This window comes from Coptis chinensis, chromosome 4, assembly GCF_015680905.1.
Source record: "Coptis chinensis isolate HL-2020 chromosome 4, ASM1568090v1, whole genome shotgun sequence".
In the NCBI taxonomy this organism is placed as follows: domain Eukaryota; kingdom Viridiplantae; phylum Streptophyta; class Magnoliopsida; order Ranunculales; family Ranunculaceae; genus Coptis; species Coptis chinensis.
The window spans coordinates 53,156,452-53,300,630 of NC_141459.1; the positions used below are offsets into that span (position 1 = coordinate 53,156,452).

Here is a 144,179-nt window from a genome sequence, read left to right on the forward strand (position 1 = left end):
TTTCTACTATTTGTGCATCATCATTGATTGAACATTCATGTCTTATCAATATGTATCGCAACCGTCATGGAATTACAATGCAAACCCAGAACCTTGTTCTTTTTGCAGTAGTCCTTATCACTGGTTCTCCTATTGTCCATCATATACCGAATTTGAGTTACTACGGGAAATCCTTAAAACAGAGTTTATCTTTGAGTTCCTTCCAACTTCCAACAACACAAAATGTGAGTGAGCTTGGTTGTTAAGTTAGTTGTCTTTCTTTATGTTTGTTTGAGTAATTACATTTTTTTTTGCCATGTATGAAAAACAAAATGTTGAATCTTTTGTGACTTTAGAGAGTGTTTGGGTTGTTGGGTTAGTTTGTTTTAAACGTTAATGCAAGTAAAGAAGGAAAAATTCATTATTTTTTGGGTTTTTTTTGCAATTGGGGTTGTGCTGCATTTTGTGTAAAAGAGGAAGAATAAGCTATTTTAGTTACAAAAGAAGAAGAAAAAACACCCATCTTTGTGTTGTTTCTTGCATATGGGTATTTGTTTTGCATGTTAGCTTTAGGTAATAGTTCATGGAGACTTTGTCACTAGATACACTTATTTAGATAATGGGGTCCTGTAGCGGGGCGATAGGGTGCGAGATAACTTAAGCTAATTCAATGCTTCGGTACTCCTCTAGTTTGCCGCTTTTAGCTAAAACCAAATTTAGACAAAAAAACTTATCCTATTCTTCTTCAATATACCTTCCTCTTCAGGTAAAACCCTCCACTGCTTAACAGTGAGAGTTCTGGAAGGCGGGTAAAACCAAAGCTTTTGGGTCAAATCCTTAGCTGATCACAGTGTGAGTTCCAAAAGCGTGATATTGGCACTTCTTCTTTGCTTCCTCTTTTCTTAGGTTCTATTGCATATCAGGTGAAATCCCACACTGATATACAGTGCGTGTTCTAAGAAGGCATACAACCATGGACCTATACGAATTTGAGAAAAACAATCAGATGTCGACAACCTCGATGTTGCATCATAATTTGTCAACTCTCTCGAGAGAAGTCTTGTGTTTGCTCAAAGCGAGAGAATACGCTGAAGTTTCTTACTGCGGATGTCGTAAAAGCTCCATATTAGGCAACGGTGGAATTTCGGGGAACTACCAACCCACGAAAAGATGGGGATTACCCAAAGCAATCACTATCGAGAGAAGGCTCATGAAAAAGGCTTGACATTTTGTAAGCATTGTTTAGTGGGAAGGATAGATTTGAAAAAAAGTGTCATTTTTGGAGAGAGTGAGAGTCATTGCATCTCAAATTTGGAATCCATCAAGAGATTGGTTGATCACACCCATTGGGAAAGGTTTTTGTTTATCCGATTTTTGAATGCAGAGGATCAAAACAGAGTTTGGGGGCGAAAGGATCGTGGGACTTTGACAAAATGCCTATGAGAATCGACCCAATGGACTACAAACTTCAATCGACGCCAAAAGCGGTCTCATGGTTTGGTTTGGATTAGATTGCTGGACTTGGTCAGAATCTTGGGAGCCGGAGACTTTGATGTCCATTGCTTTCGGGGGTGGGGTATCCTATGCAAATTGATGAAAAAACCCTCAACAGAGAGTATGGATACTATGCCAATATATTGGTTGATGTGGACCTATCGAACATTTGCGGATCAAATTTATGTAAGGACGAAGTTTACCAACTTCTGGCAAACTGTCGAGGTGGGCAAACTACCAAAAATGTGCACACATTGCAAAGTTGTGGGACATTTGGTAACTGAATGCCGGAGGCTTAGAAATGATATGAGGCACAATAAAAACAATGGAAACAAGGATAAGGAGGGAGTAGTGGACGTCAATCCCAATACATTGGAACCGGTGGGGGAAAAAAGACGAAGAAGACATGGAAGGAACAAGACCACTGGAGAGCCCAGCAAGCAAGGGGAGTCTCGGTGGAAAGTGAAAAGCACGGACAAGCCCAAAGAAGTGCAAACGCAAAACCGGTTCGAGGGGCTTGACGTGGATGAGATACACACGGTGGAGGACAATGATCAGATTGTGGCTTCCCAGGAGGACACCACAGCGGGGAAATATACGGAGAATAACATGGGGATAGTAGTGGTGCTATCCACTGCAGAGAAGCTTTCTACAGCAGACAATATAGTTTCTGTGGAGAGGCTATCAGTTGAAGCAGGTGAGAAGGAGCTGTTACCTGCTGAAGAGGGCAACACCACATCGTTAGGTGATGCAGAGGGAGTGAATGAGCAGTCCACAGCAGTGAATCTCTACCTAGAGGGGGCCCCTGAGTACCACTCTTCTGAAGGCATGACGGGGATTTCTTGTACTGAGGGTGTGAAAGTGATTTCAGCTGTGGCGATGTCAATGGATGGGAATGAACAGGCAGGATGTAGAACTGAGATACCAGTTGAGGATGTGCTAGTTCACCTAACATCAGGTGAGAAGACTGATAAGGAAAGGACTGAAAAAGAGGCTCTTCTGGAAGAGTCCTGTGTGGTAAGAGGGGTGGAAAGCATGGCAGCTATTGGGGCTAAGGTACTGCTTGAAGCGGCGTAGCCCGCTTTTTGTCGAAAGTAGGGAGGATGCCTGCATCGTCCCAGCATAAAGAGCCACCATCTATCTTAGCGCCCATTTTTCGCACAAATTTGGACGAGGCTGTCGGATTACAAGTGGTGAACACCAAGGCTATGGGTGAGAGCTTCGCGTCTCAGCCGGCACATGGCCCTACCTCCAACATAGTGTCTAACTTCACCCATGAAGAGGCTGTTGAGGCAAATTCTTTTCCAGAGGATAGGGTGGTAAAATGGAGCGCTGAGCCGTCTCAAAGAGTGGCCAACTTAACAGCTCAGCAGGAAGAGCGCAAAGCAGATGAGGGTGCGAATGGCAGCGGATTTGACTCAGAATCATCGACATCGACAGGACATGTTGAGAATACATCCTTGGGAGACGGAAACAGATCCAAATTAATAGATGAGGCAAATTCACTGTTGAGATCAGTTAACTGGGCTGACCTAGCGGATGATGAGAATGAAGAGTCTGGGGAAGAGCCATGGCGGGCAATGATAAAAAGAAAAGTATATAAGCGAAATGGATGTTGTAGGAGTACTCTCCTCCATCCACTAGGGCGAGGAAAAATAGCTCTGCATAATCAATGACGAACGTCCTATTCTGGAATGTTCGCAGAATGAGAAGAACTTCTCTTAAGTTATACTTAGAAGACATTATACAGAAGTATAAGCCAGACTTGCTTGGTTTGGCAGAGCCTCTTATGGCTCCCACTGTTACTCCTTCATGGCTGATTAACAGGGGATACAGTAATAATTTTGCGCATAATCATAACTTGATATCCTACAGGATAACACATAGTTGGAGAGAAGCTAACTTTAGTGCTGACTCGGCAGCAAAGCATGGGGCGACTTTGGATTTTGATGCATCGGAATGGAGTGCATCACGTCCATCTTTTGTGCCCAAAATCGAGAGCCCTGATCAGGTGTACTTTAGATTTAGCTAGAGTATGTTCACTCTTTTTGCAATATGGTGGGATCCTTTTCTGTAACTGGTTAATGTTGACTCATCATGTAACCTTATATTAATATTAATATATTCACATTTTGCCTGCAAAAAAAAAAGGTAACAGTTCATGTTTTATTTCTTGAAAGTGCGAATTGATCAACTCCCAAATGAGCGTTTTATTACTCTTATATTACTGCATTACAACCCTTCTTACCCTTAATGAAAAGACAACTGATAGGTTTTATTGCCTTTTTTAGGTTATAGAGAATTTCAGACCACTTATCATAAAAGCTGCATCTTAGCACCAAAAGAAACCTTAACCACGCTTATTATGAAGACCAGAAGCTGCTATGAAAAAGTGCTAAAAAGTCAAAGTCAAGGTCAAAGTCAAAAGTCAAAAGTCAAAGCCCTCAACTCAGAAGACCAGAGATGGAAGGCTTTATCTCAAAATATGGCATTCTCTAAAACCTATCTTAATCAAGAAGAAATCAAAAAGCAAAAGGAAAAGCAAAAGCATAAAGTGAAGTGTGAGATGTCTCAATTGTAATGGAGAAGGGCAAATCAGTAAAAGGCATAAAGTAGGGGTATATAAACTAAAAGTGAAGGAGAGAGAAGGCATCCATTACATTTAGGGTCCAAACTATTTGGTTTGTAGGAGTAGAGAATGCACCTAAACTTAATCTAGTGTTATGTAGGATTTAATTTATAGTTATTTATTTTCAAGTCTTTTTACTTTATTGTTTCTTCATTTTCTTTTCATTTCAATCTTGTTATTTTGTTTATTTCAATCAATCAATCAATCTTATTTTGTTGTTTTTTGTTTCAATCTTCATTTCAATACTTCCTTTCAATGTTTTCATGTCATTTAAATCTTCAACAACTTAAGTTTTCATGTTCTTCATTAGCTAAAAACTAAACAAGTTATACACTAAGAGTCTACATTCTTTCTTCTTCAACTCCCACATTCAAACTCTAAACAATCTAGGATGAACCACATTCAAATCAACTTTGAAGATACTCTAAACAATACTACTTCATGAATCAACCATCAATTTTCTTGTTCAAACTTTAGCTCTTAGTTACTTTTTAGCTCTCAATTATTTTTTATATTAGCTTTAGGTAACAGTTATTGTTTTGATGTAGATGGATATAACTATGTTTTATTTCACAATTAACTATTTTTTAGCTTTAGCTAACTGGATGTTTGGTTCGTTGAATTTGTGTTACTATAGATGGAAATAACTATGTGTAATAAGTGCGGTGATAACACTCATGCATCAGATAAATGTGGTTGGCTATCCACACCCTATTGCATTCGAAACTGTCGCGAAAGTAGGATCCTGAAATAATCGGACCAAACTCGATCTCTTGGGAATTTTTTTTTGACCTGCCGCGTTTGCAGAGACTTCCAATGGTTCGAAAATGCTAAAACATCGTCAGTAATACCTCTGGAGTATCTAAGATGCAGACAGGTGAATTGTGCAAGGTTTAAAAAGGTTAACACGATAATGAAGAAAAATGAAAATGAAGGAAAAAATTCTTGAATTGCACCGAGTGTGGGAAGGATTTCGAATGGTTGGATACTTTGTTAGTAAAGTTAAGGAATAACATTGAGTCAACAACAAGTTCAAGCTCTTCCCCAGTCTACTCTTCCTTATCTTTGAGATAAAAAAGTGAAAATTATAGTAGAAATTGATGATGATGGTTTGTCGAAAGAGTTTGAGTTTCATTGTAAAATTAGATGAGTGGTATTAAAGAAGGGGGTGATTTCCAATTTTATTGTAATGGAAAGTTCTTTGTATTTCGTTGCGTTTTTGTGAATTTGCGTGCAATAGAGACTTGCATTATGTTATGTTAACTTGTGCTTTTTTCAGTCGTTGTTCTCGTTGTCTTTTTTCTATTTTACTTGTGGTTTTTTTTGCCTGTTTATGTGAAATCCCAATGCTCTGATAGGTTTAAGAATGGTAATGATATGCTTTAAGAATGGCAATGCTCTAACTGGTTTAAGAATGAGTCCTGTCTTTTGTCGAGCAATGCTCTGGCCTCTCTAAAGATTACGAATCCTGTCTTCTGTCGACTAAGTCCTTTTGATCTCTGAAATGATGTCAAGTTTAATTAGCACAAATCGTCTCTTCATTTAATTATAGGCTGCTAAGTAATTGACTTTAAGGCATATTCTAGTAACTCAATAAGGAAAAAACATAGACATGTTAACCTTACCATTTTAAAACTCTTAGCATCCCATAGTTGAATATCGGAGGAATTAACTAATTGCTAATATCTCGGCAGTGTTTGGGGCGTGGGTTGTTTGATATAGAACGAGAAATACGTGGTTTATTATACTAAGGATAATTATTCTACTATGAAATCTTTTTGGGTTTTTATATTTTTGAAAACATATATGAAATGCAGAAAGAAAAAATGGAAACTTTTGGCATCTGTATTACCTTCTACTCATATACCAAATTCCACAAGAAAACAAATAAAACAAGCAGATAATATTAAACATATAATTAAGCTTATACTAAATGTTATAATAAAGAAAAATAAAACAACAAACTAAAGATAAAACATAGAATATAAACTATCTATACGGACACTAGGGAGCTGCCTAGTTAAAATCCATGCGTGACTCGTCTTGACATCTAGAAGATCCTTCTCCTTGATGACATCGGGTCCTAGCATGTCTATCACTTTGCGGGAGCGCGTCTCTAATGCTTTGTAGTGTTCTAGTGACAATGTGCTGAAATCTTCACTGCTCCTGCTGGAAAGATCGTTGCTCCTCTAAAAAGTGGTCTGTTTGTTCTCCCATGATGACTCCTGTGGTTGCCCGAAGTGGTGGATGTCGTCTGAGAATCCTTTGGCCTCCATGGAGGAAGTGAAATCCATCCATGGGCTGAGTGAACTGTCAAGTGGCATCTTTAAGGAAGTAATCCACTTTCTCAGTAGGGCGTGCTTGCTCGGTAGCGTTGGCTGCAGGTGGAAGTCAAAATTTCTGGATGCAGTGGGCTTAGGTAAGACCTGTGGTAGTGTCCATGAACTCCACTAGGGCGTCTATGGCCTCGAACTCCCAGTGTTGCATGATCATGGTGACCAGCACTGGTAGAGGAGTTGTGGACCTCCTGGGTTTACAGAGTTGCTCCCAAACGAAGGTGGCGATGCAGAAGCTATTCTTCTGCTCCTGGAGAATCCATAGAATATGGAGAATCACCTTACCAATATCAGAAGGCTTGGCTGAGCCTCACAGGTTGTAGGCTATCCACTGAGATACTGCCAACTGATTCCTTTGCAGTGAACTCTAAAATGCGCAGTGAGACTTGGGGTTTTTCACCCCCTCTAGAAGCGTCTCTGCCATCATGACATCGATGGTTTTGTTGTACAGTCTGGGGACTGTTCCATCTGAATATAAGCCTTTAGAGGAATCCCCAGAACCTCACTCACCACTTCCTTGGTGAGCTCAAGCGCACGAACATCCTTGACAACCGTGATAAGGTCATCTTCCCCTCTAAGCATATGATTATAAAACGAAAGAGTGAGAGAGAGAGAATAAGCCGCACCTTCCAACAAAACCAAAGCTTCCCATCTTTTTCTTCTAACCTCAGCCTGGAAGTGCACTTTAAATAGATCGGAATTGAAGATGGGTTCAAAATTTTGCTCTGACATGATTTTAAGAACTCGAGCCATTTAGAGTATGAATTGATAAAATACGAGCTTTTTGTTATAATGGGGGTTGAAAATGGAGGAGGCTGTAAAAATTTGGAGTGGTAGTTGTAGGGGAAATTCTGAGTATCTCCTGATCTTCCTCTGTGCCTTCTGATCTTGAAGCCTTCTTGAATAGAGAAGGGATGAGATGATGGTGAGTTCAGGGTTGAATCGTCTGACGGCTGCTTACGTATCTCCTTTGTTCTTAAGGAGAATTAAACCCTATTTTGCGTAGTTCCTAAGAGCGAATCCCCATGGTTTATATAGGAAGGGCTATGAGAGTCCTAGGGTTAGGGCTGTCCTCACCGCTTGTGAGTTCCTTTCCATCTTCAGACTCTGCCTTCCTATTAGGATTCCTCTTCTTATGGAAGTCTGAATCTAAACCATATCTTATGAGAGGTAAGTTTCCTTGTTGATCATAATTTCCCATCGTGTATGGGAAGATAATATATAAAAGGTAACTCCTAAGATATGTCATCATGATTATTTCGTTATCATCGAAGATCGCCATCTTTAGTTTCCTTCTATTCAGGAACTGTCTATATCAGTTCCTAACGACTGGGGTAACTGTTATGTTTGAAGGCGGTCAGTCATATGCCTAGCACATGTCCACTAAATACTCGTGCTGAGCACGAGATCACTTATTCACAGAACTGATCCGATGGTCCTCGTCTCATTCTGAACATCTATAGTCTTAGGTTATTTCCCATACACGTGTCATCTATTCAGTGATGGGAAATCCCCCTACAGATGCCCCTTCTCATGCCATCTAGCATGTGTACGCTTGAAGCGACACTACTTTTGACGCGAGAATCTTTTTCCAAAACTGTTACTGGAACTGCTAACGTATCCAACTAATTAAGGCTCTGAAAAGTCGACTCGAACAGACACGCTGTTTCCCAAAAAAGGTAATGGTGGTAGTTCCATCCCGAAAAGACGTACCACTTGGGCTCATCCTAACCCTCCATCTTATCTGTATATAAAGGATCTGGTGAGAGAACTCTCATTATCTCTTATGCTACCTTTTTCTGCATACTGAACCTTTTGATCTCCCATTAGGGTTTAACCAAAAATTGAAACTTTTCCTCTTTTTTGATCATGAATCCCAACTGGTCACTTGTAAACTTCGGAGATCTTTCCTCCCTGGAACTGATCTGTAAGAAATTTCACATCCCTGAAGATATTGGCCTGGAGTGGGGGGGTTATCTGATGAGTTGGCCTACAAGGAGGTGGCGCTTATCACTATGGGTCAGCATAGGGCCGGACTCACTCTTCCCCTCCACCCATTTCTAAAAGAGTGTCTGATTCACTTCAATCTTGCTCTTGGTTAGGTAGCACCCCTGTTTTACAGAACTGTCATGTATTCTGCCCTTCTTGCCAAGAGACATGGATTTGCTCTAAACCGTTGGGTGTTTGGTTACTTTTATGAGGTCCAGCGTATTCGAGACCAATCATACTATTATCTCATGACTAGAGACAAGAACTCTTCGATTGTATTTTTTGAGGGGAAGCAGAGTGACGAAGGCTGGGCTAATCACCACCTTCATGTGTTGGGTGATGCGTGGGACGTTCAGCCCTCTGATGCTGATGGTGAGCCAATGGGAATTCCTATTCCCAGAAAACACACCCATGCTCCAACCAGTAAGTCTTCTTACTCAGGTACTTTATAACTTGATATAAGAGTCTTTCGTCTAAATTTCTTTGCTATTATTCCTTAGATGACTTTTCCCCCTGGAATCAACTAACTGCAACTGATGCTGCTATGGTGGACATTATCAAGAAGATCCCTAAGAAACAGAGGATGCCTTGGGTGATAGTTCCTGATCCCACCCGTCTTTTGGAATATTTCAACATATCTACTGAAGAATTGCTACAACTTGTCCCTGGCTTTTCCCCTTTTGGGATAAATACTGTGAATTATGAGCGCACAACACTTCCTCCTCCTATTGATCAGGATGTCGGACTTCTTCCTCCTCCAGTTCAGGATGAATCCTCTTTGATTACTAGAAGAAGAGGAAACCACAAGGAGAAGAGTTTTGTGGCCGTCTCTAGTGATATTGTGACGTCGGGTTCAGTTCAGGAGCCTGCTGTCAGTGATGATTGTGTGATCACTGGCAGGAGGGGCCCTAAACTGCCTCATGAACTGCTGGTGGCCAGCAATTTTAAAAAGGAGGCGTGCATCCAACCGTTCTAGATTGAAGAGATCTGATACTGCTTCTGATGTTGCCCCATCTGGTAAGAAAATGAAGAAACACTTTTCAAGGTCCCTGCTAGTATTCCCCCACTTGTTAAGTCTTGTAAGAATGTAGCTGTACCCCTATCAGTTCCAGATCCTCCTGCAGGTTCTTAACAAACTGGTGACAATGTCCCTATGATTGTTGACCCTTCCCTCCCTAGTAATCATAAGGGGAAGGGCATTGCTGAAACAACTGCCGTAACTATCGCTCTCCCTCCTCCTCAATTTGGTGATAGGAGGAGGGGAGTGATGGCATCCCCTTCTTGCCTCGATCTCCAGATTCCCCTAAAAGGGAGATGATCGTAAAGATGAGACGTTGGGGACGAACTGATGAACTTCCTGTTACTAACAAGCATTCTGTAAATGATGTTGACATCGCATTTGAAGTTCTGGAAGTCGCGCGACTTCCTATTGACAAGGCTGAGGTCAGCATGGCTGGGAGCTTATACCTTTCCTTTCATCGATCTGCTGTTCATCTTCCTAAGGTAAAACTTTCCCTCTCTATTCAATGTTCTGTTTCTCTCATTGTGTCACTTATGCACTCTATATCCTTTTCTAGTTAGTGAATGACTTTTTAGCCATGAAAGAGCCTATCTTCGCGGCCTCAGCCCGTACAGCCACTGATGACATGGCTACTGGCGAGTTGATCTGGGCAAAAGAGGCTGCTGAGAAAAGAGCTGAGGAGCTGGAGATCCAGGTTGAACAGCTCTTGGCCAGAGAGAGGAAATCTAATACTGGTTTCAAAAACATGAGAGATATGATCTCTAACCTTCGGGGCTCTCTGGAAAAAGCCTAGAAAGGAGCTGTTGATACTGCTACTTAGAAGGTGAAGTTCTTGGAATTGCGTTCCCATTTCACCACCCTGCAAGCAAAGCATGACCAGGTCCAAGGGGAACTTCACCGTAGGAACACCGAGATGAGAACCCTTTGTCAAGCCATTGCCTATGCAAATGAGGTCATGTCAGGTTATGAGAGAGCTCTGAAAGAGAAATGTCTTCGTTCTGATAAGAAGGCTGATGACCTCCTGGTTGAGACCTCCAAGTTCTATTCAAGGTAGTGCAGGAGGTGAAGAAGAGATCAGCTGAAAATGCTATTCGTTTTGCTCTGAGAGTACTGGATGTTTCTGAAGAGTCCTTTAATGCGGCCAAACAAGTAAAGTTTGAGGAGGCAATTGAGGCTACTGGGTACGTTTCCAAGTTGGATGATCAAGGGTGGGTAACCAACCCTTTTGTCTTGTTTCCTGACTTGGACACCAGTATCTCTGCTATTCAAACTGAACTTATGCCTGATGCCTCCTCATCTTCTGAAGAAGACACTGATGATGACATGCCTCCCGTTCAACTTCCTTTTCTGCCAGTTCTAGTTTCAGGTGAGTGTTCTATTCAGCCTTCAACCGTTCCAGCTAATCCAACCACACAATCTATTCTTGAGAGTGAAACAAAAGTTCTTGACGATGGTGCAACAGCAAGCACTGATGGTGAACCAAAGTTTGATTCTACCCCTGCTTCATAACCCTTTCAGTTGATGATTCACATAAACAATTATTTTTAAACAATTATTCTATGGGTATGTAATATTGAACTATGTAGCTCACATATTGAGCTCTACAGCTCCTCTATTTTATGCATGCATGCTATTTACTTACTGAGCTCTGTAGCTTTTCTAGTTTATGTATACATTAGAAGCATTTTATGTTATATGACATATGTTACTATGCATACTCTACTCTTGATACCCCCAAAGTTCATTTGGAACAACAATAGGTAACCCCTTAGTCACCAGATCGCTGAGCGGGAGCGAGAGCGAGAGCGTTAAAGTGTTTAACTTGGGAAGCTCCCACTTTGAGAGCGCGCCTAGAGTGCTTATATAATTAATTAATTAATTACTATATTAATATATGAAGCATAATTATTAATAATAAATACCTTGACATTATTGACCATGTAAAGTATTAGTAATTTTATTAGTTACCAAAAAGAAAATTTTAGTTATATTTTTGCTTTTGAAGTTAACTTGTCTATTTGATAAAAGAGAAATAGATTCGGAGTAAAGAAACGTCATTTTCACCAATTTCTGATTCTCATCTTACATTAACTAGTAATGCCGTGACTAGTTGACAGTTGTGAAGAGTTGGCTAGAAAACTAGTACGTTTGGTGCTATACTAATGCTATCTTGAGATGGGGAGTATGTTAAAGTAATTTAGAGGTCTTCTTCTCACTTATTATGTTTCTTTGAAATCAACAACTCAAATATACCCCCACGACTTCCATCAATTTAAGGAGAAAAAAACAATAGTTCCCCTGATTGTTTTCATCAATACATAGGAACAAGCTACTTCGATGCTTATACTCATATCTTAGTTTGTTCCAAATGAGTTATTATTTCTACAATTTATTACAATAGTATGTTGAGGGTTCAAAATTTGTAAATAAACTTAATTTTTTGTTAAAACAACTAGATTTGGGTTTTATTTCACCAGAAATTTGTTCTGAATGACCATTTAATGTGAAGAGCGGGTTTGAAAAACTAAAAGCGCAGTTTGAAAAAATGAGAGTGCAGTTTTGGAAATATCAAAGCGCGGATTTTAGGAGCTTTCATTAAAAAATCGCCAAACTGCGGTTGTAGATCGGGAGCGATGTACCTTGTACATGTTTTGTGTGACTAAGGGTGACCCTAGTAGGCTAAACAACTTAAAATGAGGCATGACCAGAATCTGATCAGGATATCATGGAAGCCATTCAAGTTAACTATGATTAGGAGTTCGATCGCAATAAAGTCATATGTCTTTACGAAAGTAACTTGGTGCCATGAGCACGACACTGTGTTTAATAACGATAGGTTCTATTTATTTAAAAAATAAATAGGATATCGCCAGAATAGCAGTGGGAGAGTCTTCCTCAGCGCTATCATGCCAATATAGTTCCAGGCCCATGATTTGTGTGCTAGGATCTGGATCCAACCTAGATCTTCCTAGCAACTCCTATGTTGATGTTTCGAGAGCGCCAGGAACTGGCATACAATTCAGGCTCTCAAGAACACTATCTCTTGCCCCAAGTCAAGCTGGCATACAGTTTACTGAACAATTAGTGTGGTCTGTTTCTCTAAAGGCTTAACCCATTGAAGATAATCGCAGTTTGCAAGAACTGGCATACAGTTCCAGTTACGTGGGAATAGGAAAGGATCTGGAATACAGTTCAACTTTCCCATACTCAGTATCACTGGTTCTAAAGCAAATTGGCATACAATATTCTTGAACAGATAGTGAGAAGATAATTCCCTAAAGGCTTAGTCCATTGTGGATCATAAATAAAGAACTAATGCAAGGCATAAATTTGATGGCAATGTGGAGAACTTTATTGATGACTTGGAGAGGAGTAAACCATGCATAAAAAAGCATAGAATAACAATTTACTGATAGTACTTGCGAAAGTGCTGCGCATTCAATGGTTTGACAAGAATGTCCCCTTCAACAGTGCGTAGATAATAAAAACCAGTTCGACCAACCTTGTCGATGATGTATGGTCCTTCCCAGTTGGGCCCAAGCTTGCCATTGGGCTCTGGGATCTCGTGCAAAACCAAATCTCCAGATTTGAAAGACCGAATCTGGACTCTCTTGTCGTATGATCTCTTCAGAATCTGCTGGTTAGCAGCTAAGCGAAGTGTGTCACCTTCTCGCTTTTCATCTAGGAGATCTATTTCTCTACATAACAACTCCTCATTGTCCAGAGTGTGCACAACATCTGACTTTTGAGTGGGAGCTACCAGTTTTGGAGGTATGACTGCTTCAGTTCTGTAGGTCAATGAAAATAGGGACTCACAAGTTGACCTTCTGGGTGTAGTTTGGTATGCCCATAGGACCTTAGGTAGTTCCTCGACCCATAAACCTTTCGCATTGTCTAATTTATGCTTCATGTTATCCAAGATGACCCTGTTTGAGAACAGATGGCCATAGGTAATGTGAAACTCTTCACAGAGTTCAGTGACTAATCCTCCAGCGAACTGTTGCCCATTATCTGAGATGATAACTTTGGGTATGCCAAACCTGCAGACAATGTTGTTCCAAATGAACTTTCTAACGTCCTGTTCTCGAATGAAGACTAGGGGAACTGCTTCTATCCACTTGGTGAAGTAATCCGTCGCAACTAGTAAGAATCAGACATTGCCAGGAGCAGGTGGTAGAGGTCCTACAATGTCAGTTCCCTACTGTGCAAATGGCCATGGGCTGGCCAATGGGTGCAGTTATGTTGTTGGAGCATGGATTAGGGGAGCATATCGTTGATATTTTTCTCCTTTACGGGAAAAAACCTATGCATCCTTTTGCATATAAGGCCAAAAGTACCCTTGCCTTAGGATCTTGAGAGCTAGTGTTCTGCCCCCAACATGGTTGCCACATATTCCTTCATGAACTTCTCATATAACCTGTTCAGGGAGGTGTGGGGAGAGACATCTGAGATGAGGTCCTAAAAAGGACTTTTTGTACAGATCGTCTCCAACGAGGGTGAATCTTTGTATCTTTGCAAGCAGACGCCTTGCTACATTCTTATCCTCAGGGAGTGTCTCGTCTTTGAGGTAGGACTTATATGGATTTATCCAACTTAGAGTAATGGATGGAACAACACAAACTGTTGTAACTAAGATCTAAATGCTAGATTTCTCCTAGAACTCTATAGGGATGGAATGTGACTCACTGTTGCCCAACATCGAGGCAACATATGCCAAAGCATCTGTGTGTCGATTTTCAGATCGAGGTAGCTGATAGAATTGAATGTTCTCAAACTTTTCTTGAAGACCCCTCACCAGTTCCAGGTATTTGACCATTCGTTCGTCCTTGGCCTCATACCCTCCATCAACTTAGAACACAACCAGCTGTGAGTCACTAAAAACTGTGAGGTGTGTTAGGCCCAGGTCGAGGGCCATTGTGAGGCCAGCAAACGTCGCCTCATACTCTACCTCATTGTTAGAGGCATTCCAACCTAATCGGATGGATTTCTCCAGCCGCATATTGTTAGGAGTAACTAACACAGCTCCAACTCCAGTGCCTCTGTCATTTGAAGATCCATCCACGAATAGCCGTCATCCGGAGCTCAACTCCCATGAGTCTGGACGAGTGTTTGGAGATTCAGGCAGGATGCCATCATGGGAACTAGGGGTGGTTGAGTCGTACCCCGTGTAGGTCATTAGGAAATCTCCCAAGAATTCTGCTAGTGCCTGACTCTTTTATGAGATTCTGGGGATGTAAATAATATCATATTCTAATAGTTGCACAGACCATTTAGCTAGCCTTCCCGACCTGTTCGGTCGTTCCAGAACTGATCGCAATTGGTATTCTATGATCACTCTGATGGTGTGGGACTGGAAGTACGGTCGTAATTTCTCTATGGCTAAAACAAGTGCTAAAGCGACTCTTTTGAGTTTAGGGTACCTTGTTTCTGCTGGTAGGAGCGTCCGACTCAAGAAATAGACAGGGTTTTCAACCTTCTTTTCATCCATGCGTATCAGTACAGAACTGATGCTGTAGTAAGATGAACAGAAATAAAGACCCAGGATTTCTCCCTCAACAGGCTTTGAAAGGATTGGAGATGCCCCCAGGTATGTTTTGAGTTAATCGAACGCCTTTTGGCATTCTTCCGTCCATGCGAAGGAAGTGTTCTTTCGCAGTAACTGAAATAGGGGTTTGCACTTATCTGAACTCTTGGAGATGAACCTGTTTAGAGCTGCTAACTTGCCTGTAACTTTTTGTACCTCTTTCATGTTTTTAGGTGAGGGCATTTCTATGAGCGCTCGGATCTAATCTGGGTTCTCCTCAATCCCTCTCTTAGTAACTAGGTACCCTAAAAACTTTCCTGATGATATAGCGAAAGCACATTTCGCAGGGTTGAGCTTCATGCGATATTCTCGAAGAACGTCAAATGCACATTGCAAGTGGGAGAGATGATCTCCTCGTTTCAAACTTTTGATCAAGAGATCGTCTACATACACCTCCACAATGCAGAGATTGCGTTTAATCTCCTTGCTTAAAAAACCGGTACATTAAAACCCCCTCAAATCCTAACCACTCACAAAACCTCCCTGTTTTTTTTAAAATAATAAGCTGACAAAAATACCCCCTACTTAATGGACCAGTGAAACTGTGAATCCTTATATTTTCTCTCTTCCTTCTCTTTAGCTTTTTAGATCTAAAATTTCTTCTCCTACAAATCTAAATTCACATAGTTAAGATGGCAAAACAAAAGAAAAAAATGGTTGAATCACCAACAAAAACTATGAAAGCAACAAAAGAGAAAATGAAGAACTCTACAATCTCGAAAAAAGCTGGAAAAAAAAAATCAAACTTTCAAGTTCTAGAAGAGATGGAGATGAAATTGAGAAGATGACTGCTCCAAAAACTTCGGCGAACAAACCAAATCCGGTGAGAATTTTCAACCTTTAATCATATTTCTATAAATTTGTATGAAAAAAAATAAATTTTCATATGCTTGTAAATACGAATTTACATTTGTTTAGTGATTTTACTATGTATTTTCTAGTTTTCATAGTTTTGCAATTTCATTATGCATTTTTATGTTTGTGTAGTAGTTATACTATGCATTTTTATATTTTCGTAATAGTTTTTACTCTGCATTCTTAATTTTTACTGTGTTTGTTTTGTCATGTTTGTGTAATGTGTGGTGATAGTTTTACTCTGCATTTTAAAATTTGCGTAGTAGTTTTACTATGCATTCTTAAATTTACATAATAGCTTTATTATGCATTTTCATGTTTGTGTTGTAGTTTTACTCTGTATTTTTAAATTTGCGTAGTAGTTTTACTATGCATTCTTAAATTTGCATAGTAACTTTACTTTGCATTTTCATGTTAGTGGACACTAGACAGACAAAAATATGGTGGGTTTCTCACTAGTAGGCTAGCAATAACTTAGGTCTTAGACTAGTAAGGCTACAAACAAAACTCCGATCCCCTATGTTCCAGTCCAAATCCTCTCTCTCTCTCAATCGATCGATCGAACGAGAACCCTACAATTTCAAGCCTCGTCTACTCCAATTTCTAGTGAGATATCCACCAAAATGAGTTCTCTTTTGGGAGGGGTACTATGAAGTCCACAATTTCAAGTTTAGTTTTCGGTGTTTGTAGAAGTCTTGGAATGAAATACTATGAAGTCCTTTACTCTCTCTCTATTTCCCGACACCACCATAAACCCTCGCCTCTCTTTACTCTCTCTCTATTTCCCGACACCACCATAAACTCTATTTACTCTCTTTTTATTTCCCAACAAAAGATTACTCAAATCTTTTGAAATGAAAAAACTTGCAATTTACTTATTTTTCTTACTGTTTATGGTAGATTATTGATTGGTACGTGTTCTTCCACCTCCCCAAGGAAGTGGTGAAGCTAATTGGATGTTCTCCACCAAAGTGTCTATATTTCCTATCATTTGCATGGGTAAGCATCTTCCATGTAATTTAATTACTGAAGTTGAATGTGTAGTCTGTGGTTAGTCTGCATTCTTATATTTGCAAACTAAATTCACAAAATCTCTGAAGATGTAGTCTGTGGTTACTCTGCATTCTTATATTTGCGTAGTAGTTTTAGTCTTGAAGTTGAATGTGTAGTCTGTGGTTACTCTACATTCTTATATTTGTATAGTAGTTTTAGTCTTGAAGTTGAATGTGTAGTCTGTGGTTAGTCTGCATTCTTATATTTGCAGACTAAATTTACAAAATCTCTGAAGATGTAGTATGTGGTTACTCTGCATTCTTATACATTTACATAATTTTGGTATTTTTTTGTTCAATTGAATGCAGCAAGAGAGGGTGGTGGAATCTATTAGATGTAGGCGTTAGGAGCTAAGGTTGCCAGATATGGATTTGATGAAAGATATCAAAGTTGGAGCATGCCCACAACAAGGAGCATCGTAAGAACTTCACTTCCCGAACTTAATAAATGTCTTTTTAATCTCTTATCTCTTATTTGAAACTTCTTTTTTGGCATTTTCAGTTCAGATTGTGGATTATTCATCATTATGTTCGTGAATGCTATAATATGTGGAAAAGCTATGCAAGATATAACGGTAGAAGACGCGAGACAATTGAGGGTTGACTTGACATATGAGATTGTATCAAGCCAATAAGAAAAATGGGATCCAAAAGAAGAATGCAAGAAATGAAGAGCTGATTTTCCGTATTTCTAGTTGATTACGTTGTGTTTATTTGTGGTAAAATATTGGAACCATTCTAACTTGGGAGTGTTCGATTATGATGTACTATTACTGTTAATGTGTTGGAGTTGTTTAGTATTCATGTTATGCATATTTAGTCTTTGCTGGATTATACTTTTTTGTATAATTACTTTGCCAAAACATTTTATTATGATGGATGAAATGTTTATAGCTTTTTTCTGGAAATATTATGTGTCTGAGTCCCTTTCTCTATCGGGTTAAGCACCAATATAATTATCTATATTTGTGAATCCAAGATTACTTGAAAAATCACTTTTGTCATAATAACATACTTCATTATGGTAGTTATTAAGAAGCTATTTATTGTAAATTCGCAAATACATAATCTCCAAACAACCGATCACCATTTCATCCTCTATCGCTAAATTGGATAGCAAAGCTAGCTTAAACATCTACTAGTTGATGCTATGTAAATTTAACTAGTGTTTGATTTATATATATTGACTATGTAAAAATACATTTACATAGTTTCGCAATAGGAGTAATCCAGAAAGTTAAAAAAATTACTATGTAAATTTAAGTTTTCATAGGTCAAGTTACTATGTAAATATAGATTTACATATATAATGACTATGTAAACATACATTTACATATATTCTGTCAGGTGTCACGACGCTAATTTCATTTCCAAAAGTTACTATGTAAATTTAAGTTTTCATAGCTTTAGTGACTATGCAAATATAGTTTTACATATATTTGCCTATGTAAAAATATATTTACATATATTTGGTCAGGTGTCGAGAATTTTTCAATCCCAAAAGTTACTATGTAAATATAGATCTACATATATAATGACTATGTAAAAATACATTTACATATATTCTGTCAGGTGTCAGGCTAATTTCATTCCCAAAATTTAATATGTAAAACTATCTTTACACAGTAATATAAAACCTCTTTTGACTAGCTGTTTTAAAAATCTCCAACTAAAAAACGTAACATATAAAATCCAACATCAGAAAAAAGAAAGCAAGTTCATCGACATCTTGTTTTTCATATTCGAGCAACATAAAAAAATAAATGAAAAAATACAAATTCATTGACATCTTGCTTTTATATAAGAGAAACCATCAAAGAATAGATAATTGAACCAGTGCAGAGTATGTTGTAGGAGTGGAGCCCACTCTTAGGTTGCGGTGGCCATGACAAGGGCCCTTGTTCTTCTTCCTACCTCTTGCAGCACCCGTGTTGTGCTTTCGTTTCTTGTCTGGTCTCCCTATCTTCTTTTTCAGATCCGGTGGTAGTAAATCAAGCACACTTTGTATCTTAGCAGGCATTTTACTATTCTCCACAGGTACTATAGCTCTTGAATAACTATCGCAGAATGTTTGAGAATAGAAGAAGTTATCATAGTAGGTATACACATTCAATCCATCAACCAAAATGGAGCATAGTGCGTGCGCACAAGGGAATCCTTCGATTCTCCACCAATTACAAGAAGACTTCTATTCAAGTCAACCAAGTGAGTATGAGTAGCACGCACCTCAAAAATACCCTCCCTTGACTTGAGAACCCCCAAATTTCTCCCCACCTCGATCTTCTCAGCCAATAAAGTTTCCATAGACGGACATAAGATAGTAGTCCAGCTCCTAGACGACTCCCGCCGATCAGACATCATTTTCATAATTTTCCCACGGATCTTGTCCACCATTGCAGTGATAGGCAAGTGACGTTCCAGCAAGATTCAAAAGTTGAAGTTTTCCTCAATATTGGAACACCACCAAGAAATTTCTGTCCTATACCAGTCAAAATAGGCAAAGAAGCAACCTTAACATATTTTTCATCATATACATCAGAAAATATAGAAGAACTAACAACCAAATCTGTAGAAGTAGAAAAAGAATCCTGAAAAGAGACTTTGAAACTAGAACTAGCGTCGCACAAAGCTAAAAATTCTCTCTACGATGCCGTTATCAAGAATGTATCAAAACTTTTAACCAAATTGAAACAAACAAGGGATTGAAGCTCCGAGTCAGCATCTGTCACAATACACGCTTCGAATCCCTTACAAAAGAAAGTTATATAGACAATGGAGTAAGGTCAGACCACTTTTTAGAAATTGTACGCTTCAAATCACCAATTATGCCATTAGTCCCAACACAGACACTCCTAATTTGCGTCTCGTAGATAATAACAAAAAGAACAGTCTCATCCATGTCTGCATTTGCAAAAAACAACAAAGAAAAACTGATGAATCTATGTAAATGTATTTTTACATAGTTATATATTTGTAAATCTATATTTACATAGGTATGCAGTATTTTCAGCAGCCATATATCCGTAAATCTATATTTACATAGGGATGCAGTATTTTCAACATTTAAAGCATGACAATATCACCAATTTAAATTTTAATGACATGAATCTAACGAAGAAGAGAATAAGTAAAATTAAAATAAAGAAGAAGATTGAAAAGAGGATAATCAAAAGTTCAAAGAAGTGTATTGAAAAGAGGTTAAAACAAAAGTTAAAATAAGAAAATTTCTCTCATGCCAAACCTTATTCTTTAATGATGTGAGAATGAAGAGATCAAATCGCGAAAATAAAACTCAACTCCGAGCTGAAATCGGTGTGTTCTTTGTGTCATTGTTGGTTAAAAATGGCGAGAATAAAAACCCCAAAACAGAGTTGTGTGCTGGAAAAGAAAAAGGGTAAAAAAGGAAATCAATTTTGTTTGGAATTTAAAAATAGACCGAAATTTTATTACTTTAGCAAAAACAGGGAGTTTATTTCATAAAAGCTTAAAAATAGGGGGGTTTAATGGGTTGGGCCGACATGGGGGAGGTTTTGAGTAATGGGTTAGGAAGGCAGGGGTGTGAGCCACATTTCTCCACAATGTCACCTATCAATCCTTCAAACATTTTGTTCACCAAACGCTGGTACGTGGCCCCTGCATTTTTTAGTTCGAACGGCATTACCTGATAACAGTACATGCCATCCTCAGTTGTGAAACTTGCATGCTTGTCGTCTTCCTCATGCATTGGGATCTGGTTGTATCTAGATGATCCATTTGTGAAAGATAACAGTTCATGTCCAGCCGTTGCATCCACCAACTTGTCAATTCGTGGCAGAGGGTAGCTGTCTTTCGGACATGCACGTTTCAGATTCGTGAAGTCAATACAGATTCTCCATGACCCATTCTTCTTTCTTACTGGGACAATATTAGAAATCCAAGTGGGGAAATTGATTTCCCTGACAAAATTAGCTGCTTTTAGTTTTTCAACTTCAGCTTTTACCGCTTTGGATTTGTCAGCACCTATCCTTCTCGGTTTCTGCTTGACTACTACTGCATCACTGCGGACATTGAGCTGGTGGCATGCCACGTGGGGGTTAATTCTTGGCATTTCTTCGAATGACTAAGCAAACACATCTCTGTGCTCTCGGAGGAACTCAACAAGGTGCCAATGAAAGTGGTTTTTGGCGTGCTACCTCCTACACTTTCCACTTCCTCTAATGGCTCCAGTGAGGGGGGATCCTCCCTCTCTCGTGGGACCAGGTCTGGGAGAGGTGGATCCAACTGTAATTGCTATTTGGCAGGTCCCCCCACTTCCATTGGTTTAAAAAGGAGTGGGGACTGCTTCGTCGCCAGTGCGTAGCATGCTTTGGCAGTCACCTGATCCCCTCTGATCGTCTCAATTGTCCCGTTATGCGGGAACTTCAGACATTGGTGATAGGTGCTAGGAACAGCTAAGAGTCTGTGCAGCTAGGTCCTGCCCAAGATCATATGATAGGGTGTGTTAGCTTTTACCACAACAAAGTTTATGATGAAAGTTACCGGACCAATAGCCACGGGTAGTTGGATCTCCCCAACTATCAGAGCTTTGTCCCCACTGAATCCATATAGGTTGGAGTTGGTTACGACCATTTTAGAATCAGGAATCTGCAGCGTCTTGAATGTGTCGTGGTATAGCACATTTGCTGTAAGTACCCTCCGTTCCACACTACAGTGCACGTGTCCATATACCAGGTCGTCCACCTTCAGCTCGTCCCACACCATCAGATCGTACCCCACGATCCAACACCCAGGTCGTCCAACAGCATCAGTTACAGCCATTTATGGAAGCAAACCAACTAGTGCAATCTTGATGCTCAATCAACGCCACAATCATGGACGCATTAACTTTGTAACAACAGAGTAATGGTGAATCATCAAGATGGCACACAAGGTGGATCTACACTTCATAATGGTCCAGAGCAGATATGGAAGGTCAACTCAAACATCTATAAATAGAGAGAGATGAACTACGTAAGGCTTGATTCAAGTTTACCCCAAGAAACTTGATACATAGGCAACTCTTATCCTAAGAAGAGTGCAGCCATTCCCTACCACACGAATCATCAGGTCGTTGTCCAGTAAATACAACATCTACATTGGCGCCGTCTACTGGTTCGTCTCCTTAAGAAAAACACACTTACTCTTTTCTCAATCCCACGAAGCTGGTAAAAACCACCATGGATACCTCTTTTCAAATGTTGGCAGAACAGATGAAGACACTACAAGACGCTTTCCTCACCATACAACAAGAGAATCAGACGATGCGCGACCAGGCCACCTCCAACGCCAACAACGGCACCACAGAAGCAGTGGAGAACAACGTCGTTGCAGCCCTCACCAACACCACCAATCAACGCTTAGAAGACTTTGCCCAAAGATTAGAGAAGTCAAACGACAAAGCCAGCGCGATCCAGATCACTCAGAAGATGCTACAAACATACAAGGCATCACCATTCACCACAGAAATCAGAGACAAGTAGCCTCCTTCAGAATTTATCCAACCAAAGTTCTCGTTGTACGACGGTAGCTCCTACCCAGGCGAGCACGTAGCTTGCTTCAGTCAGATCCATGCACTCTACAGCGCTCAAGACTACAACTACCTGAAGTGCAAAAATTTTCCAGCCAGCTTAAAGGACAGAGCAATAGATTGGTTTTACACACTCCCTCCTAATTCGATCAGCAACTTCGACAAGCTAGTTGAGACATTCGCAGCAGAGTTCATCCATAACAGAAAGAAACGAGCCGACCTAGACTCTTTGTTTCAGCTCAAGCAAGCTCATGGCGAAACGATCCACGTCTTCCTAGGACGTTTTAAGAAGGACCTTCTCTCGCTGGAATCAGGACTCAATGACAGCTTTACAACTTTTGCGTTCACAAACGCCCTCGTAGACGACTCCGACCTAGCAGGGTCCCTCATGCGCAACAAGCCAGAAACCTTAGATGACCTGTATCATAGAGTCGACAACTATATCAAGTACGAAGAATGGATGGCCCATCGTAAAGGCAAAGAGGTTCTCGCAGTTAGCAACGAGCGAGACCCCAAGGAAAGCAATCAATATTCAGGCAACAACAACAACAACAACAACAAGAGATCCAGCTCCAGCAAGCCTTCATACACAAAAAGGGAATTCTCCAACTTCTCCAGGATGCCGAGTCTATACTGCACCATACTTCAAACCCAACATCAATAAGGTGATCGCCATACCAGAACATCTATACTGCCATTTCCATAAGCTCCACCACCATGACACCAATGATTGTTGGAGCCTCAAGCACTACCTCCAAGACTTAGTGGAGGATGGCAAATTGAAAGAGTTCCTGCCAGAAAGCGATCTAAGGCACAAGCTGGATGCCAAACGCCACAGAAGTAGGAGCCGCAGCAACGAACGACCTGCCAACAACAGAAGCACGAGCCGAATAGCCCGACAATTTAAATCCCCAGGTCAGTCGAGGCACAACAGGAGACAACACTCCTCCGACCACGATGAGGAGAAAGTAATCAACATGATTACACATCAAACGATGAAACCTCAAGTCGGGAGAAGCGCAGAAGAGTAGGAGCGCTTCAAGAAATCTACCACCTCTCACACAAAGCTGAGATGATTAATCCCACCAACCCTCAAACAACAACATCAATTTCATTCACCAAAGAGGATCTAGACAAGGTGTGCCTACCACATAATGATGCCCTGGTAGTGCACGTCAAAATCAACGGGTAGACAGTCAAAAGAGTCCTCATCGATCCAGGCAGCTCGTGCGACATACTTTTCTATCAAACTTACAAGGACATGCACCTGCCAGACTCGGTGATGATAGAATCAAATGCACCGCTCTATGGGTTCAACGGAGATCGCACAGATGCCATTGGAGATGTCATCCTGCCAGTCTCCATTGGAGAAAAGGAAGACATGGTCAAAATCTCAACACGATTAAGCATGATCGATGTCAAGTCGTCCTACACTGCCATTCTAGGACGCCGATGGATTCATAAGATCCAAGCAATTCCATTAACCCTACACCAGGTCCTATGATTTCCCGGCCCCCGAGGCATCATGGAGCTCAGAAGTAACCAACTAGAAGCCCACCGGTGCAATCACGTCAGCACAACGACCTTACCCAAGCCTCAGGTCATCGAGGACAAAGATGTCCCAAAGAAGCAAGATCCTCAAACTTCCAACCCTACAACAACTGCAGCAGACAAGCTCAAAGGGAAACAAGCTCAAATAGAACCAGGAGAAAAGGTCAATTTGGGCTCAGATAAAGACCCAAAGTTTGTTTATGTAGGGGCTGATTTAGACCCCAAGCTCAAGGAGCAACTTGTCAAATTTCTATCTCTCAATAAAGATGTCTTTGCTTGGTCATATATCGATATGCCAGGAATCGACTCTCAGGTCACTTGCCACAAGTTAAATGTAGATCCAATAGTCAAGCCTGTCAAACAACGACCTAGGAAACTAGCACTCAAATTTCAAAAAGCCATCAATGAAGAGATAGAAAAGCTCAAGAATATTGGATTTATCAAAGAAGTCGAGTACCCGACCTGGCTAGCCAACATTGCCGCCATTCTAAAGAAGAATGGTCAGGTACGACTTTGCATAGATTTCACCAACGTCAACAAGCACTGCCCAAAGGACAGCTTCCCCTACCAAGGATCGACATACTGGTAGATCAAACATGCGGCCACGAGCTGTTATCATTCATGGACGCATACAGTCGATACAACCAAATACCGCTTGCAGAAGAAGACCAGGAAAAAACATCCTTCGTAACCGAGCAAAGAACGTTTTGTTACAACGTCCTACCATTTGGCTTGAAGAATGCCGGTGCGACCTACCAAAGACTGGTCACCAAAATATTCAAAGACTTGCTAGGAAACACTATGGAGGTCTACATAGACGACATGGTGGTCAAAAGTGAAAAGGCAGGTGATCACATCTCCCACCTACAAGAAGCCTTTGAACGACTTCACCAAAACAAGATGAAACTCAACCCAGCAAAATGCGTATTTGGAGCAGCCTCGGGAAATTTTTTAGGTTACATCATGTCACAAAGGCGCATCGAAGCAAATCCAGAACAGATACGAGCTCTCCTTGAGATGTCAGCACCAACCACAAAGCAACAAATTTACAAGTTATTAGGCATGGTTTCAACACTCAACAGATTCATTTCATGAGCATTTGACAAATGCAGACTATTCCTATAAATATTCAAAAAAGGCACAACATTCACATGGACAGACGAGTGCCACAAAGCCTTCACCGACCTGAAAGCTTACTTATCAACGTCGCCCGTCCTGTTGAAACCAGAAAAAGGAGAAACACTAGGGCTTTACCTTGCAACAACTGATTTTGCAATTAGCTTAGTTCTTTTTTGCGAACACGAAGGAGTCGAAAAGCCAGTCTACTTCACCAGCAAGACGTTGGCAGATTTGGAAAAACACTATTCTCCGATGGAAAAAGCAATGCTCTCTTTACTCTACTCAGCTCGGAAGTTTTTACCTTACTTCCAATCTCACAACATTAAGGTAATCACCGATGTACCCCTCAAGCAAGTACTGAGTTCCAACAACAAAACCGCTTGAATGGCCAAGTGGGCTGAAGAGCTCAGAGAGCACCTGTACGCACAAAAATGTGTACCTAGATCTATGCAATTGATTTTAGAGTCGCCACTAACTTTATTAAGAAAAAATTGAGTAAAACCTATGTGAAAGACTAGCCCTCGAAACTAGATGATTATTGGGTTCGGGAGTCAAGGTACGATGTGGGAAGGTGTTAGGCACCCACGCTCGCCTGGTAAAACCAGCCTTACTTCTATTGAGGTGTAATGTATTAAGATAGGTGAATGAAGAAAGCTTGAAATTTTATTACCAAATTGGATGATCTTCACTAAATTATTTAAAAGCAAATGACTATATGCTATAGTAAAACTAAAAAGTAAATAATCCTAATATGCAATACTAATTAAAATAAAAGAGAAAAGAAAGATGTCACCTTGTTTGGAATGTTGTCTCATACTTGATTGTAGATTGATCGATTGATTGATGATAAACTTGATCTTGAATTGACAACTGTGATTTTTGGATTGAAACAGGTGATTTGAGGAAAAAACAACTTTTGGTGAAAAGAAGTTTCTACTCAAGATCGATGAGAAGAAAAGAAGGCTAAAATGAAGAACTAGAAAGAAAAAAATGAAGAACACTGAAGAAAAGAAGGCTATTAGCTCTGAATAACTAGGTCCAGATTATTAAATCCGAATTCCTAGCTCCAGATGATCTTTTGTGGGTGAATGAGACCTATATTTATATCTTTTTGGGATGGATTTCAATATGGTAATGAGTTTGATCCAATGGCTGAGTATTGATTAAGAAAAATCCAATGGCTTGATCTCTTTTTGGTTGCACCTCCTAAATCTGGCCCTTGATTCCAGAGGTGGGATAAGGGGTGCGATCTTGGCCCTTGATCTTTGGATATTTTAGATGGATTAGGGCAAAAAAACAAACCCTATACGTCCTCAATGAGCCCACAATCCAGGGTTTCCAAACATGGCTTCAAAAATGGCATATTCTCCATAATATTCTTGATTTTAGGGATCAAATCAAATCAAACAATTAAGGAAGGTTCTCTAGGTTTTTTGGAGGCTTGAAAATGGGATAGAAACCCTAATTAAAAGGTCCAACTCGAGCTGGATCCACAGCCCATGAGCATATGTCCAAATCCAACAAAAAGGCCCGTTCTGACCATTTTTTTAATGCAAATTCTCTTTGACTGGGTCAAAATTAGGCAAATTCTTATTCACAAAAGATGATCCTTAATCCATTAGGAAGGCCCATGAACTCTTAAAAATACCCTTGGGTCGAAATCTTACTCCAAAAATATGTTGCACTGAACAGCACACACAACGAGCTGAAACGGGATATAGCAAGATTAGGGTTTCTGAAATCCAAAAGGAACCTAGGCAAGATTGTACTCATTTCAAAGGATTTTTCAAGGGGATTTCAAATATGAAATAATCTCATCCAAAGAAAGAGTGGAAAAAATGAGATTTGGGCTCCAAAGGGTTATAGGGGCATTTTGGTCATTTTTAGCTATGGGCATACAGAACAACAGCTAGAGCCAGTACAAATGAGTTTCCTTTCACACTTTGCTTTGAACAGAAGCGGTAATACCATCAGAGCTCACACTCACAACAACCCGTTCTGACATTGTCGAGTCAGGAGACAATGACAACATCTTGGCAAAAGAAGTTGAACTCCTAGAGAAACGAAGAGAAACATCTGTAATATCCCTAGCTCGGTACCACCAAACAATCCAACGATCTTATAACAAGAAGGTCATCCCAAGATATTTTCAAGCTAGAGAGCTAGTCCTCAAAAAGACACTAGCTCCAGCCAAACTCGACCTAACATGGGAAGGCCCCTATATTGTTGACAAAGTTGATGGAAATTGGCGATACTGGCTCAAAACTCAGCTCGGTGATATACTTCCCCGACCTTGGAATACAGCTCTACTAAAGCGATTTTATCAATAAGTTTTTCTCCTGATACGTAAGTTGATTCGAATAAAATTTCATTAACATTTCAAGTACTGATGTCATTTTTTGCATTACATGAATACAATGCTTCTTACACTGCGCAATCCGACCTAGGAAATCACAATGTTAGGTCGTACAATAAAGGTGGAGTCTACAATGACTCAACTACAACCACGCAGTGGTTAATTATCAATCAATTCAAGCAAGGTCCCCCAAAAGGATCCTAAATCAACTTAACACCAATGCCAGGGTTAAGTATGATTCAACTGTAATTGGCACTCAAAGGGCAGTTATCAGACAAATACAATCTAGGGGACCTCTAAAAGGACCCCAAGTCAACTTACAACCTTAAAAAGGGTTTAAGTTAGACTCAACTATAATGGTCATTTAAAGGCTTATTATATCAATAGAAGTTCCCCCAAAAGGAACGACTCAGTGCATATACCTAAGGACCTGACAAAGCCTAGGTGCCAACTACGCAAATATATCATGTCGTTCACAAACGCTTTATGACATGTTACAATCAGATGACCTAGCAAAGTCAAACAACACATCAATACTACTACTATATAACACAGGTCGTCAAACAACAAATCAAAAGCAATAGCAATCACGCGCATGCTTCAAGCCAATTTCAACAAGTAAGTAATTTAAATATTTCTACTTAAGTACAAGTTCAGTTAGATATTGAGGCCCCCAGGTTGTCCCAGGAAAACGACCTTAATATCCCCATCATAAATCCCCCAGGTTATATATATATATAACCTCAATATATATATATATATATATATATAGTATCAGTTTCAAAAACAAAGAAATGTTTAAATATTGTTCAAAGAGCCCTCAACCCAAGATCAAACACAAGACGTTCAAGATCACAAAACACGAGAAACTTGCTCTACGTTCAAAGGATCCAGCACACAGTCCTCTGCAGCAATAGAACCGCTAGCAGGATCAACAACCATTTTAGGCACATCCAAGATAGCAACAACTGGAGGAACGGCTGGAGCTTTAGAGCAGCACCTAGATCAGTTGGCAGGTCAGATCGTCTACTAGCATTTGCACCCAGTATCTTCAACTGACACTGTTGCAGCCCCACGTTCAACTGACATCTTCAGGAGCTCATACTTACGATCTAGCTCCAGATAATCATCTACCAGAACGTAAGTATCACCACCCTCCACCAAATCAACCAGGTTGTTATATTCAGTTTCAACTCATTCAGTAATGGCCCGCGCTTTCTTGCACTCGGCGACCCACTGCTGAACCTCCAGCTTTGCAGAGTCAAGAGAGGGTTGCAACAGAGCCACTTTCCTACCCAGCTCTTGCACCTGAGTCCTCAGCCCTGCGACCTCAGCCCTCTCCACCTGTTGCTCGGCCACCAGCTTGCCATAAGCCTTCTTGCTGGCATCCAACTCCTTCTTGTACAGATTGGAGATAGATGCCATCTCCCTCAACTTCCTGTACATGGCCAGAACCTGACAAATAACAAATTAAGATTAGATCATATATATATTGACAAAACCCAAAGAAAACAAGCTCAGAATGGAATAAAGCTCACATAACATAGCGACCGATCCATCTCCTTCAGGTTCATCTCCAGACTCTTACCATCCAGCTTACGCCTATCTCCATCAAGAACAATGCTCTCAAGCAACCCTTCAGTAACCAATGTGGACTTGAAACTGCAGTCCCTATTCTTCACAAACTTCCTCAGACAACTAACATGGTCCTCATATATGACGAGCCTGTCCAGAACGTCATCTCTACTCTTGTCGCTTGGGGTCACACTCCCTGACCCCTTGCACTGCTGAGCAGCAGGCTCACCATCACCAACTTTCTTCTTACCACAGGCCTCAGCTACCCCAGCGTCAGCAGCCAAATCAATCAAATTCATCTTCTTCAAAGGTACCCGACCTAAAGAAGTACGACCTTCCACAGTACTAGGTCATTCCTCAGACTCAGTTTGGGACCTTTTAGCCCCCTCTGGCTCAACCACTTCAGAGCGCCTCTTCAGAATAGGCCTTTGGAACAAAGTCGGAGCATTACCCTCTCCACCAGCACTTCCACCAGCAGCACCACCGCCAGCACTTCCAGCACCCCCATCTCCAGAGGAGAAGAAGTTGGATGCAGAACAATCTACATCACCAGAGGAGAAGCGGTTGGACGCAGAGCGTCCTCCATCCCCCATCTCAGAACGTTGGGTTGCCAAACGATTCACATCACCCACCTCAGAGCGTCTGGATGCATAACGGCTTTTAGCAGCTCCTCCAGCCATCCTAACTGCCCCAGAGCGGCTATCACCAGCCCCTCCATCCCTTTTCACTCCAGAGACAGGTGCTTTCTTTTGGCTCTCCCTTTCCATTGCAGAATTTGAGCTAGAATCAGAGAGCATAACGACAACCTTGCGAGCCCTCTTCTTTTTCTCTAACTTCTTACGGTTAATCTTTTCTCCTCCACGCCTCTTAAAGTAATAAGCAACCTCCCCCAGCAAAGCTCGTTTCTCCTCCAAGCTCAAACAAGCAAACCTTTCTATAACATTGATAAGAGCCCAAAACTATAGTTTTATTAATAATATTACTTTTAGACCAATTATGTGATTAATAAGTAAGAGTTAGTACTGTTATCGTGTTCTTATGTATTTCAGGCATTGGAGTCGAATATGTGTAAAAATGCATCCCTTTTGTGAGATAAAGAAGCAAAGGTTGATTGCTAAGAAGTTCTATGATTAAAGGGCAAGATTCAAGGAGAAAAAGCCTTTTTAAAGCCCAGTCAAAGCTGAAAAGTCAAAGTGAACGCGGATAGAAATAGCGCACAAAAGTCAGCAGAACTTTCAAAGACCATATCTTTGGACTCAGACCTTGGAATTGGGCCTACCTTATGTCAAAATGACCAGCTCAGAATGAGATTTCTAATGGTTTAAGCCTTGACCCAATCAGAGGAGTAGAAATGGATGAAAAATCTGTTGAAGTCATTTCAAGCTGAAAACCCCCTTTGTGGACTGAAGTAATGAGGTTTTGGGCTCGATTTTCCGGCCCAAAAGATGGCTCCTCAGCATATGCATGAAATTGTGGATCTAGTCTTTTCTATATGAATAGACAAAAAGTTAGCTCTTAAGCTACTTAGTGTTACTTCATAAAATTAGTTTTTAGTTAGTTTGGATCTAGTTATTTTTCATAGAATTAGTTTTTAGAACAAGAAATTAGCTTGTAGAATAAATAACTTAGTTTTATCTAGTGAATTATCAATAAATTAGTTAGAACAGTAAATTTAGTTTTTTAGAAGCCATTACTTAGTTCATTCCAATTAGTTTGTCTTAAATTGATAACTAGTTATTCATAATCTTAGTTTTAATTTCAGTATTTATCCATTTTGAATCATCATGCTATTGTTCAATTAGATTAATTGATAACTATAAAATGAGTAGTCTACCTACGAAATGAACTATGAATTCACAACGTAAGTAAACTAGAACTACTCTTTTACGTGTTGATTATCAAAGCTTTTCTCAATGCGAATTGTGAAGTTCGTTCCACTCCTAGTTCCATAGCATGGATTGTTTTCTAAGTCTAACTAGTTGCTCTTTAAGTCAATGAGATTTTTCTGAAAATATTATAAGATACTTAATTAAGATGATTACTAGAAATTAACTACAAATGCTATGGAAATACTATTGTTTGACTCTCTAGATAAAGGAATTAGAGGGAATTGAATCCACCTCGAATCCAACTTAATGACCTAGTACAGATTGTGGTATCTCGATTCTTACGTTTTCCACGGCAAGAATTCGAGTCTAATCCCCTAGTGTTCATGGCATTTCTACCAAGTACTAACTAGCATGTGAGGTAAGCCCACCCATTCTCATGGCTTAAACACGACCTTCTAGAGTGGAATAGATGCTAAAATGTTTCTATACTAACAACTAAGTTTTCATCAAGGCTTCATCAACCCCTCTAATGGAGGTTTAGCCTTGAATCATCAATCTAACATTTCCCATTGAATCTAAACTAAACATAATGTAAGAAATTTAGATTTACTTAATTTGAACAATAATGAATCTAACTTAATGGCTGGAATGAAATAGGAACAAGAATTGAAATTAGATCTATACTGGAAATGACAAAATTCAAACTTGATAAAAATACTACTTTATTTATCTAATCAATCAAGAACAATGATTCAGAGATTTAATCTAAAACAAGAATTTAAATGGAACTAAAACTTAATTTAATTAATAAAACTAGATCTAGAATTCTATATCTTAATTTAGGTCTATAGCTACCATTAACAAAGACTAGCTACCATTAACAAAGAGCTAAGCTTTTGTTTTTATACATCAGATCCAAAATTCGTGCATGGGCTTGGAGCCATGGTTTGGGCGTGAGAATCAGCCCAAAACCCAAAATCCAAAAAGGCCTCTTCAGCTGCAGTTGGCTTCCACAGACTTTTCGTCCACTTCTGCTCCTCTGATTGGGTCAAGGCTTGGACCATTGCAAAGCTCTTCCGAGCCGGTTGTTTTGACATAAGGTAGGCCCAATTCCGAGGTCGAGTCCAAAGATATGGCATTCGAAGTTCTTGACTTTTTTCCTTTATCTAAGCTAAAGTGGCACATTTGCACATAATGGACTTTGAAGCCTGAAATGCATAAAAACACGTAATCAGTATTAACTCTTACTTATTATTCACATAATTGGTCTAACAGTATGATTATTAAGGGGTTAAAACTACAGTTTTGGGCTCTTATCATTAATAAAGTTTAATACTTATTCAATAATAACTTGTTTTGTTTGTTCTTGTGTTAGAAATGATAGTGTAATGATTCAAGTCTAAAACTTCCATTAGAGGGGTTTGAGGAAACCTTGATGAAACTTGATTTCGATTAGCGTAGAAATGGTCGTAGTAATCTATTCCATTCTAGAAAGTAATTAGTTCTCCATGAGAATGGGTTTGATTGATTCACATGCTGATTGTTAGTTGGTAGAGATTACCATGAATGATTAGGGATTAGATAGACCCAATTGTTATGTAAAAACATAGCAATTCAGATTACAAAAATTCTTCGTTAGTTTATTCAGTTGAATTAAGGTGAAATCAAATCCCCCTAATTCCTCCCCATATTGTCAAGTTAGTATTTCCGCAGTTTGATTTATATCATCTTGATTGTTGATTCACCATCGTAGTTAAATTTCAATTCCATTACTCTCACGACCTTGTTAGCTTACACGAACTAGGAAACCTTCACATCTAGACGACTAGGAGTGGAACGAATTCTCTACTCAAAATGTATTGCATTGATAAAGAGAGTAGAAAACTTTGATATATAAGCAAGAAAATAGCTTTAGTTTTACTTACATTTGAGTTTCATCACTTATTCGTAGGTAAAACTATCATTTTATGTTTTATCAAATGGCGACGCTGCCATCTTAGTTGTGTTTAGTTACATTTCCATTAGTAGTGTTAATCCTACCAAAGTCCCATTAAACCCACCCACCCTTGTATGGTTCTACTTGTGGTTGTTTGCTTGAACTGAAGGCAAGAAATAAGCGCCTCTTTGGCCTATTTTTTGAGCGCACCCCGCGCTAAAGTGCCTAGACATCGTCCAAGGCAACAACGTACCCCACGCTAAAGTGCCTGGACTTCGAGTCAGGCAAGAGCGCGACCCGTGCCCTATCTAGGCAATTTCTGAGCGCACCATGCACCCTCTTTTGAGCAGCCCAATTTTCACAGGTTAGTCCAAATTTCCATTTCTTCAAGTTATTCAATACATTGAGCTCGCGTATACAAGACGCTATTCATAAGCGAAGCAAGGAGGCATTCAGGTACTTCTTCCTTCCACTCCTCGCATCTCCTGTTAGAGGATTTATACTAGCATATCAGGGTTGTTTTGACTGTTGTCGTATTTTTTTTAATATTGGACTTAGCCTTGCATGAGATTAAGGTTAGGTAAAGAAAAAACGACTAACGTAATCTATCGTGAACGTCAACACACACACCTATCTAGTATACCACACACTACACCTGAAATAATGGCTGAAGAAAGAGAGTCTCCTCTCTCTGACTTTTACAAAGCCTTGAACGATAGCCCAAAATCTTACATCGTTCTTGCAGACCCAGTGGGGGATTTTCGAATCCCCTGAATATATTTAATTTGTTACTAGTTTTTCATGGGTTAGACCATGGAAAACCTTATCAGCATATACGTAGGATTGAACAAGTTTTTACCACATTCCATCATCCTATGGTAGGTGCGGAACAAATTAAACTGAGGGTGTTTCTTTTCACCCTAGCCGATAAGGCGGCGTCTTGGTTAACTGCCCAAACGCCTAATTATGTGGACTCATAAGCCAAACTTGTTCAACTATTTATGGAACATTTTTACCCACCACTGAAGACAGATGAAATGCTTTCCAAGATTCACTTTTTTTCGACAGAATCCTCATGAATCCTTTTCGGAGGCTTGGAATCGTTTCACTGATCTTCTTATAGAGTGTCCTCATCATAACCTTGCGAAAGACACGTTAGTTCGTGCCTTTCTCAAGGGGTTTTTATTCCACCATAAAGAGGTCCTTGATATAATGAATGGGGGTAGTTTCCTCAGTAAAGGAGCCTCAGAGGCTTATAGGTTTTTAGAAGATCAAACAAAGCGTAATAATAATTTGGGGGGGTAGTGACGATATCCCTCACTCCGCTAGTTCTTCTTCAACAGTTAAGGCTGCCGGTATGTTTGAGATTAAACCCGATCCTGAGCTTAAAACTTTAATCGAATCTCTCACTAAAAAGGTAGAAGCTATTTCTATTCAACAAAAGCATATCCCCATCATGAATGTCAACTCTAATCCATGTAATTTCTGTTTGAGTCATGAGCATCCCGACTCCTATTGTCCTCTCGCCTATGAATAACAAACATCACAACCAGATAATGTTTGCTCCATTAATTGCTATCCTATTCCTAAAGCCCCTTGGAGACAAAATCCCAACTTCAGTTGGAGAAATAATCAACAAGTTACACCTCCAGAGTATAATAATCAAAATGTTAGGCCAGCAAACAATTACAACCAAGCTCCACCACAACAAGGACAAGGACAAGGGAATTACAATAATTATAACAATAATAATTATAATGCTAATAGAGGTATCGTTCCGGTTAATCATAACTATCACAACCCACCTGTTAATAATCAATGTGACATAGTTCTTGTCACACAACATGTAACAAACACTCCTCTACAACCGGATCATTTTGATGCCTTTATGCAAACCCAACAAAAGATTTTACAGTCCATCCAACTTTCCTTACAGTAGTTAGCCCAAGAGAAAGTACAACCCAAAGGTGTGTTTCCAGGTCAAGCGATACCTTAATCCTAAAACACCAAACACAGCCTTTGAGGTAAACGATAATACTAGTAATGAAAATGGAAATGTAGGTGAGCTAAATGCCATCACCAGTCTCCATTCTGGTAGAGTGGTTGATAACGCTATAACTATGTCTGTAGTTACCCCACCAATAGTCCCTACACCGGATATTGTATTAGATACTGAAGTAGTAACTAAAGATCCTACCCCTGTAGAGGTACCAGTTAAACCACAACCTAAGAAACAAAAAGCCAAGGTTAGACATCCTGTTGATCTATACGCTAAATATAGAGAGAAACCACCGTTTCCCCAGAAATTAGCCATGTTAACCAAGGATACGAATTTCGATGAGGTTAGGGAGGTTTTCAAAAATCTAACGATAAACCTACCCTTTTGGCAGTGATTTAAAAGTTACCTCACCATGCTAAGTTTCTTAAAGAGTTGTGCACTACTAGGCGTAAGACAAATATTCCTAAAGACGCCTTTTTAAATGAACAGTTTCCAACTTTAACCGAACATAATGGAATCGTTAAGTACAAGGACCTCGGTCGATCCCCTATCAGATAATGCACCTTAGGAGATTCCCACATGACGACCGCGCTATTAGACCTGGGGGCAAGTGTTAACTTACTCCCTTATTATTTATATAAACAAATAGGTCTACAGGAGATGCAACCTACTAAAATGATGTTACAATTAGCGGATCGATCTATTAAGTATCCTAAGGGTGTGGTTGAAAATGTGCTTGTTAAGGTTCAGGATTTCTACTATCCTGCTGATTTTGTTATCCTCGATACAGAAGTCGCTAACGACTCTGCTCCGATTATCTTAGAGCGTCCCTTCTTGGCAACTGCCAACACGCTTATAAATTGCTGCGATGGTTCGATGTCCATGTCTTTTGGCCATCTTTCTGTTGAGGTCAATGTTTTTAAAATGATGAAATAGATACCAGATTCGTCTGTATATGGGGAGGTTAGCATGATCGAAAGCTTAGCTCAAGACTATTTTAATAACACGTTTCCAGAAAACCAGATGTATAAATTCCTTTCCTTTGGAAGTTCAGATTTTGAGGATGACTCCTACGTAGAGGAAGTCAATGCCCTCCTCGAGTCTACACCTACCTTAGACCCTTCTATTGCTCCATCTACTGAGTTTGAAGACCTGCTACCTAAACAAGTCTTCACTACCTAGACTCGATGAGGACTCCTCGAGTCTACACCTACCTTAAACCCCGATGCTTAAACCTCTTCCTTCTGAGTTAAAGTATATTCAACTTGATCTGGATGGTAGTTATCTAGTAATTATATCTTCTCTGTTATCTGCGGATGAAGAGGCACGGTTGATTAGGGTAATTAGGGAACATCGTTCAGTGATTAGTTGGTCCCTAGAAGACATTAAGGGGATTGACCCTAATGTTTGCACTCATCGTATCCATTTGGAGGATAATACAAAGACTTCTCGCAAACCTCAGCGTCGCTTGAACCCTGCCATGAAAGAGGTGGTAAGGGAAGAAGTTTTACGTTTACTCAATGCAGGTATCATATACCCAATCTCCGATAACGAATGGGCAAGTCCCATTCATGTAGTTCCTAAGAAATCGGGGGTTACCATGGTACGTAATGCTAAGGGTGAATATGTTTCCACATGAGTCCCATTAAAATGGAGGATCTGTATTGATTATAGACGTTTAAATGCCTTGACACGAAAGGATCATTTTCCTTTACCATTTGTAGATCAGATACTCGAACGTCTAGCTGGTCATACTTATTATTGTTTTTTAGATGGCTACTCTGGCTATTTTTAGATTATTATTGATATTGATGACCAAGAAAAGGCTACCTTCACATGTCTTTTTGGAACGTATGCCTATAAACGAATGCCTTTTGGCCTTTGTAATGCTCCTAGTACCGTCCATCAGTGTATGCTTCATATATTTAGTGACATGGTAGAGCGTTTCATGGAAGTGTTCATGGATGATTTTTCTATCTATGGAGACTTTTTCACTGACTGCCTGTCTAACCTGTCTAAGGTTTTGACACGGTGTGAAGAGAAGAGTCTGGTTTTAAATTGGGAAAAATGTCATTTCATGGTGAAAAAGGGAATAATGCTAGGTCACATTGTATTTAGTGATGGCATAGAAGTAGATAAGGTCAAACTAGATAAGATAGCGTTTCTACCTATACCACAGACTGTCCGTGATATTAGAGCCTTTCTAGGCCATGTAGGGTTTTATAGGCATTTTATCAAAGATTTTTCAAAAATAGCTAGGCCTTTAACTAATTTGCTTTTAAAGAATGTCATCTTTGATTTCAATTATAATTGTAAACATGCTTTTGAAACTTTAAAAGCCGCTTTAACATCTGCACCCATTATACATCCTCCCGATTGGTCTAAACCTTTCGAACTCATGTGTGATGCTAGTGATTATGCCGTGGGTGCTATGTTAGGTCAGAAACTAGATAATAAGTCCATTGTTATTTATTATGCTAGTAAAACTTTAAACGATGCTAAAAGGAATTATACAACTACGGAAAAAGAATTCTTAGCTGTCGTTTATGCTTTAGATAAGTTTTGTCCTTATTTGGTTAGCACTAAGACTTTAGTTTACACATACCATGCAGCCCTTAGGTACCTTCTCACAAAGAAGGATGCTAAACAGAGATTAATCCGATGGATTCTTCTCCTATAAGAGTTCACCTTAGAAATTAAGGACAAAAGAGGGGTCGAAAACGTAGTTGCCGACCACTTATCTAGACTAACAAATGACGATGATAGTGATTATGAGTCCATACCTTACTCTTTTCTTGATGAGCATCTGTATGCTATTTTTTCTACACCATGGTATGCTGACATTGTGAATTATTTAGCTTCTAATATTATTCCTGATGTTTTGTCAAGAAATGAACGTAAGAAGTTCTTGGCCAAAGTTAAGCTATACTACTGGGATGAGCCCTACCTTTTTAAGTATTGTGCGGATCAGATTATTCGTCGTTGTATTCCCAGTGAGAATATAATGAGGTTCTATCATTCTGCCATGACAAAGAGTGTGGTGGCCATTTTAGTGGTATGAAAACAGCTGCTAAAATTCTTCAATGTGGGTTTTATTGGCCTACCCTTTTTAAAGATGCCCAAGTGCATTGCAAGACATGTATTCGTTGCCAACAACTTGGGCAAATCACTAAGCATAATATGATGCCATTAAATCCAATCATGGTGGTAAAAATTTTTGATGTATGGGGCATTGATTTCATGGGTCCTTTTCCTGTTTCCCATTGTTTTATATATATTCTAGTTGCCATGGACTACGTGTCTAAATGGATAGAGGCCATGGCTTGCCATAACAATGACCATAAGACAATTGTGTTTTTTGTTAAGGAATACATTTTCTGTCAGTTTGGCTTTCCTAAAGCCATCATTAGTGATGGCGGAACACATTTTTGCAACAGAGTTGTTGCGTCTCTAGTTAAAAAGTATGGAGTTACACATAAGGTGACAACTCCTAATCATCCACAAACTAGCGGCCAAGTAGAAGGTTCTAATAGGAAAATCAAAAAAATCTTAGAAAGAACTATAAATCATGATAGGAAAGATTGGTCTAAGCGTCTAATTGATGCCTTATGGGCATATATGACTGCTTTTAAAATTCCTATAGGTATGTCTCCTTTCAGACTTGTTTTCCCATTTGCCCGTTGAATTGGAGCACCATGGGCCTTAACTTCAATTTTGATGAGGCGGGTGTCAAGCGCAAGTTGCAATTGAATGAGCTTGAAGAAATCCGTAGCGATTCTTATGATCTCGCGAAAGATTATAAAGCTAACATGAAATGTGTTCATGATAAGCAAATCTTGCGCAAAGAGTTTGTGGTTGGTCAAAAGGTCTTGCTTTATAACTCCCGTTTGCATATTTTTCTCGGGAAATTAAAAACTCGTTGGTCTGGTCCTTTTCTGGTTACTGAAGTCACCCCTTACGGGGCAATCACCTTGGTAAATCCCAAGGACAACAATACATTTTAAGTCAATGGCCAATGGCTTTTTTAGGCATAATAGACCTTTATTTTCGTTTATATTTGGGGGCCTTATGTAGATGCTTAGGCAACATTAGCCCAGGCTGACCTTGATCTCAATTCAACTAGTGGATTGTCATGCTCCAAGACCAAATATTACATTAGGGCCTTGTTAGCAATTCGCAGAATTATTCGCGAATCGAATTTTTTAAGGGCAAAACGTATAATAGTTCCGAATGTTTGAAAGATTCGGAATAATTCGCGATTTTTTGCCTTGAAACGTATAATACGGATTTTGGTGAATTTTTCAAAAATTCGGCTAAAAATAAATAAATAAATAAAATAAATGAAAATTTGGTTGCGCTTTTGTTATTTTTTATGTACTTTATGTCCTCACTCTTACTTTAAGTCCCCCACTCTAACATTTTTAGTGATAAATTAATCCAAAAGCTTTGTTTTTATACTTTTTAGGAAATATTTAAATTGTCATGTCATGGTGTGTATATTTTGAAATTTGAACGGTAATTTCAATCCAAGAACAAATAAATGAAGGTACATATGTGGACCATTCAATTGGTTTCAATGTTTTTGTAGCTAAATTGTTTAGATATGTTTGTTATGTTGTAAAGAATGACAACTATTATTAATATTTACTAACATAATATCACGAATTTTTTACTTCCGAATTTTTGCAACAAAACATTTAAAACGCGTATTAATTAAACACCGCATAATTGCAGTATTGCGAATTTTTTACAGAATATTTGACCGTACTTTTTTTTTTTTTGAATCACCGAATAATTCTTGAATTATTCCCGTACCGAATTTTTGTCGTATCCTGAATTACTAACAAGGCATCAAGGTGCTTCAAGTTCGTCACGGGGTGTTGTTGCTTCAGGACCTAACAAACTAGTGGACTGTGTGGTTGCTTCAGGATCAAATAAACCAACCTGTAATTCTGGTTTCATCAAATTCTTTTCCGCTGCATTACGAACAAAGAAAACCTTGTCTTGCAACCATTACTTGCAAAGAGCACAAAGCCTCTCATTAAAAACCTTTGTTGCACCAAATTGAGTCGATTCGAGCTACAAATTCCACCATTTGTTGAAGTATTTGACGTATGAGGGCGTGCACCCCTTATTTGTTCCTTACAGGTGGGCGGCGCCTCCTATATATTATTGTTGACGTATGTTTTTTTTTTATGCAAATATTGTTGATGTATGTAAAGTTCCACATTTTTATAAGTGTGGACTATCAGTTTGGCAACCGTATTTAGTATTTTCTATTCTCATGTATTGGGGTACCTTAACACCCAAGGTAGGTTAAGTATATAGATGAAACTCTGGGTAGAGTATGAGTTTACTCTCTAACTTAACCCTATACATTATTCTAGCCTCCACTCTTCTCTATTCTTCTTTTTACTAGTTTTCCTATTACAACGATGTCACAACTCTCCTAGCATCACCACTAACACCATTGCACCTAAAAAATATAGTTCTCCCATTTACCAAGAGCGTAAACCGCGAGTAAGAGTGACTCGAGCAGTACGTGCATCAATTCCAGTAACTTTGATCATACTCAAATGGACCTCGGGGGAACCATCTTTCAACAAGGAGTGAACGATATAGGAAGAAGTTGTTCATTTGTTGCAGCCAATTCTAAGACGGGTACCATACCTGCAATCACTGATGAAACCGAAGCAAAACGGACAAACAAAGAGGAATCTTTTGACAATTTCTTTGCACAAGGAAGGATAAACTTAGTCACAAATTCAGGACACAACTCGGGAAGAAGTTTGGATACTTGTCCAAGAGCGGCAAAGCCGTACTTGGTTATTATCGTCAAGAAGTAAGCCAACCAACGTATGAAGAAACCAGGTATGGCCTGGTAGGCGCGACAACAGTTTTGCTTGTACAACTGACTTGGGACGGCGAGATTGTAATGCCCTCCAACTTGATATAACCTAGCTGGCCACTCTAGGATATATTAAGCTGGAAAGCACTCGCTTACTTGAGTGTATCTACAATTGCCAGAACAATCAAGCAAACGGTATACATATAATGGAATCAAAACAATAACCTAAGACACACACAATAACATAATAGATTTAAAACAAAGTATACATTTATAAACAACAAAATACACTATTGTCTTCCATATAATACATGACTACAACTCCAGCAAAATGTTTACCAACCCAAACCACATTTACATAAAAAGAACTATAGACAACCCCTAATCTACAACTTCAACACTTTTGGGACTCACGACACTCCGTCATCCATTTATAGCAAATTCCCCTGAAAAAGAAATAAAACAACAAACATAAGCCACAAGCTCGTGTAAGTATAACCTACTGCCAATACTTACCTTAAGCAGACAAAAGTCTCAATAGTAATAACCAAAGCCCAAAACATATAAGAAGTGAATAGATAAGTATCATGCCTCATAAATAGGTCTTAACCTCAACAAACAATAGCATAGCTTCAAGTAAATAACCACAATCCAATAAAATTAAACCCATCATCCACACATACTAAATTATATATATATATATATATATATATATATATATATATATATATATATATATATTTTTAGGGACCACACTTGCAGCCTCCAATGAGGTAATGCCCTATGGCCTCGCAAGTGGCAAACAATAATATACACCCTCTTGAAAATATTACAAAGCTTTCAGGGGTCATTTGTGCCTTATGGCCTCACAAGCGGTCCTTTTCCCCCCTGAAAGTTGAGAGGTATGGCCCCACAGGCGCATACACAAGTACCTCCCACTAAACCATATATACCATAATCACATTTTACCATATAACCTTATCATATATTCATAGAGCCAATATATCCAGGATAAGGAACCAATTCCATCCATTAAATCAACTACCATAATTCTTTCACTACATGTAACATCACACTAAGATGTATCAATACCCAAATATCACTTCTGACGGCGTATCAACCTTTCGTCATATCATACACAAGGGAAACATTCAATGAACCATTCATATAAGAACAATAGGTAACAAGGTTAGTGAAATACCCAAAATCAATGAGCATGTAGAATAGAAATCAATTAAACTATCATAAAGACTAACTTGAAATACCTAAAACCATCCCTTACTACATCCAAATAAATTAATTGGTTTGGTATACCTCTATTAAGCATTCATCTATCTAAAGTAAGAATTGTAAGTAATAAATCACTTACCTCAAGCAGTATAGTTATGGACAGCCTAAAACAGTGAGAAATCCTCCTCTAATAGCTCCCAAAGCCAACCCATGATAGCTACAAGCTTTTGTTTTCTTTAAGTGGTCGGTACTAAGTCTGTAAAAGAAGAGAAAAAGAACTCTCTCGAACAATGAAGAATTATAAGTTTTAATTCTATTCCACTTATGGGCTGGGTTAGTCCTACATGGGTCATGGGTGGCCCACATATTAAAACAGATTAACAAAAGAAAATGAAACTAATTATTACTCTAATCATTATATTAAATACATATACAAACAAAATAAAAATGGGGTTTCACATTCTCCCCCTCTAAGAAATGAATTTCTTCCTCGAAATTCCAACTTACGTGTAAGTCAAAAAGGTGAGGATATGTTGCTTGTACATCATCCTCTCGCTCCCAAGAGGCCTCCTGCTCACCATGATGACTCCACTGTATTTTCAGCAAGGGAATAATTCTCTTCCTTAGAACATGTTCTTTTCTATCAATTATTCACAATGGGGCTTCGACATAGGAACTGTCCTGCTGTAGATCCAAGTCATCAAGATTAATGACACTTGCATGCTCCTCATCCCTTAAATGCTTCCTCAACATGGAAACATGGAAAACATTCGGTACTGCAGCAAGTTTCTCTGGTAACTCTAATTGATATGCCACGCTGCCAACTCTTTTTAACACTTTAAAAGGTCCAATATACCTAGGTGCCAATTTCCCTTTCTTTCCAAAACGTTTCACTCCTTTTATTGGTGACACCTTGAGTAATACCATGTCTCCTATTTCAAATTCAAGATCTCTACGACGTCTATCTGCGTAACTCTTTTGTCGACTCTGAGCTATCCTGATTCTATCACGGATTACTACCACCTTTTCAGTAGCTTCATGAACCAAGTCTGGTCCTAAAAGAGAAGCCTCACCAACCTCAGCCCAACACACAGGTGATCGGCATGGTCTGCCATACAAGGCCTTGAAAGGTGCCATACTAATGGTGGCCTGATAGCTATTGGTATACGCAAACTCAATTAAGGGCAAGTGCTCCTCCCAACCACCTTTGAAATCAAGGATGCAGGCCCTAAGCATGTCCTCCAGTACTTGGTTAACTCTTTCGGTATGACCATCTGTTTGTGGGTGGAAAGCGGTACTAAAGTTTAAGTGTGTACCCATTACCTTCTGGAAGCTCCTCCAAAAATGAGAAGTAAACTGGATATCACAATCTGATACTATAGACACCGGTATTCCATGTAGCTTTACAATCTCTTTAATGTAGAACTTGCACAAATCATTCACACCATAAGTTTTTCTAACCGGTAAGAAATGAGCTGACTTGGTTAGTCTATCCACAATTACCCAGATAGTGTCATGACCCCGCTGCGATCTCGATAACTCTTCCACAAAGTCCATGGTTATATGCTCCCACTTCCATTTTGTTATGGGTAATGACTGTAAGTTTCCAGCAGGCCTTTGGTGTTCTGATTTTACTTGTTGACAAGTGAAGCATTTGGACACATAATTAGTGATGTCATATTTCATTCGCTTCCACCAAAACTGGCACTTCAAATCTTTGTACATCTTGGTGATGTCGGGGTGTACAGTATATCTCTTCTTGTGAGCTTCATCTAAAATATCTCTTTTCAATTCTGGATCATCAGGAACAACAAGTCGTCCCCTAAGTCTCAAACCACCATCTCCATCAATGGCCCAATCTGATGGGTGCTCACTTGATATCTCAGAAATTCTTGCCCGTGCCCAAGTATCTCTACCCTGTGCCTCTACTACTTTAGTCACAAGAGTTGGTTGAACTGTTATTGTTCCCAGGTAAGCTGTATACTCTTGTGTAGCAGGGTTAATCTCAAATTCAATTAAGGTATTAATCAAGTTCCACCAATACGTCATCAAGAATGCTACTTAAGCATATGGTTTTCTACTCAAAGCAGCAACCACGCCATTGGCTTTCCCTGGATGGTACTGAAGTGATAAAGTATAATCTTTAATCAATTATAACCATCTCCTTTGCCTTAGATTTAAATCCTTTTGTGAAAATAAATATTTGAGGTTCTTATGATCAGTAAATATCTCAAAATTCTCACCAAATAAGTAATGTCGCCAAAGCTTAAATGCAAAGACCACCGCAGCCAGCTCCAAATAATGTGTGGGATAATTTTTCTCATGGATTCTTAGTTGTCGAGATGCATAAGCCACCACTCTGCCTCTCTGCATAAGTACAACACCTAAACTTTGGTGAGATGCATCTGTGTATACTGCATAACTTACACCACTCTCGGGCATGACTGGTGCCGGAGTTAGTTTAGACACCAAAACATCAAAAGCTCGCTGGCATTGCTCACTCCACACAAAAGGTTCACCCTTGCAAGTTAATCGTGTCATAGGTGCTGGAATCCGTGAGAAATTCTCAATAAAACGCCGATAATAACCTGCCAGCCCAAGAAAACTTCGTATCTTGGAAACGGAAGTAGGCGGTTCCCAACTTAAAGCTGCCTCTACCTTAGCAGGGTCTACAGTTATACCTTCCTCAGATACAACATGTCCCAAGAATTTGACCTCATTGAGCCAAAATTCACACTTCTCGAATTTAGCATACAACTTATGTTCTCGAAGTGTCTGAAGCGTCATTTTAAAATGTTCTACATGCTCTTCGTGGGTCCTCGAATAAATCAGAATATCATCAATGAAAACAATGACAAACTTGTCCAAGAAATCTTTGAATACTCGATTCATCAAGTCCATGAAAAATGTCAGGGCATTAGATAACCCGAATGGCATTACGAGGAACTCATACGAACCATATATAACATGTAACAAATGCAGTCTTAGGTACATCACTAGCACGAACAAGCATCTGATAATAACCATTCCTTAGATCAATCTTCGAGAACCACTTAGCTCCTTTCAGTTGATCAAACAAATCATCTATCCAAGGTAATGGGTATTTGTTACATACAATCACCTTATTCATTTCTCTATAATCAACACAAAGGCGAAATGAACCATCCTTCTTCTTGACAAAGAGAATTGGAGGTCCCCAAGGAGAAGTACTCAGACAAATAAACCCCTGATCTAGGAGATTCTAGAGTTGAGTTTTCAACTCTCTCAACTCAATTGGTGCCATACAATATGGAGTTCTAGCTATAGGAGTGGTACCCGGAATTAACTCAATGCCGAATTTAACTTCTCTTATAGGAGGTAGGCCTAAAATCTTATCAAAAACTTATGTATACTCAGCCACAACTTCCACCTGTTTCATATCAACCATAGGCTCATCAACCTCTAAATGTGCCATGTAATCCTCTACTAAGGAATTACCCCTGGTAGCCACAACAACAATTGATTCTTGTCCAGGAATATCTAATGAGACAATCTTGGCAAAGCAATCTAATCTCACATGATACGCTGCCAACCAGTCCATCCCAAGTATCACATCAAAATCATGCATATCCAACACAATCAAATCAATGGGAAGTTTGAGGTCATCAATCACAACTGGACAACACTTGCACATCCAATTAAGAATCGATGACTCTCCTAGTGGAATGATTAAGGCTAAAGGTACCAACATAGACTCGGATTGAACATCAATTACAAGCATAAAAGCATGAGAAATAAATGAATGAGTGGCCCTAGAGTCAAACAAAACCCTTGCAGGTCTAGAATGAACAAGAAAAATACCTTCGATTACTGCACCATTAGTTTCCCCATCTCGAGGCATCATTGCATAGACATGGCCTTGTGGAGTTGCTGGTTTCTTATTCTCCTGAATGACTTCTTGACCCTGCTTCTGGCCATGCAATTTGAGATCCATGAGTTCCCGATTTAAAGTGTCCTTGGTCTGATTGTTTCTACTCATACCATCTCTGATCAGGTCATCGATACTCCTGCCCAATATATTTTTCATGAACTCTACAGTCTTCACTTTTATGACCAAACTTGCCGCATCTATAACAATTCCCAAAAAACCCAGTTAACTTCTCAGGCATGTTGTAGTCCTTGAGCTTATGACTGTACCTGTCACATCTATGACATCGTCCAAAGAAAGGTGTAGATGAAGACCCGATTCTCTACTGCTTCTGAATATACTATTGCTGACTATCATACTTATTGTATACTCGCTTCCCTTTATCACTACTCTCAGTTTTCAGATAATCTTTAGGCCTCTGGTGCTCCTGGTAATCATGTTCCAGCTTTCTAGCAATATCAACTACTTCTCTCAAGGTTGAAAGATTCTGACCTTTAACCACAAACCTAAGATCATCATTTTGCAAACCCTCTTCAAACTGTTTCGCCCTTTGATCCTCATTTAAGTGCAAGTCGGTGGCAAAACGCTCTAACCTGGTGAACTTGGTCTCATATTCCAGAATTGACATCCTCTCTTGCTTCAAGTTAAGGAACTCCCTCGTCTTTGCAGTTCTAACAGTGCTAGGAAAATATTGTAAGCTGAAATGCCTACAAAATTCTCCCCAAGTGATATTATGGCAAACTTCCCCTCTAGTTACTGATTTCCACCATATCGAAGCATCTTCATTTAGACAAAGGGACGCAAGTCTCTGTTTCTGTACCTCGGAATAGTCCATGACATCAAATATATTCTCTAAGTCCTCCTTCCACTCTTCTGCTTTATTAGGATATGAAATGCCTCCAAATCTAGGAGGATTCACCTTCAAGAACCTCTCCAACATCTTTTCCCAAGCTTCCCGTTCCAACCTTGGTATGTCTTGTTCAGGTTCACCTTGTACATTTTGGTTTACTTGAGCTGCTTGCCCTATTCTCTCTAACTGCGTAACCTTCTGGGCAATCTATCAAAATGATCCCAACATATCATCTACCCAAACAGGTCTGTTGTCATTAGTTGCAGGTGAAGGTTGTGTAGGTGCAGGACCAGCTGGAACATTAGTCCCTATATCAGAAAGACGGGCAGTTCGACCTGCTCGACTAATACCTCCTCGTCCTCTACTAGACATTCTGGATGAATATAAAGAAAAGAATAAATAAATATCAATACCTGCATTTAAAGTTAGTGAATTATGGATTTCCCAAACCTACAAATAACATAACATAAAAAAAAAATTGATAACAAAACACTATTTGTCCTCACTCATTTACTAATTCTAATTGTGAGTCCCAAAACCTATTACCCTAATTAATTTAAGGACCAAAACACCTAGAGCTCTAATACCACTTTGTAACGCCCTCCAACTTGATATAACCTAGCTGGCCACTCTAGGATATATTAAGCTGGAAAACACTCGCTTACTTGAGTGTATCTACAATTGCCAGAACAATCAAGCAAACGGTATACATATAATGGAATCAAAACAATAACCTAAGACACACACAATAACATAATATATTTAAAACAAAGTATACATTTATAAACAACAAAATACACTTTTGTCTTCCATATAATACATGACTACAACTCCAGCAAAACGTTTACCAACCCAAACCACATTTACACAAAAAGAACTATAGACAACCCCTAATCTACAACTTCAACACTTTTGGGACTCATGGCACCCCATCATCCATCTATAGCAAATTCCCTTGAAAAATAAATAAAACAACAAACATAATCCACAGGCTCGTGTAAGTGATAACCTACTGCCAATACTTACCTTAAGCAGACAAAAGTCTCAATAGTAATAACCAAAGCCCAAAATATATAAGAAGTGAATAGATAGTATCATGCCTCATAAATAGGTCTTAACCTTGTAGGAACCGTTATGGTTGTACCAAATGATTTACGAACCGCGAACACCCATGCGGAGCGGAATAAGGGGTGTCCACGGTTTTGGTTAGAAATTTACCTTTAGATCTGCTAAGATAACTCTGAGAATCTAAGATCTATGAATCAACAACCTCTTGATCTTCTGTTGTATTCCTATCCTTAGAATGGACGTTGTGTAGGAAACGATCTACCAACCCTTTCTTTCTCTCTTTCTTTGCCTCTCTTTTTCAATCAATGAATAGTGAATTCGGCCGAGAGAGAAAAGGGTTTCTATTTATAGGCTACAATAGGGACCATGAGGAGAAATTAGGGTTGGGCCTCCTGACGGGCTTGGGCTTCCCATGTTTGCCCAGAACACGGCCCAAGTCCGTCAACAAATGGCTTATTCCACTAAAGGTCATTGTTGCACTACCGCCCTAATCCCAAATTATGTGTTACGTTTATGGGCTCCATATTATATGGTTGTTGATCTCCCCGTGTTTAAGATATCGAATGCCCGTTGATTAAGTCAAGTTAGTGACAACTACATTAATCAACTTCTTATATATGTCCTTGAGTAGTACCACTTAACCTCATTGTCATGTCGGATTAAATCCACCTGCAGGGTTTACATGACAATCCTTATGAGCTCCTCAAGGGGACATCATCAACCCGACTTCCTGCGGGTCACGGATTCCTTCTATAATCAATAGCACACCTTACATACAATGTCATTACCCAATCAATCGAGTTTGTTGATTTACAAATGAATCTCACTCATTGATGATTTAAAGCAATGTACAATATACGTAAGTGCCTGTTATTATATCCAGATTAAGAGGACAAGCATCCATAATAACAAAGGTGTTTGTTCTCTTATATAGTCAGTATAAGAGAAACAACCTCACTTGGTCCTGTTTAATACACACAAAGTGTACTAGTATAATCATGTAGTCAAGATAGACTAACACCAGATTATACTACAACCGTACCAATGGTTTGTCCAAATCCATCTAGGTTGTGAACGTTTACTTATACTTTATAAGGTATTGATGATATGATCTTCTGTGTGTCACCACACACCATATCATCTACAACATAAAGTATTAGATGCATGCATATAACTAATAACATATATAATATGCATAACATTTTCCCATATGATTCTCATTCAAAATATAAAGAATTAGAGTTAATACAAAAGTAATGCTTTTAGTATATAACACTATCAAACCTCAACAAACAATAACATAACTTCAAGTAAATAACCACAATCCAATAAAATTAAACCCATCATCCACACATACTAAATTATATATATTTTACTAGATATTTTCAGGGACCACACTTGCAACCTTCAATGAGGTAATGCCCTATGACCTCGCAAGTGGCAAACAATAATATACACCCTCCTGAAAATATTACAAAGCTTTCAGGGGTCACTTGCGCCTTATGGCCTCACAACCGGTCCTCTTCCCCCCTGAAAGTTGAGAGGTACGACCCCGCAGGCGCACACACAAGTACCTCCCACCAAAACCATATATACCATAATCACATTTTACCATATAACCTTATCATATATTCATACTAGTGAATGCCCGTGCCAGTCGGCACTCTAGACACATTGCTTTTGAACAACACCCCAAGAGAGACCATCTCTATGGTAGCATTGGATCGATGATATAACCATTTCCAACAGTTTTATACTTCATAATCATTTCATACGCATACTCAAGTGAGTTTAATTATTGCAATTCTATGCATTTCATTTCTCACAAACCAACTTATTATACATACCCTTACACATTCATTAATTCAATACATATAAGAATGAGAATGATGAAAATAAAGGGAGAGAGTCTTCAATTAAGAGCATCATCATTTTTTTTTTAAATAAAAAATCCAGCAGAGTCTCCTTTGTATTTTCAACATTTCAAAAACCTAAATTCTGTCATAACCTGAAAATCAAACAATACAATTCTCATAGATCAACCATACCAAAATATATAACTTCATATTTATACATAACACAAATTACTTCTAAAACTAAAAGACAACTCATTAAACATTAAAGAAGACTTTGCATAATTTTTCACCTGGGGCTAATTCTAGTAACGAAAGGAAAAAATAAAATAAAATAAATACTCCACGCCCACTTAACGAGTTCCTCATTTCTCTCATTCTCCCCTCTATGCATACTGTTCACACCATTCTGCTACCATATGGATAAATGTGCCATGGAGCAAAGACTACAATCATGTCGCTGAAAAATTATGGCAATTTAACTTGGTACCTACAAACAAACCACATACACATGATTTTTTTAGACTTGATATATTTAGCATATTGTTTACAAAAGAGATGGTTCTCAAAATAAAATAATCTCTATTCTTATTTTTAAGTATCCACGCTATCATAAAAAAAAAAAAAAAAAAAAAAAAAAAAAAAAAAAAAAACTATCATAAAAACTTACATAGCATATATATGGATACAACATATTCTTTAATTTCTAAACCAATAAAAGTAACATTCTTTAATTTATCACTTGCCTTTTCTCATTGGTATGGATGTCCTTAGAGAAGGACTTCTGGGTATACGACATTTGTAGTACAATTTCTTGCATTAGGTGGAAGAAAAACGGATATTCTTTTTGAAGAAGTACATCTGGACATGGCCACATAAAGTTGCCCATGACTGAAAACCGGTGTTCTCAAATCAATGCCAACATATTTCGGACCGCCTTGCGACTTATTAATTGTCATGGCATAAGCTAGTCGAGCAGGGAATTGTCGTCTTGATAGTTTGAAAGGCAACTCTGAATTTGAGGGAGCGGAGATATTATTGGGATGAGTCGGATTTCCGGCTTTCTCTCGGTCAAAATTTTGGCTTGAAGGACTTTACTCGCACATTGAAGCACCATAAATTAGGTGTCCCATTGCAAAGGCCATCTTTAGGTGCTATGTTCTGAGAAGCAACATTATAGGGCATCCGGGTTTTAACTTGAGATTGAAGGTGGTAAGCTAGAAGGGTCGAGGGAGTTGAAACTTCGGTGGGATAGTGAGCCCCACTTGGATTATCAATATCATCTTCGATGATTTTATCTGCAACAAATACTCAAAGCGCTTCACCGGGGAAACAAATTCGATTGCAACCTCATTAATTGCACTCACATCATCATTACGGGCAGCAAGAAAGTCACGATCGGTTAAGAAATTTGGAGACGGTGTGTCCATAACATCCAATTGGGGATAGACAGAGAAGATGAGTTATTGGATATTGGTACACTTGCGTATTCCATTCGGCAATTGTACGCATTCTTTGGGATTCGAACCAATCTAAATAAATCAAAGCAAAAAATGAATTTATTAGTTTCTAAAATAGTTCATTTATATATGGAACTAATGGAGAAAAAAATATTCTAATTAGAAGGCATTAGTAGCACACCTCCAACAAAAAATTGGCGAATTCGACATTCTCGGACTCTGCCATTTCAAGCCGCATGTTCTCTACCAAGTGAAAAACTTCTAAATAACTCCAAAGAAAAGAGCGCCGTAGTGATGCACCAACAAATTGCTCTCTCTGGCCTAACGGTATAACAGGCAGTGTTTGTCAAAAATCACCACCAAGAACTGTAGTGATACCACCAAATATCTTCTTGTTTTCACAAATATCTTGAAGTGTTCTATCCACAGCCTCAACACGGTATCTATGTTGCATGGGCACCTCGTCCCAAACAATTAGTTTTGTTTCTTTAAATAGGTCAGCAAGGTCAGAATGTTTAGTGAAGCCACAAAAAGTGGTATCCATCACATCAATTGGAATTTTAAATGTAGAATGAGCAGTGCGTCCACCAGACAATAACAGAGATGCAATTCCTAATTATGCCACCATGATGACAATAAGACCCATGCTGCGGCAGGCCTTTGCAATTGTATTATACAAAAAAGTTTTCCCTGTACCAGTTTGCTCCATTCAAAAAAGAAAAGTTTGCCCTTGTCACCAAATCTTGAATCGATCCGCGGCCGATGTAAGCATGAAGTTGTTCGTCATTAAGACGACTCACATCAACTGCAGCCTCTTCTCATATGCCTTCATGCTGAAGTTGGCGTTGCTCCCAAATGAGCCTATTGCCAACAATTTTGCTCCAATCCTCTTTTGGCTTTGGCATGGGCGGGAAATTTTCCAATGTCTTTCCAGATTCTAAAAGGACTTGCTCCACCAAATATAAGTCGTAATCTGTTATTTGCTTATCAGTTGGATCTGGGATGTCGTGTTTTGTTCGAAGCAAGTGTCCAAGATCATCACATATACTTGATGCAAATTTGCTCCAAAGTAGATCTGGTCGTAACGGATGACACTCTAAAAGAATTACACAAAACAACCTCCGCAGTTGATATCCAGTTTTCATTATCACCGCCTCTTCTAGGCATTGTATCCACTCATCATCAGCTTCCAATAGCCTACGGGCAATACATACATGCTTCTTTGTATGTGTTGTACACGGTATCACCGACTTTATAAAGATATGCAAAGGAGGTAGGCCCTTTTACAACAGTAAGTAGCAAGCGTAGATAAAACCGCTCCCCGGCATTGGGGCTTGCAAAATACATCCTACCAATGGAAGGTCCCTGAGTCTTAGGAGTCCACTCTTGAGAGTCTTTGTAGAAAACATAGTGTCGTGGAAACTCTTGATAGGTATATGCGTGTGCATCTGGATCTTCAGCACAACGCTTAAAGAAAAGCTGTCAGTGTTGAAGTTTGGTCTCTGGCTCGGGCTAGAATTGCATCCATGGGATCTTTGCTATTGAAAACAACCCTATGCATACCTTCCAAATGAAGCGCCAATCGTTGGACACTTGGAAACTCTTTATGCATTGGATTCTGAAATAGATGTCATGCAGCTTCTGTTGGTCCAATGTACCTTGCATCGATATATTGCTGAATCTTATCATTTGTTCCTGCCGCCACCACTGTTGCTTTGTCATAACCTTTGTAGATGTACTTGTTAATATATTTAATAGCTTGACACGATGCAAAAACTTCAACATTGATATGGCAATCAAACATTTCAGACAGATATGCATTGTAGGGAACAACATATCCATTATCAACTTTAAATTTTATTCTTCCTCTTCACAAAATATTTCTTGCCGATTAATGCTTAGCCGGTAAATGGAGTACCCTTTTTTATCATAATTGTTTCCTCCACAAACTCTTTTGGATAGCCTTTAGTGCATCAACCATTTTCCATACATGAAGCACTCGGATCTCGATCACCACAAGGGCCATGAACCATGCACTTCTTCACTGTTTCAAATAATGCAGGGTGGGTGTTGGGGTCTGGGAATTCAGCACATACAAATTTATCAACTTGCTCACTATTTCGGATCTTGTCATCATGCGCAAGAAATAAAAGGTAATGCATGTGTGGAAGACCGCCACTACAAGAAACAGGGTCTTTGGCGACAAAAAAAAATGTCGCTAAAAATCGTAGAAACGTCGCTAATACCATTTGGCGACACTTTTTGGAGTGTCGGGGCAACGTCGCTAATGCTATAGTCAGTAATGATATATAGCCACGATATTTTAACGTCGCCAAATAGCAAATATTTACCAACGATTATTACTATCGCTATTTCTCTAATTTCGTCGCTAATTCATTTTGGTATTCTCAATGTAGTAATATCGCAAAAGATGAACTTTTGGCGACGTTTTTAAAATCGTCGGTAATAAGGCATTACTAGCAACGTTTTTAACGTCGATAAAGATCGGAAAATTTTGGTGTTATTAGCGACGTTTTAATCATCACTATAAGTCCAAAAATTAAAAAAAAAAACAAATATCTTATTAGCGATATTTTTATCGTCACTAGAGATATTAGTAATTTGAAACTTTGGCTATATAAGCGACATTATTATCGTGGCTAAAGATCTAAAATATTTGAATTTTATGTGTTTTTATTGATGTTTCTATCGTCGAGAAAGGTAAAATGAATTAAAAAAATTAGTGTTATAAGCGACGTTTTGATCGTAGCTTGAGTAAAAAAAATCAGTTAGTTGTGATCATGTTCCCACACTATATGAGTCACAAAAGACTATTTTTATCATTAATATCTGTAGAACATCAATTATTTAATAATATGTAATACACAACAAAATTTCAATAAATAAATTCACTCAATTAGAAACAAAAGAGAGTTACATCATCCCCTTTCAATATTTTTTTTTCTAAAGTCATCTTAATAAAAGTATTAACTTAAACAAACACAATTCTAAACATCCCTCAAGTAAGTTGTGAATGAAACCGTTTTCACAAAAAAATAAAAAAATTAACCAATAGAATTTAGATTCATCGAAAGCCTCTTGCAATTCCTTATCACCATTTCTTCACAAAAAATAATACCACTTCTCTTTTGACATAAGATTATCTGCACATTAAGATGTTATCCATTAGATCACCCAAAAAAAAATGTGAAACCAAAAATATAATAGTTTCGTTACGTCAAAATTAAAATCCAGTGAACACAACTAAGAAAGCAAGAATTCAACTAAGATAGGCCACCAGATATGATGCAGCACTACTAAGATAAACCTTGATAAACAATTTCGAAACAATTACCCTACACATTCGAAAAAAATTAAACCTCCCTAACTCAATGCCAAGAGTGACAAGGACTCACTTCCTCTGCTATGTGATCATCTTTCGGTGGACTTGTCTCCTTAAATTCATCAAGACTTTTAAAGGGTTCTTTTTGCACCATTTCTTATGGAGAAACATCTACAAAAGCTGCATGAGAAAGCTTATTTAGAAATCCTGATGAAAGGAAACATATTTGAAAAATGGGACTCCAAACTATACCATATCTCTTTGATTCCTCTTTTATTTCTGTCTTGGTGTGGACATCGATTCTTTGAGTCTTTGCCTCTACTTTAGTTGCGAGGAGCTCTGAGACTTGAAAAGTTGTCGGGGGTGACATAGTGGGGTTTGTATATGGGAAAGTGGTTCCTTGAGAGAAGGCACGCGTGTTACTAAAGGGGTTATTTTCTAAAGGCATTTGCCCCATCATTGTGTTGAAAGCTTGCTGCATAACATATTTCTGAAAGAAGATTTCCACCCCCAATAGTTGAGTAAATCATCAGGAAAGGAAATGAAAATAGTAAACAATGAATACTCTTAGCAAATCAGAGCAAGTAATTGAGTTAAAATTTTTTTGAAAATAACGACACGAATAAACAATTCCCATAGATTATAAGAAGAAAAGATGCATACCCCAAGCAACGGTACACTCGTCACTTGTCACACTAGCTTGATTAGCTTGACATTCGATGCCCCGGTCGAATTGCATATTCTGCACCTGAGAACCCACTGCATTGGGTGCTAGTATTTGATGAGTAGTCGGCACAATGTGTTAGACACCAAAATTTGCTTAAGCCATCCTGGAGGAGCTAGGACTAAGCCCTTTCTCATCTAAGACGGGTAATAAAAAATTAATCTGTCCTTGTGCCACACTTATCAACTTCCAGTCTATCCAGCTATTCCAGGCCATACTTATGAGAGTATGTCAGTTACCAACCTGCATATCTATACTTTTTGATCAATGGTTTAATTGACAGTGTAAAAAAAATAGCAACAAGGTACACTTTTGGTGACACAACTTCCATACCAGGTGACACAATTTTCAATTTCAATGATTAATGGATTTCTTCATATTGTTCCTACATAGCAGGAACAACAGAAACGTAAATACAAACATCCATCCACCTCAACCTCCTCTTCTATTGAAGAAGACTAGCAGTGCTCAACTATCAAATACCTTGAATAAGTTTTATACATAAAAAATTGAGTGCAAAAAGCTAAAACCAAGATAAACTAAACTAATTCCCTTCACTAGATTGTCCATAGTGGGGAAATAACACACTCCATAACAAAAAGGATAAATGACCAATCTCCAACATATTATCTCTTGCAGTCAACCAAGATGTGATACAATTTATGGCAATGCCCTGAAACCCACAACTTCTACAACTAATGTTAGTGTAGGTGCGGTCCACATAATAGAATACGATAATGGAATGGCAATTAATCCCTTTGAAATACGACTTACTATAAACTTAAAATAACCTCTCCTTGAATAAAACCAGCTCAGGTTATTGAATCAATCTCGTTCCAAGTTCACAACCACTCATCATATATGGCCTTCACATTTTGCAACAATATTTTGTCGGAGTGCCGTCAAAGATAAAAGTACTAGCATATACTTACATGAAATGAAATATAATCGCAACGGGGGGGGGATATATACCTGCTGTGTTTTTGAGCTGCACTCAATGTAGGCAAGAGCTCCAATGAGTTTTTTCAGTTCTTCTCCCTTAATAAACAGAAAAAGGCTGTTAATTAAGAACTTGTAAAATATATGAGAAAAAGTAATGGGTGTATTCGTAGGCATTACCTGAGCTGTAGTTATAGGTACCGCACCAGGGTGGTCATCAAAGAACTTCTTATCATCCCGAAAATCTACAAGCATAATTAGAGGAGGCCGGTCACTATAAAAATTGATCTTACTTGTCAAATAATCAAGACTTGATCTAATTTGTTATGTCCATTATTAAGGATATCAGGAAAGAAGTTTCAAATGAATACAAGGATAAACTTCAATGAAGAGCAAGAATGTCTAGTTATTAAGCTAAAATAAAAGACATGCTTGCTTGTAAACAATATACTAAGGTTAAAATAATAGGATATTTCACATAATGTTGCTTCACAATATAGAATTCTTCACATTCAGACCAAAACAAAATCTTAAACGATAGAGATTAAAGTCTTCACAACCTAAAGGGCAATCTCAGAAAATGGCATTCCCTATATTCCAATGCAGCACAACATCTAATTATACTAAAACTCGATCTGCAAATTCAATCTACAAATCTAGGAATTCCCAGCTACTCTCATAAGATAGATAACACCATGTTGTAATTATTAACCCATTTACAACACATGAAGAAATTACAATTGATAAACCTAAGCAGAATTACGAATAATGAAGCTTTTAGAAATCTTGATCAATTGTTGGAAAAAATCCATTCAAATTCATTTTACGTTTAAAGCAGGGAGATATAGTCAGTGGTATATATATGTAAGCTGTAGTAATGATAATGCAAGGCTCTTAGTTTGGCCAACTAAAACTTGGATCATATGCCCAAAGCATAAGAAACTGCAATTTGTTGCTTTTGCTGATCTATTCTCCGAGTGAAAACCAGCGATATTCAACTATTTGGAACAGAACTATAATTTTTTTAACATAGAAAAAAGATTATAGGGTCCCATCTGTAAATCTCTAATCACTTTCTAACACTAGAAAGTAGTAAAAGAATTAGCAATAAATTAAGAACCAAAATTATAAAGCATAATCGAGATTCAAATAACAAACTATCTTATGAATCGAGTACAATAAAGAAACATCAGAACATGTAAAGCAACTTAAAATACACAAGGATAAAAACGGGACTGGTGCAATCTCAGTAATTGACTAGAACCAAACAGGTCTAAAGCACCATATAACAGAAAATCAAATAAATGGGACGGGAAACAAATTGAAAAAGTAGAAATAAACACATGTAATGGCATTGAAAATAAGAAGAAGTCTTACCAAGTTTTGTTCCAACTAGAATTATTGGAACACCTGGTGCGTAATGTCATCTTTGTTTCACACCAACTTTGACATCCTTTAAATAAATGTCTTCCTTCTCACTACTACAAATCCACTGTGCTAAAACATCCGATGATTGGAGTTCAAAACTAAATCAAACAAAAAAAATTCCACAAACATATAATAAATTTTAGTAAAAAAATAAAATAAAACGAATAACTCACAGAGATCCATGGTATGGTTCCGACATTTATCGACAACGATATCTAGAAAACACAGTCAATTAAATCAGACAATGAAAGCTTTTAAATAGAGATGGAGTAAAGAGAATATTAGTTACCCCAGGCCCAGACAATTCTAAATTTAAAATATTCTAGATTTAATGGTGGGGAAAACTCATAAGTGAGCGAGACTAGCTAGAAAGAGAGAATAACGAGTTGCTTTGAGAGACTTCGTTGGAGTGACGGTCTTGTTTCCTTGCTTGGAGAGATGACGGTGAGAGAGGAGAGACGGTGGTGGTTTGTTTCCTTAGTTTTTAACTCTTTTTCTTTATTTTATTTTTCCTATTTTTTTGCGGCCGGGTATACTATTTTTCCCTTTTCTTTTTTGATTCAAATTATTTCTTTATACTGCCAAAACAGAATGAGGGCGGGAGATACAAAAACCCAGGCGGCAAAATCTAATTTTTTTTTTTGCAATGGGGTGGCAAAGTTTTAACGACGAAATTTTGGTCCCAAAAGCCATAAGATTCGCAATGTTGTGTAAAAACCACACCAATGATGACGTTTTTAAATGTCGCTTTATGTCAAAAGATTTTGCCAACGCTCATTACGTCGCCAAAAATTAACTCTCAACTTTATTATTTTACAGAATTTGGATTATGACTTTTGGCGACATTAAAAACGTTGCCAAATATTGGTTTTAAACACCGTGACTAAAGTTTACTTGTGACGTTTGTAAACGTCGCCAAAGGGAATCATTACCTACGTTTTTCCAGCGTCGCTAAAACTTTTGTCGCTAAAGAACTAGTTTGTTGTAGTGCGCGCTTTTGAAATTCAATGGTATAAACATATGCAACCACCCGACCGAAGATATCATTATTCAAAATTTCTTTCATAATTGCTTTTCGTTTCAGCTCAAATACCCGTGCAACTATTTCATGCTGAAGTGTCGAAGTTTGGTGTTCCTTGAGCGCATCTTTAATTTCCTGCCAATTAGGGTTTGCAGTCACCGTAAAAAAATTATCTGGGTGCTTATAGTGCCGAGTGATAGCCATTGAATCCTGAAAAAATCTCGTACATGTGCCTTGGACTTCCAACATGTGAGGAAGGCAAAATGAACCGTTGGCCAATTTGATCAGGACTTAATCCCTCAAGTGCAACATCTGTCAAGCACTTGTACACATCCGAATGGATGGTGTCTTGATTTAGTCTAATGTATCGCAGCCGGTTCTGTTCATATGCAGCCCAAGCATCAACCAAAAATTCATGCAACAATTTACACCCCAGCAAGATAGATGAGTACTCCGTGGATCGTTCAAACAAACGGTAGGCATAATACAATAATTGGGTGAGTCTTGCATTGCTTGGATCATTTCTCTTGACATCCCACAACTTCAAATCAGGTGACCAACCCAAATCTCCATAAGGAAACAGAAGAACATAATGCAAAGGCAAATAAGCGGGATGACATTCGCTTATCCGTTCCAACTTATGCCCTCCTCTCAAGCAAAGTACAATATCACGCATGGCATCAACCTTACTCCCATCTCCAGGCAATATCACTGCGATCTCATCAGTTGTTGGAAGATTGTACCTTCGTCTATCCGAACGCGGATCATAGTGTAGATGGACCGGAACATTGTTATTCTCAGAAGCATTTTCAGTTAAAACCTCAAATGCTTGCTTATAGATATCACAAAACTTGTGGGTCTGCAGAAGAGTTTCTTGTATAGTTTTCAACACTTCCCTTGACAAATTCGGATTGCGATTGTGGCGGTGATCCAAAGCAGCTAGGGGATCATAAATATAAAGTTGTGAAAACTTAGGTTCCATCCCCGGATCAGGCAACAATGAACCAATTTGGTGCCGCAACTCCCCATGAACAGTGAATGAGGTAGGACCACGTCCATGTAACACACGATCGTTAAATTTACAACCAAGATTGGTAAAGGCATTACACACATTGTATTGCCGAATCTGCTCACGGAATAATCTTGCACATTTATTAGATCCTTCGAATAAAGATTTAAGTGCCGGAGGCAATGGAGAAAGAAACGATAGCTTAACTTTTCCTTGTAAATAGCAAGTTCCAAATAAAGGTCGGTTGCGCCTTGATTTTGATAACTGTTCATCTTTCCAATGAAGGGTCGAACAAAATGGACAAAGAACATCCATCTTTCCCAGAAAGTGGCGGTGATTTGGAATAGGAAGCACATGGCCTCTATGAGGATTAAGAATTTCTTCTTCACTTTCATCAAATCCAGTCATATCATGATCACTGCAAAAATAGACCTATGATATATCACGTTTTATGGTATGTTGAAACTTAACAAAAGAGTGAGAATTTAAGCACTTGACTTACATAGTGTTATCCTCACAACTTTGCATTGTGACATCTTCCGTGATAGATGAAGAGGACCCAACTTCGTACGTTGACCTCGTCTTTTTAAAGGAATCTGATATGTAATTAGACATAACGTCTTTTTCCCTCCGTCTCCGATTTTGTTGTGCTATAGTCCTTTGATCGATATCTTTTTCTCTTCGAAGACGTTGTGCAATAGATCTCCGATTAGGAGGTGCAATAGAGCTTTGACTGGGAGGCACAATAGATAAGAGATTGGGAGGCGCAGTAGATCTTCGATTATGAGAAATAGCAGATAACACATTAGGAGCCGCGGGAGATCGTCGATTATAAGGTACAACAGATAACCTATTAAGAGCCGCAGGAGAGCTTCGATTAGGAGGCACAACAGATAACCTATTAAGAGCCACGGGAGATAATCTATTAGAACCCGCATTAGATCTTCGATTAGGAGGCACAACAACAGATAATCTATTCGGAGCCGCATTAGATCTTCGATTAGGAGGCACAACAAATAAAATATTGAGAGTCACAGTTGATCTTAGATTAGGAGGCACATATACCAAATTAGGAGACACAACATTTCTTCGATGTGGAGGCACATATACCAGATTGGGAGGTTCAATAGGATGACGTGCTATGGAATTGACTGGGTGAACTAACGATTCCCTTCCTCTCTCTTCCATGCGCTCTTTAACCATGATTGCCTAGGAAGCATCAATTCGCAAAAATTTGGAAACATGCAAAGTTAAATAATCAAAATGGAGCTCTAATCAAAGAGCACAGTGAAGACTCAAAGTAGTAAATTATTGGATACCTAATTAAAAAGCATTGAGATACAGTTATATAATTAAATGCAAATTATTCGAAAGATTAAATTCGACGTAAATAGAATAGTATGAAGAAGTTAAGGAAGACATAAAAACTCGAAATAAATAGCAAACTTACGGAATTGAAGAATCTTATCAAATTTAAAATCATGCATTATATTTAAACCGGAATGGAGAAAAAGATGAAATAGAATTTAGCAACGTGAATTCACATACACTACAAATCTATACGGAGAATCAATTAGAATACACTACAAATCTATACGAAGAATCAATTAGAATACCCTATCAATTAGAATCAAACGAATTTAGAAATTTATGAAATTGAACTGTGAGTAGATACCTCAAGCAAGAAGATGGGTATTGAACTCTGAGAGGAGTGAAGTTGCGGTAGGCGAGAGTGACCTGATTATTTATCAAAACACCTAAAACTAAAGTTTCTTGGGGTCGAACCCGCGACCTGATGGAAACAAAGGCCTGAAAAACCAAGCAGAAGCCATTCTTACAATTAAAATCAGCGCACCATGAATCAAAACAATCACTTAACAAATCACAATATGCAAGCAATACAATGTATCAACTAACACTAAGAAAAACAATCTCAAGTTAACAAATCTCAGATACAGTAGAACATTCTTCTTAATACCAATGCAAAGATCCAAACAAAACAACCAAATAATACAACAATAATTCAAACAAAACACCTAAAGATGTAAAATTTCAACCATTTTCAAATAAATAACATCAAAACACCCAAATCTAACAACGAAATAGCAACCAGCTCATTTTAATCCAACCAATCAAACATTAAACAACAAAAACCAAGCTAAATTACAATCCAATCCAAATTTCCAATATCAAATCAGATCTAAAACCATTAAAAATGATATTCAATAGATAGATACTCAAATAGAGATTGTAATCGTACCTCTAAAATGCCAAAATAATTATATTTCAAATTATTTTGATCCTCAATCTATTAATCTTTTTTCAAGGCAGAGCTTTGAAAACAATGTATTGATCTGAGTAGAGTAGCGAAAACTTTGAGGATGGTGAGGATTTGTGTTGTTGGCTTACTTTTTTTTTTTTTTTTTGGAGAACCTTTGGCTTACTTTCGTTTGTGTTTGAATAGCTTAAATGAGCGAAACTTTAATAAGCTCGAAATTAAAAAAATGAAATGTGCATCGTCCCTTTTCAGATAAATATTGTAAGCTCTAATACAACCTTAAAGGGACAAAAACAACCTTTATCCCCCAAATACTGTATATAGTTGAACATCATACTGGATTGTCAACCAATTTTGATAAATGATTGATTGTGTTCTGTGTGCCTATGAGAGAAGAATGAAATGGAAGAAAGTGATAGATTACACACTGGCAATTTGATAAATGCAACTTCCTTCAACGGTAAAAGCTGGATGGCTCTTGCAAGCATGGTTCAAAAGTACACCACTTTCCTCATCAGTTGGTCTTTTAACTTGAAATTGCATGCAGTCAATGCGTAACCAAGTTTCTCCTTGTTTGGGAGTAAGGGAATCGTACCAAACAACACAAAACTCTTCCTTTGATGTTGCAAATGGTAGCCCATAATCAAAACTGTATACTGGACGCTCACAGCCTTTGTTCTCAGCCAAATGGTATCGTTAAAATGAAACCCGCATCTCTACCGTTAGATTTTCCTCAAATAGATCTGGACCGTCTTTTATTATAATTTTGTCTTTTAGTGGGGAAAAAAACCCTATCTTATTAGATAGATAGCCAATATATCCAGGATAAGGAACCAATTCCATCCATTAAATCATCTACCATAATTCTTTCATTACACGTAACATCACACTAAGATATATCAATACCCAAATATCACTTCTGATGGCGTATCAACCTTTCGTCATATCATACACAAGGGAAACATTCACTGAACCATTTATATAAGAACAATAGGTAACAAGGTTAGTGAAATACCCAAAATCAATGAGCATGTAGAATAGAAATCAATTAAACTATCATAAAGACTAACTCGAAATACCTAAAACCATCCCTTACTACATCCAAATAAATTAATTGGTTTGGTATACCTCTATTAAGTATTCATCTATCTAAAGTAAGAATTGTAAGTAAGAAATTACTTACCTTAAGCAGTATAGTTATGGACAGTCTAAAATAGTGAGAAATCCATCTCTAATAGCTCCCAAAGCCAACCCATGATAGCTACAAGCTTTTGTTTTCTTTAAGTGGTCGGTACTAAGTCGGTAAAAAAAGAGATGTGAGGATAGCTACAACACCACTGATGGAGGCTCGAACTATGCTGAATGTGAGGATGGTGAGCATATGGAGGGAGGAAATGTTGGGCTTGATATAGTACAATATGTTCCTACAGCTACGCCAGATATTCAGGCCTTACAGTGGTTGCTACCAGTACCTCACACTAATCCTTAAGCTGTTATGGGAAATGAGTTTGATATGATAAGGGGTGCCTCTTAGCAGAGTGCAATCTATAATGCTACTTCTCTTCAGAGCCAGGAGAAAGGTAAGAATACAAAAGAGGATTATTTAAGCGAACATAATGCATTTCAGGTGCTTGCTGATAGTGAGGAAGAGATCGAGGATGATATTTCTGAAAGTACGTATGCCTGTCGAGTACTTCAGCAACCATATAATGCCTAAGGAAGTGGTGGTGAAAGCTAAAACTCGAGCTCAGAAAAAGACTGAAGAGAATGCGATGGGTTGTGAATCTAATAGTAAAGGTAAGCCCAAGGAAGGACAGGTCAGTGAGAACAAGAAAAAGGGTAGACCCAAGGGGTCAGGTACCAAAAAATGATGAAGTTATCTATGTTTAAATTCTGCACTTGGAACATAAGAGGTCTAAATGATCTCAAGAAAGAGGCAGAAATAAATAAGTTTATTTTGAAGAATAAGATTTGCCTTCTTGGACTATTGGAAACAAAAGTAAAGGAGGCAAAGAGTGTAGTGATCAGTCGGGGTTGTGCACCTAGCTGGAGTTTTGAGAACAACTATGGGTGCCATCTGAATGGAAGAATTTGGATCTTATGGGATCTAACTTTTGTCTCTGTGAGCAAGTTACATAAAACCTCTCAGTTTATTCATTGCAAGGTGACAGTTTTTAGCAACCAAGCTAGTTTCTTCTCTACTTTTATTTATGCAAGTAATTGTAGGCAGGACAGGTTGGGGTTATGGATGGATATTAAACACCTTCACAGAAGTATCACTCTACCTTGGTGTGTTCTTGGTGATTTTAATAATGTGCTCTACTCTCATGAAAGGATTGGGGAGTTAGTGCAGGCTTGGGAAACATAGCCTTTTAGGGACTGTCTAGTTGATTCAGGGTTGTTTGATTTGAAAGCTTTAGGTTGTTACTATACGTGGACAAACTATAGTACTGGAACAAATCGAAAGTGGTCAAAGATTGATAGGATGCTTGTAAATATGGATTGGATGTGTGCTTTTGCTCAAGCTACTGCTGAGTTCCTCTCTCCAGGTATCTCTTATCACTCTCCCATGTTGGTGTATCTTGTGGACTCAGAAAGGGGCAGAACTCCATTCAGATTTTGTAATTTCTGAACTCTTCACAAAGATTTTAATGAGGTGGTTCAGAATATGTGGGGTACTGAGGTAGTTGGATGCCCTTTGTATATTTTAGTGTCAAAGCTGAAGCTTCTCAAAACCAGATTGCGTGGATGGGCAAGGATGTACATGTCTGATATCTACATCAAAACGGAGGCAACAAGGGCTGATTTGCACTGCATACAAAGAGAGCTACAATTGAACCCACTAGATGTCCAGCTCTGTGTAAAGGAAAAAGACACCATATCTCTCTTGTGTAACATTATCGAGATGGAGTATATGGAATTAAAAGCAAAGGCAAACAATGATTGGATCGACTATGTTGATAAAGGAAATGCTTTCTTTCATCAGGCTATCAAGGAAATGAAGAATAGAAACACCATCTGGTCTGTCTCGGACATGAATGAGGTAAAACATAAAGGAGTTGCTCAAGTCTCAAATGCGTTCATATCCTATTATCAAGGGCTGCTTGGAGTCACTTCTCAAGTTGTATGCTCCGATGAGATGCTAGATGGGATCCCAGTGAGGGAAGTTATTGATCAAGTGACTGCTGAGGTACTCTATGAAGACATAACAGATGAGGAGATCAAAAAAGCTCTTTTCTCTATGGAAGATTCAAAAGCTCCGGGACTAGATGGTTATACAACTTTTTTCTTCAAGCATTCATGGGATATAGTGGAAGGTGATTTTTTTAAAAGCCATTCAGTCTATATTCAGTGTTAACAAAGTTCATAAAGGTACAAATGCCACTTTCCTTTGTTTAGTTCCAAAAAAATCTATTGTGTCCCATGTAGATGAATATAGACCTATTGCATGTTGTAATGTCACTTACAAATGTATTGCCAAGGTTCTTAGTAACAGGATGAAGCCTCATATGGATCAATGGATTAAGCTTAATCAATCGACCTTTGTCCCTGGATGAAGCATACAAGATAATCTTCTTCTCGCTCATGAGCTACTCAGAGGATATGCGAGAAAGCATGGACCGTAGAGATGTCCTATCAAAGTAGATATTCAAAAAGCATATGATACTATCAGTTGGGACACCATGCTCCTTGATAATAGTAGATTTACGTTAAACTAACTTTCTATGCGTAAACACAAATAATCAATTAACTAAATAAGTGTTTAATCAATATTCCTACTCTCAATTCATTATGCAATATATAAAGAGTACGGATTCGTTCCACTCATAAACTATCAAGACATAAATAGAATTCAACTAATCAAACAAAAAGAACAATGATGAGAGTAATTATAATAATATGAAAACAGTCATTTTAAGAAGCTAAAACAGTGTTTATAATGATGAGAAGAATAATTAGAGAGGGGAAATTCCACCATGCAATTCGATTGGCTATTAGTTAGTTATCGAATCGAATATTGATCCTTAGTGAATACCAAGTCCTCTCGAATCAAGGTTCCACTAGCATGAGAGTTTAGCTCCACCACAAATCTTTTTGATGGTGGCTCTAAACTCTAGTTCATCATTATGAGGTTTATCTCTAAACCCTCATAATAATGAACTTGAAATTCTATTCTAAATAACAACTATTCTAACAAGCAATCATCCTCACATGGCTTCTTTAACCTCCTCTAATGGAGGTTTTAGCCTTGCTTCATTGGATGAACAATATCAAAACAATAAGATGAAGACATTAAATTAAAGAGACAATAATTGAATATTAAACTAAGGGTTTTTATTGAAGAATTTAATAGAGGCTCCAAACTAAATTATTCTAACTTAAACTAAACTACAAAAGGAGAGAGAGAGAGAGAGAGAGAGAGAGAGAGAGAGAGCCCTAAACTATATTAAACTAAAGTGGGAGTAGCCAATCTTTGTTTTAGCCTTAACCCTCTTTATATAGGACAGGGTTTGGTTACAATTTCGTGCATGGGCTTTTAGGCTAGGTTATGGACCCATAAATCAAGTCCATAACCCAGTTGGGTAAATCCAAAACTTTTAATTCTAGTTGTGTTACTGTAGCACGCGATTTCACCAACTTATACTATTCTGATCGAGTCAAGGGCTAGACCATTGGAAAGAGCTTTCTGAGTCGGTCATTTTGATATAAAATAGGCCTAATTCCGAAGCCTGAGTTCAAAGATATGGCATTTTGAAGTTCTGTTGACTTTTCTTCAGCTCTCTAATCTGGTTTGACTTTCACTTAATAGTGTTGACTTTGGCTTTTTAATGGCTTTTTCTCCATTAAACTTGGACTTTCTTCATGGAACTTTTCAAGCAATCACTTTAGCTCCTTTTAGCGCCTAATTAGTAACGAATTAACATTTATTCAACTCTGAAGCCTGAAATACTCAAAAACACGTAATTATTGATAAATCTATATTATTAATAATATAATTGGCTAAATATAAATACTATTAAAGGGTTTAAACTACAGTTTTGGGCTCTTATCACTCCTTGTCCTCAAAAGGTTCAAGTTTCCTCCAAAGTTTATCGTGTGGCTCTTTATATACTTCACATCCCCTCACTACTCTATCTTGATCAATGGAAGCCTATACGGTTTTTTTGAAGGAAAAAGAGGGCTAAGGAAAGGCGACCCTCTGTCTCCCTATCTTTTTGTATTGATTATGGAACTTCTGGGTGGTATGTTAAAGCAAGGTCTCCTCTCCAAAAGTTTTGGCCCTCACTCAAGTTGCAAAAGGCTTGCTATTACCCATTTGAGTTTCGCAGATGTTCTCCTCTTCTGTAAGGGGGAAGCACAGTCTATACTAGTTGTTAAAGACTACATTGATCAATTCTCATCTTTCATAGGGTTCATGATCAACATTATGAAAACAACTCTCCTTAAAGGAAGCATGATAGAAGATGATGGATTAGTTCTAGCAGGCTTACTGGGAATTCAGTTAGTTGCTCCCCCTATCAAGTATTTAGGCCTGCCTCTCACATCCTTGAGAATCAATGCAAAGGAGTGCCTTCCACTAATTGAAAAAATCTCTGCTAGAATGTCAAATTGGAAGAATAGAGCATTATCCTATGCAGGCAGATTGCAGCTTATACAGTCCATTCTCTCATCTTTTCACATCTATTGGGATAGAACTTTTATACTGCGAGTGGGTGTGCTTGATAAGGTGGCTAATATCTGTAACAAGTTCTTATGGAATGGGGTCTCGATGCAAACAAAAATGCATAAAGCAAGTCATGCTACACTGAGACTACACAAAAAAGAAGGTGGGTTGAGCATCATCGACCCTAGAGTGTGGAACATAGCAGCCTACTATGGGCTTGTATTCAAGGTGGCAAGTAAAGAAGATACCCTATGGACGAAATGGACGTGGGAATATCATATTAAAAGGAAGCATTTCTGGACTATGAAGATTCCTCATGACTGCTCGTGGGTATGGAGGAGTATACTCAAGCACAGAAAGACAGCAAGGAAATTTATCAAGTGTTTGATTGCTAATGGTGAAGATACAAGTTTGTGGCATGACCCTTGGATTTCTTCTAAGCTTCTGATCCATAACTCTCAAGCTAGAAACATGCTCCAGGTTCCTGATGGATGCCAAGGTGAGCATATTGATTACAAATGGCACATGGAATGGGCTGGTAACTCTCCTTCAAGACGGTGAATTAAAATTGAGTATCTTGCAGACCTCTATCAAGTAAACCTTGAGAAGGATATGGTAGTATGGAGTCCAGCTAGTAATGGAAAATTCTCCACTAAGTCTGCGTATGTGGCGATAAAGAAGATGAGACAAAATGTTGCTTGGTATAAGTTGGTTTGGGGGAAGTATGTTGTACCAAAACATTCCTTCATTACGTGGCAGCTCTTTGCAGGGTGTCTGGCTACACAAGATCGATTAATCCAAAGGAAGATTCTCACTCTTTCAAGGTGTTGTCTTTGTGAAACTCATCCTGAAAACTCCAAGCACCTTTATTTCGACTGTGAGTTCTCTCGAAAGGTTTGGTCTGCGGTGAAGATAAAGATGGGGCTAGGTGCTGTAGTGCAAGATTCAACTCTTGAATGGCACTTCATCCTTAGAACTTCTTGATCTAAAACTGTTGCTAGCGAGATTGTCCGAACTTTGGTTTGCACGACTGTCTATGGGATTTGGAATGAACGAAATTATAGAACATTCAAAAACAAGATCCACTCTGTTGCAGCGATCAACAACGATATTATTAACAGGATGAAAACTTACTTACAAAGGATGATAAAAGAAGTTGATGATTCTACGGATACCAAAAATATGATGACTGCTCTTGGGTTTGAATTTTTGGTTAGACAAAAAGTCCCGATACAAGGACAGTGGATTAAACCCCCAACTGACACGGTCAAGATTAACTCTGATGGAGCTATAAATGCTAAATGCGCTGGTTATGGGGGAGTTTTGAGAAATCATGAGGGCGCACCAATGATTGTTTATATGGGAAATACCAACCTTAGGTCTGTGATCATACATGAATTAAAAGGTATCGAAGCAGGTTTACTGGCAGCGTGCTATATGAACTGTAAGAGGATCATGTTGGAATCTGATTCTATGCGAGCAGTAAATGTGATAAATAGAAAGGAGAACTGCCCTTGGTATTGTTTGGACTTAGTAGAATCTATTAGGAAAAACATGAGTTTGTTTGAGTCAGTGGTAGTATCCCATGTGCACAGGGAGATGAATACGGTAGCCGACTGGCTGGCTAAGGCTAGTACTGTAATGGATAATATAAATCCTTGTGTGTGCCTTGGTACTGTTTATAACACTCCTCCCCTTGTTCATGATCTATTTGTAATAATGGAGGAGGATGTGAGAGGTATGATGTATCATAGAGTTTAATCTCTTTTAATACAAGTTGGGGTCTGCTTAACCCCTAAAAAAAAAAAAAAAAAAAAAGCTCTCTCGAATAGTGAAATATTTTAAGTTTTAATTCTATTCCACTTATGGGTCGGGTTAGTTCTACATGGGTCATGGGTAGCCCACATATTAAAACAGATTAACAAAAGAAAATGAAACTAATTAATACTCTAATCATTATATTAAATACACATACAAACAAAATAAAATTGGGGTTCACAGAGATGGACATCGCAAAATTTATCCCGATCGATTGAACTGGGTGACAACAAGAGGAACAAATTAACTAATCAAAGCAAGTCTACTTCCTTCATTTGAGTTCTGATTTTAGTTAATACCTCCACGGTTTTAATTCTAATAGGAGGACATCCAAGAGCAGTGCAAAGAGCCTCTAGAGGTGGAAGTAAAATGTGATCTAATTCCTCTGCCAAATCACTAAAAACTTGAACAAAGTCATCGGGTTTCACGTGGCAATGGAGGTTGGTAGTCAGAAAGGGCCTTCACCAAATTTACATGCAACTTTAGAAAGAAGTTGATTTGTCTTTGTGTTTTTCGCTAAAAGCTCCATGAGCGTGCCACGTGCGTCACCACATTTTGGGCCCAATGAAAACAAAACAAAAACAAAATCCTGCCCTTTCCTGAATTTCCAGTATAAAATTATGGTTTGAAAAATGGAGAAATAGCAGAAGCCTTAAAATTCAGTTCCACAAAGAAACAAAATCTGAAAAAAAACGTTTGACTTAGTCAAACTAAACTCCTCATCTCTCAATTCCTTTGCTCTTGAATGGACCGATTGTTTTGCTCTTTCTTGTTCGTCTTGAAGCATCATGATTACGATATCTCGAATCTCCAAGCAAAGCTTCTCAATGGTTTGATTCAAGTGATGAAACAAGACACTTTTAGTAATGAAATCTCCACTATTTGTGTTGTGGGAACGCATTTCAACATCATCGTGATGGGTTATTGAAACAAGGCTCTGATACCAAGTGACGAAGCGGAAGCGATTTAAAAATAAAAGGTACTATAAAATTTAATAAATTGTTTGATATTAAATAGTTGAATGAATTGAATACAAAACTTGTTATGTATTTATAGAGTTTACAAAGCTAATAGAAATAAATTTACTACTAAAAGTATGATAATGCCTAAACTAAAACTCCTAATCTATTTAGGAAGTGCTAAAAGAAATAATTATTATCCTGATTATAATTATAATCCTAAATAAAAACTACGTTACTGTCCTGCAACATTTTGGGTAGCCAAATTTGGCTGGGCAAGCTTAAAGGCCTATGTGACACCTTTTAGCAGCTCCCCATTAGACTTGCTCTAAATGAAATGACAATTATCCATGAGAAGATTCAATTCTAAAAGTTGAACAGGTGGATTTATTGCACCCTGTTTTACCCCGAGCATGTTGAATTACAATAAGGTCGTCACAAGCGACAAGGAATGGTTGGTTAGAGGAACTGAGGAAGAACCCAACGATTCAATCTCATCCCACAAACCACAAGCTAGGGTTGGTTACAGGAAGAACCCTAGGATTCAATTTCATCCTACAATCCATTTGAACCATTGGTTGTTTATTAAGATACAAATATATATATTCTAGCGAATTATAAAAATGATACGTTAATATTACCTTCGTCTTAGTGTATGCAACCATGCTAAATCATATGCAAGATATTGAGTTGAACTCGCACTTAGAAAAAAATGCACATTATTTTGTTAGGTGAACAATTTTAAAGATGTAATCCCTCTTTTAACACGAAAAATAATCAAAGCAGCCAACAACTAACAATCAGCAATACTTTCAGGCTTTTAACAACCAAGCTGTTTGTACCTTTTAAAAAAAATACAATACCAACAAAGAGACAAGAATGATAGCCAGTGGATGCGCGCTATTGCTCACCCACCAAATTTTGAGTTTCCTCTTAGCTGAGTTGCTTTAGGACCATCTCAACCAGGGCCAGTTCTGAATTTCATTAGGCCCTATGCAAATTTTCTAAAAGTGGGCCTATTTGTTAGTAGAACGGGCTTTTTCAATGGATGTTTGTTGGGTATTAAACATTATAGTGGTCTTTTTTAGGCAGAATAGGCCTTTATTTTCGTTTATATTTGGGGGCCCTATGTAGATACTTAGGCAACATTGGTCCAAGCTGGCCTTGATCTCAATTCAACCAGTGGATTGTCTTGCTCCAAGACCAAATATTACATCAGGGTGCTTCAAGTTCGTCACGGGGTGTTGTTGCTTGAGGACCTAACAAACCAGTGGAATGTGTGGTTGCTTCAGGATCAAATAAACCAACCCGTAATTCCCGGTTTCATCAAATTCTTTTCCGCTGTATTACGAACAAAGAAAATCTTGTCTTGCAACCATTACTTGCAAAGAGGACAAAGCCTCTCATTAAAAACCTTTGTTGCGCCAAATTGAGTCTATTCGAGCTACAAATTCCACCATTTGTTAAAGTATTTGAAGTATGGGCGTGCACCCCCTATATATTGTTGACGTATGTAAACTCCCACATTTCTATAAGTGCGGACTATCAGTTTGGCAACCGTATCTAGTATTTTCTATTCTCATGTATTGGGGTACCTTAACACTCAAGGTAGGTTAAGTATATATGTGAAACTCTGGGTAGAGTATGAGTTAACTCTATAACCCTATATATTATTCTAGCCTCCACTCTTCTCCATTTTTCTTTTTACTGGTTTCCCTATTAGAGCATTTGCAATGCAGGAAATAAGGGGGGTTTGTGACTTTTTTCACCTAGTTGGGTCCAAAAGCGCTGTGCAATGCAGGGTGAAAAACTCGGTGACTATTTTCCCCAGTTCAAAACAAGATGAAACCTTCCACCGAGATAGTCACTGACTTGTTAACTTCGGACGGGATGTTGGATTCCGTCTGGACCAAACGGAATCCAACATCCCGTCCGGAGTCCTAACGGCTAGTTTACCAACGGTCAAAAAGTCAAAACGATAAAAAACGGTCAAAATAAAAAACTTTGGTATATATACAACATTTGTTTCATTTCAACTCACACTTCCAACAATCATATATCATATTTTTTCTTTTTTAAAATCAGTTCTTAAAAAAAACTAAATATCAAATGGCATCAACTCAAGCATCTCAAGCAAGTGGTAGCACTCAAGCAAAAGCGAAAACTCACCTTAGCATGTCCGATGATCAAGCTCTATGTCTTGCTTGGATAAAAATTAGTGAAGACTCCATTGTTGGTGCTTTCCAAAATGCAAAAGGATTTTGGAATCATGTAACAAACGAGTTCAATCAAGCACTTGGGTTGGATAGGTCTTCCGATTCAATTAGTGGTGGGTGGAAATATATTTCAAAAATGATGAACAAGTTTGTTGTAATTGTGAATGCGGTGGAGGCTCGACATGCAAGTGGTACAACAATACAAAGCCGGGTAATTACAACGTTGTCAATTTGAAATTTATTGATTATCTTAGTCTTAGTCTAATTATTTCCGTCTTAGTCTAATTATCTTAGTGTATTTATTATTTCCATTTTAGTCTTAGTCTAATTATTATCTTAGTCTAATTATTATTTTAGTTTAATTATCTTAGTCCTAGTGATTATTTTAGTCTAATTACCACCATTTTATTTTTTAGTTGTCCGAGACAAGGATGACGTACCAACTACAAGAAAAATCGGCTTTTTCATTTGATCATTGTTACGTTATACTCAAGGATAATCCAAAGTGGAGTAACGTTTTTGAGGCAAGGTCAAGCCGCCCCACAAAGGAAAAATGTCGCAAAAATGATGGTGAAGATTCAACTTCTAATTCACCAAGTGTTGGTGGAGTTGAATTGGAGGGTTCTCAAGAAATAGAGCGTCCAAAAGAAATGGAGCGTCCTCTTGGATCGAAAAAAGTCAAGTCCAAAAGGAACCAAGAAAAATTAGTTGGTATGTTGGAGGGTTACTTTACACGTTTAGAGGATACATTTTCACAGGATGCAAATGAAACACAAAAATGCTTAGAACTTAGGGAAATGGAACTTGCATATGGTCAAAGAACTGTGATGGCAAGAGAAGAAAAAAATCGGATTCAAGCTGTAATAATATGGAACTTTCTCAAGGATATTTCGGTAATATCGCCATGGCAGGTAATTTATATGGTGTAATTGTTAGTATTTACTTGTTTAATTTATTTGGTTAGTTACACAAATATTTTAGGCTGTATTACTGTTCGTTTTATGTACCACCTGTTACGTTAGTGGGCCTATTCAACTGTATTGGGCCTTTTCTATTGTTTTGGTCTTTTGGGCCCTTTATGAAATTATGTTATTGGGCTTGCTTTTGTCTTCTGGGCCATTTTTATTGTATTGTGTTTTTGGGCTTGATGTATATGGGCTTGGCCACAAGAAAAGAGGGGGAAAGTCCAGGAAGAGGAGGTCGGCGAAAAGAGAAAGAAAAAGGGGTTTAACCTTCTTAAAAAAAAGGAGGAGGGGAATCACATGGAGGGAGATCCCTTCGGATGTATGCTGTAGTCGGTTTCTGAACCTTCTTCTTTACATTATTAACTCCATACCTTAAAACACCTTGTGGTCCATTATATAAAGCCCGGAACCATCAACACCAGGTGGCTGTTTCTCCAAAGTTTAATTTGGTTGTTGAGCTTTCATCTTGTTTTCTCTTCCAAGATGAACGACCCCAAGTATGCTTACCCTTACCCTGCTCAAGGTTATTATCAAGGACCTCCTGTGATGGCACCTCCTCAATATGCAGCTCCACCACCAAGAAGACAACCGGGGTTTCTTAAGGGTTGCCCTGCAGCTTTGTGCTGCTGCTGTCTCCTAGCTGAGTGTTGTGGTCATCCCTCCATTATTTTCGTGGGCTGATCTTACGATCTTTGATATAGAAAAGAAAAAGGAGGTCGGCAGAGAAGAGAGTTGGAGAGGTCGGCAGGAAAAAGAGGGGGGGGGGGGGGGAGAGAAGGAGACGTCCAGGAGAGAAAAAGAAAGAGAGAGAGAGAGAAGAGAAAAGAATAAGAAAGGGAGAAGAAAGAGATGGAGGCCAAGGATTTACAGACGCGTCGCGGGGTTTCGGTTTCGGATTTTGAGTAGGGATGGTGGCGCGTGGTGTTTGTGAACGCGGGACTTGATTGCATGTATACCTTTAATTACAGTTTTTATTCTTGATTTAATGTGATTTATTTATATACAATTAATTAGTTATGTATAATTAAATTGATTAAATGTTTTCATTTCTGTATAGTGGGTTGTTATGATAGTGCTAATTAATTTTATATTAATAACGTATAACGTACGGTGTTGTTTCTGAGTTAGCATTAAACCCGGCTGTTTGGTACAATTGTAACGTTTTTATAAGAAAACGTTATTGGCATGTTCATTTTATGTTATGATGCAGAAACGGTAGATAGTTATAGCGGTTTCTATTTGTGATTTGGTTACGGTAGAACTGTGGATGGTTGTCAGCAGAGAAGCATGAATAGAACAAAGGGTAGAGAACCCATGTCGCTTTCTTTATCGGATTGACTTAATCCATTCCTATAGATCTTTACATCTCAATATAGAGGAGAACTACGATTGGCTTGATCCCTAAACGGGTACGTAGGCAACCACCCGACTCAGCCGCTTTCATAGGAAAACCCCTACCCCTTTGAAGAACCTGATGTTTTTATATTCTTTTACCGTTGTTTAGTTTGGGCATGAAAAATATATAAGTGTGCATGTTATGCATCGAAAGATTGATTTATCTTGAAGGCTAATGTTTTTCTTGAGTTTATGTTAATCGAGGCACTTACAATGATTTTATAAGCAAACGGTAAGTTTTAGTAAGCAGCTAAAGGTACGTGTCAACCTTGTCTTTTGTATTCAATTTCATTTCAAGTTGATTATTATATATTGACTTCGTATCTAATGTTGATCGTCGGAGTGTAAACGGACAGGGACAAACAAATCCCTCCATATTGAGATCTATAAGCTGAATACATACTAAAGAATCAAGGCAAAACCTTAAAAGGAGCGTCTTGGAATCATATGGGTTGTTAAGTGACCTTAATATTTGTTACAAGTAGTGGCTTCCTATTTCTGTATATTATATTGATTCCTTTTCGTTGTACATAAATTATTGCAGTTTGTTTTGCATGACTTTAATTTATATATGATGTCATGGAGGGTTGTGCATATATGTGAAAGACCGATCTGGGGTATGAGATTGGTTTCGGGGCGCTGCAGCTACTTGATTTAACTGGCAATTGTCGAGATGGTTAAGTAGCCGGTGCCACGAATCAATATCTTTAGTAGTTGGGTTTACGGTTGAGGTTTTAATATGATATATGGAAGTGTTTTATTTGATTTTCAGGTTATGACAGGTTTTAGGTATATGAAATGTTGAAAATACAGAGGAAACTCTGCCGGATTTTTTGTAGAAAAAAATATATGATGGTTTATCGTTGATTTTAAATTAGTATATTGAATGTGGTCTTTTAACGCCGTAACATTTATTTAAGATTTTGGGCGTTATAAGCAGAAAAAATCAGGTTCAATTGGAAAAAATCGGCTTCAAAAGATGCAATATGAAGCTAAGATTTTAGCGACTGATACAAGTGTCCTCCATCCCAATACCGCTTTTATAATCGAGCAACAACAAGCTAAAATACGTGCTGAATGGGCAAGGGCTAGAGGTGGTTCTCACTCTAACTAAGCTTATGTAATATCTAATATTTTATTTTAATTAAAACACCATGTATTTGAATTAATGGACTATGTATTTTAATTTCACTGTTTTTTTAATTAATGTACTATGTATTTTAATTTCATTGTATTTTTAATTAATGAACTATGTATTTTTATCTAACTGTTTTTTTTTTAATTAATGCACTATGTTATGTTCTGTCTAATATAATTATTTTCATAGAAATACAATTAACAATAAAATTAAAATACATTGTAATATAGTTCATTAAAACACAACTCATTAAACACATAAGAACTTATAGGAATTACATAGAAAATACATTAGAAAATACATAGGAAATACATTAGGAAATACATAGGAAATACGTTGGAATTTAATAGTTCACGTTAGGAAATGCATAGGAAATACATAGGAAATACACTTTCATTTTCATTTTAATTTTCGCCTCCTTCTCCCTCATCTGGATCCGACCAATTTGGATCATAAATTGGTACCGGATCTGCTGTTTCTTTAATGTCAGTCCAATTAAAAACATGTTCAACTAAGTCCTTTTGAAGATTAGTATATGTAACTTCATTTCTGATCTTATTTATTATTTCAATCATCTAATAGACAAAATGAAAACCATCATCTTCCTGAAAGAGCGCAGGTATTGTTTCTGGCTGGAAAGGAAGTGAAAATGGAGCATGTTCGCGTCTGTTCATATTGAGTTATCAGACATATACCGTCTCGTTATAAAATATCAGACGGGATGTTACATTCCGTCTCGTATCAAAAACCTCCAGACGGAATCTAACATCCCATCCGAGATATATTATTCACTTTTGCATTGCACAACTTCACCTTGTTTTTCACCGTTTTGGTGAAAGAGGGGTGAATAAGTGATGAGGTGGCGGTGAATAAGGGGGGAGGGGGGAAACCTTCACATGCATTACAATGTCTCAGCTCTCCTAGCATCATTGCACTTGTAAATATAGTTCAGCGCAAGGCCCAAAATATCGATATCGGTTAATATATCGGTGTACCCAAAAACCGAGATATATCGGATATATCGAAAATATCGGTTTTTTTAGTGACCAGTCCAAACTATTTAAAATATCGAAAAATCGGAAATATAATATCGGAAATATTGAAAATATATCGGAAATATCAGATTTATATTTAAAAATGGTCAAAAAATCAATCGATATATATCGATTATATGGGAAATATCGATTATATTGGTGATATAAAATTTCATATCGGAAATTCTGATATATTTCGGAAAAAAGGGATTCAATATTCGGTGGATATATATCGGAAATATTGATATCGGTGTACCAATTTGCCGAGATATATCGGCGAGATAGATATCGGCGATATTTTGGGCCATGGTTCAGCGTAGACTGCTAGTAAGAGTGACTCGAGCAGTACGTGCATCAATTCTAGTAACTTTGATCACTCGGTCAAGCTCTTTGATCATACTCAAACGGAGTTCGGGGAAACTATCTTTCAGCCAATTCCAAGAGTGGTAATCGGTGAAGCCGAAGCAAAACAGACAGACAAAGAGGAGTCTTTTGACAATTTCTTTGCACAAGGAAGGATAAACTGAGTGACAAGTTCAGGAGCCAACTCGGGAAGAAGTTTGGATACTTGTACAACTGACTTGCAAAATTTATCCCGATCGAGCGAGGTGGAAGTAGAACGTGATCTAACGAAAAAACTTAAACAGAGCACATAAAAGGCCGAGCCAAAATTAGGGTTTAAAAAACATGGAGAAAATAGCAGAAGCCTTAAAATCCAGTTCCAGAAAGAAACAAAATCTGAAAAAAGCGTTTGACTTAGTCAAACTAAACTCCTCATCTCTCAATTCCTTCACTCTTGAATGGACAGATCTCGAAACCCATTTGGATTCATTACAATCACTTGTCCAACACCAATTCAATCAACTCTTATTACTACACTCCAAAATCCAACAAGTCCGTGCCGAGTTGAAAACATTTTGTTTTAAAATGGATGGAGTTGGAATGCGTAGTTTCATTATGGAAAATAGGAAAGACTTAGTAACTAACCGTGACGATGTAATATATGGATTTAATTGATGCATTACAAGGTTTTTATCCTTTGAAAAGTAAGAAAGCCAGAGGGGGTGAGTTAGGCGTGATTCGGAGGACTTGTGTGCTTTTGTTAGAAGGATTGGAGCTTGTTAAACCGGTTATTAGTGAGGAAGCGAAGAAGTTGGCGGTTGATTGGAGAGGGAAGGTTACTGTAGGGAGTGATGATCAGTTGGAGGCTTTGGTTTTTTTGCAGTTATTGGCTAGTTATGGGTTGGTTAATGAGTTTAATGTGGATGAGGTTCTTGATCTTTTGTTTCTATTGCGAGAAGGAGACAAGTTGTTGATTTGTTTAGAGGGCTTGGTTTTAGTTTTTCAGGTTTTTTAGTTATCTAGTTTATGATGATGTTAGAAATACTACTTAGTGATTCTCACAAGGGTTTTAGTTATTTAGTATTGTGCAAACATATTTATGTGTTAAATATACATGTTTCATTCTCAAATATCTACACAATGGACTCCTAGAAAACATATGTTGTTTTTTATTAAAAAAAAAACAAATAGAAAACATTTTTATGTGCGACACACCCACATTACATAGCAAGTGTGTATTTAGATCTCTTTTGTCATTCCACACAGCACTTTGAACCAAAATAACATTTTGTTACATAGACAATTGGATAAGTGATTCTTAGGAGGGTTTTAGATATATTTTGGTGTTATCGATTATTTTGTCTTTAATTATGTAACATTATTGATTACTGAGCAGTTATGACTTATTACTCGCAATGCATGTTTCACTCTGGAGTATCGTCTAAAATCTACACAAGACACACTTGGAAACTGTAAATTGGATCCTTTTGTTGGTAAAAATTTTGCTTGATGGTTCTTCAGTATTGTTTATTTAGGATGTCTTTCATCACTTCAAAAACTGTGGTGTAAACTTTACCATTTTTATCACTTCAACAGAAATGAAAAAATTCCACAGTATCAATTTAAACCCGATAGGAAAATCCATATTTTTCAAAAGCTTGTTGTTGTACTTATTGTTGATTTTTCAGACAATTATAAAATCATAAAAGGATATATGATTTTTTTTACCAGTAAAACAATAATATTTATTATTAATAGTGTGATAGAAGGAGTCGCACAACAACCCCACATACAACCCAGTTACATCATTGAATTGCTAAGACACCACTTTTCCCAATTAGACATAATATCTCTATTCCTAATTCCTCTCATAACCGGGTTTTTTTTTTTTTTTTTTTTTTTTTTTTTTTTTTTCGATAAACCACTTCTTTCCATATATTTAAAATCTCATAAGAGGAGTTACAGACTCAAATACCCAATTTGGAGGAGGTCCAATTTCTGCATATCTTGCTGCCCACTTGGCCAGTTCATGGGCATCTCCATTGGTGTTACGGCTTATCCAAAAGAACTTGGAATTGGACTCATTATTTATATTACAAACTTGAAATAAATCTAAAATTTTCTTCACATGTTCATCTACTTGCCAACCTAAGCTTTCCTCATTCCTTGCAAGCATGTCCATCAACTGACGATTATCTCCCAAGACTATAGAGGGCCCCGGCTTTAGCTTCGGAATTAGAGCGGTTGTGACTTCGCTCCATAACATTTCGCCTCAGATAGCTGTTTGTTTGACAATTGAATTTCATGTATGTTGCCCCAAAAGAATTTACCATCCGAACCTCGTGATATTGTGGCCGACGCCCCCTTATTCTCACATCTGTTAAAAGCACCATCAAAAGAGATGAGATTCCTGTTGCTGTATAACTCCCTATGGCGCACACTAAAATCTAAAGTATTGTTTATGACATGACAAAGATCCTAGCCATTAGGGGATGGATTGTTCTCTGCAGTATAAGCTTCTGTGATTCTCTTGACTGTTTGATTCACAATTGTGTAGAGCTCCCCGAAACCGCTCCTCTTTCTTTCAAACTTGAGTTTGTTTCTTGCTTTCAGATTTCATGCATCATACATAAACCATAGATCTTTGGAAGCCCAGTAGATCCTTGTCTCTCTCCCGCCTAATGAAATCATCAAGCCAACATCCGATATCCTTTTCTTCTTTTGCATCTGCCCCTCAAACTTATGTTTGATCCATACCATAGTGTTCTACTCCACTCACAACCAAAGAAAAGGTGATAATCAGTTTCAACGTGCCTTTCACAGAAAACACAAGTTACATCACCCTTAAACTTCTTCTGCATCAAAACCTCTCCAGTGGGTAGACCTCCCATGTAAGCTTTCCATGTAAAGAGTTGAGTGGCTTCATCAGTTTTTATTTTCCAGATCCTCCTTATACTCTTTTTATTCATTCTAGAGCTCTCACCCTCCTCATATTCTTTGGCAAGTAACTTGTAAGCAGACCTGACTGTAATAATTCCCTTCTTATCTTTCCACCAAATGATTTTATCAATGACATTTGGTTTGATAGTTAAGGTTTTAATACAATCAAAGATAAGGTTAGGAAACAATTCTCTTAACCTAGTAATGTCCCATTCCTCCTCGTTTTCCCTAGATAGGTCAGATACTCTACGTGTGAGGTTCAGGTTGACTCTTTTTGGGTTTAGGTGGTTTCCTAAAATAAGAGGTTTTTCAAGAAAAGATAACCAAGTTTCAGAAAAAGTTTTTATCCTAGAGCCATTACCAAGTAACCACATGAATCCTTCCTTTACTGCTTTCATACTTAACTGCACACCTCTCCAGAAAAAAGATTGTAGTTTTTTCTTCTTACCATCTTGGTTATTAAAACAATCCCACTTATATATACTATTGAAAGTTCTAGACCATATCGAATTCTCATCTATAATAAGTCTCCAACTGTGTTTAGCCAACATGGCCAAATTCATTTCTTTGGCTTTCCCCAAACCCAAACCCCCATTTGCCTTTGATTTGCAAAGTTGCTCCTAACTCATAGTATGCCAAGCAAAGTAGTATTTGTTGTTCCATTCCACCAAAAATCCCGATTGAGTCTATCTATCCTTTCATTGATTCTCGTTAGGTAAAGCATAAACTCCCATGGCATAGATAGGCACCGCTTGCCCTAATCGATTTGACTAAAGTGGTTCTCGCTTAGCTTGTGAAAGGATTTTAGCTTTCCAACCACTCGACTTTCCTTTGTAAACTTTCTAAAAGATACTCAAGTCCTCTCCCTTCTTCTTTCCCAATATGATTGGTACTCCCAAGTATTTCTCCTTTTCTCGTGAACCTCCTTACCTTCCATCTCCTAAGAATCATTTTTCTCGATGTGTGTTATGCACATTCCTACTTGAAAAGCACTAGACTTCTCCCAGCTGACCTCTTGACCAAATGCATTGCAGTACTTCTGTAAGATATCCTTGACATTGTTTATTTCATTCAAATTTGCCTTGCAAAACATGATCAGATCATCTGCATATAGTAGATGACTGATAGGGGGTGATCCTCTTCTCACTTTGATGCCACTAATCCGGTTCTCATCCTCAGCTTGCTTGAGGATTCTAGAGAGAGCTTCTATGACCAGAATGAAGAGATAGGGAGATAGGGGTCTCCCTGTCTTAGACCTCGCTGTGGAAACAAATGACTCAAAGGGGAGCCATTTAAAAGAACTCGGAAGGATACTGATTCCAAACAGACTTTAATCATATCTATCCACTTCCTGCTAAAACCCAGTTTTTCAAAAATCTGATACAGAAAACATCATTCAACTCTATCAAACGCCTTCTTCATATCCAACTTTAGGGCTAACCATCATTGTTTTTTCTTTTTCATCTTTTTCATATTGTGAAACAATTCACTTGCTAAGCTTATGTTGTCACCAATAAACCTCCCCTTTACAAAAGCTCCCTGAAAGGGTGAGATAATTTTGTGTAGGTGGGTTTTTAGTCTATTAGCTAGAATTTTTGAGATGATTTTGTATGTAAAATTGCACAAACTGATTGGCCTGAATTTGGATATGTGATCTGGAGTAGGTATCTTTGGGATCAAGGTAATGAAAGTTTCATTTAGATCTGGTGGAAGGGTGTTGTATAAGAAAAAATCTTGCACTGTTTTGATAATAGTGATGCCCACTATATCCCAACATCTTTGATAAAAAATCCCTTGAAAGCCATCAGGTCTAGGGGCTTTCAAGGGATGCAATTTTTTATGATTCTCCATCTCTTCATCAGAGGGACAAACTCCTAACAATTCATTTTCCCTGTTGGTTATAATAGGCTAGAAAAGATCTAGGATGGAATTATCAGTTTGAGGGTATTGTGTTTCAAAGAGCTTTGTAAAGAAATTGTTTATGGTTTTACCCACTTCTTCTCTTCCTTTTTTCCATGAACCATCATCCTCTCGAAGTTTTTCAATCCTGTTTTTTCTTCTCCTATAAATGGTAGATATATGAAAGAACTTTGTATTTCTTGCATAATCTCTCACCCATACTTGACCCGATCTCTGCCTCCACAAGCTAGCTTCTCTTTCAAAAAGCTCTACCAATTTCTCCTTTAGCTCTTTTATTCTTTTATAATTCCTCTCATTCATCTCATGTTTCATCAAACTCTCCAACTTCTCCTTCACATTTCTTATTTCACAAAAAATATTTCCAAACTGTCTCTTATTCCAAACTGTTAACTTTTCCTTTGTGGCTTCCTGTTTTTTTCCTACTATTCCCATGATAAGATCATCCTCCACTGAATCCCAACCTTCTTTAATCACATCTTTGCATGTATTATCACGTAACCACATTTCATAGAACCTGAATGGTTTCTTTGGTAATGGCTCAAAATTTTTAAGAGTAATGCCTAGTGCTAAGTGATCCGAAGAGACATTAGGGATATGAAAAACTTTTGCTTCAGGGAAAAAATCTACCCAACTAGGAGTAGCAAGGGCTCTGTCTAGTCTTTCTAAAATATGATTACCATAGGATCGATTATTGCACCAGGTGAATTTAGGTCCCCTAAAACCTAGGTCTATCAAACCAATATCATTAATAAAATCATTAAAATCAAACATGCTTCTGTTAAGAACACTGTGGCCACCAATTTTTTCATCTAAAGATGCTACTGCATTGAAATCCCCAAAAATCATCCAGGGTGCTGGGATATAAAGAGATAGGTCTCTCAGTTCATCCCAGACCCTCTTCCTATTGCCAGAAGAGGGTTCTCCATATATAAAAGTAAAGTACCAATCATTTGATATACCCAGATTAGAAACTTTACCCGTAATGTGGTTGGTAGTAGCTCCCATGATATCAACTGACAAATCTTCCTTCCAGAAGACTGTGAGACCTCCTTTTCTGCCCTCAGCTGGAACAAATACAATTTCCACTGTACTTTAAACGTTTTCGAACTCCTTCCATTCTCTTGCAACTTGCTTTTGTTTCTGAAAAACAAATGATATCTGGATCATGATCACGGACCAAGTCTTCTATAATCTTAACAGTCGATGCAGCTCCGATTCCTCTACAGTTCATAGCCATAAGATTTGACATTGACGAGGATGCTGCTACTCTTGAGACAACTTCAACAATTACAGTGTCACAGTCTCACCGTATCAGCCCACAAGTGAGAAACTACAAAACCGCCATGGCTCCCTCCAAAATTCAAACAGTTAGAGCCAAAAACAAAACCCAAAAACACAATAACACAAACCCCTTGGACTATCAGCAGCAATTAAAACTCAAGAGAGTCAATCTATAATCAAACCAAAAAACACAGAAAATCTGTTCTTGTGTTGATGCAGTATCAGTAACGGCGTCGTGATATTGAAGAGAGTTTGAATCTCCTTTTAATCACCTCCCAAAAACAGACTTCGCAACACAGCACAGAGAGCCAGAAAAATCCGTTTTTCGCCGGTTCAGATCTAACTTTCGATGATTCTAGAACTGAATCTACTATCCAAAAGGAGGTATTGATATATTGTTGATGACTATAACTGGAAAAAAACGGTTGGAATCGGTCGGTAAAAGAGAAACTCGGTTATCAAAAGAAGAGCTGACTCGGAAAAACTCTGAAAGTCTGTAACTTTGGGTTTCACTACCACCTTAGGCAGGCACCGCCATCACACTGAAAAAAAAAACACGGGAAATAGTACAAAGTACAAACACCAATTCCAAACTAACTCTTAATATTACACAAATATGCTCAAACGATGGTCCCTTCCCTTCAAATATCCTTGAATTTTTTAAACCAAACTCCCCAACAGATAGCTTGGAAAAGAACCTTCCAAATGAGACGTCCAGCTAAAGAGAGATTGTCACATTTCCAATCAGCAAGGCATTTTCCCCAGTGAACCTGTCATCGCCAAATTTGACCCAAATGAATGAAGAAACCATCTCCAAATTTCCTTTGTAACTGGACAATCAATGAACAAATGCTGAATAGTCTCTTCCTCTCGTAGACAAAGAGCACAGCGATTAATCAACACCATACCCCATAAAAGTATAGATGATGCAATGTGGAATCTAGCAAAGGAGATTTTATGTGGAAAGCTCAAGATTTTATGGGGTGAGAAGAGAAGTCTATGTGAAAGATTCCTCACTTGTGCCTTGACCTTGACATTAGGGTGTGTTTGTTTGATGGAAAGAAAGGCAGTATGGAAAGGAAAGGAAAATTAAGTTTCTTTTATATTTATGGAAACAAAGAGATGGGCGAAATGAAAGGGGGACTTTACAATTATTCCTTTAACTTTTGCAAACAAACATGATTATTCCTTTCCCTAGTTTTTACTTTCCCTTCCCCGGTTTACAAACACATACCATTTAAAATTATTTCCTTTCCATTCCATTCCATTCCATTCCATAGTGGACCACCCATTTTATTTCCTTTCCTTTCCATGAGTTAAAATTTAACAAACACACACTAAGTTTCTATATTTAGAAGAGATGGGCGTGGGGGACTTTGAAGATAACTGGGACAGGAAGAGGGATAAAAAAACTGTTCTACCATTTCATAATTGGAAGTTGAAAAACCCATGTACACCTACATGATATTAGTTTTTTCCTCCGGCCTTTACCACTCCCATATAGGGTCGGTATGAAGTTCCTTAAAAGTCAATGACATATTCTGATGATGTCTAATTCTGGAATCGTTTCAGAGCACAGGAGAATAGCTTTAGAAACTGAAAGCTGTCCGATATATGACTGTAGATTGAAAAGAGTATTGTTCAGTAACGTCTCAATTATAGCATTCCATCCGGCCGGTCTGGACTATTTGAGAAGCAAAATGACGACTCCCTCGAGTTTCCAAGGCTAACAAGAAATACTCGAAGGAGTAGGTTAACAATATTGAATTCATTGCTAAAGAAAGAAAGAGAATAAAGATGTAGAAATCCCCGAATTGGAGTATTTGACATCTGCCCACCCCCACCCCCCCCCCCCCCCTCACAACCACCTAAGATTCCTATGGATGTCCTGCTTTGCTGTCCTCCTTACGGCCTCAACACTCTGTAACATGCCTTTGTGACGATGATTAAACTAACAGGAGAGTCGGATAGCCTTTTCCTCAGAACTTCTAAAATAGCCTGTCAGTGACTGTTCAACTGAGATAGAAAAGGAATCAACACCCAGCCACACAGGTGGCATTTGACTTTCACCACTTCTTAAATCCTTTCTGGTCATAAACCAATATAGTCATAGGCTTTGGTTGAATATACTCACATCAGCCCCGTGTTGCCCTTTCAAATTCAAAAATTCCTGAATTTCATTCGCAAACGGTGACCAAACTGTTGTCCACAACTTGGGGAATCATGCAAGGCAAGGCGGGATTTACTCAGGTATCTAGAGATGATTTTATAGGCCCCTTATATGACAGATAGGTGTAAAACCGGAGAGTCTGTTAGCTTTATCCCTTTAAGGGACTTGGGTGTGGGATGAATGTCGTGTCTCCACTCTTCGAATGCAGTTCTTTGAAATTTGTTGACCCTCTCTATTTAGTTTTGCTTGATTATATGCCAACATTTCTTATTAACATCAGCTGGCAATTGTGTCAACCCACAGCTCATCCAACGTAGATATCATGTAACTTGCCTTGGATGCAATTCAGCATGTAGTCAACACCACACTTCCTATGCTGATCCACTAGCTTCCATGTCAGTTTTGAATTTGGCAACAACTTGATTCTGGTTTATAATGTATGTCAACGGTATCCTTTATCTTCAAGAAACCTTTGCATTCAGACTTTAGTCCACCTTTGCGACAAAGTGTTCTGGGGAATAGGCTATGATTCTGTTTTGTATTTCATCATGATTTGCAATTGCTTCCAACTTCCATGCAGTTGTCATATCAATTCTATCAAATTTCTCTTTGTTTCACAGTTTACCTCATCAAAACATTGAAAGATCCACCAATCTTCAACTTTACCGACCGTTGGTCTTTCAAACATCCTAAAATCCTAGTTTCTTCTTTTGCAATTTTTTTTGTTTTAAGACTTCAGCACGCCAACAAAATTGAGGACATTGTTTGGCATATCTAAGTCTCTGAAACCTTGAGGCATCTAATGTTGTTCAATGGGCATTTTGGTCTATATTTACCCTTTTAGCTGTACTCTCCAGTCTCCACATTAAGCACAAATAGATGGCCAAATTGGTTTTTGATTTTCACCAGCTCTTAAGTCCCTCTTTCAATTTGCTGCAATTAATTGAGCAGACACCTCAATGTGTGAGGCCAGTGACTGACCATTTCACTCTCCACGCCACACACATGTCCTCATCTGTTTCACATTTTTTCTTCTTTTTTTAATATGCTGTGTCACATCTTTGAATGACAGACATTTCCTCTTTAGTGTTATCAATGTTGTCAAAGGCGGCTCCTAGGTGGCCCAGGCACGTCCTACTTGGAATGAATTTGTGCGGTAATTGCCAAGAGGGGTCAGTCTGACAGAAGTGGATAATTCTGTCTCACCTGAGTTACATATGATCCATGTTGAATTGGATATTTTAGTTTGTAGATTATTAAATGCCAAGATAGCACAACTTTAATATAGAATATTTCTACCAGTTTTCTGTTTTTCTGATACATGTATGCCATATGGTAAAGCACAAGAAGGGCATGCAAACAAGATGAGTCTGAGTTAGTTGAAATTGCGTCAGAAGAACCGGATCTGGTGAAGTGAATAAGGAACAAGGAATGTTCCAGCCTGTCAAGTCATTTACAAGAGAGCCTACAGCCTAACAAAGTTTCTAAACTGTTGAGGAAGAAACATAAACTCGAATTCGGTAAAAAATAAAGTTAGAAGTTGTTCTAAAATGTGTTGCCTGGTTGGCTTTGCGCGACTTGTCGACTTGGGAAGCCTCCTGCTTCTACTCCCCTGTGGCCCTGACAACATAGACTATTATCGATTTGAAAAGAAACCCCAAGGGCCAATATCTACAGTGGGAAGAACATTTCGGGAAAACTCCATTGACCTCCTTTCATAACTAGTTGACCTTTGGAATGAAAAGAAGTTGTCCTCCTTACTTGTGATGCAAGTCGAGTGGGTTGTTCTGGGCTTAGTGTTGAAAACACAACTACATTGAATTGCTTGGTGGGTGTCTGTGTGATTGTGTTGTCTTTGGATTTAGTGAAAATGAAGTCAATGTGGACTTCGAGAGACCCACCTTTCCCAGATATTTTACCATTAGAAGAGGATCTTTGTAATGTTTGATCCATAAAAGATCCTGTGGGACTTGGGTCTGGTAGAGTATTTAATATTGAGATATTCATATCTCATAGTTTTGGATTAATCCTGTTGGGTCGGGTAGATTATTTGATATTCTTATCCCATCGTTTCGGATCAAGCTACAGATTCCATCGAGTTTATCTCCAACTCAAGTTTAGCCTAAACATTCTATATGAGTTGGCCCTAAAAATCGTTACCTAGTCCTAACCTGGGATACATTTTAAACCAACCAAAGTTTTGCCATTTGTGGAGTACATTTGCTTTTTCCCTTGTGTTTTATCCTTTCCTCATTATATTCATAATTATAATTTTAGTTGTAAACACAAGGAAGATTTCTAAAGGTGTCAAAATGTAGTTGGAAAATTTATAATGTGGACTGTTTTAATTTTTCTATATTTGTTTTGAACAAGTACGACATTTCACATCAGCTGATGTGTTGTGGGAGAAAATCATCTGAAGACACCACCATTGTTAGTCATTGATCTGTTGTAGAAGATGCTTTTGCATTTGGTGGTTATTCCAATCTATATCCTTGTATTATTTAAGCATTTGTTGTTACTTGTTAGTCAGGCCAATGTGAAGGAAAAGCAGCAATTTTGAGATTTTGAAAAGTTTTCCTTAATTGGTGTTTTCATGGTTAACTGTGTCGTTGTAATTGTTTTTGTTTTTGGTGCAGATTTTATCCAAAAACTTAATAGTAGGAGGAAGCAAATTGATGCTGTTAAGTTTGTCTATGCATTTGATGTGGTTGAAAAGTTTCCCCCTGTTTCTTTTCTAAAAGCTTACTTGAAAGAGTCCAAGAAGGTTGCCCAGGAAGTCTGTAAGAAGGGAAAGAATTCAGTTCAATCGCAGGCTTGTTTGCATCTTCTTGATATTCTTTGAAAACTTTTTCCAGTCCAAAAAAGGCTCGGTGGCTTATCAACTTCTGTCTATGTATTAACTTTATACAGAATGAAGCCATAGCCAAAGAGACCGCCTACTTACGAGCAATCATAAAGTGTATTGAAGAATACAAGCTTGAATCTCAGTTCTCTCGTGAGAGCATTGATAAGCGCATTGAACAACTAGAGAAGCAGAAGGTGGAGAGAAAACGTGCTGCTATTGTGGCAGCCCCTTTGCCTGTTTTAAAGCCTCAACAGCACCAACAAACTGGAAGCAAGCGGCTTCATGTAGCTGGCTCCAGTGTAGATGTTGCTCTCCCTACTATTGTTCCAAGCTTGCCGACTCATCTCCAGCCAACAAGATTGTTCCCTGAACATATGTTGCCGTATACAAGCTCATCAAATATCTATGGTTTGGCTGGGACGGCTAGTACTCTTCCTCACTATATGAACCCAGCTGCTGGGCCATCTGGTGCAGCTCAGCTGGATATTGGTGCGTCTTTGTCCCATCTGTACTCTTCAGAGTCACACTTGCCACCTAGTCCTTATGACAGATCAACAGGTTTTGGTAGATACGGTGTGCTTCCTACGTATGGTTCGTCTCCTTTTTATTAATTTAAGATTTAAGTTCTTGAACTGTCTATTTTCTCTAATGATTCTACTTGCGAACATGACTCATGAGTTAGCTGCTTATGGAGTTTTGTCATCCGTAAAACAGTTGTCAAGAGTTGTTTATTTTCTGATAGATTGTCTGTGTTACTTGGCATTGCCTAAAGTTATTTTTTGTGAAGTGAATTCGTGGTTGAGTGTACACTCTCAAGGTAGATTTTTGAATTTCACAGTTGTTATGGTCTAGTTCCACTCTCTCGATCTTGTTCCAAATCAATGGTCTTGCAAATTGTATGTAGTTTGCTATTTTACCCGATTTCTGTCTTCTGAGAATATTTTCTAATCCTTCTAATCCTGGACTGAGTTATCTGAATTCTTCTAAGTTCTAATCCTAGTTAGACTTTTACCACCATACCTAGCTGGGTTGATAAGAAAAGAGTACGTTTAAACTGGACTTCTTTATTTCTCCTATGAAGACGGTCTTGCTTAGCATCCTTACGTTGCTTGGTTGTAGTCTCTCACTCACCAACATGTAAAATCAAGGATCAAAACGTGATGGCTTGTCATTCGATCTTATAGACTTATACTGAGGATGGCACTCAGAATACTTTTGTGTTTGCTTTAGAATAATAGTTGCTGGTCCCAAGTAAAGAAAAATTAGAGATCCTATTACGAGGCAAGTAGGTTTCAATGTGATACGGATACCACAAAAAATAGCCCCCTCCATTCTTACAACATTCTTACCTTGAAATTATCAGTATATAAAGTATTCAGAAACTTGCGCCAAAATTTCAGATAAGGACATAAGGTCTAGGACCAAAATCTAAATATAGGTTCAAATTCACAGTATTGTCTTTCAATTTTTCTTTTTTAGAAATTCCACTACTTAAGGATTCTGTACGCGGGAGTAATTTTCTAACTTGTTGCATTGTCCTGGGTTTGTTCTCTATTTTTTTTTTTCTTTAATTTAAATCCAAAATTCTGACACACTAGAAATAAAGTCAGGGCCCAAGGAACACAGTAAGAACTAAGAACACTGCCACCAGGAGTGATAGGAATAATGCCTGGAGTGAAAAAAAATCGATAACAGGATGTGAATTACAAATTGAATGCATTCTTCAGCAATAGCCTGGATTCCAGATCATCATCATAAGCCAAATAAAACTTCCAAATCCAAAAACATCTCTGTAACTTCCGAACTAGTTCACATTCATATATATAAGTTTGACATCAATAAGGAACACTTGCTGACACTTACAGACTAAATTGACAAACCTATCACACTAAAATAACAAGGGATTACAGCTTATACATATCTTATACCCAATATTATTACCAGAAAACTAAATTCACTATATTATCCTACACTCAGTTTACACACTGAATACAACCTAAGTAATTGCTGTGTGCAAGTGTCTTCCCCAGGTTGAGTTATAGTGTGGTCAACGGCAGGTCTTTGTTCAGCATATTAAACACATTCCTTCCATTTGGATGGTTCTGGAGTTGCTTCAAATGTGGCATTAAGGCCTGCACGAGGCTCGTGTAAAGGTGGGGAGACTTGCTCTGAAAAAACAATAAGTATTTGTTAGAAACTTCTAAAACAACAATTAACTCACAGGTTTGAGATAATGGTTAGACAGTAGCCAAAATAGGACACTTTCAGAAATAAAGATGCCTACGGAAATAGTACAGATGCAAAGATTTGGACAACATAAATGAATTATTAGGACCATCAGTAAAGAATCACTTTTCTAAATGTGCCTCACCACTTTCTAATGGTTGAATTATTTCAATGAAATGATACAGTAAAAGCGCAAAAGAAACAGAAAGTACCTTTGTGGCTTCAAGAACTTTTTGAATGACATAATTCCCATACTGATCTTTGGCAAGTTGGACCACTTTGTTAGTCTCCAGGAATTCCGAAGCCACAAACTCCATTTCAGCAGACTTCAAACATTTCTCGACAACATGACTGCTATGTTTATGCATTGAGAGCAGCACTAGGTTATCTTTAAGCTGATCACATATAATCCGTGTATATTCTGGATTTTGGAATTGGAGAACTTTCTGCAAAACATAATTCCTACAGAAAGACAACAACTTCAATTAGAGCCAGACGCAAAAGTAAGAACACAATTGAAAAACAAAAAGAAGAAAAAAAACATAACAAAATAACAAAATAACAAAAACAAAAAACAAATTCTTGCTGGTTTGTGAAGTACAAGATTACTGATCAGTACCCGATAGGTTCATATGATAAGTGCACAGCGTTGTTGGTAATCGTTGTCAGCAGTTCCCTTCTCAGGGGATCTCTTATGGTTTCAATGATACTGCAGAGAACGAGATATCCCTGTCTATCTGTGGCCAGAGCGAGACAAACCTGGTTTGCCACTGTGTATATCATCTGCAAGAGGAAATAAAGCATAAGCTATTTTAGATCACATAGTACGTGTAAATTTAACTTTGAAACTTGATTATACTTGACTACAAGGTCTGTATGCATAATGGACAGTACTGAAAAATTAAGTGCGTATGTATGTAGCTATTAATTGGAATCAGGCTATCATCTACCTCGTTTTGGTCGTAAGTCAGGTGCTTTAAGCAGTGCCCGATCAGATGTCTCCCTGACATGTTCGTCATCAAAATCAACAGGCCAGGTTGGAGGGCCACCATCACATCGCCAATCAATGGAGAGTCCAATCTTTTTAGCGTCTTAAGCAACTTCTGAATCGAAAGTGACCTGTTTCTTACAAACAAACCATGAGTTGATACAGATTTATTTATTGAAAAAAGAATATACTTTTTAGACTAGAAGGATGCATACCCGTATTGATTTATTGCCGCAGATATTAGGTCGGGGGAACTGATTATCGAAAGCACAAGTTCTAGTATTTGATCATTGATGCTGCAGGATTTCAATAACTTCTGGAAAACATAATTGCCAAAGGGGTCAGTCATAACAGCAACCATTCTGCCCTCAAGTGCATTAAGTATCTTGTTTACACATGCAAGGTCCCCTCCAGTCAAAATTCTCTGCAAGTACTGAGAACCCACTTGATTACTAGACAACACAAATATTCCATTGTTATCCATTCCGTCGAGTAGGCTAGGGTCATCTTCAAACAGATCGAGAACGATTGGATTATCAAAATCCCCGTCCACGTGAGACCCATTCTTAGTATGTACTTGTGGTTGTGGTACTATAGAAGAAGAATTTCCATTGCAGTAATTTTGTCCATAGTTTGGAACACTAGAACTACCAACAACACGCGAAAAACCGTTACTTCCCCTGATCGCAGCCTCTTGATCAGTGACAAAAGTACGCCCACCACATTGTTGTGTAGTGTAGTTATTCATTGGCAAGCACGGATTGAAAAGACTGTTGCCCATAGTTCTACTTAGATTTCCGATATAAGAAGACGTCGAGGGTGTACCAAAATCATACATGTTTGTAGTATTACAATAAGCAGTATCAAGATTGTAACCCAAGTTCGACAAACCACCAAGATAATTATATTCACGAAAAGATTTACCTCCATCAATGAGAGTATTCTTGGTCGTCGAAAAACCTCTTTCTTGATCATAGCTAGAGTTTACACCAAGAAACGGAGCTCCTCTACTCAACGACGAGCCAATGCCCTGGTCTTGAACACAACTTGAGTGGGGTCTTCGATACTCCTTAGGTACATATGGATAAGAAGAATCAATGAGATTGTTTTGTGAAGTAGTAGATGGTGTTGCTGTATTGTTCCTTTCGGTACAAGTAAGACCGCTAAACGAACGTAAAAGATCTGCATGTTGTTGAAGAGAAGGGTGTGAAGGAGGTGAAAAGGTTTTTTCTGCCATTGAGATTGAGAGAGCGGGAGGTATGTACGTGTTATTACGTGTGTTGTGTTTGTAGGAAGAGAGAAGGGTTTGTATTTATAGGGGTTTATGCTTTTGAAGTTCGGTGTCCTTTATCTCATAGAATTGGAATGCTGCGCGCTTCTAAATTCACGTATCACTCTACTTCTTCAACTAGGACCGACTTCAAATATATCTTAAGATTTCTCTATTTAGACAATTATGCAAACCGTGCTAGGCATCGAGGTTTTTTTTACTGAAGTCTTGAAACCCGTCATTCGAGATCGATAATTAGCATGATTTTTTTGGATTCTAATTGTAATTACACTAGAATTTAACTCGTGGCTATGACACTCTAGCCATATGGTCAAGCAATCCGATACAAATGTTTTTAGTAACTAAAGCCAAATCTTTACTTTAAAAAATTTTGTCCCACAATTCTGACGGATGTACATGTGTAATGTACTATAGAAATTTTCTAAGTGTCTATCAATCCTACCAAATTTTTTGAATTAAAATAGCAAAAAACATGTTATTGCATTCCTACTTTACTTAAAAAGACAAGTAAATTGTTTAAAGTACAATAAAGTATACTAATCTTAATTATGAGGTACATGCCATCTAATAGAATGGTTTTAGTAGTTTAGTAGTCGTTTCTACGGTTGAAAAAGAAATTAACAAACATATATGCATGCAAAAAGTCCTTGGAGTAGAGCATATGATAACGGTTAAAGGGTGGTCTAGTATAATGCACAAATGGTATAAAGGACTTGAAGTATAACCTCGGCGCCTACCTGAAGTAAAAAGGACCAACGCCACTATATATCGCTCATTATATATTCAATAATCTAGTACTAAAGCACCCAACATTAAGCTGACCAAGTGCCGCATGTCATAATGAGTTGACTGAATTCACCAAGTGTATTTGTTGAAGCACCCAATTTCTCTTAAGATATGGCAAAAATTAAGGGGGGAAGAGGAAGAGTTTAGAATGTGTGAATAAAAATTGCAAATTAAGGGGGGGAGAGGAAGTTGTCATGGAAGTGGTAGTTTCACCTTATAGCTATGGAATCCATCCATATAATGATATAAAGTACAGTGCTAGACTATTGGATCAAGTTATAGGCAGTAGCTTAAGTGTCTGTTTGTTGGATTATTCAGCTTGAACAATCCCAAATTTTTATGGTTAAAACCTTTCAACCAGAGCATAACCGAAAGCTAAGATAGCTTAGGTAGCTATTGATCTGATCACACACATTTATAGTCTGATCGAATTGGTACCTACAAAATATAAAAACCAAATAATGATCTAACATTGATAATTAAAAATCAATCACAAACATACCACGATACTGAAATCAGTCAATTGGCTGGAGGCAGTAGAGACTCGAACAAATCAGCGAAACAATTCTTACCCTATTAGAAATCATCGGAATAGTCTCCCTAATATTGGGAGCTATCGTGGTATTTGAATTGATGAGAAGACATGTTATGGGAAAAGCTACCATGGGCTCAAGCCAAACTCAAACATTTTTGCTAATATATCAAATTACATGTGTTTGCGGAAGCCAAGGTCCGAAGGATATCTCCAGTGAAACCTACTATTTTCGACAATAAAGCCTTGAACAATTTCCACTTAAGGTTCTGAAACACTTGAAGATAGATAAGGTTTTTTCTTTTCATAAGAACCGATGGAATCAAATTTCTTTATAAGTAGTCGAATATTTAGAGAAGGAAATAAAATGTTTACTCGTAAAAGCTTTTTTTGTTGGGTTTAATTTAGCTTTTCTTTTTGGGTAGGAAGAGTTTCAATCCGGAAAGACTGCTTTGGTTGTTTTTAGTAGTACTAAATAAGACTTTTAAATTAAAGTTTTTTTAGCACAAATCCCAAGAAAATCAGGACCACCACTTAAGCCCTTATAATTTTGCTCAAAAATTGAGCTATTTTGTATTATAGACTAACTATAACCCGTGGTTACGCCACTCTGGTCTCAAAGACACCTCTAAACATCCACAAATTCCTTAGAAACATTTGTTTGATATTTTTTCTAACTAAACTCAATTTTGACTTATTTAAATGACCAAAGCATAGACTTAACTTGCACTCACAAATACTAAAGCTCTGGCTTCCCAATTGTCTAAACGCCTTTTTTGTTGGATGTATTTATTTGATATTTAAGGTATGGTTTTGTTTGTAGTTTAATTATCTTGGAGTAGTTTAACTGGGAACGCACCTAAAGAGATGGTTTTTTCTTTTAAGAAGAAAGATCGAATCAAATTTCTTTGTAAGCGGTCAATTTTTAGAAAAGGAAATAAAATGTTTACCGTAAAAGCCTTTTTTTTGGGTTTAGCTTTTCTTTTTGGGTAGGAAGAGTTTCAATCCGGAATGACTGTTTTGGTTTAACTTGTTTTTAATAGTATATACTAAATAGGACTCTTAAAGTATTTTTAGCACAAATCCCGAGAAAATCAGGACCACCACTTAAGCTCTTATAACATAAAATGTTTACTCGTAAAAACTTTTTTTTGTTGGGTTTAGCTTTTCTTTTTGGGTAGGAAGAGTTTCAATCCGGAATGACTGTTTTAGTTTAACTTGTTTTTAATAGTATATACTAAATAGGACTCTTAAAGTATTTTTAGCACAAATCTCAAGAAAATCAGGACCACCACTTAAGCCCTTATAACTTGTTTAAAAACTGAGCTAACATTTGTTTGATATTTTTTCTAACTAAACTCGATTTTGCCTTATTTAAATGACCAAAGCATAGACTTAACTTGTTTCACAAAACTAACTTAGCTCCCGGCTTCCCAATTGTCTAAACGCCTTTACTTCCATATGGTCGATTGTGGATGTATTTATTTGATATTTAAGGTATGGTTTTGTTTGTAGTTTAATTGTCTTGGAACTTAGTTGGGTGTGCCTTTTAAGCTGGGAACGCACCTAAAGAGATGGTTTTTTCTTTTTAAGAAACCCATCGAATCAAATTTCTTTTGTGAATTTTTAGAAAAGGAAATAAAATGTTTATTTCAATCGGAATGAATGACTTTTGGGTTTAACTTGTTTTTAATAGTATATACTAAATAGGACTCTTAAATAACATAAAAAGGGAGACACATATAATTTAATATAAAAGATAATTATGTTGTTTAGGGGGAGACACATATAATTTAATATAAAAGATAATTATGTTATTTAAGTGACATCAGAGAGTTTTTTTCTAAATTATTAATAAAAGAGAATTTGTTCTAAATTCAGGGAAAAAATAGAGAATAATTATATAATTTAAATTACATTAGAGTGTTCTTCTAAATTTTCTAATTTTTGTGAGAGAGATATTTATAAATTGAGCAAATAGAGAGATTTCAATCTGCGTAATCGATAGTGGAGAGTGGGTTACTCAAAACCCGGCTATCAATATAATGTAGAGATTAGATCATCAGCTAAGAATGCACCACAAATGATTTTTACACGTTCATAATATAAAATTCAGTGAAGAGCGTATGTTTTATAATCAATAAATGCAAAAAAAGGGTAAATTCTTATTTTGGTTTAACGGAATGTTTTACCACGAGCATAGCATGTGGGTGGTCGCACAATGAAATCTGTGATTAAGAGCAATATATTACTCTTCGAGTACTCTTACTGTTATTTTTAAGAATTTGGGAGTGAATAATACATGTGAGATTTTATGTTAGTCAGAGGACCAGCGAAAATGTGAAACTATTTTAATTGCAAACGCTACAGGTATTGGGCTTCTGTCTGACACGGTCATACAGGAAACCGTTTTAAAGATGGTATCCATGGAAACACAAACTGACAACTGCCAATCACTGTGTCTGACACGGACATACAGGAAACACAAACTGACAACTGCTAATCACTGCTAATCCCCCTAAAACGCTACGGAAATCTTTAAACATATTCTGTAATGCAATCTTTTGCATTGTACCAGAAGGTTTAACATGTGTCCAGAACTTCAGAATTGCTGCATTAGCAATTTTATTATGCACTCATGTCAAGTTCATTGATCAAAAATAACAAATAGGCACCTCTATACAAGTTATATTTGCTATGGTTATCACCAATCCTTCAAAACCCTCTCTTTCTCAAGAATGTACTTTCCTTCTTTGTACTTTTGGCTCTCTTCGTATGCCTTCTCCTGCAGACAATCAATGTGCAAAAAAGATAAGTATTGCTGGATGGTGAAAGTTAATATATGACCTGAAAGGCTTGTTGAACAGAACATTAATCAGTTGAATACCAAGAAAAAGATAAACAGTCTCAGAAGCACATTCATGAACACAAAATTGTTGCTTGCACATAAACCCTTACTCGTTTGTCGCCTCTTTTTCCTGGATGCAACAAGATTAATGACACAAAATACACATTTTCAGTTTAAAGGAACATGAACAGATGTTCTGTAAAGTAGCTCCAACAAATGCAATATACACAATTTAAACCGACGCTTATGAGGTGAAAGAAAACACATTGAGGCCAAACATTACATTACAATGTCTATGCCACATTAGCATTCACTTGTATCCAGAAATAGTCTAATTATCTTCTATGTTAGTGATAGGAATAGGAGCTAACACCAAAGAATTAGAATTGAGGTAGGTTGAGATGACCAGAATAGACAAAAGGACAGTTGCAGCATGAGAATCAACTTTGCGGATAGACACCCAAACCTTTTGAGCAAGGATTGGGGATGGGAAATGGCTGTGTTTGATAACTTATCTATAATTCAAAATTTTAAAATTCGTCACTATTAGAATTCCAGCCATGACACTGAATGGGCTGTTAAGCTAGCAATGGTGCTTCTCCTTATTTTTACTTGGCACTAGAAGCATTCCCCTCTTTCCAGATGCTTGAATCCCCTCTTCCGTTAAGAATTCCTTATACGTCTTCTTATGCAAAGCATGCAAACAAATTTTGGTGAAGACACCTGCATAAACAAGACGAAGGTAGATACTTTCTTTGGCCAACCAACTTCCCTAACCTGGTTATCACCTCCCAGATCATTTGAGTCATTTTGATGCTTTGAAGGCCATTTGGCACAAGATCAATTATTTGCTCCTGTCAAATTCTAATGTGGACCTAGATCTGATTTCGTGCCAACCAAAATTGACTCAAAGTGCCAGCAAGTGATAACACAGCAACCATCTCAAGTGACTTGTTCAAATACGGAAGCCACCATCTTTCTTAGACAAAAATATCCTTTTCCATTAGGTGTTAACAATGCTTCTCCTCCTATCCCCTCACAGGTAACTCTCATAATTCACTCCCACGTCCCACATATGAGCGGAGCGAGATAGTGACCAGGGAACTTAGAAGGGTAACTTTAGTTAGCAGCACCAGACAATCTCCTTTGCAAAGGAGCAACCTCCTCATTGTCCAAGCTATAGATTAACCTTCAAAACTCACTGTGCCTCAAAAGAAGAAGAATGCACATAGTTACAGATTTTAATCTACATTAAGCAAAACTTATATACTAAATCTACTTAACACATAGTGATGTACATTATTGGCATAAGCTACACGAACTAATAAACAAACACCCAAAACAACTAAGAATACCACATCAAAGATTGAAAATAATGGAAAGGAAACAAACAACCACTGTTAGGTTGCAATCTTGCTCCAAAACCACCAAATAACGAAGGAAGCTTCAGGCCTTTGAAGAGTATTACATAATATTAAATCAACAACTTGCAACACAAGGAAATAAAACCAAAATCTGAACTGATCAACAATCAAGAATTATGGCCGTGGAATGTTCCCTTGATTATTATGTGCTGCACCACTATCGAATGTAAAGTTATTTGCCAAAGCTTCAAGAGCTATACACGAATTCATAAAAAGAACAAAGAATTTGTCAAGAAAAGAGTCCAATCAACTCTACTCACTCCTGTAACTTTTACTTTATTTCAACATCATCTTAAGTTTGCTATCTTACCTAATTAAGGCATCCATGAACGGAGAAAGCTTTGCTACTAAGCCTCCTGACCAATCACATCCCACAGTTACCCACTCACCCTCTTCCCCTACTGCTTCATCTAACCCGATCCCAGCCTATTCAAACACCCCCAACACCAAATGCTACATCCACGCAGATATCTAACCCAAGCTCCGACCTTGGGGTCGATCTCACTCCAGCGAGAGAGGCAACAAACCGAAGCTTCGGCCATGCTCCACCTGCAAAGAACGCACCTAAACTCTGGTGATGACTCCTGAAATCTTGCCCCCCCTTTCGGCTGGTAACGAGGAATTATCGTACATCAAACCCATCTACCATGACGGAACTCTTCAGATTAAAGTAGATATATTTTTGCAGGGTGTAAAGGAGTGGGAAGACAGAGTAGCAGGGTTCTTTTTTGACAAAAACCTGCCGTATTAAATGGTTAAACCCATGTTCACAAAAAGTGGAAGTTGCTAGGTGACATTGATATCTCTCTTGATGAAAGTGTGTATTACTTAAGGTTTCCCAACCCCACTGATTGAGAGAATGTGCTTATTGAAGGTTCATTCTACATTGCTGGGAAACTCCTTATTATCAAACCATGATCCATGGAAGTTGAAGATAAGAGGCGTATGATTTATTCTGTGCTTATTTGGATAAAGATGTATAAAGTTCCAAAACAACTATGGAACCCTTAGGGGTTCAGCTCAATAGCAAGAGCAATAGTGAATCCCTTATTCATGGACAAAACTAACAGAGATCAAATTGATGCCTAGTTTAAGCCAGTAGATGCCAAAGTCGGCTTCAAATCCGTCGAATAGTAAAAATTACATCTAATAATACAACTTGAAACAGTAGAAAAGGAGCAAAAAGCTACACTGGTCCAAGATATAAAATTATTTGATGCTCCCTTAACTTAAAAATGTAAAGTTTATCTGGACGCACCCAAAAAAATAGACTACGAAACCAAATTTCCACAAATAAATATCTGAAAGACAGCAATCAACTCTATTCACTAGAATGAAATTAGTGTTCTTCTCACAAAAAAAGACAACCACTCTAAGGCTAGGAATCGCTGATAGTTCTCTGAAGCCTGAGCAGAAGTAGGACACTTGTCATATTAAAGTATCCGATTCTTTTATTTAAATTCAGAAACACGAGGAACATGTCCAGACAACGCTAGATTTGGTTGTAAAAGAAACAAGAAAAATAATCCTGATAGAAATAAAGAGGACATAAACCTTTCTTTTCCTCTCATGATTAGGTCATTCGCGCTCTCCTCGCACATCAGGCTCCTTCAAACAACTAGTAAGTAATCCTCTCTCTTACTCTCGTCCTCCTCTCCTTCTCACGAATCACTCCTCTCTCTCCTCTCATGAGCAACAACCTCGATCTGTTTGAAGTTTGAACTCAAAAGTTTGCATTTTTTTTTTTGAAAATCGTTGAATCGTAAAATAGAATAGTGCGATTCCTTGCGATTCTAAGATTTAAATCGCAATTTTGTAGCGATTTTTGCAAGCTACAAGTCTATGATACGATTTGACTATTGGACCCTTCGACTCTGGAATCGAACGATTTTGATAACACTAGTGAAAAGTATCTGTTTAAAAAAGTGACTTATAATTTTTAATACTTTTTCAAAAGTGGTGTGTTCGAATATAAAGTGACTTTCAATTTCTGGTTTATTTACCAAATCCAAATTCCCCACAAAAACTGAGAAGTGAAAAGTGAAAAACACCTATTGTAGAACTTATTGAAAAGTTCAATTTTTTCTTTTAAAAAATGAATTTTGGGGCTATCATCCAAACACACTTTTTCACTTTTACTATTCAAAAAGTGAAAAAATGTATTTGGATAGTTGCACAAAAAGGCACTTTCTTGAAAGAAAAAATTACACTTTTCAATAAATTCTAAAATAGGTGTTTTTCACTATTCAATATTCAATTTTTTCTTTTGGGTTGAATTTGGACTTAGAAAATAAAATAGAAACTAGAGTAGGTGAGTTACCTAGTCTTTGGTAAGGGTTGGAATCTTTGAGCCACCTTGTGGACTTAGCTAATCATCGATGACTCGGTGAGCTATAAATGTGGAAAAAACTTATCTCATAAAATATCAAAAAGGTAAAGAGCTTTAGTAGTAGAAACAACTACAGTCATTGTCATTGTCAGTCTCATCCCTTTACTGTTTTCAATGTACTATAAATTCCAAAATGTTGTTTGTTTTATTTGACAATCTGCTCTTTAAATTAATTATTGTTCCATCACATCTGAGATACATTCAACAAGCTACTTCACATGTTAATGCACTATTTGTTCCATATCTTTCACTATGTAAGGTACATACATTAAATATATGGCTGCACCATTCACATTGATGTGTATTTACTATTGCAATCTTTTCTTTTCTTTTTTATGGAAAACTTACTGTACTGTTGTATTATTTTGGTGTCATAGTGACTCTATATATGCATATGCCTATAATTCTATGCTGAAGTACATACATGAAATGATATACTATAACATGCATGCTATTGGGAGTATTATCTGTATTAGAGGAAACAATCTTGGTCTTAGTTGTTATTATTAGTATTCGCTAATATCATTTCTAGTCAATATTTATTTCTTGGTGTTTAATTATTAATATATATTTATTGGAGTTTAATTAATAACTTTTTTTTTTTTTGCAAAAATACTAACACACTATTAGATGGCTTCATCTGAGCCACCCCATTTGAATTGGCAGAAGAAAGGCCAGGTAATTGGACAACAGGAAATGAGTTTTTTTTTCATAGACCTTATGTCCATGAAGGTCAGTGTACGTGGTACTAATAGAACTGCTGGCACATTTGAAAAAGTTGAAAAAGATGAGTGGTTAGATATATGAAAGTGGGCCTAATGTCATAGTTCTTAATTTTGCATCATTGATGTGACCGAACGTGGCCTATTTTTCTTAAGAAATTGATTGTCTAGTGAAAATAAAGATAAACACGTCCTTGCTAATTTGATGAAAGATGATATCAATGAGGACGGATCAAAATGTGATTCAAGTAATTACTAATAATGCTGGAAATAGTAAAGGTGCGGGTCAAATTATCGAATCAAAATTTCCAACCAAATTGGACTATATGTGTAGTCTCTTAATTCTGCGTTGAAGAATATTGGTGCAGCAACAAATGATATGAGAGAACAAAGAGAAATAAATGTGGTTGAATTAATGAAATTACTGGTGATGCCTTTGCATTAAAAGCAGATCATTATGAACAATTTCACTGTAAATCTCGTCGAGCAACACATAATGAAATACTTTCTTTGTCAGGCATCACAAGAAATTTTTGTAATCCAACCACACTCACCATATGTCAGCTGATTGTTCTCAATATTCCTTGCAGCCAAGATATACTCTTCAATGCATGATTAAAAATATGAACTACAGAGCCCAAACGATGGTAGGAATTCACGACTCAATTATTTGACACACACCTTTATAATTTGCCGCGTCGTTAGTAATTACTTGGACCACATTTTGATGCCAGCTAGTTGTAACCTTTTTCACCAAATAAGTGGAATTTGTGTCTTTAGTATCACTTAGAAAGATCAATTGAAACATAGGTCCACCTTCGGTCGCATACATGAAATTAATTAGACCTCCTTTGTGAGTCACTTCTTCCATCACTCACAATGCTTAAACCATTTCCCTTTCACAAGTCCATTGTGAGCTAACACCAATGAAACACGGAATTATACCGCTTATTTTCAAAAAAATCAAATCTGATAGATAAAAAAGACTAACAAACAATTAGGAGAAAACAAAACTCGATCAAAGGCTAACGAAGCACAAAACACAAAATGCTCTCAATGAAAGCTCAACTTAAAAACTAAAAAAAAAAAAACATGCACAACTAATAACAAATCACAAAAATAAAATAGAAAAAACAAAAGAATGAATGAAATAGCACTCAAATAGTCAAATGTAATATTATTAGTTTATGTCTATGCAAACACTACCAAGAAACAAATTTGCCCTAAAACTAGTATCGAATTTGTTAACCTAATTTTTTTTTTTTTTTTGGAACACAAAAACTGAGCAATTGTGTTTTCTAAAGGGTAGTAAGGTCTTTCCCCCCCTTTTTAACCTGTTATAGTCTGTTTTAGTTCTCTTTCTTTCTTGGAGGGAAAGTTGCCTCTTTAGGCCTGACCGATGGCCTCAGTGACTATCGTTGACTCGATAGTCAGAAGATAATGGATGGGGTGACTATCACAGATCCACCTCCTTTATCCTCTTTAGAAGTCATAGTTATAGAGCAGGCTAGATCTAATATCAACCCCTCTGCAACTCAATCATGGAGTTCTCTCTTCATGAGGAGCAAAAACCCTCGTATTCAACCCAACCTACAGAAAGTATACCCATCCTTCTCTAATGGTATTGCTGTCATCCCAACAAATATCATGGATGAAGGAATAGAGCTCTGGAAAGATTATGTTGTGGGTTTTTTTATAGAAAAAAGATTGTCTTACCCTTTCGTCAAGGAAGTGGTTAAACGACAATGGAAATTGAAAGGAGATTTCAACATGACAGCAGACCGTGAGCTATTCTATTTCAAATTCTTTAATGATGAAGATAAACAGATGGTCATTGATCAAGGTCCGATTTTTCTAGCTGGAAGGATCTTTGTGGTGCGCCCTTGGTCTACAACAGTGGAGGAATATAGAAATGGTATCAAGGCCATTCCAATTTGGGTAAGGCTAGATATACCAAAGCATCTGTGGACTAAGAATGGGCTGGAAATGGTGTCGAGCTTAATAGGAGAATCACTCTGTATGGATGAAGCAACTTCAAACCGAACCAGAATCAATTATGCCCGAGTGTGTGTAGTGGTGGATCTCGATTTTAAATTTCCCTCAAATATCCTAGTAGAAATTGGTGAAGGAAATATAGTTGATATTGGTTTGGACTATGAATGGATACCAGACAAATGTGATTTCTGCAAAGCTTTCAGTCACTCGGATGCTAAATGTGCTACGAATCCTCCTGTTCCTAAACCTACTCAAAATATTCCTCAACGTCAACAACCAAAAAAACAAACTCCTGCTATTTCTATTCAGAGGAATCAAAGGGATAGGAATACAAGATGGGTACCCAAGAATATCACTCAGGGTCAAACAAGCTGGGAACGTGATGATCATGGCAACAATTTATCAAAGGAAACAGAGGTACAAAATTCAGGTATTTTCAATACTGAAACAGTTTCTCTATCTATTTCTACTGTACTTGACAAACAGACGAGTAGAGCAGACGCCGGTGGAAAATAGTTCTTCAATTTTAACAGTAAGAAGCCCCTTGGGTATTCCACCAGACTCAAACCCGTTTAGTGCATTAGCTGAGCTTGAAGAGGAAGAAAATGATAGCGCCAATGAATATCAAAATGCACTAGAAGATCCTCAATCCTCAGAAGATGGTTTTACTGAGCCTGGGTAATTTGTTATTGATCTCAACTCTTATCCTTTGATTCAAAATCATCATATGAGACTTCCTTTGCAACAACAGCCTCTAGAAGACATGTCAATGGCTATTGTTATTGCCAAACCTATTCAGGCCTCACATTCACATGAGCAATCTATGATCATTTATAATGAGAACATCAACTCAAATGATCTTACCTCTACAGCTGACCCTGAAGTCCTTAGTATCATGCAGAACCAAGATGTCAACTCTGAAGAAATACATACTTTTCTAAATGCTAAGGATCATCAAAATTCTGGTAATGGTAGTGATTCTACTGCCAGTGAAAAGGACTACCTTTCTGATCACACTTATGAAGCCAGAGAATCAGAAAGTCCTATCAGCTTATCTCCTATTCAAGCTTTGAGTCCAATTTCTACAAGACAGCAGAGGAAACAGAAAAATCAAGCAAAGAATTCTGAGGTTTCGACTTCAAAGAAGGAAAAGCAAGGCCAAGTTCCGCCTAAAGGGCCATCAAGGAGTAAGAACAAAAAATCTTTATCATGACAAGCAAATCAATGGGGTTCTGGAATGTAAGAGGTATAAACGATACTTTAAAAGCTAAAGAAGTAGCTAAGTTTAGAATTGCAAATAATTTTTGTTTACTTAGTCTTTTAGAAACAAAAGTTAAGATTGATAATTTTGATTATATTAGAAAGTTATCCTGTGATACATGGTCCTTCTATCATAATTATAATAGTGATCCAAAGGGTAGAGTTTGGATTTGTTGGGATAATGATTTTATTCATGTTGAGAAGATCTGTGAAAACCGACAAGCTCTACATACTCTAGTCACTCATCATGCACAAGGAAAGAAGTTCTTTCTCACAGTGGTATATGCCATTAATGATCTACCAGAGAGAGAAGAACTATGGACCTTCCTTAAGAGTTTAACTTCTTGTTTCTCTGAGCTGTGGTGTATTGCAGGAGACTTTAATAATGTTCTTTATTCTCATGAAAGAGTTGGCTGCTCTGCAGTACATCCTAGGGAAACAATGTTGCTGATCTGCAGAGTTGGCTGCTCTGCAGTCACTCATCACTGTTGCTGGTCTTGCTGATCTCAAGTTCTCGGGTAATCTCTACACTTGGTCAAATAATGTTGAAGGATTAAACAGGAAAATGTCTAAGATTGATAGATGCCTTGTGAATCTATCTTGGACCAATTCTTTCTTATCTGAAGCTGTTTTCTCCCCCCTGGCATCTCGGACCACTCTCCTGTTTCTATTATTTGGCACAATGCAAGGAATATTCACATGCCTTTCAGGTTTTGTAACATATGGATGTATCACCCAAATTTCCAGGTTGTTCTCAATCAGTCTTGGTCAATTAACTTAGCAGGTAATCCAGTGTACATTTTAAATGCAAAATTGCATTTCCTGAAAAAAGCAATTAGAGGTTGGTCTAGAGGCAAGTTCTCAAATTTCTCTGATACATGGTATGATGCTCAGAATTCTCTTTATCAGTCACCTTTTGATCCTATTCTTTTCGAGAAAGAAAAAAATACAAGGGCATCCTATATCACTCATGGAACAAGCAGATTTAAGACAAAAAGCAGATTGTGATTGGCTTAAGTTTAATGATAAATGCAACTCTTATTTCTTTAATGCAATCAAAGAGAAGAAAGGCAGAAATCTTATCTGGTATATTGAAAGTAGCAATGGTACTCTTATGAAGGATCCAGACCTTATTTCATCAGAATTTCTTTCATTCTATCAGAAGATGCTGGGTATGGACTCTCCTATTCTCGCAGAAGCAACCTTCTTTAATAATCTCTCTCAGGTATAATATCTCAGGATCTGCATCTGCATGAAGCTTTGGATTCTATTCCCACTTATGATGAGATCAAATTCATTTTGTTTTCTATGGAGGATAATAAAGCACCCGACCCTGATGGATACAATGTTTTCTTTTTCAAGAAGAGCTGGAACATAGTGGGTGAGGACTTTGTGAATTCACTTAAATATATGTTTGAACATCACTATATTCCACAAAGTATCAACTCTACTTCCATTGTTTTGATTCCTAAGATTCCAATACCTAAGAGAGTCTCTGATTTCAGGCCTATTGCATGCACTAATGTTTTATATAAATGTGTAGCAAAACTAATTACCAATAGGCTACAACCTCTCATGGATGGTATTATTGCACCTTGCCATTCAGCTTTTATCCCTGGTAAATTGATTCAAGAGAATATTTTACTCTCCCATGAACTACTGAGAAGTTATACAAGGAAGCATGGAACGGCCAGATGTACTGTAAAAGTTGATATTCAAAAGGCTTATGATTCTGTCTCTTGGTCAGCCATCTCTCATATGCTTCATATACTCAGTTTCCCTCCAAGAATCAAAAAATGGATCTCATGTTGTTACTCCTCTCCTTATTACTCTGTGATCATCAATGGTGCTCCTCAAGGCTTCTTTCCAGGAAAGAGGGGATTAAGATGATATCCTCCTTTCTGCAAAAGGAAATGAAGGTTCTATTCTCGCAATCAAAGACCTTCATTTGCTGAAACTACTGGCCTTCACATCAATCTCAACAAGTCTACTATGCTCACTGGAAGCATGTCTGACAATGAAGCTGTCTCTTTATCTGCTCTGATGGGTATTCAAGTCACAAAAACCACCTATCAAATATCTAGGACTCCCCTTGGTGGCCACTAGACTAAGCATTAGAGATTGCCTCCCTCTTCTTGAAAAGGTTTCATGTAGAATTAACAATTGGAAATGCAATAATCTTAGCCATGCTGGAAGACTACAACTGATCAAATCTATCCTCATGTCCTTTCATGCTTATTGGGCAAGAACTTTCCTGCTTCCAAAAGGTGTTTTGCTCGAAGTCTCTAAGCTTTGTATTAAGTTCTTATGGAGTGGACCTTGTATGGAGCCTAAAATGCATCAAACTTCTAGAGACAACTTTTTGTATAACAAGATGGAAGGTGGTTTGGGCATTATTGACCCTATCATATGGAACAAAAGTGCTCTTTGTAGATTGCTCTTCAAGATTGTAAAGAAAGAAAAGAATATATGGACTAGCTGGATTTGGAGGGAACATATTAATGACAAATATTTTTGGACTATAAAGTCGTGATCATAGAGATCTCTTCTCAAAAGCAGAAAATATGCCCAAAAATATATCAAATATATCCTTGCCAAAGGAACTCAAACTCTGTTTTGGCATGATATTTGGTGTCTTAATGAGCCACTATGTAACGGTGAAGCAAACCAACTCTTTGATCTCCCTGAAGATGCAAAGGTCAGTGAACTTATAGAGGATGGCAAATGGAATTCTATAGTTCACCCTTTACCTAAAGGAAACATCAAGCAAAACATTCAAAAGGTTGATATATTCTCGGAAGTTGAAGAGGATCAAATTGTCTGGACAGAAACACCTTCAGGGGAATTCTCTACCAAATCAGCTTATTTGGCTTTGAGAAGGAAAAGAAATAAAATGAAATGGGCAAATCTTGTTTGGGGACGGCTTGTTATCCCCAAATTCTCTTTCAATGCATGTCAATTGTTCTCTAGAAGTTTGCCAACACAAGATTGCCTAGTGTACAAGAAGGTTTTGCATACCTCTTCGTGTTGTTTTTGTAACAACAGCAAAGAAAATTCTAAACACTTATACTTCGATTGCTCTTACTCTAAAGAAGTATGGTCTGCTGTAAAGTCTGCAATTGGATTGGGACAACAAGATCATGACTCCAGAAGTGATTAGATTGTATATATGTGCTACTATTAGCTACATATGGACTAAACGCAACAATAGAAGATTCAATGGACAACTGTCTAGTTCTACTGTTATCAGTAACATGCTCCTTAGAGATATGAAGCACTATCTAGAAGTTCAGGTGGAGGAGATTAAAGATTCAATTCAAATAAGAGTGTTGGCTGACTGAATTGGACTCTCATTCAAGTATAAAAAGACAACACTTAAATAGGTCAGATTGTTACTTCCTCCTTCTGGTTACATTAAGTTGAACTGTGATGGGTCAATGAATATGGAAGGTGTGGGATATGGTGGTCTGGCTCAAAATGAACATGGTCATGTTATTGTTGCTTTTACTAGAGGTGGAAATATGCATTCTATTTTGTTCCAAGAGCTGCTAAAGGCAATAGAAGTTGGAATTAGCCTATGTATTGCACATGATTTTAAGAAAGTCATAGTAGCTTCAAACTCATTACAAGCTATTTAAATGCTTGGGGAAATTGAGACAACTCCATGGACATGCTGGAATCTGGTGGCAACAATCACGAAGCTTCTGCTTAGCTTAAATAAAGTGGTATTACTTCATGTCTACCGCGTGCAGATCACCTTGCAAAACTCTTTTTCGGTGCTAATACGGAGCCTTTTGTTTTTACATCTCTTTTATCTAATATTTTGAGTGCAATAGTACAAAATGATGTAACAAAGGTTTATGAAAGATTACAAAATCAGATGGGGATCTGCAAAATCTCATCATCTTTAGAAAAAAAAAAAAAAAAAAAAAAAACCCCATTTTTTGTATTTTTGTTATCTCAATGAAAAATTGCAATGGATTTTATGAAGATCGGAGGTTGAAACACCCAAAACCCTCACATAAATTAAAGATTAATAAGGATTAGACATATTGGATTCAAAATCAATTGTTACATGAACCCTAAATGTCCCAAAGCCTAATGAAGACAACAACAAAAAATCCAAATACATACTTTTGGTGGTTGCTACTCGTGAGAGGAGAGAGTGATCATATATGGGAGAGAAGTAGGGGTGCCACTTTTTTCCAAACTTCTGATTTTACGGAATCCCATTTTGGACATTTCCGAAATTGGAAGCACTTTCAAGTTCGGATTTCCCAATTATTAGGAAATTTATTCAAATAGGATGCACTTTTAAAATTCCGATTTTCCAATCTTGATTTAAAAATTCCAGAATGATTTCCAATTTTCCTATAAATGTAGGTTCTTTTTACAAATTATATACAATCATCAAAACCATTTCTATAACACCCCTATTTTTATTCTCATTTTTTTATTAAATAAGATATATTAAAAAGAAGAAAGAAAACAAAATAGGGATAAATATGGAAAGAGAGAAACGTGGTTTTAGTGGATAAAGTGAGAAAGAGAAAAAATAAAAATAAAAATAACCGTACCAAGTCTTTTTCTTTCTTCATTTTCTTTTGCTTCTTCCTAAAAAAAAATAATAAGACCGTGAGAAAGAGATAACTAAGAAAAGTGAAAGGGTGAGGAAGAAAACACATTTAAAAGACTGTCGCGCAACATCAATTCCGATTTTCTTTGATTTCTCTATCATTCTAAGGCTTCGAAATTTGCAAGTGAGTAGACTCAACTTATTTATCTACTTTTAATTTAATTTAATTTAATTAGTAAATAATTTTCTATTATTGTTATTTTGGTGAAAACTATTAATGGATTGGTAACATTAACGGTGAGTGACTACCATTTTCGTTTTTTCTGATTTTTGTACAATGTAAATTACATATCAAATTGAATATTAGGTATTTTGTGTTAATTCAAATTTGAGATGAAACAAGACATGATTAAGAATAACATATCAAAATAATTACAGATAATTTGAGTGTATAAATTGAGAGAGATGAAATACCCAATGTAAGTAGTTCTTATTTTTCCCATTTTCTGATTTCCTGAATAGTGTTTAGTGTAAATTCAATATAAAAACGAATATTAGGTATTTTCCCTTGATTCCAACGCATGCTGCAAGCTACCGAGTATATGCATGTTTTCTGTTTAGATTATGGCTAGTTTATGTCAGTTACTGGACGTGCACTTTGTTGCAAAACTGGTGTTGTTTTGTTCTTGTTCAAGTCATAAAATTTTGTCTGATTTGGAGACGAATTACAGTGTATTTAGAGATAGATGTAGGTTTTCATTAACTTTCAAACTCAAAAAACCCCATAGCATTTCGATTTATATAGAAAGAATTATACCCTTTGGAAATTAGCACGTCATAATTTTCTGATTGCAGAAACCTAGTTGTGATATTTCCTCCTTAATAAGTAGACGAGTGGTTTTTAATTAAAATATTAATTTTATGTATGAACGAGTTCTTGGATATAAATGTTTGTATATATTACAATGGATATCATTTCCTTACAAAGAATGTCTATGTGGTTTGTGTGAGTTAATACTCACGAGGGATGAATGTACTCCCTGTTGGTTGTTGTATGAACGTTGATATTTGGTGGTGTGATATGAACGTTGATAGTTGATATTTGTGATATCTCAAGTCTGATTATGTATACCCATGTTGGTTGTTGTATGAGTGAAATATATAGATGCTTAATTTAATTGTTTCCGTTTTGGAAACCTAACTTGGAAACTTAATTTTGTTTTGCAGTAGGGTAAGACTTATTAATATCTTATGCAGGGACGTTATCCTACCCTGATACGTAACTGATTATAGATAAGATTTTAATTAAATTAAATTACTAATTATTGGGATTGAAATCTTGCTTGGGAAGAAACTACATGCCGTTTTGAGAAAACGGAACTAATTTGTCTTCCAAGTTGAAATGGTTAGTATTATTATATTAATTTATTGGAAAAATTGAATGTACTACTATTTTTATATTTAGTCTTATTCATACCAGCAAATTCAATTTGCTGACTATGTTTGCTTTCTTTTTGCAACGTGGGTGTGTTCTTGGGAACATAAATGGTGAAGTGACTCGATGAAAATGCTTGATTTGGATTCGTTCTTGGAGTCGTTTTTCTGGTTTAAGTTTTATGGAGTGTATTGGTTTTTAATTGAGAAAGATGTAATAGAGTTAGTTAGTTTCTTTTTAATTTAATAATGTGATTGAAAGATTGTTCTTTTTGTTTTAATTTGATCTCATATTCTTTTAATATCGTGTTTGATAATATGTTATTAGGTTTTCGTTTCACCCCGATTTTCAGATGATTGAATATGATGACGATTGAGATATTTATCAGACTTAAGATATCACAAATATCAACGTTCCCCCCCCCCTTATCACATCCAGGGAGTATATTAATCTCTCGTGAGTATCAACTCACACGCACCACATATACATTTTTTATAAGAAAATCGTATTCATCGTAATATATACAAATATTTATATCCAAGAACTCACTCATACATAAAATCAATATTTTAATTAAAAATCACTCGTCTACTTATGAGAACGAAAAAATATCACAACAGGTTTCTGCAGTCAAAAAATTTCTGACGTGCTAAGTTCCAAAGGGTGTAACTCTTTTTATATAAATCAAAATACTATGGGGATTTTTGAGTTTGAAAGAGGACAGAAAAAACTTAACATGTTTTAATGAAAACCTACATCAATCTCTAAATACATTGTAATTTGTCTCCAAATTAGACAAAAAATCATGACTTGAACAGGAGTAAAACAACACCAGTTTTGCAACAAAGTGTACGCCCAGTAACTGACATAAACTAGCCATGATCAGAATAGAAAAACATGCATATACTTGTGAGCTTGCAACACGAGTTGGAATCAGGGGAAAATAACTAAGATTCGATTTTATATTGAATTTACACTAAACACTGTTCAGGAAATCAGAAAATAGGAAAAATAAGAAGAATCACTCGGAGCATTCCCAATCACAGTCACTATGGAGGGAAATTGACAATTTTCACCGTTTTTTGGGAAAACCCTTGCCCAATGCAAGGATGACAAAATCGGTCAGTTGTGACTAAGTGAAAACGAGAGTAGCAGTTGCTACTGAGAAAATAACTGAGATGTGAACTTCAGACGAGATGTTTTATTCCGTCTCGTGTGTTTTTTTTTAATTTTTTCGGTTTTTTTTTTCTAGACAGAATAGCGTGTTTTTTTTTTTTTTTTTTTTTAACTTCAGACGGGATGTTTCATTCTGTCAGGCGTTTTTTTTTTATTTTTACATTCAAACGGAATCAAACATTCCGTCCGAGATTCAAACTCACTTTTGCATTGGACAGCCTTACCTTGTTTTTCACCAAAACGGTAGGAAACAAGGGAAATTGAGCCTACGTGGAGGTGAAAAACTCTTTGCTTGCATTAGGATTGCTCTCACATTGGGTATTTCATATCTCTCAATTTATAAACTCAAATGATATGTAATATTTTTTTGATATGTTATTCTTAATCATGTCTTGTTTCATCTCAAATTGTAATCAACACAAAATACATAATATTCAATTTGATATGTAATTTACACTACGCAATGTAGAGAAATCAGAAAAAAAGAAAAAGGAAGTCACTCACCGTTAACGTTTACCAATTAATAGTTTTCACCAAAATAACAATAATATAAAATTATTTACTAATAGGTCTACTCACTTGCAAATTTCAAAGAATGATCGAGAAATCAAAGAAAATATGAATCGATGTTGCGCGCCAATCCCTTGAATGTGTTTTCTCCCTCACCCTTTCACTTTTCTTAGTTCTCTTTTTCTCACGGTCTCTCCCTTCTTTTTTTTTAGGAACAAGCAAAAGAAAAGAAAGAAAGAGAAAAAAAAAAAAACTAGGTCTGGTTACTTTTTTTTTTTTTTTTTCTTTCTCACTCTATCCTCTAAACCCACGTTTCTCTCTTTCCATATTTATCCCTATTTTTTTTTTCTTTCTTCTAGGTCTGGTAACGTTTCATGGGTCGGTTCTTATCGGTTTCGGTTCTGGGTCTATTTTTAGCAGTTCCTATCGGGTTCGGTTTTTTCGGGTTTTTTCTTATATTTTGAAAACCCGAACCCATACCAATTAATTAAGTCAGTTCCGGTTCAAGTTTCGGTTCCTTCTCGGGTTACACATTTTTATTGCTAAAATTATTTTTTTTAGTTATATAACCGATATAAAAGTTGGTTTACGGCGACTATAACACTTGTCATCGATATTTTTGTCCTCTCATAAGAAGTAATGGTCTTAAATTCAATAATAGTATTTGAAAGTTATCTAAAAACTTTAAATACATTCTCATACATTATACGTATGTGTATATTTTAAATCGAACATGTATATATTATACTATACGTAATGCGTCATATATAGAATAAATACCACATGTACCACAATTGTTAGTTAGCATTGCACGTATTCATTATCCAATATATATACATATAATATATCAAACACATACACGTTCATGCATTAGTTAATATAGACAGTGCATTAGTTAATTCATAGTATACGACTATACATGTAGACGTAGACATGTAAACATTAATATTAATATTTATAATATACATATTTAATATAATATTATAAAAGATGCATTTAATAACACACATTCACTATTATGCTAAATGTTATATATATTTAGTATAATTTGACACCTAACAAATATAGGCTATATATAATAATAATGTTTGGGTTTGCCTTTATTTAGTGTAATATAATACTAAATTCTATATATCAAAATCATACTAATCGGTTCCGGTTTCGGTTCAGATACCCATCGGTTTTTTACTATTCGGTTCTAACGGTTTCGGTTCTTTATCGGTTTGGTTCAAAGTGGGTCTAACATTTTAGGACCTAGAACCGCTATATATTTAATAAAAAAAATGAGAATAAAAATAGGGGTGTTAAAATTTCCTTTAGCAAGTATTTTTATTTTGTATAGTTTATATATATGCATGCACACAAACTACAACCTTAAAATCCATGTGTGTAAGCTTCTAAGTAAAATGTTTTTTTTTAAATCTAACAAAAAGAATCTAATTTTTCCGAATTTTTTTCAAGTATATTCGATTATGAAATTATCCATTTTTTTTACGAGTTTCAAAATTTCCGATTTCAAAAGAATAATTAGTATTCCAAAAAAAATCGGATTGGGTATGGAATGCACTACAAATTTTTTGGAAAAATTCCCGAAACACCCAAACCGAAGACACCCCAAAGAGAAGAGTGAAGTAGTAAAGAGGAGGACGTTAGAAAGAGAAAGGCAATGAAGGTGTTATGAAACAAAGCCCTTTCCTCTTGAGATATCACATATATAAAACCTTTTGAAGCTTCAGAGATAACACCTGAGAAATATCTTATAGGCCATAAGTCACCAATATTATATGCATCTATAACCTAACCTAACGGAGTTGGGCAATGCATGTGTTAAGAAGATGATGCGCAAGAAAACCTACCTGAGAAAAATTCACAGCTCTACTCATCAAATCCTCTCAATTGATTTCCCAACAACTCTTATAAAACGCAAGCTGGAAACCATGAAGATCCGGTACTTTGCCACCTTCTATACTAACTAAGGCCTCCCAAACCTTCTCATGGATCCTATCAAGATGTTAATCGTCAAAGGCCTAACCCCACAGCTGGGCTATTAAATCGTTGAGTACTCACTGCTTAGCTAACCCGACTAACAATTTAATCCCCGATCATGATCGGGCTCAAAAACTCTCCAAGTACTCGGCCGATTAGCCCCGATTAGACGATTAATACGTGCCGATTAGCCGAGTAATTGTGTTCACTATTTCAACTATTTCAATGTTAAACATCAAATTCGAGATTTCACCGATTCGATCAACCCTCAATTCTGTAAAGTTCTACACTTTAATCATATTTATTTTAGTTGATTGAGTGTTTTAATTGTTTATTGATTGATTGGGTTCTTAATTAGCTCTATTATGTTGGTATTTCAAAGTTAAATATATTTAATATATATTTGTAAAGAAATATAGTGTTATAAAAAATCGCCCAATTTATGCCGGTTAATCCCCGACCGATTACACCTACTCGCTACTTGCTCTTCAAACGAGTAGCGACCAAGTAGCGATTTAACTGCACAGCCCCACAGTCCCAAAAACAAATTAGAGTGAAAATTAAAAATGCCAACCCCGAGTTATATTCTCCTCTAATATCTAAAACCAATTAGAAAGCTCTATAGTAATTCACACAATTTCTAGCATCGGCCATTTTCTGAAGAAAATATGTGCATTGCTCATCCTCGGTTGCCAGCCACTCCTTATTAGCTTCGTTTCTTGTTTCCAGAAAAGTTCCTCTCTCCGAGCGGATCTAACAAAATCAGTTCTAAAAGTTTATATGGAAAAGAATATCCCGATTTCTGTCATGAAACTTCATTATGTAACACTGTAAAGAAGGGGTTATTTTCTAATTAGATAACTAGGCGCCACTAGGGATTAAGATAAACAACAACATGTACATAAAGAGAGCGAGAAATTGAGTACCCTCCAGGGGACGAAGGAATTAGTTACTAAATTTTGTGTTTCTTGCATTCAGACTACTGTTTTCTTCTTCCAATCCAGTTTTAGTAGTCAGTGTTTCAAATTTAGCTCTTACTGCTTCAATTTCTTCTTTCTTTCACTAAAAGAAATCCTAAATTCACCATCCACCTGGTTAACCATTGAAGCTCAAGCTATGGAAACCCCTAACACGCCCTGCCCCCTCACTTCATCTACCCCGGGCAGGTTCAGATCACTTACAATACACAGCTCTACGAAAGGGTGGTTGTTTGGACCAGACCCAACATTTGGCAGAGAAACACAAGTGCGACACCAAACAAGAAATGACATCTTAGAAGGGAGTTCCAAGCCTATTTGGCAAGAAGCACGAAAATTGACAGAAGGATGAAAGAAAGTGAGCAAAACCACAAGATTGGGTACTGTGATCTTAAACTGACGTGCAAGTTTGTGAAGGATGGGGGAGTAAGCACTCTTATAATTATTCACACTTCACAGCCTCACTGTATCCTAACTCTGTTGAGAACAACTTGCTCTAAAAGCTCGAACTTGTAGAGAGGGTCCAACATATGGTAGGTACATACCATACCACAAACATGGAGTGGACTCTGTTGACCCTCGCACATATATGGAGTGGACTAGTTAACACTCGTGGGTAACACCGTAACACAAATACAACCCCCCGCCCGCACTCAGTGAACATTGTTGGAGATATATATATATAACTTTTTAATATTGTTGCTGTACAGACTTGAAACCCATGGCATCCCAAAAACAAACAGCTCCAGTACCATGTTGAGAACCACTTGCTATAAAAGCTCGAACTTGTAGAGGGAGGCTCCCACATTGTACACAAAGGGTCCAACAGATGGTAGACACATCAGTGTTATCAAAATCATATGATTCCCAAGTCGAATCTTACAACTCAGATCGAGTCAAAGGGTTCAATAGTCAAATCGTATCATAGACTCGTAACTTGCAAAAATCGCTACAAAATCGCAATTTAGATCTACTTAGAATCGCAAGGAATTGCACTATTTTACAATTCAACGATTTTCAAAAAAAAAAAAAAAAAAAAAAATGCAAACTTTTGAGTTCAAACTTTAAACAGATCGAAGACTAGAAAAAAAAGAGGAGAAGAAGGGTGCTAGATTTTTATTTTTCTTCTTCAATTTGAATTCTCCAGATCTTGCTTCTTTCCTTCCGTGTCTGGTGTGGTTAGTGGCTGGGTTGAGAACATACGAACCAGATCTTGTTTAACTTTTAAAATCTAGGGTTTGTAACTTAAGTAAGTCTTGACTAAATCATAACATGTAATGGGTCAACCGAAATTGGACCAGTCTTTATATAAAGAACTTGAGTGGGCTTCTTTTATATAGGCCATGCTCTAAATATCCAACTCAAAATTGTAGATAGACTTCTTTTAAACAAGACACATATTATTCTCTTTAAAAAGCCCATCTCTACTTGTAGACATTTAAATCTTATTGTATATGGAAATATGGAATATACAGTAGTATATACATGAAAAATTACTGTAAATACAAATTTATTATTTATTTTGTGAATCTTACTATTTACGAGTCGATAAGATTCTCGATTCGCTAAAAAATGAAAACAATTCTCAATACGATTCACATGTTGACAACTATGGGCACATACCATACCACAAAAATGGAGTGGACTCTGTTAACAACCCCACAAATATGGAGTGGGCTAGTTAACACTCCGACAAGAGGACCACGGGTCACATAGCTACAAAAACAAACTCCTAAGACCTACTGACCTAGTACTTTAGGTTTAAGGTACTTAAAATTGTAAAAGGGATAAGCAAACTTTCTCATTTAAATTATTAAAAGACCAACTAATTTAATCATTTGAAAACTATATAAGCACAACATCTTAGATTCTCAAAGATTTTGTGAAGTTTCCAACGATTTCTTTTAGTAATTGATAGAAAAAACACACATGGGTGACAGCTGCAATTGTTTGGTCCGTGAAAAATGACCATGTGTCCAAGTATGGTTTCAGTTTCTCACTTTCATATGACCATGTCTACTATTTAATCGTTGGCGTGAGTGAGGATGCTTTGGTCCCAAATGGATCCGATGGCCACAACAAAAGTCACGTAAAAGTTAGATACTAAATGGCCATCTACATGGTATGAAGAATATTGACTTGATAAATGCTACAGCCAAAGAAAGAGTTCAATAGAAAATTAGATCTCAGGTTTCTGTCCCCAATAATAAGAAGGATCCAGCATTTACAACCTCATAGCCTTTTCTTATAATGACTTTAACTTTGTTTAACATGAAACTCTATATAAGTGACTCAAACAATCCATTCTCAATGTGCAATAAGAGGAATTCTTCTTTTTTTGGGCTTGGTAAAAACCAAAATATAATAATGAAAGCAGGTAGATGGAGAAAGCCCACAAACACATAAGAACGATACAACCAAAAACACCTATCTAGATTCTCCGTCTCACCCACATAATGTTTAATGGGCAGCTTCTAAATTTCTCAAAGAATTTAGCATCAATAAAGAAAAGCCTTGACAGATAAAACAATCTCCTACTTTGTTGTTAATACTCCCTCAAAGTGTTGTCGATTCCGCTCACACTATATAATTTATAGAACCACAAATGATAGATTCTCCAAAGTCCAAACCGCCTACAGGAAAGAAGTGAAAGTACCAAGATCCCAAGAATACAGCATGGTCACCACCAGACTAGGACATAACCAAGAGACTTTGGACAAATACATGATTCACTGACTATCCGTCCCTCCCTCACACACAACTGGCAATACAACAATAGTTAACTATGATCTGAGGTTATCAACTGTAAGAATCCACACCACGCACAAACAGATTTTTCAGATGGAATTTTGGAAGTCCAAACAATAGGAACAAGAAAATAGAGAATGGAAATACAATGTTAAACATTAGAGGTGGGCATCCAAGAAAGGATACAAAGGTTAAAAGAGCTAGTAAAGAAAATACCTTTCTTGCTTGGGTACCACACTCTCCTATATTATTATGCAACACTGAAGCACATCAAGCTTTGCATAAGAGCAGGTTATAATCCATTTCCTAATATCCTAGTTCCTAGAAATACAGCCTTCCGGACGGGTTTTCCTTTATACTTGGGTAAATTTAAGAAACATGGAAAACCAATACAGCATTGAGTTCCCTAAAATAAATAAGCTTAAGTGTAGCTAGTTTCGTCATTAAAAAAACTAACACTAAAAATAAACTGAGGAAAGATGGAATGTAGACTTACATATTTCCAACCCAATATTTGTTGGCAGGAAGTACAGTAGATATCACTTATCTTATGTAATCCACTCGAAAGTTCTCGATCTTCAACAGGCCCAACAGATAAATTCACCCTGCCCAATTCAATCCAATCCAACATGTGTCAGTTTCTGATTGGATTGGAAAATAAAATTGTGAATAGGGTTGGGAAAAAAAAAACTTACACGGTCTTGAAAAGATAGGCTTTACCATAACGACCTTGAAATTCTTTTGATTCGAGTTCATCGTAAGAAGCCAAATCGACTTTACAATATTTACATTTATATATTCTCGTTGTTGTCGTTGGTACTGACTCAATAAATAACCGACCCATCCCCAATTCCCCCCTTTTTTTTTTTTTTTTTTTTTTTTTTTTTAATAAGAGAGAATCCAAAATGATGAAAAATGAGACGCACGTGCCAGGTGGGTCCTACATGGTTTGGCAAATAATAAAAGTTTTGATCCCTCAAACTCGGCACGTATCGTCCATATGGCCATATTCTACCAGTCCTCTGTTGATAGAAGAGCTTCAAGAGCACATAGGGCTTTATGCAACCTCTCTGGAGACCAGCAGTGGACAATATTAGGATTATTGCACTCTCTTTTGTTTCCTTTATTTCCAGATTTATTAGTCCTCAAATATATGGATTAACCAGCAAGCTATGTATGATGGAGTAATGAACTGAAGATTTTCAAAAAAAAAAAAAGTAAGGTATTTCTTTGACTCATTTCTATTTGCATTGGTAGGTAAAGTTTATATATGGAGGCAAACAGATGCACAACTACACAAGCAGTGGTTTCTACCCAAAGTATGCAACAAACTTAGGAACTAGACAGATAATAAATAATTTTCCCACTCAAAATCCAGTAGAATGAGGCTTTAAACCCAGATTCGATCAATCCTCTTTGCAACTCAGAAAGGCCAATTCATTATCTTATCGTCTCTTATTAACATGAGGCATGAGGGCAGCTAATTATTTAAGCAGAACAATCAGCTGAATTCACTGGGGCAACTGAGCTAACAAACAGGCATCCAATTTGTGTCTTTGGCTTAACGTGCTAGAAGCCTAGAAGTACGACGTCAGAACGAAATCAATGAATAACTGCCATAACTACCAAAATAATTTGTTGCCAAATAAAAGCATAACAATTATGGCACATAATACATAGGTTCTTCCGTTCCTGTTAAAAGGGTTGGGCTTCAAAGATGATACTCCCGATGTCAACCAAAACCAGCTCATTCTAACCCTTCTAACTAGTAGAATTATAGAAGAGTTGTAAAGTTGGGAATTTCTGGAGGCGTAAAATCAGACACACCATTCCAGAGAGAGAAAAATATGCGAGTGAGCTGATTTTTTGTGCATAATGAGTACGGCAGGCATCTTCATGAGAAATTGACTCAAAGCTTCTGAAGACATTGTTGATTGTATGTTTTACCCATCCTTGAGCCTTTCTGACAAAAGCCCAAAAACCCAGCATGAAAAACACTGTAATATCACTATGAAATTGAACGATCTATTTGCTGTATCCCTGTTGCCCTATATGGTCTCACCAGTACTTTTGCAGTTCACTATCATGATTTGTAACTAACACCAAAACTCTACGTTACACTGGATCTTGAATACAACGTCTCTTGGTAAAAAGATTACTTGAATATATATTACAATCTCAGTAACTAGTTTTTTTCCATGCTTATAAGTTAACAGCAAAAGCTAAATATAGATTACCCACATTTAACCCAGTTCTGTGCCTATCGGCACCACCAGACAAGTATCATTCAGTGGCAAACATTCATCTCCATGCACAAGAGGTAACCAGATCCCTGTTTTTCCAGCCAAGATAGAGAGCCTCATTCTTCTCTGCAAGTGTATAGTGCTCGCAGTAGTTCCCCAACAGACCCCTGATGGTTGAATTGACCACCGAACTTAAAGGGTATGGACTGAATCCAGCCATCATGAACCTTGACCTCCACTTTGTAAGAAGCTCGTGCCTCTCCACTCTCTCAGCTCCCTCACACGCTATAATATTAACGACGTCTCGAGCAAGGCAGTGCTGCTCAACATTTATCCGCTCTTTGTGCTCTCTTGGAAGCTTCACATCTATTGACTCAAACATGGACGTATAATAGTCGAGAGTCTCAAGGAACCTCAGGAAGAAAGGCGCTGTGTTAGTGTTTGATTCTTGCTCTACCAGGGTCACTACCTTGGGTGACAAGCTTTTGACCAATCTCAGCAGTCGATCCCGGTGATTTTCAGTGCTCACACTTTCATCAGGCATGTGGTGAAGCATGTAAGGAAAGTTTACAGCAATAGCCTCCCCAGATCGAATCCCCAGAGTTCTGAGGTCCACTGCACAACCAGACATGGCAGCAGCATGGAACTCAAAGGGCACCTTACAAGATTCAGCATGTTTTGCCAGCCTCTGTCCAACAATGTGAAGTCCTCCACCCCGAGCATAAGCAGATTGAGAATCATCAATACCTGTTACACGCACATAAGGAGCCCCACCAGGGCGAGCCCCAAGGGCGTGGATCAGAGATATCCATTGGCTTCCCTGTGCAATCTGGAAATCAATTATGTGGATTCTGTTTTCGCCCTTCACAGCTTCTGCAATGGCACCGTTGGCTGACATGTATCCAAACTTGAAGAATGGGCAAACCTCATAGAGGAGGTGCATGTAAGAGAGAAGTTCAGAACTAGTGGGCTCAGAACACTTCAGAGATTTGTAGATTGAGCTCCCAGAAGATGCCAACCTTGCAACAAGCCCTTCCAACAAGTAGGCACCCAACCTTTGGATTGGCTCTCCAGTGACTGACACCATCTTCCTCAATTCAGCTATATATCTGTGAGCCATTGTTAAATCACCATCAGATACAGATTTGGCACAATATACAAGTAACTGTGTCAAGTCCCCTCGGGGTATTATTTCCATCATTTGTCTACACTTGTCATGCTCTTCTGATGCATGGTTGGCTGCATCTTGTGCTATGCTATCACAGCAGTCCATATTATCAGAATCGGGGACCAAAATTGCGGTTTCCAGTTCTTTAAACTTGAGTAGTAAGTCACTTTGGTTGTCTGTTATGCATGACACACTTCTTGGCGATCCATAGGTGTTTTGAGGGGAATGGTATGGGTCTGCTGGGTATGACTGAGATTCTTGTTGTGATGACGGGCTGCCATTAGGTGAAAAACTAACGGTAGATGGGGAATTGTAGACATTATAACCACCACTTACTGAGGAAGACTCTAATGTGCAGTACTGCTGACATGAAGTCTGAATAGGAATATGGGTTCCGTGGCTGCTATCATCAGAGCTGTGGTCTAAAGTTTGAAAGTTCTGAGGGAAAGAAATGGATTCCACTTCTGGAATAGCTTGGTAGTATGAGCCGTGATCTGCACTTGAACTTCCATGATCCTGAGAAGCTTGCATTGAAGAATAACCTACAAACTGATTGAAGCCAATGACAGGATAGCTAGAGAAATATTCGTAGTCCTGTTGGGAAAACCCACTCCCAGATTCTAAATGAGAACTTATCTGTTGAAAACTCATAACTTATGGATTCCCTAGGTAGTTATTGTGCAGCATAGGGAGCCATAGCATCTTTCAGAAACTCTATCATCTTCTCTCCTGAGATAACTTCTGTATCAGCAAAATGATAGGCCAAGATAATCTGTAAAGAAGAAAAGAACCAAAAAAAAATTAGTGCTAATCTAGTGGTGATAAACGTTCAGACATTTAACAAAATGGCACTGATGAAATTACAGAAGTAGATACATATTTTGTAGAAAACAATATCAGGATTCCCCACAAATTGGACTGTCCTTTTGATACCATCAGAAAGATATGGCCTGACCAGTTTAGATGACAACTCAATTACAAGGTTCAGAAAAGTCTAGTTGCTAAAGAACTCTCTAAACAGCAAAGTATATAAGGGAAACAAATAAAGGTACAGTGCTGCTGAGGCTGAATGATAGAGCATATAAATTTTGGCGGTAGGGATATCATCACATGGGGCTCGGACTCCTACTCCTACTCCCACTCTAAAAAAGAACTATGTGAATGGTACATAACAGAAAAGAGGCAAAAAGTAACATGCATTTTCGGGAAAGTTAGTACATCATAGATATATGAATTTCAAAAGGTCATAGGATCTGATGCACAGATCTTTTTTTCATACAAACTTGTACTTGGGAAGCTCTGGAGAGACCTTCCAAATGAGACCACTATTAAAATATAAAATATGAGACAGAACAGGACATCCCAATCTGCTTTGTTAGGTCATCATGTGTGATGAACAATGGCAACATGTGCTGAAAGCACATAAGCAGGTCGAAGGCACAAGGTGTTGCGACGGCATACCAATACGTGTGCATAATCTAGATGTTGAGACCTTCACTTGGTTTTTCTTACTCACAGTAGTATTTGTGCATGTAGTTGCATCACACCATTCACACGTGACTCGTAACTGAAAATAATTAAATTTTAAGACCAATTAAACCAGTATCTTGAATATGATCTTGTCAGTAAAATATAATGTCTTTCTGTATGGAGTTTGATGGAAAACTTAGTAAATTGAAATAATCTGAGAACTACATCAACACTTCCGATATCAGAATGAAGCAAATTGCCTAATTTCCTAAACTAAAAAGCAAAAACGCAAATAACAGAAAACGATACACAGCCCATAGTTAGTTATAAACCACCACCACACTGGAACTGTCAAAGATACCAGCAAGACCACCATTCCCTCCACCCAGTCACCCTCTCCCCTCGTCTCTTAACAGTTGAAATACTTACCTCCACTAATCATATTCTACCCAGTTTTCTCCTCAAGCCCATGTAGACCAAATCCAATTTCACCGCATCCTTTTCGTTATTGGTTGCATAGCATACATAAGTTGATATTGGTTGCATAGTCAAACTTGTGTGTCAATGACCATTTAGTTGATCAGGCAAGAGTCATGAACCAATAAATGCTTCTAATTTAATTTATAATAGATGCCGAATTACAGATATACCCGGTACCTTTCTTAAAAACGGTCACTTTAGCCATAAGAAAAGAAAGTTATGTAACTTTTAAATGATATTCGGAAGTGACCATGGAAACGAGATGAACACTGGTTGAAAATCACATACAGCGCAAGGCGCACATTGTCAGGTATGCAACTAAAGATTTAAATGCACAGAGTTGACAAGGCATAAGAGTTACTGATCTCATTTAAAAATTGGTAAAACCTTTGGGTGATGATACCAGAGGTCTGGGGCTCGAACCCCGCCAGCATCAAAGGGATACTAATCTCATTTCAAAAACAGTCCTACAAACTCCTTGGGGGGGGGGATGGATATTGTAGAGTAATCTCATAATTTAATTAAATGTTATTACCATAATTAGATTCCTTAGCCTTTTTTATCTCATTTAAGTGCCTTCACTTTCTAAGGGAACCGATAATATAATGTTAGGCAAGGTATGAGAGGCACCGAGGGGTCCTCTAGAAAGGCGAGGCCATTCACCGAAAAACAAGCGCCTTGGAAGTGCCAAAGTGCGCCTATGCGTAGCCTTTGAGAGTGTTGACATATATGAGCCTCTAATATATTAATATTAATTGACCATTCACATAAGTTCGAGCTTATGGAGAAATTGGCAATTTAACATGGTATCAGAGCCACTGGTTTCTGAGAGGTCTCGGTTCAGCTCCTTCCAGGTACAGTCCTTCTACTTGTGTATTTCCAGCGTGTCCCGCTAAGGGGCAATGTTGACATATATAAACCTCTAATATATTAATAGAATTGACCCTTCATATAAGTTCGAGCTTATGGAGAAATTTGCAATTTAACATAGTATTAGAAAGCTGCTAGGCGCGAGCCAAGGAAACCTTAAGCGCAACTCGCTTGGGGAGAGCCTAGATGCTAGGCGAGCCTATAACTGTATTGGTCGTTAGCATATTATTTTCTTAAACACTCAACTAGTTGGTTAGTGGTAGCCGTAGGGATCTAAAGGGGGGAATGGGTATATAGGCATATTGGTGTACATCTTTGTTTTTGGATGACAACCTAAGGAGTGATTCTTCGAAGATGTGTTGTGCACCATGGAAACCACCCTCACAATAAAATAATACAGACAAATACTTTTAACTCGGCGGAAATGATAAGAGAAAAAAGAAAGGTCGGTGATATCTTGACTTTTGCCACTAACTTTTGACATTAAAAACTCTCAAAGGAAGTGATTTTGTGTGAGGATAATCTCTATGGTGGGGAGATTATCTTCAGTTCTTCACAAAAAGCCACAACTTACACACCCTGTAGCTTCATCGTTTAAAAACGAGATGTAAACCAATATGTAGACCTTGATGTCTATACGGTCATTCCCATGTAAAAATTAAATAAAAACAAGAGGGATTCATGAATGAAAGTGATTGCACATGCTTTGTACAAGAATTTGGATTAGATGCCGAAGAAGTTGTGTGTTGTCGACATTGTTTTAAAATGAAAAGGATTATTTCAAGAAAAAACAGAAACATGCTAATACAACAAAGATTAACAGGATTAACTTAAGGTCTGTGGTTGTAACATCATAGTCGAATCCAACACTCTATCAGGGAGAAATAGATTATATTTGATACCCAGATGATTATACAAAGGAAAAAATATACTCAGCTTCAAGTATTAAAATTCACTAGAAAATCAACCTAGTCAGCAACGAAAATGCTTTCAAGGAATGATAAAAGCTCTATGGAAAGAATGTCCAACATCTGTTGACCGCATAAATCAGACATGTGGTTGCATGCATTGGTAGTTTCAAGGGCAGGTTATAGTAAGAAGACAACAGCCTGCTCTAAACTGAAACATTAGATACAATATCACCATCTCTTGTAGTATTTCACCCCAAAAGACACAATAGGAGTCATGAACTTCCTAGCAAAGCATATATCTCATTGAAGTTCATAAATGGTGTACTAGTCTTTCTAATAGCCAACTGCTGGGAAGTTCTGAAAACCTCAATCTGAGATACAGCTAAGTGCCATGTTTCCTTCATATGAAAATGAATGCCTATCTGAAGTAAGTCACATTATCTAGGTCATTACATCCAGGCATGGTAATGCCATTCAACAGTCACATTTTCCCCCATGGATTTATCTATTATCCTCTCTAACCATAACCTACTTCTTGACTTCTTCACAACTAACATTTACGAATAATGTTAGTCAAACAAACGTCTCCAACTTTTACTTCTTGAAGTTGTCCCTTCTCTCCCTCTCATTCATACAAGGCATACCATTCCATAGGACAATTGCAGCAGAATATTGATTTTTAGCTTGAATAACCTGCCACGTTTTTCACGCATTTTGAAAGTCAACTACCTTTGATTCTCCAAGACTACCTATTTCTCCAAATGTTCTCCATTCTGATATTTTCACTCCAGCACTTGTTATCCTTTTGAAATAAAGATACATGCATCATACAATAACTTCTTTTTTTTAAAAAAAAACAAAAAACAAAATATATATATAGAAATTTTGGAATAAATTATATTTCCTTGTTAAAATTATTGCATGAGTATGTTCTCTAGTATATAAAATATCTCATATTAAAGAATTAACACTTATCACCGCCTAAAATCTGTCAAAAGCCATTATACTTGGAGTATATTGACTATACACAACTAACAAAACAGTAATTCACTCCATGAGATCCTCAAAACTTCGTACACGGAAATTCCAATCAAATCAACACCTCTACAAAATTTCTACATAATTTCCTTGAAGAGTTTCAACTTCAAACTAACAACACCTCTAAAAAACACCACTCTATCCATTTCCTCAATAGTCAACCCTTTCCAAAAAAATTTAGTAAAACAATAACGAACCTAAAAAAGTGAACCACAAACCTCCAAATTAAAGAAGTAATTCACCAAAACAAAAAACAAAGGTGATAAAACTTAAATTGAGAGATATATAAGTGTCCCCCCCTTAAAAAAAAGGACCCATATTTACAAAATTTCTAACCAACCCATGTCCAAAAATCTAGTATTATCCAAGAAAATAGATATTCACCAATCAATCAAAAGTATATATATATACCACCAAAGCTTTACTTTTTACAGCTATAAAACAAGCATGTTAAAAATGAACATATATAGAAATTTATATATATATATATATATAAGGTAAGGTGAGTTAGAAACATTACCCTTTTAAGGAGAGAGAGTGAGAGAGTTTTTGAGCTCCTTCGAGAAAAACAGAATTTAGTAATAAGTAACTTCAAGTCCACCCCTTTGTCTGGCGAGAATCTGCTTTTTAGGACACGAACTCAGTTGGATATAGCCTTTTAACTTTACCTGAAATTACGTTACGAGCCCTATTCCTATTCGTACAGTTTTTAACTTTTCTTACAACATTACATACAAGAAATTGTTCCGCAGTGGGCAATGTCCCGGTTCGGGCTAACCCGAGCCTAAACATTTAAAGCCCTTTAGATATTAAGGCTGGGTCAGCCCAATCTTAAAGTCAGCATAAAATCGAGTCGGGCCGGGTCACAAGTCTAAATCTCAAGCCCTGATCCTACCCGAAGCCCTATTTAAAGACTTTAGGGCCAGACTTTAAGGTCAGACTTGTATATTTTCTTCTTTTTACTACATCAGTTTTAAAACTCATTTATATTATAAAAATGTACAAAGATCTCCAAACTCAAAGTCCCACCAATCTAGTAATAATCTTGGATAAGTCCAACAATTTAAAATGCACATCCACAATCTAATGAACTGAAGTATATCGAAAGTTCAGAATTTGTTCTTCCTTATACTCAAACCTCACTAAAAATATATTTAATATTGAAAAATACATAGACAAATAATTATATTGTCATTTTAAAAGAAGAAGTAATAGTTATAAAGAAGAAACATAATAACTTTGGTTAAGGGCTAGGGAAGTTGTTAAACTGTTTCCAATATCATAAACTGTCTCTATAATAGATTCAAACGAGTATAATATTACATTTCTTCTAATTTAAAAGTGATGCAAGCTTTGTATGTGGAAATAAAAATATTGGCTTTTGAACAAGTGATGGAGAAAGGTTTGAGATTACAAATGCCATTTTTCTGACAAAAGTTATTTTTTGGTTTCCGTGTTACAAATGTCTCTGCTCTGTATTTTGTTTTAATGGTGTGGAAGGAAACCTTTAGTTCTAGACTTGGCTTGGATGTGAATAAAAATATAATTTATAAGAAGTAAGTGGGAAAATAAATTGATAATAATAAGTTCTAGACTTTGATTTGATGATCAAAGGAATAAAGTCTTATTTTTTATTAGGCTAGTGCTCATTGTTCTTCATGGCTGTTAAGTTGACAAGTTTTTGTTATATAAGACAAGTTATTGGAAGTACCCTTGGGTGTAAGTGATAAATTACGAAAGACAATGTTATTTTAATTGAAAATATTTAATAAAGAGTTGGAAAATTATGGTATGTGTATATATATTGAAAATGTGAAACTATAATTAGGGCTTGGTTAGGGTTGGGCTAATGAGGGTTGAATTAGGGTCGGGCCTATGTTTTAGAACATTAGCCCTAGCCCTGCCCTAGAAGGCATTATGGTCGGGCCAGCCCTGCCCTAAACTCTGTGAGGGCTTTAGTTGTGAGGGCTTTATAGAGCTTAGGGTCAAGTCGGTCAGGGTTGGGTTATGGTTGTTAAGACCAAATTCCCACCCTTAGTCCGCGGTCCATTTATTTTCAAGTGAAAATAATCTAGCAAATAACCCTGATTTGAAATAAGCATTTTCCGATTTTATCATTTTTATCATTTTGGTAGGAACAACGATTGTTCATACTCGTGTTATTATATGAACAATGATTGTTCATACTCCAATATGTGTTCTTACTGATCATATATTATGTTGAGGTATGAACTTATGAACAGTGATTGTTCATACCCCAAATATGTATGAACAGTTATTGTTCATACTCCAATAGGTGTTCCTATTAACCATACATTATGTTTTATATCAAGACAAATGTCATAGAAGTACCTTCCCTTAAAATGAATAAAGAGTAATTGCTTTATACTGAGAGAAGCCAACACTCAAAAGAACAAAATAAAGTTTAGTAAACCACTGACGCGAGGCTTGCTTTAAACCATAAATAGACTTATGAAGATGACAGACTCGCCTCTCCCCCTGTCGAGCAAATCCTTAAGGAGAGTCATACAAATCTCTTCATTTAAATCACCTTGTAAAAAGGCATTATTAACATCCATTTGGTGGAAAGACCACCCTTTGATAGCAGCAAAAGAAATAAGAGTACAAACAGTCACAAGTTTGGCGACCGGAGCAAAAGTGTCGTGGTAGTCTAGACCTTCAACTTGGGTAAAACCCTTAGCAACTAAGCGTGCTTTGTAAAGTTCGATAATGCCAACTTGATTTGTGAACACCCATTTGCACTTAATAGGTTTCTTGTGAGAAGGAAGAGATACAAGACTCCATGTATGGTTCTTTTCAAGTGCCATATTTTCTTTCTCCATAGCTTCCCGCCAATGGGGCACTTTTACCACCTCAGAAAATGTTCGAGGCACCAGAAAACATCTATGTGCTGGAGAGAAATTAGAATATGTAATATAATGATGGAGAGGGTAGGGTGTACTTGACAACTTAGAAGGTGATGTAGAATTGAAGTGGAGCATCCATGAGTAACAATAATATAAGTTTTAGGCCAAACATAGCCTTCAATGAGAGGCTTTTGAGGTGGGTGACGGTTTCTCTGAGGCTTGGAAAGGACTAGTGCTTAAGTAGATTAAGTAGCAGGAAGTGAATCAATATTGGAAGGAATGGGTTCAACATCATGTGTGTTGGGTATAACTTGTTGAGTATGGTGTAGGTTATGATCGGAATGAGATATGGAACCTGGAGTTGAAGAAACGATTGGGTCAAAGTTTGCGCATGGGTTATGATTGTTATCAACTTGAGAAGATGGACGATTGGAAGGTAAGGTGCTATGTTGATTCAGAATGGATTCACTAGTATCGAAATCAACTAATAATGGTATAACATAAGAAGAAGTAGACTGGAGTTTAGACAGATCTTTAAAAGGAAAAATGCCTTCATAAAAAATAATATCACGAGAAGTGTATACAATTTGAGTTGCAAGATCATAAGCTCGGTACCCTTTTTGTACATAAAGATAACCAACAAAAATATCAGGTTTAACATGTTGATCAAATTTGTGTTTAATATTAGCATTATGAGCATAACAGAAGTTGCCAAAAACACATAAATGACTATAAATTGGTGGTGATGTAAGTAAGATTTCATATGGGGATTTACCCGATAGAAAACGTGTAGTCATTTTATTTATAAGGTAACCTGTTGTGACAACACATTCACCCCCAAAAAGTTAAAGGTAAGTGAGCTTGAAAGTGTTATGCCCGAGCTACTTCTAAAATATAACGGTGTTTGTGCTATACAACACCATTTTGTTGGGGAGTCCCAACACAACTTCTTTGATGAAGAACACCATTTAAAGAAAAGAAAGATTGCATATCTTTAGACAAAAATTATGAACCATTATCTGATTGAACTTTTTGAATTTCTGTAAAAAAATGTGTGACATGGCTATTAAGAAGAGAATGAATTGAACTTTGGATGAAAATTGTGTTTTGACCATGGCAAAAAAAGATTTCAACAAGCTTTAAGTTCGAGACTTAACATGCATAAGATAAATCCAAGTGCATCTAGTATAATCATCCACAATAGCTTAAAAAATAATGAGAACCATTTAAAGATGGTTGCGAAAAAGGACCCCAAAATATTGCAATGTATTAACTCAAAAGCATGCAATATATGTCAAGCAACATGCAATAAATCCTAAAGTCTGACTTAAAGGGTCTACACTTGAATCTCCGTCAAGGGAGTTTGTGTTCCTACCAAAAGTAGCTAGGGGTGTCGCCTGGGCTTTACCACTATGAATAACCGCTCACATCCACAAGGTGGTCAATGGTAACTCCAATGGGGCTATGCGTACTCTAAGTTCACTGAACTTTCCGCATTCCACTAAAATTCTCTGGCGGTTGCACCAATAGTCACCGAAGTGAAACCATATGTTCCAAGAACTTGAAAAATGTTTACAGTCAATAGTGGGCTTTTCCCAACACTCTACCCTTTAGTTGGGGTCCTATGCACACCGATCTAATTATTTGGCTCTAATCTTGGTCAAATTTTAAGTCCAAGTGCAAAACTCAAACAAGTCAGAATTAGGTGATCACTTGTAGGCTGGGTCTGCCTTTAATCAGATTTGAAATGTAGATTGACTAGCGAAATTTAAAACACCTATCACACAATATACATTTGAACACACAAATAACTCCTCTGACAGGGGATTTGAAGAGGGCTTAAAAATTGTACCTCATTTGCTTACTTCCTTATGCTTTCCTTTTTTTTTTTTTTTTTTTTACCTAATTTGCAACTAGAAAATCAACTCTTTTACCTCTTTTTTTCTTCATACTTCAAGACGGCAGTGGCGCCATTTTAATTGCACATATCCTTGTCGTTTAGAACCTGCAAATCAATAAATATAATTTTCAAACCTGCAACAATTAAAAAGAATAGTGGCAAATTAGAGTCGAACCACACCTTGAAATGGAGAAATTAGAGCGAAAGAATTAATAAACCAATAACTAACTAGGTACATGAGATTTAAAACAATTTTTGGATTTTGATTTTATCAACCTAATTTAATCTAAGAATGAAAATTTGCTTCTATTTTATCAACTAATTAAACTAAATTTTTCTGGTTTTCAAGAATTCAATTAATGAGAAATCCTAATGGTGAATGACTTCACCCCTATTTTTAAAGAATAGATTATTCTATATATTTCCAAACATTTATTCTCCTTTTTACTTTATAAATTTCATCAAATAAACTCCAACGCTAATTGCTAGTTTAATGAATGATTTTCAATAAATACATTTTATGGACGCTAGTCACATTTTTTTAAAAGAATAAATCCTCAAATTCTTCAAGCATTATAGGAAGCTATCTAAGCATGACAAATCAACTCAAACAAATTAAAGTAGTATAAGTCATCAAGGATAGACAACTAAAACGTTATTGAACAAGCTTTAATAAAAATAATAATGGTGAAAGAAACTAACAATGAGAAATACCCCAATTATTATAGTGATAGAACTCGTGCACATTTCGTTTCAATATTATTAAATCATATGAAGAAAATCATTGGATACGTTAAAGATTATACTGGAAAATAAAAATTGGAAATACAAGAAAATAAGCCTACATCTTCCACCATTAGGGTAGAGATTTTACCCCATCATGAGTTTAGAACACATAAAAAGATAAGAAGTAGATACCACCATTTCACTTGAAACTTGAATTATTGTATTTATTGTTGATCGAGAACAAGAGAAACTAATACACACTCAAAACTCTCTCCCTTAAAACAAAAATGAACTAACTAAAGAACTAGCTTGCTGTATTTTTCTCTCAAGTCTGGATGTCTTCAATGCCAATTCTCTTCTCTATTTATAACTTCTACAAAGAATATCTTGGTGTATAATATCTTCACATGAAATAGAAACAATTTTTGTGATATGGGAAGAGAATATAAGATAAAGAAATTTTGGAAATAGAATATAGAAGAGATATTCTTAAGGCATGATGAGGAAAGGAAATATAAATTGGTAATCAAATAAAGAATAAAATAGAATGATATATGGTTTTGAATTAGGAATGGAGTGATTGGCAAGAATATGGAGGATATGGGGGAATATATATGGTGGCAAAAATATAAGGTATTAAGGAATGATTTGATATGATAAAATCAAGAGAATAAATGATTAATGGAAATGGAGATATTTAATGGGGTGAAAATGGTAGGGATATATAGTAGTAGTTGTGATTATCCTTTCTTAATTTTCTTCCATAATTATCAATTCTCTAACATTTCCTTCCATTCTTGATAGAAGAATTTATTCCATGAGCTCTCACTTATTGATTCTTTAAATGATCCATTTCAGCTCATGGGCTCGGGATTTTATTGGGCTTTGACCAACGTCTTTATTTCCTAAAAAAAATATTAAACCAAATTAATAAAACATATTTTGCATGGGACTTTTCCAAAGACATGCACATATATGCAAATAAACTTTTATGACAAAAAAAATGTGCATAATGCCATGAAATAAAGCAAATGTATGATTTTATGTTAAAAATATGTCATTAAGCATAAATGATATTATAAAGTGCCTATAAAACTACATATAAAATATACAATTTTAGGCACTTATCAAAACTAATAGGTGTCTGCAGCTGGTAAAAGAAATTGACAGGCTCATGAAGGAGGGGAAGTTGAGAGAATTTTGGGCTGATGTTAGACCTATAGAAACGGCGACCATACGTGAGAAGTCACTGGGGGTAATAAACATGATTTACAAAGGAGAAATTCCCCAGAAAAAAATCCTTCGAGATAAGATAAGAAAGATATCGACGGTGAAAGAGGTGCTCGAGGTCAATATTGAGCCAAGTCCGGTGAATCAACAGTTGGTGTCGGCTAGCATTCCTGGGGCAATTATGTTCGTACCAGAGGACCTGTCCAAGGTAATATTACCACATGACAATGCTTTGTTAATCACTTTACATATTTCGGGCTATGATGTACATAAGATATTAGTGAACTACAGTAGTTTAGTTAATATTTTATTTTGGAAAACCTTCAAAGGAATTGGTCTCGATGATTCTCATTTAAAACCACCGAAGTTCAGTTTATATGGTTTTAATGGAACTTCTACCAAGCCTGCTGGAGAGATAAAATTGTCAATTCGAATGGGCCTCAAACGGTGATGATAACATTCGTGGTCATCAAGCACCATTCTGATCACAATGCCATATTAGGAAGGAAGTGGATACACAAAATACGGGCTGTGCCTAGTACATTCTATCAAGTCATCCGATTCCCGACTGTATATGGATTGCATGAAATTAGGGGCGATCAGTCCAAGTCAGAAAAAAGTAATTTTGTTATAGTGAAGGGAATGATGAAGGGGAAAAGCCAAGACACTGGGGGCATCTTGGAAAACTCTAACTAGCAGTTACAGCAAGCTTTGCCTGTTGACACCAATATGTAGATACATGAGTAGGTAATGTGATAAGTGCTCAAAAGTAATGATTTATAACCCCAATTATGTGTATGTTAGTCTCCATTTTATATTTAAATATTCTAATATGATGCAATTTGAGTTTTTGCAGGTCAAAGAACCTAAATGTGAAATATGGAGGGAAAAGAAGTCAAACAAGTAAAAAAGGAGTCACTGAGAATTACAGCTAAAGGCTTAGGGAAAAAACGTCATATTTGTCTCCATAAGTGTCAAGCCTAATGGGACTCTAAAAGAGGATAATAATTGAGTTAAAGAAGTCTTCAATCTGATCTCAAAGCCTTAATTTTGACTTCATAGGAAGATGAGATCAACATGGAAAAGAAGTCAAAGTTTCACAAGAATTAGGAAATTGAAAGCTGTCAGAAGCTGCAGCTTGGGAAATAGCCTGCAGGGCAAAGTGGGTCACGTCCAACTTTGGTCCAACCGAATTTAACTTTTCCAGGATTGCTTTTAGAAAGATTATAGAGAGTTTGACACCAAATAAACATAGGATTCAGATCTCTATCCAGACGAGTATGTAAGCCAATATATAAGGCACAAAAACCTCAGTTTACATCATCTTGGAAATTTAGTGTTTGCATCTTAGATCTAGAATTAAGAGAGAAGAAAGTTCAGACCTTTTTACCATTAATAGCTATAAAGATTATTCCTTTTCATATTGTGTTCATAGCATAGTATGAGGAGCTAATCTCCCTTCTTTTGGGAGAGGAGATGAAGCCTTTTTATTATGTTTTAGTTTAGTTTTTCTTCTCTCATGTTGTAGTATAAATCCCCTATTGAGTTTCTTCTTATTCGTCCATTGATTTAACGCTCCTGTGGAGGTTAGGAGGTCTTAGGGTAATTCATAATTGTGTAGAGCCAAATACCACAAACCCTAGATTCTTTTCTTCTAGTTTTTAGTGTTTTAGTGTGATGATTGGATTCTTTATGGCACATCAATTAGTTGTATGGTTAATGCCACATGTGAATTTTCCATGGCACCTACAGTTGTATATTGAATGCCACTTAAAGCACAATTTGGTTAGATAGAAGATATCACTGGAGATTGAAGAAGTATTTGATGGAAAGATAGAAAGTATGTTGAAAGCCATATATTATCATTATGGTTATGAACATAAGGTTTTTAGATATGGCGAGTTTCTATTGGTGATTTATATTAAGCATGATAGGTAGATCTATTAAACTAATTCTATGATTTTGGTGGTTCATCTCTCCCAAGATATTCTCTCTCTTGATTCATATTTATATATTTAAATTAGTTTATTTTATGCATAGTTTAAATCTCAAATCAACCATATATTAATTATTACTTAGCCACATCTTTTATTTACATCCATTAGAGTAATTTAGATTAGAAATTTTTATTATAATCAACTAGTTATTTAGAGTAGGATTGATACCTTGCTAGCAACTATACTAATCAATATTTAATAGGCTAAGTAAGATTTGCAAAATATACGTAACACAAACAACGACATAAATAATAACGTGTTACGTGCTTTTTCAAGCGTCGCTGCCCGGGATAAATTGATTAGGTGATAGAATATTTAATTTAGATTATTTTAATTTAGGAATTTATATAGTATAAATTGCATAATTAGATTAATTTAGCATAATTTAATAAGATTTGCATAGTAGAAAGTATTTTCATAAAATTTAGTGTTTGTTTAACAGAAAATAACAGTACAGAAAACGTATTTATAAATTTCAAAAAATTCTGAAATTTTACAGAGTTGATCTGTATAGTATCGATAATTTATTGAAAGTTTTTCGAATTTTTAGTACTTGTCTTACCTGGGTAACTAACATCATCTTTGCAGTACCCCATTTTCAGTTTTCAGGACGCAAGCATCTATAAAAACAGTCGAGCAGAGTTATTTTTACATTATCAAAAATTCTAAATTTTTAACAAGAGGAACCTTGATTCGTCAGGAGCTTCCAGTAAAAATTTGAGTATTGTTTGACCTGTTTTGACCACTTAACTAGTTGCTTGTTTTCAGTGTGTTTCTGCAGCTTTCCAGGACCAAGGTCTCTAGAAGAACAGTCGAGAAGAAGGATCTGTAAAACTCTAAATAATCCAAACGTTTTACAAGATCATTCCTGACACGTCAGGAGACTCCAGTAAAATTTTTGTGATTTTTAGTTTTCTTTTACTTATTTATTCAATCGATTGTTTACAGTGTGTGCAGAAAACTTCTCACTTGACTCTGCAAGATTAAATAGTACAGAAGAGGGACTTAGTAAGCTCCAACGACTCTGAAATTTTACAGGCTACTCCCTGGACGTACCAGGTAGTTGCTATAAAAATTTCAAAATTTTTGGACTTGTTTTGCTTGCTGTAACAGTAAGTATTTCTCTTCCATCGTGAATCCCATGTTAGCAGTTTCATAATTTGCATTAATAGTTAGCATCATATAGTTTGATAATATAATTTAGTTAATTAAGTGCATATTAGATTATTTTATATAGCTTTATTATCTAGTGCATGAAAAATTGGTTCCATGATTCACCTCGTAAACGTTTAATCAGAAGAGCTAATGCTTGTAACAATCTTTCAATTCTGGTTTTGGAGGAGACCACACCATCGAACTCAGGATCTGATTCTAAATCTGAAACACACACACCACTAGTAGACTTAGAGGATACACCAGAGAGAGTTCCATTAGCCGCCATGGCTGATCAAAGAACTCTTAGCACCTTGTTTCAACCTATTGCGGTTCAACCACCGAACTGCATAGTGATGCCCGACAATAACAATAACTATGAGATTAAGACCACCATTCTTAATATGTTGCCAAGATATTATGGCAAAACAAATGAAGAACCGTATAATCATCTGAGTAAGTTCTTGAGCATATTAAGTACTTTTAAAGCACCTCATCTTTCCCCTGAAGAGACTAGATTAAGGTTGTTCCCATTGACTTTTGAGGATGCCGCATTACGTTGGTATAGAACCCTACCCTCTAATTCTATAACTACTTGGGAGAAACTATCACAAAAGTTTATGAAACAATATTACCCTTTACGTAAGATTGAAGCCATGCAATTGGCTATTTCAACCTTCAAAGGAAAACCTAATGAAGAGTTTCATACAACATGGGATAGATTTAATGATTTACTTGTCCGTTGTCCACATCATGGTTTTGACATACTTAATATCGTACATTACTTTATAAAAGGTCTTTCACCTATGAACCATCAGTTAATTGAATCAATGAATGGAGGAAGATTTACTAGTCTTACTCCTGATGAAGGCTACACTTTTTTGCAAAACTTTTCTGAGAGTTCTAAGGATTGGGCCAATAGTAGTGACCATGAAGACATGGCTCGGGTAGATGGGGATGAGTTTTAGTAAACCAGGTATGTATGAGGTTAAAAACGAACTCAATGAAAAACTTGAAGGTGCCATTGCTAGTTTATCCACAGGAATTGAAACTTTAAACAAGAAGTTTGATTCATTTACTTTAAATTCTCCAATGAATAATCAACCTCAACAAGTAATGAGTGCCAATCAATTTTGTGAAAGTTGTTTTGCCACAGACTATGATACACTAGTTTGTCCAGTTTTTGTTGCCCATAACTTTAGTAATAACTATAACCAAGAGCCACGAAATAATTATCAATAGAGACAGAACATGTCTCCACAGCAAAACCAATATGGTTTTCAAGGTAATTCAAGGGAACAATAGGCAACAACACATGAATAATAGAGGCGCAGTAGCACCTTCTCCACAGTATTACCCACAACAACAAGAACAACAACAAGAACAACAAGAACAATAACAACAACAGCAACAACAACAACAAACAAACATGAACAGAGAATTAGCTATTGATCCAATGGCTAATTACCAAACCCAACCCAACACCACAGATGAAACCATGAAAGCTTTAGCCACCAAAATCGAGAATGAATTCAAAAGAATTGACCAAAAAATTGATATTATGGCTCAACAAATAACTCAACAGATGAGCCAACAATTCAATCAGATACTAGCTAGTCTAGCGCATGCACCCAAGGAACTCTACCAAGTCAACTTGAACAAAACCCTAAAGGTAGAAATGTTTATCAAGTTGAAACCACCCCTTCATCCGACTCCACAAAGGCGGTTAACTCAATATCTACCCTTAGGTCGGGAAAGAAAGTAGATAACAAAGTTGACATACCTGATTCTGATAAAGTTGTTATAACAAAAGATAAGGAAAAGCCAGTTGAAACTAAAAAAACCAAAGAGCAGGTAACCGAAAAAATTCCACCCACACCATTCCCCTCTAGGTTAAAAGATAACAAAAAGGAAGCACAATATAATGACATTATGAATATTTTTAAAAATCTACATATCAATATTCCTTTTCTAAGTGCAATTAAACAAATACCTTCATATGCTAAATTTATAAAAGACTTAGTGAAGAATAAAACAAATATTCCTAAGGACGCTTTTATTGTACAAAGTTGTTCATCCTTTTTACAGAACAAAGTCGTAGTAAAACATAAGGACCCCGGTAGTCCTATAGTTACGTGTAGAATAGGAGAGGACTACACTAATCAAGCATTATTGGATTTAGGTGCTAGTGTGAAGTTATTACCATACTCAGTTTATAAACAACTAGGGTTAAAGGACTTGAAACCAACAACTGTTAGACTACAGTTAGCTGATAGATCTATTAAGATTTCACGAGGGATAATAGATGATGTAATTATCAAGGTCTCTGATTTTTATTACCCCGTTGATTTTATAGGTCTTGACACTTTACCTACAAATGGAAACCAAATTCCTATCATCTTGGGTAGACCATTCTTAGTTACAGCAGAAGCTTTAATTAATTGTAGGAATGGGAACATGTCCATCACTTTCGGGAATATGAGAATAGAAGTAAACATCTTTACATTATTTAGAAACCCTGACGATGATACGGAAAGGATGGATGATCTATGTGCAATACACATAATAGCTAATAAAAGTTTTAGGAACACTCACTACAAAGATCCATTTTTATCATGTGTATCACAATTAGGCATAAATTATAACAAGGATAGTGTTATACACCATATTAATACATTGCTAGACACTGGTCAACCTCATATAAAAATAGAAGACATTCGAGCATCTTTATGTCAAGCTACTTTTAATCGTAGATTTATCAAAGATTTAATTAAGATGACTCGCCCTCTACTAAATTGTATAGGCCACGCATGGAAAAGATAGAAGATAAAAAGAGCAAAAATTGGATTACAAACAAGTTTTAAGTCTAGGAAATCTGACTATAAAAGACCCACAAATTTTTTAAAAAAAAATTACCTAAGCTAGTTAGGGGGGTAACCTTAAGTTTCCCCCCTCTGTGTCGGCTGGCGACATTAAACGTAGCGCTTATGGGAGGCAACCCAAGTAGTTAAATAGATAGTTTAATAAGTAGCTCATGACATGAAAATCGAACTGAGAAAATAAATGCATACCTAAACCTGTGCTGAAGATATAAAGTAAAAAAACTCACCGAATTCTTGAGTTTTTTTACATTTCCATTCCAAATGTGAGTAGCTTTCTCCAAATCCAATTCAAACAATGATAGAAGACTAGGGAAGTTCCAATATAACCAGGAAAACTAACCCAGTTCATGCAAAGCAAAAGAGGGAGAGTGCAATAGATTTTGGAATTCGAGTTAAGATAGGAGTTGAAATCTGCCCAGGGTCAGGAAGCTATAGCTTCACAATTATGACTAGTAGAGATGTGGAGTACTTCTGAAAGTTTTTCTATAAAGCTATATTTTGTAGCGTTTCCTGCGTTCACTACATCAACACTTTCTACATCTCTGTATTCTCTATCCCATCAACACAAAAGGTTTGGGGAGGAGCTTTAAACATCAAGAGTATGGAGAATTGATTAGTTTTTAGTCGTTATGGTATAGTATTAGAAAGAGGGTAGAAATAGTAGTAATAAGTTTATTTCCTGCTGTCATGGGCTTAGTTGTTTTTTTCTTCTTATATTATCAATAGTTTATGAATATGATTTTTTTTTTTTATGAATATTTATATGAGCCTAGAAGTGTTATGTGATGCATCTGTATCACTGCGTGAACTAGTGAGGTGAAATTCCTCTCTGTTTCGGTCAAGTGAGGTAGAATACTTTTGTGCATGTTTCGGAACCAAATCCTACTCTAAGTATTGATCCAGTTAAATGGGCCTGAATACTATAAAAAAGCCCAATCAAACAAAAAAAAAAAACAGATTTTCTTCTTCTTCCAGCCGCACCACCACTCCCTCATTAATATCACTACTACACCACACCCATTAATAGGCATTACAACCTCCAATTATACCTCCAATCATCGTTATCAGCACTTGCTAATCGGCAAGAGCTGCCGCCGGTTAGTTCACAATCGATCAAATTCCGATTTCATGGTGAATCTACTTTCCCAAACAGTAGTGATTCCGATTGTGTAAACTCTCTTGATAGCGTGGTGAATCCGTTTTCGCTTTTGATAAGGAAAACAAACCAGAAATTAGAAAAGAGAGTTGAGTTAAATTCAATAGAGATTGGGTTTTTTTTTTTTTTTTTTGTTTGCTGTCGGAGGAGAATAGGAGAACGTGAGGGTGGCTGTGAGGAAGGAATGGTGCCTTATTAATAATTGTTAGGCTTGAAAGATTTCGAAGAAAGAAGGTTCTGTACAGGACGATTTATTATTGAGCAAGTATTTCCAATCTCGTTCCTGTGGTTTTGTTGTGTCCTCTTACCCTCTGGTTGACCATACACATTACACCACTCTGTTTGACCATACACACTACGCCTAGCTCGAGGACAAGTTTGCAAACAATTGAACATGACGACCGAACGAAAAATTCACACAGAACTCTGTTATGGAAAGTTGTTTGATAACAATGCCATGAATGAAATTTTTTTTAAACAAGAATGCAAAAATCGGAGTTGGGACTGTCTCTTTTATTCTAAGGTGACAAATGTTCTGAAGATATATTGTTTGATGTTTTTATGATTGTCGAATCGATTATAAGAAGGTGAGTGGCCTGGGAAAATGGAGTTGAATTGGGATAATGAATCTGAGCCTATTATCATAACTGATTTTCTAGTAGAGAAATTTGGACTCTCGCAGTTCCGCATTTTCTTAATAAATATTTTTGATCACTCGTGTACTTGATTGTCTAATATGGCTTTATTTATTTTATGACCAAGACAAATCTTGTATTCCGTGCAGCAAGGAAACTATTGATTTATTATTATTATTATTTCTTATTATTATTATTCATTGTTTAATTTTAATTTTTATTTTTCAGTCGTGTCATTTGTACATATGACTCATGTATATGGTATGAGCACATGACAAATATTTAGTCGTTGTAGTAATTATTGATCCTTATGAATCATCACTCTTATTTGTTTTGTTAAGGATATAAATTCTACAGATTTTAGCTGATGTAATTTTGCACGCATTTAAGGTAATATCCCTCCTTCTCTAATCACTTAAATTATGGTAAGCTTTCAATTATTTTATTTAGTCATTGAGGACAATGCCTAATTTAGTTAGGGAGGTGAGAATTAAAATTTTGCAATATTTTAATTACAATATTTGGAAAGTTTATATGTGAATTATGGTGATTCTAGGTGAAAAGTATATTTTTATCGTTTAAACTGGCTAATGAAATTGGAAATTATAAGTCATGACCAGGATTAGTCAGTCTTTTCTATCTTTATGAATAGAATCTTAGCCTAATGTTTTATGATCATGGGTGTGATAAGTAGTAACCTTTTAATTTAGGCATTTTAACTGAAAAAGTTGTTTTATCTAGATTTCATCATAGTTCATATGTAAAATTGATTTTGTGGGTATATCAACTGAAAACCTTCACGAGGCTATAACTCGTCCTTTAAGGGTAACTTAAAGGTTTAAGGCCTTGTTGCATATGGTAAATGCAACCGCAATGCCTGCGAAAGTTAATTAGTTTATTATTTAATTAGTATTGTTAGCTTTGAACACTTCTCTAGTATAACTAACACATATTTGCTAAGAGACTAGCAAAATGCTAGTTGGGTGATAAGTGCTCAAAAGTAATGATTTATAACCCCAATTATGTGTATGTTAATCTCTATTTTATATTTAAATATTCTAATATGATGCAATTTGAGTTTTTGCAGGTCAAAGAACCTAAATGTAAAATATGGAGGGAAAAGAAGTCAAACAAGTCAAAAAAGAGTCCTTTGGGAATTCTGAGCTAAAAGGCTAGGGCAAAACCGTCATATTTGTCTCCATAAGTGCCAAGCCTAATGGGACTCTAAAAGAGGATAATGATTGAGTTAGAAGAGTTTTCAATCTGATCTCAAAGCCTTAATTTCGACTTCATAGGAATAGGAGATCAACATGGAAAAGAAGTCAGAGTTTTACAAGAATTAGGAAATCGAAGTCATTTGTAAGTCGCAACTTGGGAAATAGCTGCTTGAGGGCAAAGTGGGTCACGATCAACTTTTGGTCAACCAATTTAACTTTTCCAATATTGCTTCTAGAAATATTACAGAGAGTTTGACACCAAATAAACATAAGATTTGGATCTTTATTTAGACGAGCATTTAAGCCACTATATAAGGCACAAAAACCTCGGTTTACATCATCTAGGAAATTTAGTGTTTGTATCTTAGATCTAGAATTAAGAGAGAAGAAAGTTCAGACCTTTTCACCATTAATAGCTATAAAGATTATTCATTTTTATTTTTTAAAGGAATAATCTTTATAGCTATTAATAGTGAAAAGGTCTAAACTTTCTTCTCTCTTAATTCTAGATCTAAGATACAAACACTAAATTTCCTAGATGATGTAAACTGAGGTTTTTGTGCATTATATAGTGGCTTACATGCTCGTCTAGATAGAGATCCAAATCCTATGTTTATTTGGTGTCAAACTCTCTGTAATCTTTCTAGAAGCAATCCTGGAAAAGTTAAATTTGGTTGAACCAAAGTTGGACGTGACCTACTTTGCCCTCAGAGGTTATTTCTCAAGCCTGGCTCTTTCCTCTGCCTTTAGTTTCCTAATTCTTGTGAAACTCTGACTTCTTTTCCATGTTGATCTCCTATTCCTATGAAGTCGAAATTAAGGCTTTGAGATCAGATTGAAGACTCTTCTAACTCAATTATTATCCTCTTTTAGAGTCCCATTAGGTTTGGCACTTATGGAGACAAATATGACGTTTTTTCCCTAGGCCTTTAGCTATAATTCCCAGTGACTCCTTTTGACTTGTTTGACTTTTTTTCCCTCCATATTTTACATTTAGGTTCTTTGACCTGCAAAAACTCAAATTACATCATATTAGAATATTTAAATATAAAATAGAGACTAACATACACATAATTGGGGTTATAAATCATTAATTTTGAGCACTTTCACGTAAAGTTCACTCAAGAGCTGAAGCAACATGAAGAACCCATCTGGGAAAGAAAGACCATAGAAACGGTGGAGAAAGTTAATATTAGTACAGGAGAAAGTGAACGTCATACGTTCATTGGCACAAAGATGGAGGAAAACATAAGAAATGAGTTGATGGTCTTTTTGAAAGAGAATCAGGATATATTCACATGGTCGATGTCGGACCTCACAGGTATCAATCCAAATGTTTGTTCACACAAGCTGAATATAGAAGAAAATGCAATTCTGGTGCATCAAAAGCATCGGAAGGTGAGACCGATGTATGAAGAAGCGGTGCAAGTCGAGATATAGAAGATGTTAAAAAATGGCATAATCAAAGAGGTGGAGCATTCTCAATGGGTAGCAAACATCGTGGTAGTACCTAAGAAAGATGGTAGAGTTTGAATTTGTGTCGACTTTACCGATGAAAATAAAAAGTGTCCAAAGGATCATTATCCCATGCCTAGAATTGATGAGTTGGTTGATCGAACTGTTGGTTTTGAGTTGATCAATTTTTGCGATGGGTATTTAGGATATATATTTTCAGATTCTAATGGCTATTGTGGACCAACTAAAAATGGCATTCGTCATTAATGGAGGGATATATTGTTTTATCAGAATGCCATTTGGGTTGAAGAATGCGGGAGCCACTTATCAATGACTAGTAGAGAAGATGTTTAAAAAACTCATCAAATGAATTGTCGAGGTCTATATAGATGATATGGTCATCAAATCTATAAAA

The 144,179-nt window shown here is 37.0% G+C and overlaps 7 protein-coding genes, 2 long non-coding RNA genes and 3 pseudogenes across 13 annotated transcripts; 5 read left to right on the forward strand and 7 right to left on the reverse strand.

Annotated features, from left to right (window-relative positions):
• Nucleotides 1-15,582: 15,582 nt before the first annotated feature.
• On the forward strand, nucleotides 15,583-17,792 carry LOC147503957 (uncharacterized). 2 transcript variants are annotated; one of them, XR_015220305.1, is made up of 4 exons: nucleotides 15,583-15,855; nucleotides 16,788-16,886; nucleotides 17,249-17,358; nucleotides 17,442-17,792. It is a non-coding gene; the product is annotated as an uncharacterized LOC147503957 (long non-coding RNA). The 2 variants fall into 2 exon arrangements; XR_015220306.1 differs by lacking the exon at nucleotides 16,788-16,886 and having other exon boundaries at nucleotides 17,442-17,790.
• Nucleotides 17,793-29,435: 11,643 nt separating this feature from the next.
• On the reverse strand, nucleotides 29,436-47,056 carry LOC147503958 (uncharacterized; annotated as a pseudogene).
• LOC147503959 (small nucleolar RNA R71) lies at nucleotides 33,898-33,992 on the reverse strand (annotated as a pseudogene).
• An 8,298-nt stretch (nucleotides 47,057-55,354) lies between the features above and the next one.
• Nucleotides 55,355-57,533, reverse strand: LOC147503960 (uncharacterized). The gene is made up of 4 exons (XR_015220308.1): nucleotides 57,449-57,533; nucleotides 56,252-56,316; nucleotides 56,105-56,170; nucleotides 55,355-55,375 (listed from the first exon to the last, which is right to left on the reverse strand). It is a non-coding gene; the product is annotated as an uncharacterized LOC147503960 (long non-coding RNA).
• Nucleotides 57,534-63,423: 5,890 nt separating this feature from the next.
• On the forward strand, nucleotides 63,424-68,456 carry LOC147503961 (uncharacterized). The gene is made up of 5 exons (XM_086605023.1): nucleotides 63,424-63,664; nucleotides 64,228-64,356; nucleotides 64,453-65,124; nucleotides 66,979-67,971; nucleotides 68,056-68,456. The coding sequence occupies exons 1-5, from the start codon at nucleotides 63,424-63,426 to the stop codon at nucleotides 68,454-68,456; spliced, it is 2,436 nt and encodes an 811-aa protein (XP_086461149.1).
• A 159-nt stretch (nucleotides 68,457-68,615) lies between these two features.
• On the forward strand, nucleotides 68,616-69,233 carry LOC147503962 (uncharacterized). The gene has a single exon (XM_086605025.1). It carries the CDS (start codon nucleotides 68,616-68,618, stop codon nucleotides 69,231-69,233), a length of 618 nt encoding a protein of 205 aa, XP_086461151.1.
• An 8,058-nt stretch (nucleotides 69,234-77,291) lies between these two features.
• On the forward strand, nucleotides 77,292-78,354 carry LOC147503963 (truncated FRIGIDA-like protein 1). Its single transcript, XM_086605026.1, is given in 2 exon segments — nucleotides 77,292-78,009; nucleotides 78,011-78,354. Coding segments are annotated over 2 exon segments (669 nt in total). The 5' UTR covers nucleotides 77,292-77,684.
• Nucleotides 78,355-81,219: 2,865 nt separating this feature from the next.
• Nucleotides 81,220-83,448, reverse strand: LOC147503964 (uncharacterized). The gene is made up of 3 exons (XM_086605027.1): nucleotides 83,349-83,448; nucleotides 82,271-83,263; nucleotides 81,220-81,539 (listed from the first exon to the last, which is right to left on the reverse strand). The coding sequence occupies exons 1-3, from the start codon at nucleotides 83,446-83,448 to the stop codon at nucleotides 81,220-81,222; spliced, it is 1,413 nt and encodes a 470-aa protein (XP_086461153.1).
• Nucleotides 83,449-86,529: 3,081 nt separating this feature from the next.
• LOC147503965 (FRIGIDA-like protein 4b) lies at nucleotides 86,530-89,358 on the forward strand. Its single transcript, XM_086605028.1, has 4 exons — nucleotides 86,530-86,611; nucleotides 86,723-86,806; nucleotides 88,290-88,465; nucleotides 88,564-89,358. Exons 1-4 carry the CDS (start codon nucleotides 86,530-86,532, stop codon nucleotides 89,107-89,109), a joined length of 888 nt encoding a protein of 295 aa, XP_086461154.1. The 3' UTR covers nucleotides 89,110-89,358.
• An 843-nt stretch (nucleotides 89,359-90,201) lies between these two features.
• LOC147503966 (putative pumilio homolog 8, chloroplastic) lies at nucleotides 90,202-92,991 on the reverse strand. Its single transcript, XM_086604024.1, has 5 exons — nucleotides 91,928-92,991; nucleotides 91,675-91,843; nucleotides 91,344-91,507; nucleotides 90,937-91,186; nucleotides 90,202-90,666 (listed from the first exon to the last, which is right to left on the reverse strand). The coding sequence occupies exons 1-5, from the start codon at nucleotides 92,947-92,949 to the stop codon at nucleotides 90,535-90,537; spliced, it is 1,737 nt and encodes a 578-aa protein (XP_086460150.1). The 5' UTR covers nucleotides 92,950-92,991; the 3' UTR covers nucleotides 90,202-90,534.
• Nucleotides 92,992-96,652: 3,661 nt separating this feature from the next.
• Nucleotides 96,653-119,241, reverse strand: LOC147503967 (putative yippee-like protein Os10g0369500). The gene is made up of 5 exons (XM_086557098.1): nucleotides 119,063-119,241; nucleotides 118,864-118,972; nucleotides 109,537-109,573; nucleotides 104,703-104,781; nucleotides 96,653-97,106 (listed from the first exon to the last, which is right to left on the reverse strand). Exons 1-4 carry the CDS (start codon nucleotides 119,209-119,211, stop codon nucleotides 104,762-104,764), a joined length of 315 nt encoding a protein of 104 aa, XP_086413224.1. The 5' UTR covers nucleotides 119,212-119,241; the 3' UTR covers nucleotides 96,653-97,106; nucleotides 104,703-104,761.
• A 1,269-nt stretch (nucleotides 119,242-120,510) lies between these two features.
• Nucleotides 120,511-127,210, reverse strand: LOC147503968 (scarecrow-like protein 21 pseudogene; annotated as a pseudogene). 3 transcript variants are annotated; one of them, XR_015192888.1, is made up of 3 exons: nucleotides 127,068-127,146; nucleotides 123,295-123,345; nucleotides 120,511-122,550 (listed from the first exon to the last, which is right to left on the reverse strand). The product of XR_015192888.1 is annotated as a scarecrow-like protein 21 pseudogene, transcript variant X2 (transcript). The 3 variants fall into 3 exon arrangements; XR_015192886.1 differs by lacking the exon at nucleotides 123,295-123,345 and having other exon boundaries at nucleotides 127,068-127,210; XR_015192889.1 differs by lacking the exons at nucleotides 123,295-123,345; nucleotides 127,068-127,146 and adding an exon at nucleotides 123,240-123,260.
• Between the last annotated feature and the right edge of the window lie 16,969 nt (nucleotides 127,211-144,179).

What these genes read in the sequence shown, in the direction of transcription:
- LOC147503961 (XM_086605023.1), top strand. Translation starts at nt 63,424, where the DNA reads ATGCATTTCAGGTGCTTGCTGATAGTGAGGAAGAGATCGAGGATGATA. An exon ending in TGCTGAGTTCCTCTCTCCAG is followed by an intron (nt 64,357 to 64,452) that starts GTATCTCTTATC and finishes CTCTTCACAAAG; the next exon opens with ATTTTAATGAGGTGGTTCAG. An exon ending in GGTTCCTGATGGATGCCAAG is followed by an intron (nt 67,972 to 68,055) that starts GTGAGCATATTG and finishes AGTATCTTGCAG; the next exon opens with ACCTCTATCAAGTAAACCTT.
- LOC147503962 (XM_086605025.1), top strand. Translation starts at nt 68,616, where the DNA reads ATGATAAAAGAAGTTGATGATTCTACGGATACCAAAAATATGATGACT.
- LOC147503964 (XM_086605027.1), bottom strand. Translation starts at nt 83,448, where the DNA reads ATGTCAAATCTTATGGCTATGAACTGTAGAGGAATCGGAGCTGCATCG. An exon ending in TCATGATCCAGATATCATTT is followed by an intron (nt 83,264 to 83,348) that starts GTTTTTCAGAAA and finishes TATTTGTTCCAG; the next exon opens with CTGAGGGCAGAAAAGGAGGT. An exon ending in AAAAGGAAGAGAAGAAGTGG is followed by an intron (nt 81,540 to 82,270) that starts GTAAAACCATAA and finishes TTGTTTCCACAG; the next exon opens with CGAGGTCTAAGACAGGGAGA.
- LOC147503965 (XM_086605028.1), top strand. Translation starts at nt 86,530, where the DNA reads ATGGCCAAATTGGTTTTTGATTTTCACCAGCTCTTAAGTCCCTCTTTC. An exon ending in AATTGAGCAGACACCTCAAT is followed by an intron (nt 86,612 to 86,722) that starts GTGTGAGGCCAG and finishes TTTGAATGACAG; the next exon opens with ACATTTCCTCTTTAGTGTTA. An exon ending in AGAATTCAGTTCAATCGCAG is followed by an intron (nt 88,466 to 88,563) that starts GCTTGTTTGCAT and finishes AACTTTATACAG; the next exon opens with AATGAAGCCATAGCCAAAGA.
- LOC147503966 (XM_086604024.1), bottom strand. Translation starts at nt 92,949, where the DNA reads ATGGCAGAAAAAACCTTTTCACCTCCTTCACACCCTTCTCTTCAACAA. An exon ending in GCGGCAATAAATCAATACGG is followed by an intron (nt 91,844 to 91,927) that starts GTATGCATCCTT and finishes TGTAAGAAACAG; the next exon opens with GTCACTTTCGATTCAGAAGT. An exon ending in TGACTTACGACCAAAACGAG is followed by an intron (nt 91,508 to 91,674) that starts GTAGATGATAGC and finishes TTCCTCTTGCAG; the next exon opens with ATGATATACACAGTGGCAAA.
- LOC147503967 (XM_086557098.1), bottom strand. Translation starts at nt 119,211, where the DNA reads ATGGGTCGGTTATTTATTGAGTCAGTACCAACGACAACAACGAGAATA. An exon ending in GCCTATCTTTTCAAGACCGT is followed by an intron (nt 118,973 to 119,062) that starts GTAAGTTTTTTT and finishes TGAATTGGGCAG; the next exon opens with GGTGAATTTATCTGTTGGGC. An exon ending in AAATATTGGGTTGGAAATAT is followed by an intron (nt 109,574 to 118,863) that starts GTAAGTCTACAT and finishes ATTTTTTTTTAG; the next exon opens with GAAGAAGCAAAAGAAAATGA.